A 144,179-nucleotide genomic window follows, 5' to 3' on the forward strand; every position below is an offset into this window, starting at 1 on the left:
TTGAAACCTGTAGATTTCTTCTATTGGAAAAGGCACCTCTGTAAGGATTCTCTTCAATCTCATTGGAAAGGTCCTTCTCAGATACTGCTGACCTATCCTTGTGCTGCCATTCTTCAGGGAATAGACTCTTGGATTCACATGACAGACCTAAAGAAAGCACCAAACCCTGCCTGAAACTGCACATCATTTGGTGACATGATTGATAGTAAGGATTTCCTGGAATTGAAGCAGACAACATCTGATGAGACAGCTTTCTCAAGATATCCACACCAGTTCTGCTGAGTTTTCTTTTTTTTATTTAACCAAAACTTTAACGATGATATAACACTTTGATTATCTCCAATGTCTATGATATTGATAACAAATAGACTTTTTAGATAAAGAGAGCCTGAGATTTTTTTCCTTCTACCCCTCCTCATTACTCAAGTGTGACCTTAATCAATAAGTGCACTCTCTTTTTGACATGGGACACTACACCCAGGATAGGTCTTTCTTGCCATCAAGGGGCAAAAAGCCACCGAAACCAGAAAACCTGACTCTTAATCAACAATACTTTCAGAGGAATATATTGATCAAAAGGGGAAAATGTGAAAATTAATAAATAAAAACCTAAATTAAAATAGGTCCAGGAGACCAGAAGGGGGAGCTCTCATACACTATGACAATAGCAGAGCCCAACAGAAAGTAGGAAGACTCCCTCTTTTTGACCCCAAAACTAACAGAATGGCTCTTCTATAACCAAGACTGTAAAGACAGAATGACACAGAGTTTGTTAAGGGAGAAGAGATCCAGTCAGGACCTGCAGCCATAGCGAGTGACCCAAAGCAGGAGGGGGATATAACAGGCTCATGGATCCTGCTTGGGGAGCAAGGGTTTCAAGCCACATATTAGGCACCCCAAACCCGGTATCCAACACTGGAAAGAGGAGCTAGCTTAGCTGGTTTGAAAACCAGTGGAGCTTATTGGAGGGCTGTAAAAAACTGGGATGCAGCTCTTGAAAAATTCACAGAGACTTGCCTATTCCTTGTGTCACTGAGTAGGCAGCACACTGAAAACTGCTGGGTGTTCCAGCAGGCAAGCTAGGACTGCCCCAGTGTGACCCCCCCGCCTGCACTAGTCCTCTCCTCCAGCAACTCCTGCTCCAGTGCTGCTCACCACTAAGGCAGAAACAGCCATTGCCAATGGGCTTGCACGTACTTTGAATTAAGAGAGCCAACTTGGGCCTCAGCCCTCCCTCTGGTCAAGGCAGAGACCAACATTGCCATCATGTACATGAGTATACACTTGGGTAGGAGTGGAATGGGCTCAGTAGTGCAGCTCCAACCCCTCTGGCCCTGACCCAGCCTCTAGCCAAGGCACACACATAAGAGAAAAAGCAGAAATCAGCTCAGAATTGTAGACCCAAGCTATAAGGCTATGACCACACCCACAACTAAGACAGAGACTGTCATCACAATAAGGAGAAGCCCAACTCCCTCAGGGCTACTGCTACAACCCCTTGGCCCAGCTCTCCCACCAAAGCTGCTGGGCACATGCAGACCACATAGGAATGCTCCCATAAAAAGACACCCCTTCAAAACAAGAATAGGTAACTGTTTCACCCAGTTTCATATGGACTGAGAAAGTTCAACAAATGAGAAGACTGAGGAATTTGTTTCAAACAAAAGAACAAGGGAAAAAACCCTGAAAAACCCCTAAAGAAACAAAGATAAATTATTTAACTGATAAAGAGTTCAAAGTGATAGTAATAAGAATGCTAACTGGACTTGGGCAAAGAATAGATGAACACAGTGAGAACATTGGCAAAGAACAAGAAAATATAAAAATGAACCAGTTAGAGCTGAAGAATACAGTAGCTAAAATGAAAAATACACTAGAAGGAATTGAGAGCAGAATTGGTGACACAGAAGAACTCATAAGTGATCCAGAAGACAGAATAGTGGAAGCTGCTGAATAAAAACAGCAAAAATGTTTACAAATAGCTTAGTTTAAGGGACCTGGGGACAACATCAAAGACACTAATAAATATATTATAGGGGTCCCAGAAACAGAAGACAGAGAGAAGGGGGATTGAAAATATATTTGAGGAAATTATGGCTTAAAACTTCCCAAACCTGAAGAAGGAAACAGATATCCAGGTACAGAAAATACAGAGGGTTCCAAACAAGACAGCACAAACAGACTCACACCAAGACGTATCATAGCTAAAATGGCAAAAATTAGAGAATTTTAAAGGCAGCATAAGAAAAATGAAGTGTCACATACAAGGGAAGCCTGAGAAGGCTATCAGTTGCTTTGTTGGCAGAAACTTTGTAGGCCAGAAGGAAGTAGTGCCATAATATATTTAAAGTACTGAAAAAAAAAAAACAAACTACAACCTAGGATAAGGGCAAGGTTATTATTCAAAATTGAAGAAGAGATAAATGGTTTTTCAGACAAACAAAAACTAAAAGAGTTCATCACCACTAAACCAACCTTACAAGAAATGTTAAAGGGTATTCTTTAAGTGAAAAACAAAAGGCTACATCAATAAATAAATATATATATATATATATATATATATATATATATATATATATATCTCAAGGGAAAAATCCCATTGATAAAGGCAAATATATAGTGAAAACAGTTGATCAACCATGTAAATAAGCTAGTATAAATGTTAAAAGACAAAATTGTAAAATAAACTATAATTGCAATAAGCAATTAAGGGATTGGCATGAAGATATAAAATAACACATCAAAACCACAAAACACGGGACATCAAAACCACAAAACATGGGGGGAGGGAGTAAAAATGGCAATCTTTTAGAATGTGTTTGAACTCAAACAACTATCTATTTAAAAGAAGTAGATATATTTAAGGTAAATATATGTGAACTCCATGATAATCATCACAAAAAAACCTATAATATATATGCAAAAACTAGAAAGGAAAGCAAACATAATGTTAAAGAAAGTCATCAAACCATAAGGGAAGAGGCTATAAGAAGAGAAAAGAAGAGCCAAGAACTACAAATACAACCCCAAAACACATGAAAAAATGGCAATAAGTACATATCTATCAATAATCACTTTAAATGATGATGGACTAAATGCTCCAATCAAAAGGCATAGTGTGGCTGATTGGATAAACAATGCTCATTTATATGCTACCTATAAGAGACTCACTTTTAGAGCTAAAGACACATGCAGACTGAAAGTGAGGGGATGAAAAAAGATATTCTATGCAAATGGAAATTTTAAAAAAGCTGACATAGCAGTACTCATAGCAGACAAGTAGCATCTAAAACAGTCTATAATAAAAGACAAAAAGGCATTAAATAATGATAAATAGGTCAATAGAAGAAGAGGATATAACATTTGTAACATATATGCAGATAATATAGCAGCACATAAATATATAACAGCACATTAACAGACAGAAAGAGAAATTGACAGTAATATAATAATTATACGGGACTTTTTTATAAATTTACTTATCTTATTTATTTTATTTTTGGTGTTGTGTCTTTGTTGCTGTGTGTGGGCTTTCTCTAGTTGCAGCAAGTGGGGGCTACTCTTCATTGCAGTGCTCAGTCTTCTCATTTCAGTGGCTTCTCTTGTTGCAGAGCACGGGCTCTAGACACATGGATTTCAGTAGTTGTGGTGCATGGGCCTAGCTGCTCCATGGAATGTGGGATCTTCCCAGACCAGGGCTCAAACCCATGTCTCCTGCATTGGCAGGCAGATTCTTAACCACTCTGCCAGCAGGGAAGCCCCTATAGGGGACTTTGACACCCCACTTACATCAAAGTATAGATCATCCAGACAGAAAATCAGTAAGAGCAGACTTAAATGACACATTAGACCAGTTAGACTTAATAGATATCTACAGAACATCTCATTCAGAAACAGTAGAATACACATTCTTTTCAAGTGTGAACATAGAAGGTTCTCCAGGATAGATCACATGCTAGGCCACAAAACATGTCTCTACAAATTTAAGAAGATAGATAGAATTTGTATCAAGACTTTTTCTGACTACAACACTAAAGAGCGAGATATCAACTACAGGAAGAAAACTAGAAAAAACACAAATACATAGATACTAAGAAATATGCTAATAAAATGGGAATGGGTCAAAGATGAAATCAGAAATTGCTTTGAGACAAACAAACAAAAATATTTCAAAGTCTACAGCATACAGAAAAAGCAGTTCCAAGAGGGGAGTTTATACCAATACAAGCCTAACTCAGGAGATCAGAAAAATTTCAAACTAACTAACCTCCCAGCTAAAGAAACTATAAAAAGAAGAACGAAATGTCCAAAGTCAGCAGAAGGAAGGAAATAATAAAGATCATAGAGGAAATAAATAAAATAGAGATAAAAAGCAATAGAAACTATCAAGGAAACCAAGAGCTAGTTTTTTTTTTTTTTTTAAAGATGAACACAATTAATAAAACTTTGGACAGGCTCATCAAGAAGAAAAGAGAGAGAACCCAAAAAACAAAATAAAAAATGAAAGAAGAGAAGGTATAACCATTTTCACAAAAATACAAACAATCATAAAGAATATTATGAATAGTCATATACCAAAATATTGGACAACCTAAAATAAATGGAAAAATTTCTAGAAACATACAGTCTTCCAAGACTGAATCAGAAAGAAATAGATAACCTAAACAGATCAATTACTAGAATTGGAATTGAGTCAGTAGTCAGAAAAGTCTCAACACACAAATGTTCAGAACCAGACAGATTCACAGGGGAAATATAACAAACACATAGAGAATAGTTAATATCTATCTTTCTCAAACTATTTCAAAAATTGAAGAATAAAGAATACTCCCAAACTCAATCTATGAGGCCATCCCCACCTTGATAGCACAAAAGAAATTGCAGGTTAATATATGTGAAGAATGCAAAAATCCTCAACCAAATATTAACAAACTGAATTGAACAATTCATAAAAAGGATCATACAACATGATCAAGTGGTATTTATTCCAGGAATGAAAAGATGGTTCAATATCTGCAAATCATTCAACGTGATATACCATATTAACAACACATGGATAAATATCACATGATCTTCTCAATAGATGCAGAAAAAGCACTTGACACAATTCAACATCTATTTATGCTAAAAACTCTCAGCAAAGTGGGTACAAAGGGAATGTATCTCAACATAATAAAGGTCATTTATGAAAAAACCATCATACTCAATGGTGAAACATTGAAATGTTTTCCTCTAAGATAAGGAACATGACAAGGATGCTCACTCATGTCATTTCTGTTTAGCATAGTATTGGATTTCCTAGCCATGGTAATGAGACAAGAAAAAGAAATAAAAGGTATCCAAATTGGAAGGGAAGAAGTAAAACTCTCAGTATTTGCAGATGGCATGATACTATATATAGAAACCCTAAAGTCTCCACCAAAAAACTTAGAACTAATCAATGAATTCAGTAAAGTGGCAGGATACAAGATTAATATATACATCTGTTGCTATTGTATACATTAATAATGAACCTTTAGAAAGAGAATCAAGAAAACAATCTCATTTACAAGCATATCAAAAAGAATAAAATATCTAGGATGAAATTTAACTGAGGAGGTTAAAGACCTATATTCTGAAAACTATAAGACACAGATGAAGCAAATTGAAGACAATACAAGTAAATGGAAAGATATCTTGTGTTCATGGAATCAAAGAATTAATATCATTAAAATGTCCATACTATCCAAAGCAATCTACGGATTTAATGCAATCCCTATCCAAATATCAATGTTATTTTTCACAGAACTGCAACAAATACTCTTAAAATTTGTATGGAACCACATAAGACCTTAATTATTCAAAGCAGTCTCAAGATAGAAGAACAAAGCTGGAGTTATTATGCTCCCTAACTTCATACTATACTACAAAGCTACAGTAATCAAAGCAGTATTAGACTGTAACAAAAACAGACACATGGATATATGGAAGACAATAGAAAGCCCAGAAATAAACACATATGATCAATTAATATATGATAAGAGGCAAGAATATACAATGGGGAAAGATAGTTTCTTCAATAAGTGGCATTGGGAAAACTGGACAGCTACATGTAAAAGAAAAGAAATTAGACCATTCTCCACACCATACACAAAGATAAACTCAAAGTGGACTAAAGATCTAAATGTAAGATGAGAAATCATAAAATTCTTAGAAGACAGTATAAGCTGTACACTCTTTGACATAGATATTAGGAAAAATTTCTTTTGGATCTGTCTTCCCAGGCAAGGGAAACAAAGCAAAAATAAACAAATGGAACCTTTTCAAACTTAAACTCTTTTGCACACTGAAAGTAACCAAGAGAAAAATGAAAAGGCACCTACTGAATGGGAGAAGATATTTGCAAACAATAAGTCTGATAAGAGGTTAATATTAAATAAATATAAATAACTCATACGACTCAATATATAAAAAAAAAAATAAACCCAAACAACCTGATTAAAAAAATGAGCAGAGGACCTGAGTAGGCATTTTTGCAAAGAAGATATAAGATGCCCAATAGGCACATGAAAAGATGCTCAACATCACTAATCATCAGGGAAATGCAAATCAAAACCACAATGAGGTATCACCTCATACCTGTCAGAATGGTTATTATGAAAAAGATCACAAATAACAAGTGAGGATGTAGAGAAAAGGGAACCATAGTACACTGTTGGTAGGAATGTAAATTTGTGAAGCCACTATGGAAAAAATTATGGGGTTCCTCAAAATATTAAAAATAGGACGACCATATAATACAGCAGTTCCACTCCTAGATATATATCCAAAGAAACAAAAACACAAATTTGAAAAGATAAATGCACAAAATGTTCATAGCATTATTTACCATAGCCAAGATATGAAAGCAACATAAGTGTACATCAACATATGAATGAATAAAGAAGTTTTGGTATATATATATATATATATATACACATACATATATATATATACACACATACATATATATATATATATACATATATATGTATATATACACACAAACACACACACACACACATAATGGAATATTATCCAAGCATAAAAACACGAAATTTTTCCATTTGCAACAACATGAATGGATCTGGAAGGTATTTTCTTTAATCAGACAGAGAAATATAAATGCTGTATGTTTTCACTTATATGTAGATTCTAAAATGTAAAACAGACAAATATAACAATGCATAAACAGACTCATAGATACAGAGAACAAACTAGTGGCTACCAGTGAGGAGAGGGGTGAGGAAAGGGGCAAGATAGTGGAAGGGGATTAAGAGGTACAATCTACAAGATATAAAATAAATAAGATACCAGGATGTAATATACAGCACAGGGAATTCAGCCAATATTTTATAATCAGTTTATATGGGTCATAATATACAAAAATATCAAATCACTATATTGTACTCTGAAAATAATATAACATTGTAATTCAACTATACTTCAGTAAAAGTATAAAAAAGAATAGAAAAATTCTGGGATAATATATGGGTAAAAAATCATGTCAAAGTAAGAAGAATTAATAGAACGTAGAACTTAGAGTAATGACATGTCCAAGTGCTTTAATTTCTGTCTTCAGATAGCTGAAGAACTGTTACATGTAATAGCAATAAAACCTGTATTACTACATAACATAAATTAAGAGAAAAATTTTTCCAACGTTTTTAGGGGAAATAAAGGTAGAATTGATTGTCTGGGAAATTCGTGAGTTATCTGTCAATGGAGTTCATCAAGCAAAGATACTTCATATCCATTTGTTTAAAATATTGTATAGGGGATTCAAGTTTTGGAGGATGGCAATGAAGGATCTTGTCTTAGTCCAATTGCAGCTGCTGTAAAAAAATTCCATAGACTAGGTGGCTTAAACAATTTGTTTCTCATCATTCTAGAGGCTATAAGTCCAAGATTAAGGCTCCAGAATATTCTGTGTCTACTGAAGAGACATTTTTTGTTCAGAGATCGTTCATCCTCACTATATCCACACGTGGTGAAAGGGACAAGGGAACTCTCTGGGTCTCTTTTATAAGGACACTAATCCCATTCATGAGGACTCTACCCTCATGACCTAAGGACCTTCCAAATGTTCCACCTCCAAATGCCATCATTTATTTTAACAAATGAGTTTTTGGAAGAAACAAACATCCAGTCTATAACAGGTCTCAAAGGTCCCCTTCTTACTCTGAGTCTATACACAAGTTCCCTCAGGCATTCAGAGACTAGAACCTTAGTGTGACCCTGGGCAAAATTATGAAGATAATCCATCATATTTTTCAATACTCCTTTCCTTTACTGGGATCTTTTACTGTTACTTGCAGCTGCCCAATAAACCCCACCATTTCTCATCCACCACCAGTAGATAAGGTCTTTCCTGGCAGACCACATGCTTTGTTCCTTTCCTAGACTCCTCCCTAGTCTTTTTTCCTTTTCCATTTTGTGCTTGCAATTCAGACAGTAATCCACGAAAAGTGCGTTGTAATAGGTTAATGGTTTTATCCAAACAGATAAAAATATTTGCATTCAGTCAGTGACTTACCCCAGGCAGTCAAACAAGCAAGGGATACAGGGCAGTTCAGAATGGAATCCAACACATCTGCTCATTTCATGTCCTGAAAAGAAGGGTAAGAAATGAAAGGAAGTAGGCCACACGACGAGGGTTGTGGAGATGGCTTTTTTCACATACTTCCTCAAACATATTCCCTTGCCCAGTGAATCATAACCCAAATAGAAGTCCAGAGGCAGCCTCAAAATATCTAGGGTCTGGCTGCAGAATCTTCTTCATCATCACAGATCTATAAAAAGAGCATAAATTAAACTTTCTGGGATGGGATTAATTCCTCTGTGTATTGTAGTACTCAAGGCTCTTACATACACATAATCTCATATCAGTCTTTCAAATTTCCATGAGGTATGTGAGATAGAAATAATTATTCTAATTTTACATATGAGAAACTTGAGAATCTTTAAATAAGTGGTTTGTATCACCTATGCCTAATTAGGGATAGAACCAAGAAAAAATAAATTCACATATTCTAATGTCATTGTTCAGCTGTATTTTCCACTACAATATTTTTTTAAAATTACAAATGAACATTTATTGAGTGCTTACTATACAACAAGCCTCCTATTAGGCAATTTACACATATTGTCTCATTGAATCCTTTGGAACACACTATGACATAGGCATTATCATGCCAGTGTTACAGATGTGGAAACTGAGGCTCATACAGTTTGGTGACTTGACTCAGACTACATAATTAGTAAATGGTAGAGCTAGGATTTTAGGCAAGATTTGTTTGATTATTAAGTCCATATTATTTTCTATTCAAAGCCACTATCTGCACGTCATACTAGTCCTAGACTAACAGTTGTTTACTTTTAAGCTCTGCATTTCCAATTTGACCTTCTCTTTTAAATCATTTGTTAAATTCACACACATGATCCATTTCTTAGTTTAGAAGCTCAGATATCTAGGAACCAAAAATAGACACTTTTAGTTTTTAAAATATTTAAAGTAGATAATACATATGTAAAATAAATAATTAAATATATCTTAATATATAATGCATATGATAAATTCAAAGAGTACAAAAGGGAATAGAGTGAAAAGGATGTTTCTCTTTCATCAATGAAGCCCGATCCCTGAGTTCCCCAGAAACCTCAACCCTCATGCTCACTGTACTCAAAAAGCAACTACCGTTACCAGTTTCTGGTGTATCTGTCCAAGGATATTCTATTACTTTACTCATATACTTGCAGGTATATGTGTGTATGTATATGTAGATATGTGTATGAATATAAATTTAAATATATATGCAACTGTACATATGTGTATGAACACATGAAAATATCTATGGCAAAAGGTAAAATTGCTAGAAGTGAAACTGCTGGGATTCATGGTATGTGCATTTTGTTACTTTGATAGGTATTACTAATTTGTCTTCTAAAGAAGTGGTACAAATTTAAGTCCCACCAACAGTTTGTCAGAGTGCCTCTTTCCCCACAGCATTTACAACGTAATATAAAATCAAACATTTTAAATAATGTCAAAATTATAGACAAAAAAATTGCATCTCATAGTTTCAATTTGTATAAATGTTCCTATTATTGATGTTATACTTTAATTCATATGTTTAAAAGTCATTTGCACTTTTCTGTGAATTGTCTATATATGTGCTCTGCTGCTTTTTCTGTAGTGCTGTTGGATTTTACTTACTGATTTTTAGGATTTTTGGTAAGTAAGGAAAGAGTGTCTTGTCAAAGGTATATTTTACCTTCCATTTTCACCTTGCCATTTACATTTTTGTCTTTATTTATGGTATAATTTTCAGTGCATATAATTTAAAGATTTTTTTGATGTGGACCATTTTTTTAAAGTCTTTATTGAATTTGTCACAATATTGCTTCTGTTTTATGTTTTGGTTTTTGGGCCATAAGGCATGTGGGATCTTAGCTCCCTGACCAGGGATCGAACCCACACTCCCTGCATTGGAAGGTGAAGTCTTAACCACTGGACCACCAAGGAAGTCCCTCAATGCATATAATTAAAATGTTATAAAGTCACATTTATCTAATTTTAATTTTTTATTTAATTGTATTGCTTTAAAAGGCCAGGATTATTTAAATACATCCCCTATGTTTTCTTCTAAATTTTTTATAATAACCACCCATCAAAGTGAGAAATGAACTATGACCAAACCACCTACTCCGATCTCAGTGATACATATTCTAATCCATTTCAGATTTCTAGCAAAGGATTAAAAAAAAAACAATTATAGAAATACATGCAAGATAGATCAAGCTTGATTCAGTCACTTATTAGGATAGACTGAGCCAAAATTTGTGAAACATGGAAACACAGGGTAGACAAAGTAAACTTTGGTCAGAGTCATGAATGTAGGAAAATGTGGAAAAAAAGGAAAGACTTCTTATACCAAATAGTTAAAGAAAAGTTGTGGGTACATATAATTATAAGCGGATGGTCAGAAATATTGCTGAAAGATGCTAAAGATTGCAATGATTCAGTATTTCTCTTTTGTGGTGTGGCATGTTACATCAGGATTGGGAGAGACAATAAGCATTGGATAGTGGGATTTCTGCCACACTCAAACTAATTTACTTCCTCACAGAGAAGCATCCTGCTGGCAGAACTCCTTTCCAGAGATAAAAAAATGGAGGATCTCACACTAAACTAAGGATACATGAAGCATGCATGTGTTTTCCCTGCTAAACTCTGAAGGGCTTGCCTCTTGGCAGAAATGACCCATTATAACTTAAACAGATATCCATCTGTAATATATTAAATAAATGAGAGGCTGAAATTACTTAACTGGTGCTCAATATATTTGCTGAAACATTAGGCTTTGAGAAAAGTGGGAGTTTTATTTCCCTAGGAAATTTCAATAATTCATTCATTAGATGAATACAAACCAATTTTAATGCAATGTAACTGGTAGACAAGAGACTCAATTTCAGGAACGTGAAGAATGTTGCTTTATTTTGGTATGCTTGGTGGTCTCTAAAAGCCTTTTTTCTAAAGATTTTTAAATTATACATTTTTCTTTCTTAACTCTTCACATCCATTTCAGGATTAAGATAAAAAGCTGAGACATCCATATAATTTTGTCTTATCATTCACAATAAAGATGAAGACCAGCTACTGGGAAGAACGTACACAGTAGCTCCATGAATGGCTAAAGTATGTTAAAACTGAAAGAAGAGACATTTATGAATTTGCAAACCCTTTCTCCTAATCTTTAGTAGCCTGTCTGATTCTAAACAAGATGTAAGAAAATGACCAGAACACTACTGAACAACAATGGATGGAAACTTCAGTGGAGAATGTATATCACATGGAGACTTATTTCATTAGGGACTGATCTAGGCAAAGTTAAGTAGGTAGGGGATATTTTCTGCCTGCTCCAGACTCCTTCATGCTGTCACTTGGCCCTTCCTGTGGCACCATGCTCTGTTACTGTTGCTTTAATATGTTAGTAGCAGTGAAACTAATTTCTGCTGTGATGAAAGCTGCTGAATTAACACTACCTTAAATAACGGCACTGCACAACATTATAGAAATTCAGTCAGAGCAAAAACAGCATTGCTGATCTATAGCCCTAGTTTAGGGAATAAGGCCATGGGCTTTAGAATAAAATGCAATTCCCACAACATCTTACCTCTGTGATATCAGAAAACTATTTATATCTTTCTGATTCTCAATTCTTATTTGTTGGTTAGGAGTACTTATTCAAGGGGATGTTCAAATAATTAAGTCAAAAATATATAAAAATTGCCAAATTTGCTTAGCATATAATGTACACTCAATAAATGCTACTTTTATTTAATTATGTTTCCCTTAATCCTGTGAGGTGTAGCTTTCCTTCACCTATCAGGTTCAAATAGTAGCTTACGATCAGGAAGTAGAATCATTGTGGTTAGGAACATGGGCTTTGGTTTCAAAATGATTTGGGCTGAAGTCCTGGCTTGATGTCCTTCTATCTATGGGACCTTGGATAAGTCACTTAATATTTCTGAGCCTCAGGTCAGGACTCAATACATGTTTTTTTATTGTTGTTAGTTAAGACACAATATTGTCTTTAACATCGCCTTTAAATACAGGGTAGAGAAATTCTGTAGTGTAAGAAACCCCCCTACTCCAAAGTGTATCCAAATGGAAGAAATTACTATCTAAAATCTCAATAAGCAAAATAGAGTACATTTCAATTAAAGCACAGATATTAGGAGTTATATGTCTGTATCACTGTGTGCATGCAGACATATTTCCTGAAGCCCTTCATAAGGAGCTTTGTAATATTGCACTTTTGAATCATGGTAAATGCATTTTCTGATGATCATCATAAAGCAAGATTTGATCTGTGAAGGTAAGGACATTCTTAACAGCAATAATATTTCTTTCAGACATACCTAGTAACCTGAGATTCTTGTACAAATGTGGCAGGGCATAATATCCAACAAAAGCATGTACCAAAAGGACCCCATCATTCTGGTCTTTCTGCCTTGGCACAGGTTCAGAAGCTAATTGTATTTTATTTTATTTATTTTTTACAAATTTATTTGTATTTATTTATTTATTTATTATTTTTGGCTGCATTGGGTCTTCGTTGCTGCAAGCGGGCTTTCTCTAGTTGCGGCGAGGCGGGGCTACTCTTCGTTGCGGTGCGCAGGTTTCTCATTGCGGTGGCTTCTCTTGTTGTGGAGCAAGGGCTCTAGGTGCGCGGGCTTCAATAGTTGTGGCACGGCTAATCGTATTTTAAAACACATGCATTTCTAAGTAAGTGGTCTGAAAGCCAAGGCCTTTCAGAAAGGCCTTAATTCAGTAACACTATATAGAAAACTCAATGCTCTAGAATCTAGTATCTATATGTGCTTTACAAAAAACACTTATTGGATTTCCTTCTTACAAACCTCTGCATTCTGGGTACTTTTGTGTGAATGTTTTGCTTCTCAAAGATATAAAATTTGAAGTGTTTTTCATAACTAGATCCATAATGTTAATAGTGACAAGTTTCGTCAAAACTATCCTCTGTCTCCTTAGCAAATAAAGTGTGATTAAATAGTGAGATACAGTCTAAAATGATAAATGGCTGCTCTCAGATATTGTTACCCTGTCAGTTTAACCAAAAGACATAGCATTAGCCATCATATTTTTCTCCATTGGCCCAATAAAAATACGTTGGGTCATATTCCTCATTTTGCCTGCAAATGTCACTGAAAGAAGCTTCATCGATATTTGTTGATGAGCACAGCACAGTGATTAAGTACACAGCTTCTTCATGATATGTTGGTACCATCACTGAAGCAATTCTGCAACTTAATCAGTTCTTTAATTTCTGCAAGTTAAGTGGGAAGTATAAGTTATTTTCATTTCACACTGGAGAAACTAAGCCACATAAAGGTTGTTATCTACCTTTCAGAGCACCTCTTCTGTAGTAGATCTTGAGGCTAAAGACACAGAGATGAATAAGATATGATCCCTGCCCTAAACATTTCCAGAGACTGGTGAAGGAGACAGATTTGTAAACAAATGTAAACACGTAGTAGTAATGTGGAAAGTATTATAACGGGGTTATGCCTCAAGTATTATGGAACTCTAGAGGAGGAAACGTTTTTTAACTTGGTTGAAAATTCTTAAAAGAAATGGGGAAAGATGCATTATAGCAAAAATCACAGGATATGCAAAGGTACATAAGTGAGAAATGAGTGGGGATGTTCAAATCATTTGGGGTGGCTGAAGTCAGGGCTGGTTTCATGTGTAGCTGCACATCGCCCCCCACTCAGAAGGACCCCATGCTTTATTTAATAATCTGACATCACCATTTTGAAATTGTTAATAACATTTGAGAAAAAGTTTTGCACTGGTTCCACAAATTAGACCTGGCTACGGTGAAGGGTGACTATGGGGAGAATGTTGAAAAAAGAGGCTGAAAATATAGTAAGCAAGGGCCCATTCATGAAGGTAACTAGATGTCTGCCAAAGAGTTTGGATTTTATTTTACAGATGATAAAGAATCACTAAAGAATTTTAAACAGAATAGTGGTATAAGATTTTAATATTTTCCAAGTAATTTTCTGAGGATTGTATGAAGAGAGAATCTGAGGATGTGGTGAAGGTAGGAGCTGTTAGAAGAATATTAAAATATTGAGGCTGAGAGATAATCGAAGGTTTAAAATAAGACAATGGCAGTGGAAATGGGCAAAAAACTATTCACTAAAACTCACAGAGTTTGGGACAAAACACCAGAAATGATTGTATTTAATTTTTTTTAACATCTTTATTGGAGTATAATTGCTTTACAATGGTGTGTTAGTTTCTGCTTTATAACAAAGTGAATCAGTTATACATATACATATGTTCCCATATCTCTTCCCTCTTGCATCTCCCTCCCTCCCACCCTCCCTATCCCACTCCTCTAGGTGGTCACAAACCACCTAGCTGGTCTCCCTGTGCTATGCAGCTACTTCCCACTAGCTATCTATTTTACGTTTGGTAGTGTATATATGTCCATGCCACTCTCTCACTTTGTCACAGCTTACCCTTCCCCCTCCCCATATCCTCAAGTCCATGCTCTAGTAGGTCTGTGTCTTTATTCCCATCTTACCCCTAGTGTATTTAATTGTTATTGTGCAGGTCTAACATTTCAATTGTTAAAAGAAAATGTCATTACTATCAGCACATTTGAGGCCATGCCTACCAGTATCAAATTCAGTATGTTCAATATGTGCTCTGTACATGGCACACAAAAAAAATGCTTCTATATTTTCAGCCAAAACTTTGTCTTGTACACTTTTAAAAAAAAAAACAAACTTGTTCATATCATTAACAGGCTCACCCTCAAAAATCCTTTAAATCAATGCTTAACATTGAAAATGATTTATTTTTCAGTCCCTTACAAAATCAAAACCTGTACTTTTTACATTAAATGTTATTTATTCAACATGAATTTTCCCTGCTATAATCAAGTTGTACTAAATAAAATTTACTTTTTAAATTGTATATATGCTTTATTTTCTTACTTTTTAATCTATTAAATTAAAATTTTTATTTTTGGTTTTCCATCCTAAATAGTGATAATTTATTTTATTCATTTTACAAGTTTAGCCAAAAGAATTCAAAATGATATCTAATAAATCTAAAATTTTTGTTTTCCTATAAATAGTGTGCACTATTATGCTTGCTAAATATTGGGCACATATTATTATAAGAACATCATGAAAGTGTTCTATATTTTTCTTTGTTTTTGTTGAATGCTAATTGTTGTTGTTTATTTAACTTTTTTCATTAGTTCCAGTAGTTGCATATATGCAAGTGACATTTTGTGTTCTTTTAATTATGAATCTAACAGCTTCAGTGTCATAAATACCTTCATTGACCCAAGCTGATCTTGAGGACTGGATATAAAATGTACAGTGAAGGTGATGATACATTGTTTCTGAATGTAGAATACAAAATCCATTTTCCATAGTTTATTTCTTCATTTGAAAGAATTTTGGTACAAAATTAAATACTAAATGTTGTGTTACACTCATCTAATTGGGGAAAATATTGCATTAATTAAAATTTTATTATTCTATGCTAGAAACATTGTCATGCTGTCATAAGGAAATGACAGCCGTTTTCCGTGATCATAATCCAATAAACATAGTAAAGATTCAGAGTTTCATGTTTTATTTTTCTGGATTTCATGAACGTAATTCCCTTCATAACCTAATGGGCTAGCCAGAGTTGCTGCATTTGTTGCTTCTGAATTGTGAATTTGATATGAATAAAATTTTTTTTCTGTTTCATTGTTTTGATCAGTAATTAAATTTCTTATAGCAAAACAAAAAAGATTCAAGGATTTCATCTGATCTCTTCAAATTGTGGACTTGATGAGAATAATTTCCTTGCTTAAATGCCTTGTTGTAATCCAGAATTAACTTTACATTAAATAAAGAGTGTATAATGTCTTGCCCTGTTAATGACTTCTGTGGGGGTCATGCTCAAAAGAAATCTGCTCACTTTCATTGATCCTATTTTTAAAAATTTAGAAGCACAATATTTTTCTATTTCTTTTTATCTTTACTTCTTTTCTATGTTCTACTTTAACATTATCTATTTTTATTATCTGAATGTTTCCTCATCTTAATAAATCTAAAGAATTAAAAAATTAGTTGTATTCAAAGGGTACAGAGTTTGGATATTTTTTCAAGAAAAATGTAAATTTGGGTAAATATAAAATAAAATTTAAAATATTTTATATTTTCATTTTCTTCTAAAATATTCAGAGATAATTTATTGACCTTAAAAGACAAAATACAAATTATAACTAATGAAATCAAAGTTATGTTTTCAAAGTTATGTAAATAAGCCTGAAAGACTTTTAATTTAATTAAACCCTAATTAAATCTTATTAAATTATTTTATAAAGTAGAGCTTTTTGTATTTCTAACATTCTAATATTAATCTAGTTGCCAAAATAAAGAATCAGTATTGTGCTTGATTCATATAACATCTGGAAATACATACATAGGTATGTAAGAGTACTATGAATTGTTCAACAATGCAAAACGTTCCTCAGCTAATATATGTCATGATGTGGAAATTCATCTAGAACCGTGGATTGGAACATGAAGAGAAATAAGAAAAATGCATGTTCTGTACCACGCAGAAATGATATTTTGTTATGTAAGAATCTATGACATTTATAACATCTGAGAAAAGAGGTTGTGACAAGTTTATTTATCTTTCACTTAGATATGTACCTCTGCTGCCTAAATCTTCCTCATACTCCAAAGTAGTGCCCAACTCCAACATTGGTACAATCCACAAACCTTCATGACATTTAAATGCAATCATCATTTGGTTCAAGGACATAAGGTAAGGGATATGGAAGAAAGTGTCCCTGGGACCCGAGTAGTACTACCTGTAAGAGTAGATGTTTGGAGTTGTTGGTCATACTATGCCAGGGCTGAGCACTGAATCTTGAGTTATAGAAAGATCCATGTAGCCTTTAACAATTTTTTTGTGTGTTTTGAATATGCAAGATGCTCCAAGGCATAGATCCCAATTTCTAAGTAGAGTATACATTAGCAAGGTGGAAAAAAGATATTTACAGGATAAAAATGACAAAATACCATTATGACTCAGCCATGAAGAGTGATAGACATGTTGGAATGATTTCCAGATATTTGCTTTAGGTTCCTGGATAAATTTCCGTACCATAAATGAAGATATGGAATGCAGAAGGTGGAATGGGTTTTGAGTAAAGTTGGTGATTTCAATAATGGACATGCTGAAGAAGAGATGACTGTGATATCAAGGTGGAAATAGCCAATATACTGTTGGAAATACAGTATGATGTTCAAAAAATCCAGACTTTGGTAAAACAATATATATATATTGTAGCTACTCAGGGTCAGAAACTATAATAGATACCAAGTTAGCCAACAAATTTGGGTAGCATTTTCCCAGACTTTGCTACTTTGCTTTCTAATATTAAATTAGATGAATAACAGAAACATTTTAACAATATATGAATGTGGCAGTATATCACAGGAATCTCTGTGTTGCAGTGAAAATAGTAGAAAACTTATAACCATCTAACTCTAGATATGAATCTATGCCCTCCCAATTTTTATCTCTAAGACATTGGGCAATTCAATTAGCATCTCTGAACATCAGATTCTTCATCTGATAAATGAAGGTAATATGTATTTATATCAATTTAGATTCCTTTTACTTGAAAGTAACATAAAACCCTGACTCAAACAGCTTAAACAATATGATATGTATTATTTAACATAAAAATAAATCCAAGGATAAGGTGATTCTAGGATTAGTTTATTCAATGTCTTGGTGACACCATGAAAGACCAAGGTTCTTTGTGAAGTTTTAGCCTGCCATTCCAAGCATTTAAGTTTAGATCTCCTCATGGGAACAAGATAGCTGCAGCACTTTCAGGAATCAGGTAAAGGCATGAAAATATCCAGAAGAACAAGAACAAAAGGACCTATTCTTGTAAATATCTTTTTTTATAATTTAATCATCAAGGAATGTTTGTCCTACGTGCTCCCAAACAGACTTCCTCTCAATTCTCATTGGTCAGAAGTCTGTCCTATGCGTATAACGAAACCAATTACTGGTCAGGAAACTGACGTCACTAATTTTGCCTATGCATTGCCATTCATCCCCTGGAATACTAAAGGCATTGACTTCAATTAAATGTAAAACCTCAAGGAGAAAAGTGATACCTATAGAAAAATTAGGGTTCTATTAGAGAGGAGGAATGGGAAGGCTGGATTACTATTGGATAGGCAATCATCAATATCTACTATAGTGCCTCAGAAATTGTTTGAAGTATTAAATAAGGAAATATATTGTTAAAGTATTTAGAATATAATAACAACAAACTTACTTTAAGACTCATAATACCAGAATTAAAGTTCATGAGACAAGTAGCTAAAGATTCTTTAGCATCATCATCCAAAATTGTTATGGGAATAGCCACACCAGGTACAAAGAGGGTAAATATAATATGGAGAGTACAAAACAATTGATCTCATTAAGCTTCACTTTTGTTCTTTAGTTATTTCCAGTCTCTGTGTGTCATGATGGAAAACAACATCCAACATGCCAAAGTCAAAATCAGCAAAGCCTGAGGCTAATCTGTTGCATCTGATTGTGTGTCTTAAGCAAACCAGTGTTCATGGGTCACTAAAATGAATATTTGTGCACTAAGACCAAATATCACTGATGTATCCACATTTTTCCCCTCATTTACTTCTTATTTAAAGAATCCATGCACAAAATCAATGTATGCAATTGATCAGAAAAAAAGCATTTACTTGTTTTGTGCAATGGAACAAGAAAGACACTGAGCTAAGATTTAATGATGTTCAGGTCTTATGAGTGTGCTGTGACAGCCCATTCAGGTCATAATGAGTAAAGCTGTCCTCTCATAGCTGAAGCTGGGAGAAAAAATCTTCCCAGAGGGTCTCTCCTGGATATACTTTACATTATAGTTTTCTCTGGCTCCTTGAATTACATAAGCACCAGAGAAGTAAGGGAAAAGGCAGATAATGCACAGATTTTTCCAAATTTTCTTTCTTGACTGATTTAAATAAGTTAAAAAGGCAAGAATCTTGCAACTTCAACCTAAAATTCATCCCATCCAGTTTTTGCATTAACAAAATTGAATGCCCACAGAGGACTGCTTACATGACACTTGCGGAAGTTTAGGGGTTTGGATTAGAAGGTGAGTTCTATTACAATATTTTTTTTACACCATGGCTAACTTCTACACTCAGTGGATACAGTCTCTCATGTGGTAGCCAAAAAGTTCCAATCTGACTCCAGAAACAAAAAACGTCAAAACATCTGCTCAGTAGGAAGTTGCAAATACTAGAACTCAATGTTCTTTATACTTGAGTGAGGTTTATAACAACAAACAGCTTTAACATCACTGTTAGTAAATAAAACAAAACAACGAAACTTCTAAAAACACTATCCATATACCTGCACTGAAACAACAGTTATCTCTAAATCAAATAGACTGAGTGGGATGATTTCTCTAACGTATCCTGGGAAAATCCCAATAAATTTAATTTTCTGAAATGCAGCTCACTTTCATGTTGTCCAACATTCTGGAAAAGTGAAAAGTGTATAGTGCTTCTGGGTGAGTCTACCTTGGTAAAATGGTCATTATTGTCCATAACCTCATCACACTGGAATTAATTTTTAAGTGTGGTACTGTAAAAAGTTAATAGGTAACAGGTACAAGTCCCATGGATGTCTTAAGCATTCAGTGAGATAACATAAGTTAGAATATCTAGAATAAGCATACTATATAGTAAATATTCAGTACATTTTTTTCCTTTCTAAAGTCATTTAAATTGGGAAGGGTTTATTTTACTCTATTATTAATAGTTATTGTAACTACTGTGAGTGAACAAAAATTTAGAGGCTTATAATCTAGTATGCAAAGAGGGAGTTACAAGATGAAAGCCAAGGCAATGCTTTGAAGATATACATATATATCTTTATATATATATAAAGTGATCAGGAAACACTTTCCTGCAACAGCAAAGGCATCTTTAGAGTAAATGACCCTTTTGCAGACCTGATCCAGACTTAGTCTTCCTCAGGAGGCAAAGTTCTTCTTTCTTGTTAGCCTGGAATATGCCAGGGACCTTCTAAACCAGCCAGTATCAAAATTGATTCCACCTAGAAAAATTCAGAAACTGTAGGTTCCTGTGCTAGAATACAAGCTAGATAGTGGGCACAGAGGAAGAAAACCTAATGAATCTGATTTTTCCATCTGGGGAAACAAAGATTTAATACATTTTTTTTCTTTCCTCCATTTTATGCTTATTATAAACTCCAGGAGATAAGAAGCTACTCTTAAATTAATAATTTGAACTTGGAGGACTTTTGGGGATATGTGACTCTTCTATTCAACTAAAAAAAGAAGAGAAAGTCCACCATTGACCTTGAAGGCAGTACAAGATTGACCTCAGTAACAACCCATAACCCAGGCAGGCACACCTTGAAACCACTAAGGTGACAAATAACTTCCAATATATCTGTTTAACTCGCTGGTCTGCCTTTACTTTTCTTCTTATAGACATGCACAGAACATGCCACATTTTAAATTAATATTTTTGCACAGCTTGCATGATTCACGCAGATGCCCTAGTAAGAATAACTATATATAGTCTCAGTCGGAGGATTTCTTTCTCTCTCTTTGCTTTCTCTTTCTGTGAAACATCTGTGGGTGATCCTTCTACAAAATAGGGCTAGCTAGCTAGTCCACAATCATAAGATGAAAGTCCTCTGTGCTATATTATATATGCTCAGCTGTAATGCTTTTATTTATTAGTAAAACATGGCACATGGTAATTTATTGACGTATGATGATTTGGGAGTAGGAAATAATAAAATTGTCCCAGCAAAGTATTTGGGAACACAGGAATTATGACAATAGGAACAAGTCAGGGTAGCACTGAACTTGACCTAGGGGTCCACGGTTACTAGTCTATCATTGCTCTTCACTAATAATCTTTCCAAAAAGCAATCCTGCAATCATTAATTACAGTTCTTTTTTTAAGAATTTACGATTCATTTTTCTACAGACACAGAATAATTCCCATTCCTTATTGCTATCTACACAATTCCTTACCATCTTGAACCACTTCATGGCCCAGCTCAAGTCCCACTTCTTCAAGAAAGCGTCCCCTGATTATTTCAAACCACATTGCTCTCTCTTCATTAAACACACATAACACTGATCATCTAATCCTCACATTTGATTTTTCATATAATATCATGCCTTGTGATGTTGGCTTATGCTAGCTCATGAATTGTTCAGTAGCTATTAATGCATAATTATCTGTCTCTTCACATATGGTGTAAGTATGTTAAGGACAAGGTTCATATTACATGCTTCTTTGTATCCCATAGCACCTAGCCCAGGACCATGCCTGCGGTGTTCACATAGTAAATCTCTGTTAAATGCATGTGGAATTAATGTCATGTTGTCAGATATAAAGTTTGTTTAATTTTTCTGCTTTTCACAATTTTAGCTGATAACAAGGGTCTTACTTTGTGATAATTTTCCAATTTCTTCTCAGGAATAATATGGGTGCAGAGTCCATTTTTTAAAATTGCCAGAGATTATTTACTATCTACTGATTCACAAGTTTTCTGAAATGTTACTAAGTAAGAAGTATTGACACAGGTTAACTTGGAATACATATTTCCGTATATAAACTCAAATTTAATCAAAGGGGGCTATGTGTGACAGTATACAATGTGGTGCTTATCAACCACACACACACAAAAAAACATCTGTTCACATATCCTTTGTCTTCTCTTTATTTTCTCCTGGAAATTTAGGAAAATATTATATTGGTTTATAGAAATTAAAGGCTTGCTAATCATTGGCACTTACTGTTTGTGCTCAATTTTAACTAACACAATTAATCTATTCTCCCCTACATATTACTCTAAGCTGTAGAATTTTCATGTTAGAATGGAGACAATCTATCCAAATTTTCCTAAGAGTGCATAATACAAGATAGCAAGCCATCTTCTGTAGCTTTCTTCAAAAGTGATCCACAGGTTCTGTGTTGCATCCCTGTAAACTAAACTATTATATGACGAGGCATTTTAGATATTTTAATAAGTATGCTCTTTTGGAGAAGCTTTAATGTGGATATAACTTAGTGAATTCAGTTCTACAGCCAATAGTGCTGGAATGAATTTCCACAATATAAGGATTGGAAATCCACCAGGAAGGTAAAATGCAAATTTTTGTGACACATTTCCTTAACTGTGTTTGGAGGTAGTTAATGTAGAGAAAATTGCCAGGACATGGTGGAAAGGAATGTGGGTAATACGTGTAAAATACTTGATAGAGTTGTTTTCCCCATATTATTTTTTTATCCCACAAAGGGGAATACGTTACTGGTTTTTATATTCTCATCTCTGTTTTAAGATCCCAGGGTGGGGGTGAAGGAGAACCTTGTATGTCAAGACTTTTTATACTCCCAACTGTACACAAACTATTAAAGTATTCTATACTTTCACTTTTATTTCCCAAGCCTATAGCTTCTTGTTCAAACATAGATCAGGCTATTATCTAACTGAAAACATACATGGAGAAAAAAGATAATCAACCATTTTGCCCACTTTAATTTTGTTTATTAATTATAAAAAAGTCCTAATTTAAACTAAGAAATATGTGTCATGAAGATATTAATCAGGGTAGTGTTTTGGGACTAAAGAAAAGGCTACTTCACACAAATAAATAATTATATTCAATATGTGAGACAATTTCAGAAAATAATTAATTTAATGTAAATTAATACATAGATTTGAAAGTATGTATCACTTCATTCTCACCCTGTATATAGTAAGGTCATCATCTTGCTATCAGGCTGGGTCAATGAAGAATATGGCTACAATTCCCTGAGATTCTAAAATTCTAATATCTAGTAGTGAAATACAGAAGAAAAGAGAAATACATAGTAAAACTATCTAAGATATTGCTTAAAATCTCTAGATCTTTGGCCCTAGTTAACGTTATGTAATTTTTAGGTGAATGTAAAAATTTTAGGTGAATGTAAAAATTATAATGAAGAAGGAAATGATAATTTCATCACTATTAAAGATATTACAAATTATTTACTATTTTAAAAGATAAATAAATCAACTAAAATGTCTTAGAGTCTAGATGCCAGGAGACTGAAAACAAGCTACTTGTTAATAATGCAGAAATAAATATTTCAGTATAAAAATCAATGGAAGTATAAAAAACTACTAAAAATGAATAATGTACAAAGACATGCTTACCTCTTAGTAAATTTCATAGAAAAGTGTCCAGAAAACAAATGCTTGTTGGAAAATGGCGTTCAAAACAAGAAAAAAATGGAAAAAAAAATTATTGGTGCCACAACCATATTGAAAACTCAAGAAATGTCAATGACATAAAGTTTATTGAATGCATGTGTTGGTGACATGAAATGAAGCTTACGTTAGTTAAATTCAGCTTTGAAAACAGTGTAATATAGAGCTACACATGCAGATGCAGGCACATATGCATCTACAAAATTGTACAAGAGTGGAAAATGAAAGTAACTAATGGTAGCCAGTTTACAAATGATTAAATAGACATTATCCATAGATGAGCAAGTAATTATTGCCAAATCATATTACTAACTATAAATCAATTAAATATAATTGCAAAGAAACAGAACATGGAAACTTACACACATGCAAAAATGAAATCAACAGACACAAGGAAATCATACTTAGAGTGAAATCAAAACTTAAATTAACTAAAACGAAGCAAACTTTTAGAGCTGAAAATACCTAGAATAAATAATAACTTGTAATTTTTCAATTTTTCATATTTTTATAGGCCTTTGTAAACCTCTCATATAATTTGATCATCACAAGAACCCTGTAAGATAGGCACAGTTGTAATCATTATGTTTGTTGAACTTAATTTCTATAAACAAAAAGAAAAAAGCTGATCTTTAATTAACAACCTTAAAAAGCACAATATAAATACAAGAAATATTTGTGAAACAGATGATCACAGTTTTAAAATAACATTTCATGAGACCAAATTAGAGGGAGCACTATAAAATGATGGGAAACTATGGTGTCACCATGTAGATGGAGTAAGGAAACTGGGTTTGGATTCTTCCTCTGCTACTTACCAGCTATGAGACCTTAGAGAAGCTACTTAACCTCCTCAACCTCAGCTACCTTATCTGTAAAATGGAGTTATACCTGGCCTTCTACCTGAGATATAGTAGAGGCTTAATGAAAGATAATAATATTATTATTATTACTATTATCCATCTGAAAAAGGCCTTCATCTTTAAAACCCATCTCCTTTGTGAACATTTTTCTTACTCATCCTCCACACAAAATTGTGTGCTTCTTATTTTTCCCATAACATCCTGCTATTCCTTTATTATAAGACTTATCATTGCTTTATATTCATTGTTTTCTTTTCTTTTTTTTTGGTCTCTTTTTCTCACTAAGACTCATGTCTTGAGATCAGTGATTTTTCTGTACTTCATTTATATCTCCAGCATACAACACAGTGATTGGCACATGGCAGATGCTCAATATACATTCATTAAAAGAAAATGCAATAACTGTTTTCAGTAACTTCAAGGATATGCTTAAGTGCCTTTGGGATCTTGTAATTGTACTCAGGACAATATAGGAGTATATCAACAACACCAAAAAACATTGATACTGATTGTATTATTCATATAGCTAAAGTTGCAAGGACTTTTAAATACCTAACACTCGACACTACACATAATTTATGCTCAAGAAATATTTATAGTAATAATGAAAGAGACAAATAAGAAACTCTGAACAAAGACCACAAAGAGGGCCCATACTTACATTCTTGACACTCTGCTTCATTACTGAGGTGCAGGTTGTGAGGATTTAGGAAGATAATGTATGGAGAACAGTTTACCACAATGTCTGAAGCATACAAAGAACTCAATAAATCATTATGGGCAGAAAGAATGAAGATTGAGAGAGAGAATAAAAAGAGATATGGAGAGAAGAAGATGGAGGAAGAGGCGGAGGAGAAAAAGAAGAAGAGGAAGAAGAAGAAGAAGAGGAAGAAGAAGAAGAAGAAGAAGAAGAAGAAGAAGAAGAAGAAGAAGAAGAAGAAGAAGAAGAAGAAGAAGAAGAAGAAGAAGAAGAAGAAGAAGAAGAAGAAGAAGAAGAAGAAGAAGAAGAAGAAGAGGAAGAAGAAGAAGAAGGGGAAGAAGAAGAAGAGAAGGAGGAAGAAGGCGGCAAGAATAAGAAGGAGGAGGAAGGAGGGAGGAGTGGGAAGGGGAGAGGGACAGGAGGTAACAAAGAAAAATGTGTTTGATGGAAGGGAAAACAAGAGTTCAATGTCAGTCTGGTCTGGAGTGTCTGCTGTTAGTCCTTTCTCTGCCTTCCTCAAAGGAATTTTATAAGAAAGTAAAAGCACTTCATAAATATGAGGAATTATCATGGTTAGTATTATGAATGTCATTTCATTGAAGAGGGGGAGTTTGAAGTGAAGATGACATTAAAAAAAAAGAACCTTATTTTCTGTTAATTAAATACAGTGGAGGAAAAAATGCAGTTTTAGAAAGGTTAAAAGTTGACAGAGGACACAATTTGATTGTGAAAATAAATATTTGTACACTTGTGAAAATCTTTGTAAAAATATCTGAAAAAATACATTAACCTCTAATGAGTGCTTTATGTACTGTTTGTTGAGAACTATGATTATTTAATTTATATTTTTAGCCTTCTTTATTTTTCATATCTTCATAGGAAGCATTTATTGCTGTATGAGCAAGAAAGCCTTGCTGAAGACATCTAGGGTAGGCTGGCTTCTGAAACACACCCTAACTCAGCATTTGTTTCTGCATACTGCACTGTAAACTACAGGCTGTGCAAAGAGCAGAAAGCTACAAAATGGAAACTGCATTCTACTAAATATGTAAAAATTGAGATGGTTATTACAAATATTCATCAATAGTCAGTAAAAAACAAATTAAGCACCTTTTGGTTTATGGGGCATTCATCCTTTTTCATGAAGTGCAGAACTGCAATTAGCCACTTCTCTGTGTAACTCTGTAGATGTCCAAAACAGTAAAACCATTAGAATGGGCCCAGATCCTTGGACTTACATCTCCTTTCCCTATATCTTTACTCAAAACATTCATTTAAACTAATTCAATAACCATTTGCATAGTATCATTAACTCTTTCTTAGGCTTATCTTGGTTGCCTCTATGCAAGAAATACTACAGTATACTAAGCATTGTGTGACAAAGAAGGAAGTAGTTTGATTTTGGGGAAGAAAACTGTTGAGACTTCTAATTCACAGAGTCCTTTCACATCTCCTTAGAGGTCTAATAAGGTTTGATCCTTATTTTGCTTTGATATGTAAATAGAGATATTGCTTTCTCCTTGGGGACCTTGGAGCTCTGCCAAAACACATAAGGGTAAGATATCCTTCAGGATAGAAGCTGAGTTGCCTAGAGCAGTGGAAAAATCCAAGTTTGTGTTTGGGCTTCACAATAAAATACCTTTGCTAGTAGTTTTTACTTCCAATATAAATGTTTATATATTTACTCAGCTTAGTCATCTTAGTTAGCCAATAGTTAGAAAACAACAGTTTTGCTGTTCTTTTTTTCTGGCGATATGTTACTAAACTTATAGTCTGTCTTTTAAGATGCTATTTATGCTTCTTTTGACATATTCCATAAAATTCCTGTTCTTTAAATAACATTTATCTTAGCTGGAAGTTGGGATTTATTTTCAGCTACTCATTTCAATGAAAATAAACAACTATTAAAATGGTAAAATTGCTAGTATATAGGGAGAAAGGATAATTTCCACTTAATTGTCATGCACATCACATTTAGAAGGAAATGGGAGGATAAAAACATAAGTTAAATTGTGGTCCTTTAATTATATTTGTCTTTTATCTAGTGACTTCCTCTGTGGTTCTTCCTGCCCATATATTATAAAGCCCATAAATTAAGAGAAAATTACTCTAGAGATTTATATTAATGTCATATTTTTGCTATCCCCTCTGAATTGATAGCTTTTAGTCCATTCTTAATTCTGGTATTTAAGTATTTATTTATTTATCTATTTGTTTCCTTGCATTTTATTTTTTTATATTCATTTATTTTTATTGAGGTATAGTTGCTTTACAATGTTGTGTTAGCTTCTGCTGCACAGTGAAGTGAACCAGCCATATGTATACATATGCCCCCTCCCTTTTGGATTTCCCTTCCATCCAGGTCATCATAGGACACCAAGTAGAGTTCCCCATGTTATACAGCAGGTCCTCACTTGTTATGTACTTCATACCCAGCAGCGTATATATGTCAATCCCAATTCTGGTGTGTTTAATTAGTTATTCCTATCATATGTTGTAAACACTAGTATTAGTGCTAACCTTTCATATGAAAGTTGACATTGTATTTAAACCCCTTGCCAATTATATAGTTAAGACATAGTTATCCACTTTAACAGTCTGAAACTAGATAATTATAGAGTAATTTATAAAGAAGTTTTTGTAAATAACACTAGATATCACACAATCTTAAGATCATGATTCTCAAAATATTAATTTGGGATGGAAATAAATTCACTAGCTTTCCTTTAAGGAAGAATAATAATGGTTTTATTTGGCAATATGATAGTAGAACTAGACATATAGCTTGATGAGATTAAAAAAAAAAGCTATCTATTAATTTCTTCTTCCACCCCACCAGCTAGCTTCCTTCCTTCATTCCTTCCTCCCTTCCTTCCTTCTTTCCTTCCTTCCTTCCTTCCTCCCCTCTTCAGCTTCCTTTTCTCACTACCATTATTCTTTACTCTGTATTTCCATTAATTCTGTATATCTATATTATTCCTTCCTTTTATAGTCACCCTTTTTCTCTCAATCTTGCAAATTTTAATCATTCTACCAGTTATTTGATTAAAAAAAAAACCCTTTGATTTACAAAATTTCTTTTTTCAAATTATAACATTCTTATAGACTTTGCCAACTCTAAAATGTATAAACTCATGAAGCAATAAAAATAAAACTAGCAATAGCATTTGCCTTCCCAATTCTAAAATGATTCACTCTGACATATAGGGAATCCTCCTGTAGTAGGAAAAACACTGAATTTTATAATGGAAGCGCTCCAGCTTTTTGACTGTAATTTGATGATTCCTGGACAAAGTAACTTTTGTTTATAACGCCTTGAAGAAATAAAAAAGTCCTTCTGGTCAAGCACAGACATATTATTAAATTTAGAAAGACACGATGCAAAGATTTTGTTGCCCTTTTTTTCGCAAAAGAAACCTGAATTTAAAAAAAGAAAATGAAATCAAGAAAAAAAAATCTCAAATCCTCTAAAATTCCCTCCAAAATAATGTGTATATAAATGCACTGGCTAATTCATAATTACAGTGTATTTTCTTTTTTAAAAAATATTTATTTATTTATTTATTTATTTTGGCTACGTTGGGTCTTTGTTGCTGCACGTGGGCTTTCTCTAGTTGTGGCGAGCGGGGGCTACTCTTTGTTGCGCTGCACTGGCTTCTCATTGTGGTGGCTTCTCTTGTTGTGGAGCATGGGCTCTAGGCGTGCGGGTTTCAGTAGTTGCAGCACGCAGGCTCAGTAGTTGTGGCACATGGGATTAGTTGCTCCACAGCATGTGGGATCTTCCCAGACCAGGGATCAAACCTGTGTACCCTGCATTCACAGACGGATTCTTAACCACTGTGCCACCAGGGAAGTCCCTACAGTGTATTTTTATTTTTAAAATATATTTTAATATTTTATGGGAAACTAATAATGTGATCTCTAGTCTTTGAAATATGCAGGGAGATGGGTCTAGCTCTAGACATTTGTAAGCAAAGAAAAACCTGTAGAAAAATGCGGAAGCCTGAAGAATCACAGAAAGAAATTCATTTGGTTATGATATTTTGATTACTTTCATTATTTTGATTTTCTTTCCCAACCTTCATTCACAGAGGTCCAGCTTCAGTTTCACTAAAAAATTAATTGGAAAAAGAGGTGCTAGTTTATTTTCTGGGAAGAAAAGACGTAGAGTGTATAAAAGTAGAAATTACTGAATATAACATATTATAAGTAGCAAACTGTGAACGTACAGGCATTAGGAGATTAAAGCAGTTTTCCTGGGTGCAGTTCACACTAGAAACATTGGGAAATTGGGGTTTAGTGGCCATTTTTACAGACATAACATTCTGAGTAGATTAATTTCATTTATTGTTTTTTTAAACAAATTCATCTTTTGGGAATTTGTTGAATGCCACAATGCTTTTAAAAATCAATATTTTAATAATGTTAATTATTTCATCTCTATCAATCTATGTTAGAGACACCCACATGTTGATTTCCAAAATAAAACATTACAACAAAAACTCTATCATGTTTTGCAAACAACTATTTACTTTAACCAACTTAATTGTCCACTAAAAATGTCATAGATATTTTCAACATCAACAAAATAAACTAGTAAAACACATGACACAGAATTAAAAAAAAAAATAACTGGGCCAAAACAAGACCCTAACTGTCAGGCACTACTATTGTTATATTTTAAGTATCAAAAAATTTGCAATCTGGCCCCAGTCACTGGACCCTGGGATAACTCATTGCCTTAAAAATGTCACAAAAACATGGAAAGCTCTTTTATGACAGAAGTAGTTGATGCAGCACTGAAAATGAATAGTCAAGGAAACCTCAAAACTGAAAGCCTATCACATTTGTGATGCTTCCACAAAGAGTGAAGGTGCCTTTTAGGCAGTACTCCAGGGACACTCTAAATTGCTCCAAAAATATGTAATGTTTAAATATCCCATTAATACTCTACATTTCTGTTTCCCACCTCTCAGGATTTAATAAAGCTCTTCTTGATGACTTCCATATTTTTCACACTGGATTTATCTTGTATTGAATTTGGGTTTTACTACACTGATTTCCAATCATAGTTTTAATAATTGCTCCTTCCAGTAATTTTCCAGAGACTCCTTTTCCAAGTCTTCTCAGTATACTTTACTCTGTTTGTTAGTACTGCTAATAAGTGACTACCTACATAGTAGTCATGGATTCAGCAAAGTAATTCAACAAACACTTTTTGAGTGGAAACTGTGTTAAGCATTGAAACATCGCTTAAGTACTTATTCAAAGTATTATAGAAGAGTTTCCAGATATCAGGAAAGTTATCAGAATTTACTGTCCCAGTATTTTAACATGATTCCAATATGAGTTGTGCAACAATAAGCACAGCTCCTTGGACTCAGTTTTATTATCTGTGTAATAGAGATTGAAGTGGTTTAATATGAACAGTGTTTTTGAAAAGTGAACCGCTATACAATATTGGGTAATAAAATCAATTTAAGAAGACAAGACCTGCATTTTTAAATAAAATAAAATAGAGGTTTTGATGATGGCCATTCTGACCACTGTGAGGTGATACCTCATGGTAGTTTTGCTTTGCATTTCTCTAATAAATAGTGATGTTAAGAATCTTTTCATGTGTCTTCTGGCCATCGATATGTCTTCTGTGGAGAAATGTCTATTTAGGTCTTCTGCCTATTTTTTGATTGCGTTGTTTTTTTTTTTGATATTGAGCTGTATGAACTGTTTGTATGTTTTGGAAATTAATGCCTTTTCAGTCACATTGTTTGCAAATATTTTCTCCCGTTACTAGGTTGTCTTTTCATTCCATTTATCATTTCCTTTAATGTGCAAAAGCTTTTAAGTTTAATTAGGTCACTTTTGCTTATTTTTGTTTTTACTTCCCTTACTATAGGAGAGATATTGAAAAAGATATGGCTGTGATTTATGTCAAAGAGTGTCTTGCCTATGTTTTTCTCTAGGAGTTTTGTAGTATCCAGCCTTACATTTAAGTCTTTAATCCATTTTGAGTTTATTTTTATGTATGGTGTTAGAGAATGTTCTAATTTCATTCTTTTACATGTAGTTGTCCAGTTTTCCCAGCACCATTTATTGAACAGACCCTCCTTTCTCCATTGTATATTCTTGCCTCTTTTGTTGTAGATTAATTGACCATAGGTTGGTGGGTTTATTTCAGGGCTTTCTATACTGTTCCATTGATCTATATTTCTGTTTTTGAGCCAGTACCATACTCTTCTGATTAGTGTAGCTTTGTAGTATAGTCTAAAGTCAGGGTGCCTGATTCTTCCAGCTCAGTTTTTCTTTCTCAAGATTGCTGTGGCTATTCAGGGTCTTTTGTGTTTTCATACAAATTTTATTTTTTTTTGTTCTAGTTCTGTGAAAAATGTCCTTATTAATTTGACAGGAATTGCATTGAATCTGTAGATTGCCTTATGTAGTATGGTCATTTTGACAATATTGATTTATCCAATCCAAGAACATGGTATACCTTTCCATCAGTTTGCCTCTGCTTTGATTTCTTTCATCAGTATATTATAATTTTCAGAGTACAAGTCTTTTGCTTCCTTAGGTAGGTTTATTCCTAGGTATTTTATTCTTTTTGATGTGATGTTAATGAGATTGTTCCCTTAATTTCTCTTTCTGATCTTTTGTTGTTAGTGTATAGAAATACAACAGATTTCTATGTATTAATTTTGTATCTGGCAACTTTACCAAATTCATTGATGAGCTCTACTAGTTTTCTGGTAGTATCTTTAGGATGTTCTAGGTATAGTTCCATGTCATCTGGAAGCAGTGACAGTTTTACTTCTTCTTTTCATCAAAAAGTCTACAATTAATAAATGCTGGAGAGGATGGGGAGAAAAAGGAACTCTCCTACAATGCTGGGGGGAATATAAATTGGTACAGCCACTATGGAGAACAGTATGGAGGTTCCTTAAACAAGTAAAAATAGAGTTACCATATGATCCTACAATCCCATTCCTGTGCATATATCTGGAGAAGAACATAATTTGAAAAGATACATGCACCCCAATGTTCACTGCAGGAGTATTTACAATAGCCAATACATGGAAGCAACTTAAATGTCTATCGACAGATGAATGGACAAAGAAGATGTGATATACAGTAAGTTCCCTATATATGAATGAGTTCCATTCCAAGAGTGCATTCATAAGTACAATTTGTTCGTAAGTCCAACAAAGTTAGCCTAGGTACCCAAATAACACAATCGGCTACATAGTACTGCACTGTAATAGGTTTATAATACTTTTCACACAAATAATACATACAAAACAAACAAACACAAAAATTAAAAGGGACATTTTTAATCTTACAGTACAGTACCTTGAAAAGTACAGTAGTATAGTACAGCAGCAGGCATACAGGGGCTGGCATCCAGTTAACAGGCAAGAAGAGTTACTGACTGGAGGAGGGAAAGGAGGTGGGAGATGGTAGACCTGAAAGATCATCAGCAATAGTTGATGGAGGGTAAGCTGAAATTTCACTCACACCTAATGTTGATGGCACAGGTTCTGGGCTTGAAATAAAGGTATTGTACTGCTGTACTCTATACAGTGCTGTACAGTAAAGTACACAAAAGCACAAACACTTGTAGAGGATGCACGCACATGACAATGTACACCAGATTGGACATGCAAGTGCACGTTAGCATCATTGAAAGTTCACAACTTGAAGGTTCGTATGTAGGGGACTTATTGTATATATACATATAAATATATATATGTACAAAAGAATATTACTCAGCCATAAAATAGAATGAAATAATGCCATTTGCACCAACATGGATGGACCTAGAGATTATCATACTAAGTGAAGTAAGCCAGACAAAGACAAATATCAGATGATATTTCTTTTATGTGGAATCTAAGAAAAAAAAAAAAAGGACACAAAAAAACCTTAATTCCAAAACAGAAAGAGACTTACAAACACAGAAAACAAGTTTATGGTTACCAAAGGGGAATGGGGTGGGGGAGGGATAAGTTAGGAGGCTGGGATTAACCTATACACACTACTATGTATACAATAGATAACCAGCAAGGACTCACTGTATATCACAAGGAACTATTCTCAATATTTTGTAGTAATCTGTAAGGGAAAAGAATCTGAAAAAGTATATATATATACACACAAACATATATATATATGAATCACTGTGCTATACACCTGAAACTTACACAGTGCTGTAAATCAATTATATTTCAATAATTTTTTTATAAAAAATAGGATAGAGTAGAAATTAGCACAGCATGTTTTAAGATTATTCAGGTTTGTGAAACTTTTATATTTTTATCTACACATACAAGTGTATATTGTATAGTGTGTATTTACATGTACATTTTATAACAAGTAATGGTGTAAAATATATTTTCTTAATGTTAGTTATATTAAAAAACTGTCAAAGCCCCTGAGCTAGAAGACTGGGAAAATCTAGTTTGTTAAATATTTTGTGAATTTTTAATTTCATATTTCATCCAAAAGGGCTTTCTGGGAACAGGTTTTTTATTCAAGTCAATGTATCGTGCCATTTTATATATTGCAGATGATCAAAACACATAATGACTAGTGAAGAATTCATGTTTAGCTGATTAAAACTTATTGATACTTTTTTTCTTAATATAAGTTAAAACTCAGGAAGTGGGACTTATCCTGGCTGGATTAATGGAGAAAAAGATTTAAGAAAGATCCTGAACACAATGCATTGCCTGAAGAGACTGGACTCATCTGAGGCTCTATAAGGGACTATAGATGGGAAAGACTTAGCAGCCATGCTCAGGAAGAGATAGCTGAGTGGTCTGGAGTAGTAGAAGTCACACCAGACTTTGAGAACTGTATTCTAGTCTTTACTTTTCCAATATAGTTTAACATAAATTTAATAATCATATTTGTGATAATAATAAAAATAATTAACATTTATGGGTCACTAATTATACTCTAGGCACTATTCTAAGCACTTTACATAGACTTCATTTTATTTATTCCTCACTATAGCCATAAGAGGTACATATCACTTTTAACCCCATTTTACAGATGAGGAAACTGAGGGACATAAATCATTTATCCATCATAAGTTATGTACAAGACACCATAACAGGCACTGAAGATGCAAAATGAGTAAGACCTGGTCCCTACTCTCAAAGAATTTACTGTGTAGTAGAAGGACACACATGTGAACAAAAGAAAAACACAATAAAATATGATATATTCTAAACAAGAATTGCATAAAAATCACAGTGGAAAGTGCAGAGAAGAGAACAACCTGCATAAGATCAGAGGAAGGCTTCATAAAGTGGGTGATATGAGACCTGGATCTTGAAAAATGGGTAGGGGTTTTCTAGGTAAATAAATCAGGTAAGATAATACTATAAACCTATGGATTTATAGGCCTAGAAGAGGTCTGGAATAATACAGTGAATCTAAGGTTGTCCAACAATATCTGATAAGCCTGAGACTTCTCCCATTCAAGATTTAAGCAAGCAGAACAGAGAAACAGTAAACTTCAAGGTAGAACAATTGAAATCATTGAACCTGAGGTACAAAAGGAAAAAAAATAATAAAGGAAGGTGAACAGAGCCTAAAGAACTTGTGGTACATTCTCAAATGTACCAATATTCACATTGTGAAAATACCAGAAGGAGAAGAGAGAGAGAAAATGGCAGAAAGAGGAAGAGGATCAAGATGGCAGGGTAGAAGGATGTGGAACACACCTCTTCCAACAAACACATCAAAAATATATCTGAATGTGGAACAATTCTCACAGAAAACCAACTGGAAACTGGCAGAAGGTCTCTTATACAACCAAAGCTGCAAAAAAATATCTCCATGTGCCTGGGTAGGACAGAAAAAAAAGGCATCAGGATGGGACTGGTGCCCTGGGGAGGGAGCTGTGAAGGAGAGAAGGTCCACATAGGCCCTAGCCTTGGAGAACCCCCTTTATTCTGGGAGGTAGGCTGGGACAGATAGAGGGGTTGGAGAACCTGTAATCTGCTTGCAAGGAGTAGGCATGTGGTGGCTTGTTAACAATCAGGGTGGAGAGAGGCCTGCACTGACGGCTTCTACCTCTCCACACTTCCCAGCCCAAAATGCACATAAGGAAGGGCTGCTAGTACATGCAGCAGATAGGTGCTGAACCTCAGGGGGTCAGGCACTGGGAGAAGACACAGTCTAGCTGCTCTGAGACAGCCAAGAGAGCCTGGGGTGTGGTCCAGGCTGAACATTAGAGCCCACTGTCAGTGCAAGTATGGTGGGGGTTGGTCAAGCTGTTGTGGACTTTGTGGGCAGGCACACTGTGGCGGTTGATCTGGCCTCTGAGCCCATCATCAATGCATACAAAGCTGGGAGCAGGTCAAAAAGCAGAGCATTTTCCCAGCACACAAACCAGGTTGCATCACAGAAACGCATATCTCTTGCTGATAACCCCTGGGGAGGAGTTTTGTTTCTCAGCAGGAGCGCTCTAATTCCTCCCACCCCACAGTGCAGCTTGGAACCAGATCATGGGCAAATAGTTTTTCAAAGAGGCCTGCCACAGAGTCTGTTCAGGTCCCAGACAGCAGCACAACCACCTCAATTCCTGTAGTCACAGCACCCAGGCCCCCAGCACCAGCTTATTTCACACCACGGCCTAGCACTAAGTCTGGGATGAACACAACAGAGAAAGGGACACAAACTTGGACTGCCTTTGGGTGGGACTGTGAATGCCTGCATGGGAAGTGCACAGGTATGCTGTGACCATGGGGGCCTCAACTCTGTTGGGACAAAGTATGCACTCAAGGGCAAGAGAGACATATTGAATCAGACCTTCAAGGATTGTACTCCAAAAACAGAGGAGCCGGCCCTAACACCAACAGGGTTGTGCAGCCACAGGAGCAAAGAGAAGTCCCCACCCAAGTTCCAGTGCAGGCTCTGGACATGACAACACAAATCACATTCCCTATCAAGATAATAATGACCAGCATACTCTGAGGAAAGATGTGGTTGGCATCCATACCAAAAACAGCCCTCACACCAAAAATACTGGACTTATATACTCTAAACAGGTATGCTTCCACATAAAAACAGCCCTTCAAGACCATGGTAGATAACTGTTTCTCCTCAATTCTAGAAAAGATAAGGTTAAGTAAAATGAAAAAGCAGAAGAACTACTCTCAATTAAAAGAACAAGAGAAATCTCCTGAAAGAACTAATATTGAAATTGACTTCACCAGTCTACTAGACCTGGAGTTCAAAAAGGAGGTAATAAGAATGCTATGAGAATTAAGAAAGATTATTGATAGAAATGTAGACCACTGTAACAAAAAAAACTAGAGGAATCACTCAATATTAGACAATTCAATTGCCAAAATAAAAACCAATCTAGAAACAATGAATAACAGACTAAATAATGCAGAAGAACAAATAAGTAATCTGAAAGACAGACTAAAGGAAATCAATCAATCATAACAGCAGATAGAAAGATAAAATAAAGAAAAAAAAAAGAGAGAGAGATCTATGGTATAATACAAAACTTGCCAACCTACGCATAATAGGGTTCCAGAAAGAGAAGAGAAAGAGAAGGGGATCAAAAATGTATTTTAAAAATTTTGTCTGAAAACTTTCCAAACCTAAAGAAGGAAAGAGGTATCCAGGGACAGGAAGCACAGGGGGTCACAAACGAGTTAAACCCAAAAAGATCTACAAAATAATATATCATAATTCAAATGTCAAAAGTAAAAGACAAAGACAGGATTCTAAAGAAAGCAAGAGAAAAACAAAGGGTCATTTAAAACAGAACCCTCATAAGGTTATCAGTTGATTTTGCTGCAGAAACCTTACAGGTCAGAAGGGGTAGCATGATATATTCAAAGTCCTGAAAGGGAAAATAACCTGAAACCTAGAATACTCTACACAACAAGATTATCATTTAGAATAGAAGGACAGATAAAAAATTATCAAACAAGAAAAAACTAAAATAATACAACAATACTAAATTGACCCTAAAAGAAATATTGAAGGGTCTTCTCTAAATAGAAAAGAAGCACAAATCTATAGGAAAGAGAAAATCACAATAAGGAAGGTGAATATATAAAAGAATAGAAGATCAGTTAAATAAGCCAGTATATAATTTAAAAACAATAAAAAACTTTGTAGAAGTGATTATAACTACAATTAACAGCAAAAAGATAAGCATGAAGATGTAATATAAGTTATAAAATTCACAAAATGTGGGGTAAGGGAGTAAAAAATGTAGCTTTTTTAGAATGTGTTTGAACTTATATGACTATCAGTCTAAAGCAAGTAGATATAGTTATAGATCAACATACTTGAAAACCAGGATAACAACAAATCAAAAACAAACAATAGATTCACAAAAATCAGAAGGAAAGGAAGAGAAGCATATTACAAAAGGAAACAATCAAAGCACAAAAGGAATAACAAAAAGAAAAAGAAATGAACAAAGAAGAACTACAAAATCAACTGGAAAACAAGCATTAAAATGTCAATAAATACATCCATATAACTAATTATTTTAAATATCAATGGATTAAATGCTTCAATCAAAAGACATAGACTGGCAGCTTGGATAAAAAACAAGAACCAACAATATGCTGCCTACAAGAGACTCACATCAGGGCCAAAAACACAAAATAGAAAGTCAGAAGATGAAAAAAGATATTTCATGAAAATGGAAATGACAAGAAAACAGGGCCAACAACACTCATATTAGACAAAAAGACTTTAAAACAAAGTCCTTAAAGAAAGACAAAGTAAGATATTATTTAATGATAAAGTGATCAATACAAGAAAAGGATATTACTCTGGTTAACATATACACATCCAATATAGGAGAACCTAAATATATAAAACAAATACTAACAGACATAAAAGGAGAAATTGACAAGAAGGCAATAATAGTAGAAATATTTAACACCTCACTTTCATTAATGGACAGATCTTCCAGACAGAAAAACAGGCATCAGAGGTCCTAAATAAAACAATAGACCAAATGGACTTAATCGACATCTACAGGACATTACATCCCCAAAATCCAGAAAAAAAAATTATTTTCAAGCTCATGGAACATTCTCTAGGATAGGCCACACACTAGGTCACAAACAAGCCTCAACAAATTTAAGAGGATAGAAATTATTTCAAGCATCTTTTCTGACCACAATGATATAAAACTAGAAATTAACAACAGAAATAAAAATAAAACAAAAAATAATGAACATATGGAGGCTAAAAAAATCCCAGAATACTAAAAAACTAACAGATCAATAATGAAATCAAAGAGGAAATCAGAAAATACCTCTAGAAATACAATAAAAAATACAACCTCATAAAATCTATGTAAGAGGGAAGTTCATACCATACAGGTCTTCTTCAAGAAACAAGAAAAACCTCAAATAAACAACCTAACATAGCACCTAAATGAATTAGAAAAATAAGAACAAACAAAATGGAAAGTCAGCAGAGGAAGGAAAAAATAAAGATCAACAAGGAAATAAATGAAATAGAGACTAAAATTTAAAAAGATCAAAAATCATGAGCTGTTTTGTTTTGAAAATATAAATAAAATCAACAAGACTCTAGCCAGGCTCATCAACAAGAAAATAGACAAGACACAAATAAACAAAATAAGAAATGAAAGAGGATAAATAACAACTGATATCACAGAAATATAAAAAATCACAATAGTATACTAAGAACTCGTATATGCCTACAAATTCGACAACCTAGTAGATATGGACACGTTTTTAGAAACATACAGTCTGCTAAGACTGAGTCAAGAAGAAACAAATAATTTGAACAGACCTATTGCTAGAAGTGAAATAGAATCTGTAAAAAAACAAAAACAAACAAATGAAAACTTCCTGCAAACACAAGTTCAGGACTGCATGGCCTTACTGGGGAATTCTACCAAACGTACGCAGAAGAACTTTTACTTATCCTTCTAAAAATATTCCAAAAGATTGAAGAAGATGGAACACTTCCATATTCATTCTATGAAGCCACAATCACACTGATAGAAAAACCAAAGACACTAAAAAAAAAAAAAATTATACAGGCCAATATCTTTAATGAATAGAGATGCAAAACATTAGCAAACAAAATCCAACAATACCTAAAAAGGATCATACACCATGGTCAAGTTGGATTCATTCCAGGTTCATGAGGATGATTGAGCATATACAAATCAATCAGTATGATACACCACATTAACAATAACAACAACAAAAGACCACATGACAATATGATCATCTCAATAGAGGTAGAAAATTCATTTGACAATATTCAATATGCATTCATGAAAAAATTCTCACCAAAGTGGGTATAGAGGGAACATATCTCAACATTATAAAACCCATTTACTACAAACCCACTGCCAACATAATACTCAGTGGTGAAAACCTGAAACATTCCCAATAATTTCAAGAACAAGACAAGGATGACAACTCTTACCACTTCTATTCAACATGGTATTTGAAGGTCTAGTCACAGCAATAAGACAAGAAAAAGAAATAAATGTTATCCAAATTGGAAGGGAAAGGTAAAACTGTTCTTATTTGCAGATGACATAATACTCCTTATAGAGAACTCTAAAGACTTCACATAAAAACACTTAGAACTAATAAATGAATTTGTCAAGGTAGCAGGATACAATTAATATATAGAAATCTATTGAATGTTTTTACAGTAAAATGAACTATCAGAAAGAGAAAGTTTAAAAAGTCCTATTTAAAATGGAGTAGGTAAAAATAGAATACCTAGGATGAACTTAACAAGAAGGTGAAAGACTTATATGCTGAAATCTATAAAATATTGGAAAAGGCAATGAGGATTATTGAAAGAAATGGAGAGATACCCCATGCTCTTAGATTGGAAGAATTAATATTGTTGAAATGGTCATAGTACCCAAAGAAATCTACATATTTAATGTATCCCTATCTAAATACTCATGACATTTTCCACATAACTGGAACAAATAATCCTAAAATTTATATGGAAACACAAGAGACAATGCAATCCTGGGGAAAAAGAACAAAGCTGGAGGCATAACCCTCCCAGACTTCAGAAAATACTACTAAGTTACAGTAATCAAAACAGCATTATATTGGCACAAAACAGATACATAGACCAATGGAACATAATAGAGAACACAGAAATAAACCCACACACCTACAGTCAATTAATCTTTAACAAAGGAGTCAAGAATATACAATGGAGAAAAGACAGTCTCTTCAACAAGTGATGTTGGGAAAGCTGGGCAGCCACATGTAAATTAATTAAATTAGAAAAATCCCTCATACCACATACAAAAATTAACTCAAAGTAGTTTAAAGATATAAATAAAGACATGACACCATAAGATTCCTAGAAGAGAACTTAGGCAAAACATTCTTAGACATATATAGCTGCAATATTTTCCCAGATCTGTCTCCCAAGGCAAAAAATAAATAAATAAATAAAAAATAAATAAATGGAATGTAATCAAACTTAAAAGCTTTTTCACAACAAAGGAAATCATCAATAAAACAAAAAGACAACTTATGGAATGGGAGAAAATATTTGCAAATGATGCTACAGACAACAGGCTAATATCCAAAATATACAAAGAGCTCATACAACTCAATATCAAAAAAACAAACCACCTAATCAAAAAATGAGCAGAAGAGCTAAATATACATTTCTCCAAAGAAGATATACAGATGTCCAACAGGCACGTGAAAAGCTGCTCAACATTGGTCCTCCAGCATCTTAACTCACGGGTCTACTGTGTGAGGCTTCAGTAGATCATTGAAAATAAAGTTCTTGGCCTTCAGTCTCCTCTAAGTTACCCCCAAGGGGTGGCTGTGGGGTTGGTGGGCTGTTAGAGGGTGACTATGGGGTTTATTGGTATGTTCTGTGAAAACAAATAAACTTGACTTACTGTCAAAAATAAAAAAGATGATCAACATTTTTAAAGATTAGAGAAATGCAAATCAAAACCCCAATGAGGTATCACCTCAAACTAGTCAGTATAGTGATTATCAAAAAGTCTACAAATAATAAATTCTGGGGAGGGTGTAGGGAAAAGCTTGGTGGTGATATTAAACTCGTGCAACTAAAATGGAAAACAATAGAGAGGTTCCTCAAAAAGCTAAAAATAGAGCTACCATATGATCCAGCATTCCAACTCCTGAGCATTTATCTGGGAAAGATGAAAAATCTAATTTGAAAACATACATGCACCCCAAAGTTTATAGCAGCACTATTTACAATAGCCAAGACATGGAAACAACACAAGTGCCCATCAACAAATGACTGGTTTAGGAAGATGTGATACACACACACACACAAACACACGCACACAATGGAATATAGCTCAGGCATAACAAAAATGACATATTGCCATTTGCAGCAAAATGGATGGACTTAGATAATATTATACTAAGTGAAGTCAGATAAAGACAAATATTATATGATATCACTTATATGTAGAATCTAAAAAATAATACCAATGTATCTATAATCAAAACAGAAACAGACTTGCAAACATAGAAATAAATTTATGGTTACCACAGGGGAATCAGAGAGGGACGAGAAATAAATTAGGAGCATGAAATTAACAGATACAAACTACTATACATAAAATAGATAAAAAGCAAGGATTTATCATACAGCACAGGAAATATATATTCAATATATTTTAATAACCTATAATGGAAAACAATCCAAAATCTATATCTAAATTACATTGCTGTACACCTGAACACAATATTGTAAATCAACTATGTTTCAATAATTAAAAAAAACAGAAAAAATACTTGAAAAATTATGGTTGACAACTTCCTAAATGTGTTAATATACATGTATCCACAGATCAAAGAAACTGAGTAAACTTCATATAGGATAAACTCAAACCCACAGAAAGAAATATAATCAAACTGTCAAACAATAAAGACAAGGAAAGACTCTTGAAATCAGCAAAAGAGAAGTAATTCATTACATAGAAAGGATGCTAAAGATTATGACCTGATTTCTCATCAGAAACCTTGGCGGCAAGAAACAAGTGGGTTGATACATTCAAAGTGTTGAAAGAAAAAAAAATACTGTCACTTGAGAATTCTGTATCTGGCAAAACTACCTTTCAAAAATAAGGGACAGATAAAGATATTCTCAGATTTTAAAAAATGCTGAGGGAGTTTTTTTAACACTAGACCTGTCCTGCAAGAAATGTTAAAAGGAGTCCTTTAGGTTAAAACGGAAGGACACTAGACAGTAACTTGAAGGTACATGAAGAAAGAAATACCTCTAGTAAAGGTTTTACATGGGGAATTGTTAGCTAGTGTTACTGTGATGTTAGTTTGCAAGGCTTATTTTCATTTTCAACAATATTTTTAAAAAATTATAATAAAGATTTATACACAACATATAAAGATATAATCTGTGACAACTACAAAAGAAAAGGGGGAAATGAAGCTGTATAGAGACATCATTTTATATGCTTTTCAAGTTAAGTTGGTATTAATTCAAATTACATGGTTCTAACATTAGGATGTTAAATGTAATCTCCTTGGTAACCACAAATAAAATGCCTGCAAAAATGAAATGAGAAGAAAATCAATATGTTTCACTACTAAAAAAAGGCAACTACACAGAAAAGAAGACAGTAATGGAGGAAATGAGAGACAAAATAATCTATAAACATATAGAGAACAAACAGTAATGTGGCAACCACCTTACCATTAATTTCTTCAAATATAAATGGATTAAAAAACGATTGACAGAATACATTTAAAAATACTTTATTCAACAATATGGTGCTACAAGAGAGTCACTTTAGATCCAAAGGCACACATAGATTGAAAATAAAAGGATGTGAAAAGATATTCCATGCAAATAGTAAAGAAAACAGACATTGGGTGGCTAGGTAATATCAGATAAAATATAATGTGAGTCAAAAATTGTTACAAGAGAAAAATATGGAAATTATATTTTGATAAATGTCTCAATACAAGAAAAACATATAAAAATTATCAATATTTACATGTGTAATGAAAGACCATCAAAATATATAAAGAAGAGTTGACAGAATTAAAGAAGAAATATACTATAATACAATAATAGTTGGAAACTTCAATATCTCACTTTCCATAGCATTAATGAGACATAAAATGAGTAAGGAAATAAAGAACTTAATCAATAAACTAGACCAATTAGAACTAACACATATGTAAAGAACACTTCAACAACAGCACAACATACATTCTTTAGAAAGACATATAGAGCATTCTCCAGGATAGATCATTATTTGACCATAAAACAACCCACAATGTATTTGAAAAAATAAGTATCATACAAATCATCATCTTTTACCACAATGGGGTAAAGTTAGCAAAGAATGACAGGTGGAAAACTGGACAATTTACAAATATATGAAAACGAACAAACAAACAATAAAACACATACTCTTCAAGAGCAAATAGGTCAAATAATAAGTCACTAGGTAAATTAGAAAATTCCCAGAAATGAAAAATATGAAAACAAGACACACAACCTAACCTTACATCTAGAGCAACCAGAGAAAGAAAAGCAAAGCACAAAGTTAGTAGAAGAAAAGAAATGATAAAGATTAGAGCAGAAATAAATGAAATAGAGACTAAGAAAATAATTAAAATAGATCAATGAAGCTAAAAGCTGGTTATTTGAAAGATAAACAAAATTGATAAACCTTTAGACAGACTCATCAAGAAAAAAAGAGAGAGAGCTAAAATCAGTAAAATTAGGAAAGATAAAGGAGAAGTTACAGCCAACCCCACAGAAATACAAAGGGCCATAAGAGAATACTACAAGTGACTATATGCGAATAAAATGGACAACATAGAAGAAATGGACAAATTCTTAGAAAGGTACAATCTCCCAAGACTGAACCAGGAAGAAATAGAAACTATGAGCAGACAAATCACAAATACTGAAATTAAAACTGTAAATAAATGCTCCCAACAAACAAAAATCCAGGACAAGATGGCTTCACAGGCAAATTCTACCAAATATTTAGACAAGAGTTAACACCTAATCTTCTGAAACTACTCCAAAAATTGCCAGAGGAAGAACACTTACAAACTCATTCTATGATGTCACAATCATCTTTATAACAAAACCAGACAAAGAAACCAAAAAAAAAAAAAAAGAAAAAAAAAAAAAAAGAAATTGCAGGCCCATATCTCTGATGAATATAGACCCAAAAACCCTCAACAAAATATCAGCAATCTGAACCCATCAATACATTAAAAGGATCATACACCATGATAAAAGTGAGATTTATCCCAGGGATGCAAGGATTTTTCAATATCAATAAATCAGAGTAATACACCACATTAACAAATTGAAGAATAAAAAACCCATGATCATCTCAATAGATGCAGAAAAAGCTTTTGATAAAATCCAACATAAATTTATGATAAAAACTTTCCAGAAAGTTGGCATAGAGGGAACATATCTCAACATAATAAATGTCACATATGACAAACCCACAGCTAACATCATTCTTAATGGCGAAAAGCTGTAAGCATTTCCTCTAAGATCAAGAACAAGACAAGGATGTCCACTCTTGCCACTTTTATTCAACATAGTTTTGGAAGTCCTAGCCAAAGTAATCACAGAAGAAAAAGATATAAAAGGAATCCACGTTAGAAAAGAAGAAGTAAAACTGTCACTGTGTGCAGATGACATAATACTATACATAGAAAATCCAAAAGATGCTACCAGAAAAACACTAGAGCTAATCAATGAATTTGGTAAATTTGCAGGGTGCAAAATTAATACACAGAAATTTCTCACATTCCAATACACTAACAATGAAAAATAAGAAAAAGAAATTAAGGAAGCAATCCCATTTAGCATTGCATCAAAGAGAATAAAATACCTAGGATGTCAATGAATAAACCTACCTAAGGAAGCAAAAGACCTGTACTCAGAAAACTATATGTTGAAAGAACTCAAAGATGATGCAAATAGATGGAGAGATATACCATGTTCTTGGACTGGAAGAATCAATATTATCAAAATCACTATACTACCCAAAGCAATCTAGAGATTCAATCCAATCCCTATCAAATTACCAATGGCATTTTCCACAGACTTAGAAAAAAATCTTACAATTTCTATGGAAACAGAAAAGATCCTGAATAACAGAAGCAATCTTGAGAAAGAAGAACGGACCTGGAGGAATCAGTCTCCATGTCTTCACCCTATACTACAAAGCTACAGTAATCAAAACAGTATGATACTGGCACAAAAACAGAAATATTGATCAACGGAACAGGATAGAAAGCCCAGAGTTAAACCCACGCACCTATGGTCCACTAATCAATGACAAAGGAGGCAAGAATATACAATGGAGGAAAGACAGTCTCTACAATAAATGGTACTGGGAAAACTGGACAGCTTCATGTAGAAGAAAGATATTAGGACACTCCCTAACACCATACACAAAAATAAATTCAAAATTGATTAAAGACCTAACTGTAAGGCCGGATCCTATAAAACTCTTAGAGGAAAATATAGGCAGGACACTTTCTGACATAAATAGCAACAAGATCTTTTTTCACCCAGTTCCTAGAGTAATAAAAATAAAAACACAAATAAACAAATGGTACCTAATTAAACTAAAACACTTTTGCACAACAAAGGAAACCATAAACAAAATGAAAAGACAACCCACAGAATGGGAGAAAATATTTGCAAACAAAGTGAACAACAAGGGATTAATCTCCAAAATATGCAAGCAGCTCATGCAGCTCAATAACAACAAGAAAAGCCAATCAAAAATGTGTGGAAAATAGACATTGAGACATTTCTCTGAAGAAGACATTCAAATAGCCAAAAGGCACATGAAAAGGTTCTCAACATCACTAACTATCAGAGAAATGCAAGTCAAAACTTCAATGAGGTATCACTTCACACCAGTCAGAATGGCCATTATCAAAAACTCTACAAAAATAAATGCTCGAGAGCATGTGAAGTAAAGGGAACACTCTTGCACTGTTGGTTGGCATGTAAATTGGTACAGCCACTATGGAGAACAGTATGGAGGTTCCTTAAAAAACTAAAAATAGAGCAACATATGATACAGCAATACCATTCCTGGGCATACACCTGGAGAAAACCATAATTCGAAAAAATACATGCACTCGAATGTTAATTGCAGCACTATTTACAATAACCAGGACATGGAAGCAACCTAAATGTCCATCGACAGAGGAGTAGATAAATAAAATATGGTACATACATACAGTAGAATATTACTTGGCCATTAAAATGAATGGAATAATGTCATTTACAGCAACATGAATGAACCTCGAGATTGTCATACTGAGTGAAGCAAGTCAGACAGAGAGGAACAAATATCACATGATATCATTTTTATGTGGAATCTAAAAAAAGAAATAGTACAAATGAACTTATTTACAAAACAGAAATAGCATTACAGATGCAGGAATCAATCTTATGGTTACCAGGGGGAAAGGAGGGGGATAAATTGGGAGATTGGGATTGAAATATACACACTACCCTATATAAAATAGATAACTAATAAGGACTTACTGTATAGTACAGGACACTGTACTCAATAGTCTGCAGTGAGCTATATGGCAAAAGAATCTAAAAAAAGACTGGATATATGTATATGTAAAACTGATTCACTTTGCTATATAGAAGACACTAACACAACATTGTAAATAAACTATACTGCAAAATTTTTTTTTAAAAAAGAAAATCCTAAAGACTCTACCAGAAAACTACCAGAGGCCATCAATGAATTCAGTAAAGTCTCATGATACAAAATTAATACACAGAAATCCATTGTGTTTCTATACACTAACAATGAAAGATCAGAAAGATAAATTAAGGAAACAATCCCATTTACCATCGCATCAAAACTATTGAAATACCTAGGAATAAACTGACTTAAGGAGGCAACAGACCTATACTCTGAAAACTATAATACACTGATGAAACTAAACAAAGATAACACAAACAGATGGAAAGATATACTGTGTTCTTGGATTGGGAGAATCAATATTGTCAAAGCAAATATACTACCCAAGGCAATCTACAGATTCAATGTAATCCCTATCAAATTAACAATAACATTTTTTTAAAGAACAAGAACAAAATTTTTACAATTTGTATGGAAACACAAAAAACCCTGAATAGCCAAAGCAATCTTGAGAAAGAGAAACAGAATGGGAGGAAAAGGGCACCCTGACTTCAGAATATAATACAAGGCTACAGTAATCAAAAGAGTGTGATATTGGCACAAAAACAAAAATATAGATCAATGAAACAGGAGAGAAATAAGCCCACCAACCTATGGTTAATTAATCAGTGACAAAAGAGGCAGGAATACACAATAGAGAAAAGACATTCTCTTCAATAAGTGGTGCTGGGAAAACCTGACAACTACATGTAAAAGAATGAAATTAGAACATTCTCTAACACCATATACAAAAATAAACTCAAAATAGATTAAAGACCTAAATGTAAGACTGGAGAATATAAAACACCTAGAGGAAAACGTAGGCAAAACACTCTTTAACATAAATAGCAGCAATATCTTTTTGGATCCATCTTCTAGAGTAATGGAAATAAAAAACAAAATAAACAATTGGGACCTAGTTAAAGTTAAAAGCTTTTGCACAGAAAAGGAAACCATAAAAAAAGGAAAAGGAAACCTACACAATGGGAGAAAATATTTGCAAATGTTCTGACTGACAAGGGATTAATCTACAAAATATACAAACAGCTCATATGCCTCAATACCATAAACAAACAAACAAACAAACAAAAAATGGGCAGAAGATCTAAATAGACATTTCTCGAAAGAAGGCATACAGATGCCAAAAAGACACATGAAAAATGCTTAACATCACTAATTATTAGAGGATTGCAAATCAAAACTAGAATGAGGTATCACCTCACACCAGTCAGAATGGCCATCATCAAAAAATCTACAAATAATTAATGCTGGTGAGCTTGTGGAGAAAAGAGAACCCTCCTACAATGTTGGTGAGAATGTAAATTGTTGCAGTCACTATGGAGAACAGTATGGAAGTTCCTTAAAAAAAAGTAAAAATAGATTTACCATATGATCCTGCAATCCCACTCCTGGGCATATATGTGGATAAAACCATAATTTGAAAATATATACACACCCCAATATTCATTGCAGCACTATTTACAATAGCGCAGACAGGGAAGCAATCTAAATGTCCACCAACAGATTAATGGGTAAAGAAGATGTGGTATATATAGACTATAGGATATTACTCAGCCATAAAAAAATAGAATGAAATAATGCCATTTGCAGCAACATGTTTGGACCGAGAGTTTGTCATGCTAAGTGAAGTGAGCGAGACAGAGAAAAACAAATATATGATTTCACTTATGTATGGAATCTAAAAAAAATTATACAAATGAATTTATATACAAACAGAAATAGACCTACAGACATAGAAACCAACTTATTGTTACCAAAGTGGAAAGTGGGAGGGAGGATAAATTAGAAGTTTGGGATTAATATATACACACTACTATATTTAAAATAGATTAAAAAAAAACAAGGACCTATTGTATAGCACCAGGAACTATACTCCATATTATATAATAATATATAAGATTAAAGAAACTGAAAAAAAAGATATATATGTATGTATAACTGAATCACATTGCTGTACACTTGAAACTAACACTATTGTAAATCAGCTCTACTTCAATAAAAAATAAATTAATTAAAAATTATAAAAACAAAACCTACCAAAACATATGCAGTGCATAAAAAGCAGTGCTCAGAAGGAAACAGTTGGCTGAAATGCCTATTAAAGAAAGAAAGATCTGAAATCAATAGATAAACTTTACACGTTAAGAAACTTGGAATAGAAGAGTAAGCTATATCCAAAGCTTGCTGAAAGGGAAAATAATAAATATTATATAAGATATAAAGAAATAAGGAATAGAAACACAATAGATAAGTAAACTCAAAAGTAGGTTCTTTAAAACAATCAAGAAAATTAACAAAACTTTAGATTAACACAGAAAAATGAGAGAAGAAGGAAATAACTAAAATCAGAAATAAAACTGGGGATATTACCATTATCAATCTTACAAAGATAAGAGGGATAAAAGAGAATAGTATGGACAGTTGTACAATAACTTATTATATAATCTAGAAGTGAACAAATTCCTTGAAACACACAAACTGCCTGAACTGACTCAAGAAGAAATAGAAAATCTCAACAAAACAATAGCAAGTTAAAAAAAAATAAATTAGTAAACAAAAACATGCCAACCATGTAAAGTCTTGGATAATATGGCCTCTCCAGTGAATTCTAATAAACACAAATAATCAGTAGTAATCCTTTTCAACTTTTGCTAAATATTGAATACAATGGAATGCTTCCTAACTCATTTCATGAGGCCAGCATTACACTGATAATAAAGTCACATAAAGAAACCTCAAGAAAAGAAAATTGCATGCCAATATCCTTTATGAATATAGGTTCAAAACTCTCAACAAAATATTAGCAAATAGAATCGACAGAGTATTACAAATCTTATTTACCATGACCAAATGGGATTTATCCCAAGAGTGCAAGGGTAGGTAAACATAAAAAAAAAATCAGTGTAATATGTCACATTAATAGAACAAAAAAAATGCACATGATTATCCCAGTTGATGGAAAATAATGTACTTGATAAAATCTAAATCTGTTTCATGATAAAAACTCTCAGAAAATTAACAACAGTGAGAAATCCCCTCAACATGAAAAAGTAGTATTAATAAGAAACCCACAGTTGACATTAAGATCAATTGTGAAGACTGAAAGTTTCCCCCCAACATCAGAAACAAGATAAGGGTGCTCACATTTCATACTGCTATTTGACATTGTCCTGGAATTCTAGCTAGAGCTTTGGGACAGGAAAAATAAATAAAAGGTATCCAAATTGAGAGGAAGAGTTAAAACTATCTCTCTCTGAATATGGCATTATCCTATATGTAGAAAATCCCAACAAATCCACACAAAATTACTAAAGCTAATGAATAAATTCAGCAGTTTCAGTATACAAGAACAACACAAAAAAACAGTTGTGTTTCTATACACCAGCAATGAACCATCCAAAAATGAAATTAAGAAAGCAATTCTATTTACAATAGCATCAAAAAGTATTATAAATAAATCTAACCAAGGAGGTGAATGTCTTGTATGCTGCAAAGTACAAAACATTGTTAAAACAAATTAAAGAAGACTGAAATAAATGGAAAGGCATCTCATGTACATGGTTTAGAAGACAACGTTATTATGATGACAATACTACTCAAAGTAAACTAGAGATTTAGTAAAATACCTATCAAAATTCCAACAGCGTTTTCCTCAGAAATTGAAAATCTACTCATCTAATTCTTATGGAATTACAAGGGGCTCTGAATATCAAAATAATCTTGAAAAAAAAGAAAGAAAAGCACACTTTCAAATTTTGAAGCTTATGGCAAGCCTACAGTAATTTAAACTTTATGGTACTTACATAAGGACAGACATAGATAAATAGATAAAATAGAAAGCCAAGAAACAAACCCTAACATATATAGTCAATTTATTTTCAAAATGGTGCCAAGACCAATAAATAGGGAAAGAACACCCTTTTAACCTAATGGTGCTGGGAGAGAAATGGATATAAACATGAAAAAGAATAAAGTTGAACTCTTACACCATATGTAAAAATTAACTCAAATTATGGTCAAAGACTTAAACTTAAGAGATAAAACTATATAACTCCTAGAAGAAAACATTGGGGAAAAATTTCATGTTATTGAATTTGGCAGTGATTTCATGGATATGCCAAATAAAGCACAGAAAAAATAGATACATTAGGCTTTATTAATTGCAAACTTTAGTGCATCAAAGAATACTATCAGGAAAGAGAAACTACAACTTACACAGTATGAGAAAATATTTGCAAATATATATTTGATGAAGGATTAATATTCCAAATATGTTTAAAACCCCTAAAATATCAACAACAACAAGGAAAGTTCAAAAATGGGCAAAGGATTTGAATAACTATTTCTACAAAGACAATATACAAATAGCTAACAAAGGTATGAAAAGATGTTCAACATCATTAGTCATTGGGGAATGTAAACAAAAACCACAATGCAGTACCACTTTACATCTACTAGGATGCCTATAATTTTAAAAAGAGAGAAAGAAAAAACAGAAAAGGAGTGTTGATGAGGATGTGGAGAATTTGGAAACTTTGTGTACTGCTGGAGAAAATGTAAAATGGTGCAGCCACTGTAGAAAACAGTTTGACAGTTTTAGCTTATGTTAAACATAAAACTACCATATGACCCAGCAATAGTCTACTCCTAGCTATACAAATTCAAAATAATTGAAAGCAGGTACTCAAACAGATATTTGTCCACCTTTGATCATGATAGAAGCATTCTTCACAATAACCAAAAGGTATAAACAACCCAAGTATTCATCAAAAGATAAGTGACTGAACAAAATGTGGTATATACATAAAATGGAATATTATTCAGCCTTAAAATGGACTGAAATTTTGATATGTGCTACAACATGAATAGACCTTGAAAATATACTCTGTTAAATAGGTTTTACCAGAAAGACACATATTGTGTTAACCCACTTATATAAAGTATCTAAAATGACAAATTCATAGAATCAGAAAGTAAAATAGAGTTTTCCAGGGCCTGGGAGAATGTGGGAAGGGAAAATTATTGTTTTATTGTTAAAGAGTTTTTATTGGCAGTGATAAAAAGATTCAGATATATAAGGCTGTGATGGTTACACAACACTGAGAAATGTATTTAATGCTACTGAATTATACACTTAAAAATGGTTATAATAAAAAAAATTTATGTTATATATATTTTAACACAATAAAAACAGTTAATTATAAAAAAGAAGAAAACAACAATGATACAAAAGAGGTGGAAGAAGCACAAGGAAAGAAGGAAACTGACATTTATTGAAAACCTATGACCTAGGCATAATGCTAAACATTGTCTTATAAATTATCTCATTGGTAATGACACTGAGAGGTAGTTATTATTCTTTTTAATGCACAGATTAGAAAGCCAAGCCTTCATGATATTAATAACCTAAGGTCATCTGAGATAACCCCAAATAGTCAATGTTATATGACTAGAATTAGAAGCCAAATTAATTCTCACAAAAGTTTATGATATCACATTCCTTTCCTACTGAGAGTGGAGTATTCTACTGTATTATGTGATCACAGTTTATATTCTGAGGAAAATAAAATCTTAAAGCTTCAAGATCCAAACACCCAACACTCAGGAAAACTTACATGCCACATTATAAGTGGAGGGAAAAAAATCACTCAGAGCATGCAAGAGATACAAGTTTCTATTACATTTGTACTGGCAATTTCTGCTGACATTCAACTATCATTGCCTTCATGTCATAATCATGCAAAATATCATTTTAGTATAAGTGAAGCAACATTTTACATACACACACACACACACATTTCTTGGAGGAAGGCATATGAAATTTACACATTTTATCCCATGATTCCCAGCCCCAACCAAAAAAACAAAAGAGCTATATTCTCCAAGTGGTTTCAAAGGACTTTAAGGTTACCAAGGGTATTGTGCATGACCCCAGTACTTGCTTTGCAAATAAGATTTAGTTTCAGCATCCTACCTCTTTATGAGGCCTTTCTTGACTAATTCAGTTGGAAGTGATTGTCCCCACTATGAAGAATTCACATAGTACTTATCTTTTCTTACGTAATTTGGCATCTACTGTTTTGTAGCTGAGTTTATTCTTGACATAGCTGTTGATCTCTTCAACCAGAATATAAGTTCCTAGAGCAAAAAATGAGTACAGTTCTCATATCTTTATTCTTCAGATCATCTTCCATGTAGTTGAATGAAAGAGGCAGCAAAGTTACTGCTTAGTTGACATAAATGTACAACTTAAAGGTAGGAAACAAGCCATTGTGGGTTTGAATTCTGGCTTCTGTCTACTAATACTGCAACATTTAGCAAGTTGCTTAGCCTACTTTAGTCTTAGTCTCCCCAGTAATAATATCAACCTGATAGAGTTGTTGTAAATACTAAAAGTGATAATTTATGTACAGTAGTACCTAAAGAATGATAACTTCTTGTCATTAAAAGATGGGTGAAACTTTTGGTTAAAGGTGGAGGAGTAAAGGCATTTTTACAACATTTTTATCTTTTGAAACTCAATTAATAATATGAAAAGAAAAACTACTCTTAGTGAAATAGGAAATTTGGTAAAAGCTCAAATCATAAATTACAAATTACCTAAAAAATGTTGAGATATCTAAAATAGCATGCTGAGCACTGACATTGTCACTTATTCATTTGAAAACATGTATTGAGTATCTATTTTACACTAGGCAGTATGATAGGGGCTAAGAATACAATGATGAGCAAAAAAATTGACCCAGTTGTTCTCATCAAGAAACATGCTTTCTTGGACTTCTAAGGAAAAACATAAAAGTTTCCCAACTTAGATGTCATCATCCTGAAAGTGATATATAAATTATTTTTTATTCTAGTAATTGAATTTAAAGGTATGGGTAGGAAAAATAAGTTAAAGAATATTTGCACACAATGAGCAAAAGTAAAGGAGGAAGAAAACATAAGACAATAAAAAGCATAAGAAGAACATGCACTGTAAGAGAACTTGCCCAAGAACATGCAAGAATATTAACAAAGAGTCCTTTACAGTCTCAAATATATGTTATCTATATTATCTATATCTATATCTATCTGCCTATCTATCTATCTATCTATCTATCTATCTATCTATCTATCTATCTGTAATATAGATATAGATAACATAGTATCCCTAAAGAGACTTAAAAAGAGTATCAGAAAATGAAAGTAAAATAAAAACAAACTGGCAGTGTTCAAGAATAAGAGAGAAAAGCAAGGAGATTAAAACCAGAAAAACTATGATTGCAAAAAAAAAAAAAGTATATGTTGGATTGGCTCAGGGAAATTTTAGAAACTGAAAATTAAGAAATGAATATATCCAAATTATTGTAGATGTGTGGCCAAGATGGCAGAGTAGGAAGATCCTGAGCTCAGCTCCTCCCATAGGCACCCCAAAATTACAACTATTTATGGAGCAACTATGTATTAGAACAACCTGAAGAAATGATTTTCCACAACTAAAAATATAAAGAAGGAACCACAACAAAACAGGTAGGAGGGGTGGAGATGTGGTATACTCAAGACCCAGACCCCTGGGTAGTTGACCCACAAAAGGGAACATAATCATGATCACAGAGATTCTCCCCAAAGAGTGAGGGATTGGAGCCCAACATCAGGCTCCTCAGCCCCAGGATACTGCATCATATATAAGAACCCCCAGGATGTCTGGCTTTGACACTAAGAGGGGCTGGTGTATGGGAGATCAAGAGGGCTGTAGAAAAAAGAGACTCTACATTTAAAGGCACATGCAAAATCCCATAAACTCTAAATCCCAGTGCAGAAGCATTAATTTGAAAGGAGCCTGGATCAGAACAACTAGCTGATCTTGGATATCCTCCCAGACATGCAGGAGGCAACTGGGACTCCCCTTGGAAACATAGACAGTGGTGGTGGCCATTTTTCGGAGTTTGTTCTATCCCAAAGACACTGGTGCTGGTAAGCACCATTTTGGTGTCCTCCTACAAACCTCTTTGTGTTCAGGGCTTACCTGCCCATCAGAGTGCTGGTACCAGCACCAGAATCCCCTGTGCCATGCAACCAGCTATGCTAGGACCCGATCCTGCCCACCAATGGGCTGGCAAACACCATAAAAGGCAGGTCCTGGCAGCAAAAGTACCAAGGGCCAACCTCCACCCCCCCCAGTGCACCCAGTGTAGTTGGTCCCACAGCAACAGAAGGGCCCACACAGTACACATAGGGAGCATCATCAGAGCATATAGCTCTAGTTATCAGATGGGAGTGTGATGCTGAATCTCTAAGATGTCTCCTACAGAAGGTCATTTCTCCAGATTGGGAAAGGTAACTGACCTACTCAATACATGGAAATACATGCAAAGAATCAGGCAAAATGAGGGAACAGAGGAACATATTCCAAAAAAAAAAAAAATAGACAAAATCTAGAGAAATAACTTAAAAAGTGGAGATAAGCAATCTACCCAATAGTGCTCAAGGTAATGACTTATGATGCTCAAAAAACTCAGGAGAAAAATGGATAAAAAATGACAAATTTGACAAAGTGTTATAAAATATTAAAGAAGAACTAAACAAAATTGAAGAATGCAGTAACAAATAAAAAATAAACTAGAAGTAATCAACTGTAAATTAGATAATACAGAGGAAAGGTCAGTGAACTGGAAGACAGAGTAGTGGAAATCACTCAAGTTGAAGAGAAAAAAAGAAAAATAATAATAATAATTAGGATAGTTTAAGAAACTTTTGAAACAACATCAAGTTTACTAACATTTTCATTATAGGGGTCCTCAAAGTAAAAGAGAGAGAGAGAGAGAGAAAAGGGCAGAAAACTTATGTGAAGAAATAATAGCTAAAAACTTCCAAAACCTGGGAAAGGAAACAGACATTCAAGTTCAGTAAGAAGATCCCCAAACAAAATAAACCCAAAGAAGTCCAAACCAAGACATAAGTAAAATGTCCAATTTGAAGATTAAAAATAGAATCTTAAAAGGAGGAAGAGAAAAGCAACTAGTTACAAACAAGGGAAGTCCCATAAAATTATCAGCTGACCTTTCACCAGAGCATTTCAGGCCAGAAGGTAGTGGCACAGTATATTCAATGTGATGAAAAGACAAAATCACAACCAAGAATACTGTACCCTGTAAGACTACCATTCAATTTTGAGGGAGAGATAAAGAGTTTTACAGATAAGCAAAAGGTAAAAGAGTTCAGCATCAATAAACAGGCTTAATATAAAGAAATGTTAACAGGATTTTTCTAAGCTGAAAAAAGACCAGAACTAGAAGTATGACAATTACAAATGAAAAAATCTCATTGGTAAAGGCAAATTTACAGTAAAGGTAGTAGGTCAACTACTTTTAAACCTAGTAAAATGATTAAAGGACAAGGGTAGTAAAATCATCTATGTCCACAATAAGTAGTTAATGGATATACAAAACAAAAGTATGTAAAATATGATATCAAAAACATTAAACGTCAGGGAGGGTGTAAAAATGCAGGGTTGTTAGAATGAGTTTTACCTTAAATGCTATCAACTTAATGATATATATATCATATATATATATGATATATATATATATCATATATATATATGATATATATATATATAGATATATATATATATGGAGACCAAAACCCAAAAACCTATAATAGTTATACACATTAAAAAAGAGAAATGAATCCAAACACAACACTAAAGATGATCCTCAAATCACAAGGGAAGAGAGAAAAAGATGAAGAAATGAACAGAAAAGAACTACAAAACTGCCTGAAAACAATGAACAAAATGGCAATAAGGACATACATAACAAGCATTACTTTAAATGTTAGTGGATTAAATGGTCTAATCAAAAGGTATAGGGTGGCTAAATGACTGAAACAAAAAACAATACCCATATATATGCTGCCTACAAGAGACTCACTACAGATCTAAAGAAACACACAGACTGAAAGTGAAAGGATGGAAAAAGGTATTCCTTGCAAATGAAGATGAAAAGAAAGTTATGGTGGAAATACTTGTATCTGCTTTAAAACAAAGACTGTAAGAAGAGACAAATAAGGACATTCTATAATGATAAAAGGATTAATCCATCAAGAAGATATAAAGGGGGCGGAGTCAAGATGGCAGAGTATGAGGACACAAAGTTAGCATCTCCTCACAGGTAGGGCATCTACCAGGCATTGGTGGGGGACCTCGGACACCAACGAGGATGGGAGGAACTGCTGAGTGACCAGGTAGGACGCTGGGGAGAATGAGGGGGGAAGATAAGTGGAGGTGGGACAGGATTGGCACCCCTGAGGGGTGGCCAGCAGAGGGGAGGGGTTCTCCCACCTGGAGGGGCCCACTCACCATGAAGGGATCAATGGGGAAGGGACAAGACTGAAAGGCGATAGGAGGATAGGCAGGGAACACGGCCAGCATTTCCCCCACCCACTTGGGCCCAGGAAGCATGCTGAGGTCCAAGGCCAGATCTTCCCCCCTCTGAGGCCCCCTGTAGCTATGTGGGGCCTGGGGGCATGGAAGGGAGGGAGGGGGGAGGAAAAGTAGAGGCAAGATGGGATTGGTACTCTGAGAGGCGGCTGGGAAAGGGTAGGGGTTCCCAAGCTCGGAAGGGACCCACTCATGGTGAAGAGATCAGCGGGGAAAAGAAGAGATCCTAGGGGGATTGGAGGATGAGAAGGGAAAGCAGCCAGCATTTCCCCTGCCCACTTGGGTCCCAGCAAGCATGCTGGGGTCCTGAGCCTAAACCTCTGCACTCCAAGGCCCCCTCCAGCTGCATGGGTCCTGAGCCTAGGATCCACCACTGCCTAAACCCCTCAATTGCCTAAGCCTCACTCCTGCCTAAGCCTCACTCCTGCCTAAGCTCTGCCCCCAACAGCCAAGGCCTTTTCTGCCTTTTTTTTTCCTATTGCAGTTCCATTTTACTTTGGTGTTGTTGTTTCATGTAGATTTTTATTTTTTTCTAAAATATTTTTTGTTTTTCTCATTTTATTTTATTTTGTATTCTTTGTTATTGTTCTGCTTCTTTTTTTCTCACACTACACGGCTTGTGGGATCTTGGTTCACAGGCCAGGGATCTGGACCAAGCTTCCATGGTGGGAGCATGGAATCCAAACTGCTGGACTAACAGAGAACTTCAGACCTTAGGGAATATTAATCAGAGTGAAGTCTCCCAGAGATCCTTATCTCAGCAACATGACCTGGCTCTACCCAACTGCCTGCAAACTCCAGTGCTGGAAGCCTCACGCCAAACAAACAGTAAGACAGTAACACAGCCCTATCCGTTAAAAAAAATGAGATGATAAAAAAAGCATTACAGATGAAGGAGTGAGGTAAAAACCTACAAGACCAAATAAATGAAGAGGAAATAGGCAACCTACCTGAAAAATTGTTCAGAGTAATGATAATAAAGATGATCCAAAATCTCGGAAATAGAATGGAGGCATAGATGGAGCACATACAAATGTTTAACAAAGACCTAGCAGAACTAAAGAACAAACAAGCAGGGATGAACAACAAAATAATACAAATGAAAAATAGACTAGAAGGAATCAATAGCAGAATAACTAAGGCAGAAAAACGAATAAGTGACCTGGATTATAGAATGGTGGAAATCACTGCCACAGAACAGAATAAAGAAAAAAGAATGAAAAGAATTGAGGAGAGTCTCAGAGACACCTGGGACAATATTAAACGGACCAAAATTGGAATTATAGGGGTCCCAAAAGAAGAAAAGAAAGGGTATGAGAAAATATTTGAAGAGATTATAGTCAAAAACTTCCCTAACATGGGAAAGGAAATAGCCAACCAAGTCCAGGAAGTGCAGAGAGACCCATACAGGATAAACCCTAGGAGAAACACACCAAGACACATATTAATCAAACTAACAAAAATTAAATTCAAAGAAAAAATATTGAAAGCACCAAAGGAAAAGCAACATATAACATACAAAGGAATCCCCATAAGGTTATCAGTTGATTTTTCAGCATAAATAAGCAGGTCAGAAGGGAGTGTCAGGATATATTTACAGTGATGAAAGGGAAAAACCTACAACCAAGATTACTCTACCCAGCAAGTATCTCATTCAGCTTCAATGGAGAAATCAAAAGCTTTAGAGACAAGCAAAAGCTAAGAGAATTCAGCACCACCAAATCAGCTTTACAACAAATGCTAAAGGAACTTCTCTAGGTGGGAAACACAAAATAAGAAACAGAACCACAAAAACAAACCCAAAACAATTAAGGAAATGCTAATAGGAACATACATATTGATAATTACCTTGAATGTAAATGGATTAAATGCTCCAAACAAAAGACATAGGCTGTCTGAATGGATGCAAAAACAAGACCCTTATGTTTGCCGTCGACAAGAGACCTGTGTCAGACCTAGGGGACAAGTACAGACTGAAAGTGAGGGGATGGAAAAAGATGTTCCATGCAAATGGAAATCAAAAGAAAGCTGGAGGGCTTCCCTGGTGGCACAGTGGTTGAGAATCTGCCTGCCAATGAAGGGGACACGGGTTCGAGCCGTGGTCTGGGAAGATCCCACATGCCGTGGAGCAATTGGGCCCGTGAGCCACAATTACGGAGCCTGCGCGTCTGGAGCCTGTGCTCCACAACAAGAGAGGCCGCGATAGTGAGAAGCCCGTGCATCACGATGAAGAGTGGCCCCCACTTGCCGCAACTAGAGAAAGCCCTCGCACAGAAACAAAGACCAAACACAGCCATAAATAAATAAATAAATAAATAAATAAATAAATAAATAAATAAAAATTAAAAAGAAGAAAAAAAAAAAGCTGGAGTAGCAATAATCATATCACATAAAATAGACTTTAAAATAAAGACTGTTAAAAGAGATAAGGAAGGACACTACATAACAATCAAGGGGTCAATCCAAGAAGAAGATATAACAATTGTAAATATATAGGAGCACTTTAATACATAAGGTGAATGCTAACAGCAATAAAAGGGGAAATTGACAGTAACACAATAATAGTGGGGGACTTTAACACCTCACTTACCAATGGATAGATCTTCCCAGCAGAATATAAATAAGGAAACACTATAATTAAATGAAACAATAGACCAGATAGATTTGACTGATATGTATGGGACAATGCACTCGAAAGCAGAGAATACACTTTCTTCTAAGTGCACATGGAACATTCACCAGGATAGATCACATCTTGGGTCACAAATCAAGCCTTGGAAAAGTTAAGAAAATTAAAATCACATCAAGCATCTTTTTGGACCACAATGCTATGAAATTAGAAATCAATCACAGGGGGAAGAAATGTAAATAAAAAACAAAAAAACAAAAAAAAGCACACACATGGAAGCTAGACAGTGTGCTGCTAAATAACCAAGAGATCAATGAAGAAATCAAAGAAGAAATAAAAAATACCTAGAAATAAATGACAACAAAAACATTACGACCCAAAACCTATGGGACACAGCAAAAGCAGTTCTAATAGGGAAGTTTATAGCAATTCAAGCTCACCTCAAGAAACAAAAAAAAATCTCAAATAAACAATCTAACCTTATACGTAACACAACTAGATAATGAGGAACAAAGATAACCCAAAGTTAGTCGAAGGAAGGAAATCATAAAGATCAGAACAGGAATACATGAAGTAGAAATGAAGAAAACAATAGCAAAAATCAATAAAAATAAAAGTTCATTCTTTGAGAAGATAAACAAAATTAATAACCATTTAGTCAGACTCATCAAGGAAAAAAAGGGAGAGGACTCAAATCAATAAAATGAGAAATGAAAAAGGAGAAATTAGAACTGATACTGCAGAAATACAAAGGATTATAAGAGACTACTATGAGGAACTATATGCCACTAAAATGGACACCCTGGAAGAAATGGACAAATTCTTGGAAAGGGACAACTTTCTAAAACTGAACCAGGAAGAATTAGGAAATACAAACAGACAAATCACAAGTAATGAAATTGAAACTGTAATTAAAAATCTTCCAACAAACAAAAGTCCACGACCAGATGGCTTTACAGGCAAAGTCTATCAAACATTTAGAGAAGAGCTAACAGCGATCCTTCTAAGATTCTCCCAAAAACTTGCAGAGGGAGGAACATTCCCAAACTCGTTCTACAATACCATCATCATTCTGATATGAAAACCAGACAAAGATATCAGAAAAAAGAAAATTACAGAACAATATCACTGATGAACATAAGCACAAAAATCCTCAACAAAATACTAGCAAACAAAATCCAAGGAGACATTAAAAGGATCATACAACATGATCAAGTGGGATTTATCCCAGGAATGCAAGGATTCTTCAATACATGCAAACCAAATAATGTGATACACTATATTAACAAATTAAAGAATAAAAACTTTATGACCATCTCAATAGATGCAGAAAAACTTTTGCAAAAACTCAACATGTTTATGATAAAAAAAACTCTCCAGAAAGTGGGCATAGAAGGAACCTACCTCAACATAATAAAGGGCATATACAACAAACACACAGCAAACATCATTCTCAATGTTGAAAAACTTAAAGCATTTCCTCTAAGATACGGAACAAGACAAGGATGTCCGCTTTTGCCACTCTTATTCAACACAGCTGTGGAAGTCCTAGCCATGACAATCAGAGAAGAAAAAGAAATAAAAAGAATACGAATTGGAAAAGAAGAAATAAAACTGTCACTGTTTTGATGACATGATACTATACATAGAAAATCCTAAACATACCACCAGAAAACTACTAGAGCTAATCAGTGAATTTGGTAAAGTTTCAGGATACAAAATTAATGCAAAGAAATCTCTTGCATTCTTATACACTAACAATGAAGGATCAGAAAGACAATTTAAGGAAACAATCCCATTGACCATCACAACAAAAAAAATAGAATATCTAGTAATGAACCTACCTAAGGAGGCAAAAGTCCTGTACTCAGAAAACTATAAAAAACTGATGAAAGAAATCAAAGATGACATAAACTTATGGGGAAATATACCATGCTCTTAGACTGTAAGAATCAATATTGCGAAAATGACTATACTACCCAGAACAATCTACAGATTCAATGCAATCCCTATCTAATTACCAATGGCATTCTTCACAGAATTAGAACAAAAAATTTTAGAATTTGCATGGAAACATGAAAGACCCTAAATAGCCAAAGCAATCTTGAGAAAGAAAAATTGATCTCCAGGAATTAAGCTCCCCAACTTCAGACTATATTACAAAGCTACAGTAATCAAGACAGTACGGTACTGGCACAAAGCAGAAATATACATCAATGCTACAGGATAGAAAGCCCAGAGATAAATCCACACACTTATTGTCCCCTAATCTATGACAAATGATGCAAGAATATACAATGGCGAAAAGACAGCCTCTTCAATAATTGGTGCTGGGAAAACTGGACAGCTACATGTAAATGAATGAAATTGGAGCACTACCTAACACCATATACAAAAATAAACTGGAAATGCATTAAAGACCTAAATGTAATACCGGACACTGCAAAACTCTTAAAGGAAAACAAAGGAAAAAACACTATTTGACATAAACCTGAGCGAGATCTTTTTTGACCCACTTCCTAGAGTAATGGAAATAAAAACAAAAATAAACAAATGAGACCTAATGAAACTTAAAAGCTTTTGCACAGCAAAGGAAACCATAAGCAAGACGAAAAGACAACCCTCAGAATGGGAGAAAGTATTTGCAAATGAAGCAATGGACAAAGAATTTATCTCTAAAATATACAAACAACTCACGGAGCTCAATCACAAAAAAACAAACAACCCAAGCAAAACATGGGCAGAAGACCTGAATAGACATTTCTCCAAGGAAGACATACAGATGGACAAGAGACACATGAAAACATGCTCAGCATCACTAAATATTAGAGAAATGCAAATGAAAACTGCAATGAGATATCACGTCACGCCAGTCAGAATGGCCATGATCAAAAAATCTACAAACAATAAATGCCAGAGATGGTGTGGAGAAAAGGGAACCTCATGCATTGTTGGTGGAAATATAATTTGATACAGCCACTGTGGAGAACAGTATGGAGGTTCCTTAGAAAACTAAAAATAGACCTACCATATGACCCAGGAATCTCACTTCTGGGCATATAACCTGAGAAACCCTTAATTCAAAACTACACATGTACCCCAGTATTCATTGCAACACTATTTACAATAGCCAGGACATGGAAATAACCTAAACGTCCATCAACAGATGAATGGATAAGAAGATGTTGTACATATATACAATGTGATATTACTCAGCCTTAAAATCAAATAAAATTGTGGCATTAATAGAGATGTGGATGGACCTAGAGACTGTCATACAGAGTGACGTATGTCGGAAAGAGAAAAGCAAATATCATATATTAATGCATATATGTGGAGTCTAGAAAAATGGTACAGATGAACCTATTTCCAGGGCAGGAATAGTGATGCAGGTGTAGAGAACAGACATGTGGACCCTGGGGGGGGAAGTGGAGGGTGGGATGATTTGGGAGATTAGGATTGACACATATACACTATTATGTGTAAAATAGATGGCTAGTGGGAATCTTCTGTATAGCACAAGGAGCTCAGCTCGGTGCTCTGTGATGACCTAGATGGGTGGGATGGGGTGTTGGGAGGGAGTTCCAAGAGGGAGGGAATATATATATACAAATAGCTGATTAACTTCACTGTACAGCAGAAACTAGCAAAACATTGTAAAGCAATTATACTCCAATTAAAAAAAGAAAAAAAAGAAGATATAACAATTGTAAAATTGTAAAAATATATACTCCCAACATAGGGGCAACTAAATACATAAAGCATATATGTATAAAGAAACATAAGGAAATAATTAACAGTAACACAATAAGAATAGGAGAGTTTCACACACCACTGACATCGACAGAAAGATCATTCACACAGAAAATCAATGACCTTACCTTAAATGATAGATTAGAACAGGATAGATATAGATATAGACATAGAGATATATATTTTTCACAGACCAAAAGTAGCAGAATGCACATTCTTTTCATGTGCACATGGAATATTCTCCAGGATAGATCACATGCTAAGCCATAAAACAATCTCAATGAATTTTAGAAGATTAAAATCATAGCAAGCACCCTTTCAGATCACAACAGTATGAAATTAGAAATAAACTACAAGAAAAACTACAAAAAACACAAACACGTAGACTAAATAATATGCTGCTAATGATCAATGACTAACTCATGAACACATAAAGACTAAATAATAAGCTACTAAACAATCAATAATTCACTGAAAAAATCAAAGAGTAAATTAAAAGAAAATACCTGACAGAAATAAACACAAGATCTTGAATCTTTGGGAATTATCAGAGGCAGTTCTAAGAGAGAAGTTTATAGTGATAAGAGTTTACCTCAGGAAAGAAGAAGAATCTCAAATAAGCAATCTAGCCTCAGGCCTAAAGGAACTAGAAGAAGCTTGCAAGCAATGTATCTGATAAGGAATTAATATACAACATATTCAAAAAACTCATATAACTCAGCATCAAAAAATCAAACAACCATTTACAAAATGGCAGAGGACCTAAATAGACATTTTTTTTCAAAGAAGACATACAGATGGCCAACAGGCACATGAAAAGGTGTGCAACATCACTAATCATCAGGGAAATGCAAACAAAACCAAAATGAGCAACCACCTCACATCTCTCAGAATGCTTGTCATCAAAAAAAGAACAAATAAGTGTTGGCAAGGATGTGGGGAAAAGGGAAACCTTGTGTGTTGTTAGTTGAATTGGAAATTGGTGCAGCCAAAGTGAAAATCTTATGGAGGTTACTCAAAAACTTAAAAATAGATCTGCCGTATGATCCAGAAATTTCAATTCTGGGTATTTACCTGAATAAAACAAAATCACTCATTTGAAAATGCGTATGCCCCCCAATGTTCATTACAGCTTTATTTACAATAGCCAAGATATGGAAGAAAATTGTGTTCATCAATATATGAATGAATAAAAAGATGTGGAATCATATATACAAAGGGCTATTACTCATCCATAAAAAAGAAACATTGCCACTTGTGAAAACATGAATGGATCTAGAGTGTATTATGGTAAGTGAAATATATCAGACAAAGACATATACTGCATGATCTCACTTATATGTGGACTCTAAAAACAAACAAACAAAAATGAAAACGGACTTATAGATACAGAGAACAAATGGTTGTTTGTCATAAGGGAGGTGAGTTACGAGTGTCAGCCAAATAGGTAAAGGGGACTAAGATGTATATGTACACATATATAAATATATAAATGTAGATATTCTTTTTTTCACATTCTCTTTCATTATATGTTATTACAAGATATTGAGTATAGTACCCTGTGCTATACAGTGGGTCCTTGTTGGTTATCTATTTTGTATGTAGTAATTTGTATGTGTTAATCCCAAACTCCTAATTAATCCCTCCCTCTTCCCCCCTGGTAACCATAAGTTTGTTTTCTACGTGTGTGAGTCTATTTATGTTTTTTTTTTTAAGTTTTTTTTTCTTTTTTTTAAATTATTATTTATTTATTTATTTATTTTATTTTTGGCTGTGTTGGGTCCTCGCCTCTGTGCGAGGGCTTCCTCTAGCCGCGGCAAGTGGGGGCCACTCCTCATCGCGGTGCGCGGGCCTCACTATTGTGCCCTTTCGCTGCGGAGCACAGGCTCCAGACGCGCAGGCTCAGCAGTCGTGGCCCACGGGCCCAGCCGCTCCGCGGCATGTGGGATCCTCCCAGACCAGGGCTCGAACCCGTGTCCCCTGCACTAGCAGGCAGACCCCCAACCACTGCGCCACCAGGGAAGCCCTATGTTTTGTAAATAAGTTTATTTGTATCACTTTTTTTTTTTGGATTCCACATATAAACGATATCATATTATATTTATCTTTCACTGTCTGGCTTACTTCACTCAGTATGATAAACTCCAGGTCCATCCATGTTGCTGCATTATTTCATTCTTTTTTTTATGGCTGAGTAATATTCCATTGTCTATATATACCACATCTTTTTACCCATTAATCTGTTGGTGGACATTTAGGTTGCTTCCATGTCTGGGCTATTGTAAATAGTGATGCAATGAATATTGGGTTGCACGTAGCTTTTCTAATTATGGTTTTCTCCAAATATATGCCCAGGAGTGTGATTGCAGGATCATATTATAGCTCTATTTTTAGTTTTTAAAGGAATCTCCATGCTGTTCTCCATAGTGGCTGCATCAATTTACATTTCCACTAACAGTGTAAGAGTGTTCCTTTTTTTCCACACCCTCTCAAGTATTTATTATTTGTAGACATTTTTACCTTAAAATGCATAATATTTTAATAACAAAACTGAATGATTTAATTTACATTTAAACGTTACAAAGCACTAATTCCAAGGATTTAAACTTCTTTTTTATCTATTATTCTTGTCATTCTTTTAAAAAACATTATGAAAAATGAAGTTATACATAATTAGTCTAGTGTTAATAAAATAAATCCCCCTATCACCTAGTATTTTTTAATTGAAGTATAGTTGATTTACAATGTTGTGTTAATTTCTGCTGTACAGCAAAGTGACTCAGTTAAACACATATATACATTTTTTTAATGTTCTTTCTCATTATGGTTTATCCCAGGATATTGAATATAGTTCCCTCTGCTATAGAGTAGGAACTTGTTGTTTATCCAGTCTATATGTAATAGTTTGCGTCTCAACCACAAATCTGTTCTCTATGTCTGTGAATAAGTTTCTCTTTCATAGATGGGTTCATTTGTGCTATATTTTAGATTCCACATATAAGTAATATCATATGATATTTGTCTTTCTCTTTCTGATTTACTTCACTTAGCACGATAATCTCTAGTTGCATCTATGTTGCTGCACATGTCATTCTTTTGTTCTTTTTTATGCTGAGTAGTATTCTGTTTTATATATGTACCACATCTTTATCCATTAATCTGTCGAAGGACATTTAGGTTGTTTCCATGTCCTGGTTATTGTGAATAGTGCTGCTATGAACATAGGGGTGTATGTATCTCTTTGAATCATAGTTTTGTCCAGGTATATGCCCAAGAGTGATATTGCTGGTATATGTGGTAGTTCTATTTTTAGATTTCTGAGGAACCTCCATACTGTCCTCCATAGTGACTGCACCAACTTGCATACCCTTCTAAAGTGTAGGAGAGTTCCTTTTTCTCCACACCCTCTGCAGCATTTGTTATTTGTAGACATTTTGATGTTGGCCATTCTGACTGGAGTGAGGTGATACCTCATTGAAAGTTTGATTTGTATTTCTATAATAATTAGTGATATTGAGTATTTTTTCATAAGCCTTTTGTGTCTTCTTTGGTGAAATGTCTTTTTATATCTCCTGTCCATTTTTTTGATTGGGTGGTGTGTTTTTTTGATATTGAGCTGCATGAGCTCTTTGTATATTTTGGAGATTAATCAGTTTTCAGTGCATCATTTGCAAATATACTCTGCCATTCTGTAGGTTTTGTTTTTGTTTTTGTTTGTTTATGGTTTCCTTTTCTGTGGAAAAGCTTTTAAGTTTGATTAGGTCTCAATTGTTTATTTTGGAGATGGGTCGATAAAGATATTGCTGCAATTTATGTCAAAGAGTGTTCTGCCTCTGTTTTCCTCTAAGAGTTTTATATTCCCCAGCCTTACATTTAGGGCTTTAATCCATTTTGAGTTGATTTTTGTGTAGGGTATAAGAGAATGTTCTAATTTTATTCTTTTTTTTTTTGACCATGCTACACAGCTTGTGGGATATTAGTTCTCCTACCCAGGGATCAAATGCAGACCTTCAGCAATAAAAGTGTAGTGTCCTAACCACTGGACTGCCAGGGAATTCCCTCTAATGTCATTTTTTCACATATAGCTGTCCAGTTTTCTCAGCACCACTTATTGAAGAGCCTGTCTTCACTCCATTGTATATTCTTGCCTCCTCTGTGGTAGGTTAATTAACCATAGGTGCATGGGTTTATTTATGGGCTTTCTATCCTGTTCCATTGATCTATATATCTGTTTTGTGTGAGTACCATACTGTTTTGATGATTGTAGCTTTGTACTACAGTCTGAAGTCAGAGAGCCTGATTCCTCCAGCTCTGTTTTTCTTTCTCAAATGACTTTGGCTATTTGGGGCCTTTTGTGTTTCCATACACATTTCAGGGTTTTTTTTTCTTCTAATTTTGTGAAAAATGCCATTGGTAATTTGATAAGAATTGTACTGAATCTGTAGACTGCCTTGTGTAGTATAGTCATTTTGACAATATTGATTCTTCCAATCCAAGTACATGGTATATTTCCATCTCTTTGTGTCATCTTTCATTTCTTTAATCAGCATCTCATAGTTTTATGAATATAGGTCTTTTGTCTCTTTTAGGTAGGTTTATTCCTAGGTATTTTATTCTTTTTGATGCTATTGTAAGTGACATTGTTTCCTTAATTTATCTTTCTGACATTTCATTGTTAGTGTACAAAAATGCAAGAAACTTCTGTGTATTAATTTTGTACCTTACAAATTTACCAAAGTTATCAACTAGCTCTGGTAGTTTTCTGGTAACATTTTAGGATTCTTTATGTATAGTATCATGTCATCTGCAAAAGTGACAATATTAATTCTTCTTTTCCAACCTTGATTCCTTTTATTTATTTCTCTACTCTAATTGCTGTAGCTAAGACTTCCAAGACTATGTTGAATAAAAGTGGCAAGAGTGGGCATCCTTACCTTGGTCCTGATCTTAGAGGGAATGCTTTCATATTTTCATCTTTGAGTATGATGTTAGTTGGGGTTTATCATATATGGCCTTATTATGTTGAGGTAGGTTCCCTCTATGCCCACTTTCTGGAGAGATTTTTTATCATAAATGGATGTTGAATTTTATCAAAAGCTTTTCCTGCATTTATTGAGATATTATATTTTTTATTATTCAATTTGTTAAAGTGGTGTATCACACTGATTGATTTGTGGATATTGAAAAATCCTTGCTTCCCTGGGACAAATCTCACTTGATCATGATGTGTGATCCTTTTAATGTATTGTTGGATTCAGATTGCTAATATTTTGTTGAGGATTTTAGCATCTATGCTCATCAGTGATATTGGCCTGTAATTTTTTTTCCTTTAGTATCTTTGTTTGGTTTTGGTATCAGGGTGAAGGCCTCATAAAGTGAGTTTGGAAGTGTTCCTTCCTTGGTAAATTTTTGGAATCGTTTCAGAAGAATAGGTGTTAACTCTTCTCTAAATGTTTGGTAGAATGCCCCTCCAAAGCCATCTGGTTCTGAACTTTTGTTTGTTGGGAGTTGATTAATCACATATTCAATTTCAGTATTTGTAATTATCCTGTTCATTTTTTCTATTTCTTCCTGTTTCAGTTTTGGGAGATTGTACCTTTCTAAGATTTTGTCCATTTCTTCTAGGTTGTCCATTTTATTGCATATCATTGCTCACAGTAGTCTCTTATGTTCCTTGGTATTTCTGTGGTGTCAGTTGTAACTTCTTTTACATTTCTGATTTTACTTATTTGTGCCCTCTCTCTTTTTTTCTTGCTGAGTTTGTTTAAACATTTATCAATTTTGTTTATCTTTTCAAAGAATAATCTTTTGGTTTTGTTGATCTTTTCTATTTTTTTTTTTTTTTAGTCTCTATTTCATTTTTTTCTGATCTGATCTTTACAATTTCTTTCCTTCTACTAACTTTGGGTTTTGTTTGTTCTTTCTCTAACTTCTTTAGGTATAACATTAGGTTGTTTATCTGAGATTTTTCTTGTTTCCTGAGGTAAGATTGTATTGCTATAAACTTCTCGCTAAGAACTGATTTGCTGTATCTTATAGGTTTTGGATCATCATATTTTTATTTTCATTTGTATCTAGGCATTTTTTGAATTCCTCTTCGACTTCTTCAGTGATCCATTGATTGTTTAGTAGCATGTATTTTAGCCTCCACGTGTCTGTGAATTTTGATATATATATATTTTTTTCTTGTAGTAGATTTCTAACCTCATAGTGTTATGGTAAAAAAAAATGCTTGATATGATTTCAATTTTCTTACATTTACCAAGGCTTGCTGTGTGGCCCAGCATATGATCTATCCTGGAGAATGTTCCAAGTACACTTGAAAAGAATGTGGGGTTTTTTCGCTGCTTTTGGATGGAAGGCTCAATAAATATCAATTACGTCCATCTGGTCTACTGTGTCATTTAAGGCCTGTGTTTCCTTATTGATATTCTGTCTGGATGATCTGTCCATTGATTTAAGTCAGGTGTCCAAGTCCCCCACTATTATTGCATTATGGTCTATTTCTCTTTTTATGTCTGCTAACCTTTGCCTTATATATTGAGGTTCTCCTATGTTGAGTGCATACATATATACATATATATATTTGTTATATCTTATTTTATTGATCCCTTGATTATTATGTAGTGTCCTTTTTTGTGTGTTGTATCAGTCTTTATTTTAATGTCTATTTTTTCTGAGTATTGCTACTGCAGCTTTCTTTTGATTTCCATTTGCATGGAATACATTTTTCCATCCCCTCACTTTTAGTCCGTATGTGCCTCTAGATTGGAAGTGGGTCTCTTGTAGACAGCATATATATGGGTCTTGTTTTTGTATCCATTCAGCCAGTCTATGTCTTTTGGTTGGAGCATTTATTCCATTAATATTTACGTTAATCACCCATATGTATGTTCTCATTGTCATCTTGTTAGTTGTTTTGAATTTTCTTTTGTAGGTCTTTTTACTTCCCTTACTCTTTTGTTTGCTTCTTTTGTGATTTGATGACTATCTTTAGTGTTGTGTTTGGATTCCTTTTGCTTATTTGTGTGTATATCTATTATAGATTTTTGGTATGTGGTTACCATGAGGTTTTGATATAGCAACACATATATATATATATATATATATATATATATATATATACACACACACACATATATATATTTACACATGATTGTTTAAGTTGCTGGTCTCTTAATTTCAAATACATTTCTAATATCTTGCATATTACTCTCCTCCTCTCACAATTATTTGTTTAGTTATCATATTTGCTTGTGGGTGATTTTCTACCTTTACTGTATGTTTGCCTTTACTGGTGAGATTTCTCATTTTGTAATTTTCTTGTTTCTATATGTGGCCTTTTCTTTTCCTCCTAGAGAAGTTCCTTTAGCATTTGTTGTAAAGCTGGTCTGATGGTGCTGAATTCTCTTAAGTTTTGCTTGTCTGTCAAGATTTTATTTCTCAGTCAAATCTGAATGAGAGCCTTGCTGTGTAGTATATTCTCGTTTGTAGGTTTTTCCCTTTTATCACTTTAAATATGTCATGCCACTCCCTTCTTGCCTGGAGTATTTTTGCTGAAAAATCAGCTGATAACCTTATGGGGGTTCCCTTGTGTGTTATTTGTTGTTTTTCTCTCATTGCTTTTAATATTTTCTCTTTTTAAATTTTTGTCAATTTGATTGTGTCAAATTGTGTTCCTCCTTGGGTTTATCCTGTATGGTACACTCTGTGCTTCCTGTACTTGGGTGATTGCTTCCTTTGCTTGTTAGGGTTTGTTTTCAGCTATTATCTCTTGAAATATCTTCTCAGGCCCATTCTGTCTCTCTTTTCCTTCTTGGACCCCTATAATGCAAATATTGTTGCATTTTATATTGTCCCAGAGATCTCAAATTATCCTCTTTTCTTTTCATTCTTTTTTCTTTACTCTGTTCTGCAGCAGTGATTTCCACCACTCTGTCTTCCAGCTCACTTTTCTTTTCTTCTGTCTCATGTATCCCACTATTGATTCCTTTAGTGTATTTTCTGTTTCAGCAATTTTTCATTTCAGTTCAAACTTTATTTTTTTCTAATTCTTTGTCAAAAACTACTTGTTATTTCTTGCTCTGTGCATCCATTATTTTCCCAAGTTCTTGGATCATCTTTATGATCATTACTCTTAACTCTTTCTCAGGTAGATTCCCTATTTCCATGTTACTTAGTTGTTCTCTGGGGTTTTATCTTGTTCCTTCATGTTGAACATATTCCTCTGCCATCTCATTTTGTCTAAACTTCTATCTGTATTTTTATGTGTGTGTAAGGTTAGTTATATTTCTCTACCTTGGAGATGTGGCCTGCTGTAAGTGATGTCTTATGTGTCCAGTACACTCTCCTCTCCTCACCCAAAGGCCAGGGACCTGCTGGTCCTAGGATAGGTTCTGACCTGTGTTTGAGGACTCAGATCCACAGGCCATGGGACTGTATATTTCTTGCTTCTGTGTCTGCCCCCTGGTGAATGAAACTGGTCTAGAGGCTCGTGAAAACTTCCTGGTTGCAAGGGCTGGTGTCTGCCCACTGGTTGGTGGAGTTGGGTCTTGGCCTTCTGGTAAGCAAGGCTGTCTCAAGGGTTCTGTCTACTAGTTGTTGTGGTCACAGGAAGTCTTTAGGCAGCCTGTATGTTGATGGGTGAGGTTGTGTCCCTGACCTGTTGGTTGTTTGGCCTGAGGCAATCCAGCACTGGAGTCTACAGGCTGTTGGGTTGAGTCAGGTCTTGGTGCTAATGACCCAAGCAAGATGTCAGTCTTCAAATGAGTACTTCTGGATACTTCTGCCACCAGCTTTATGTCCAAGAGATAGACACAGCTGCCCCTTGTCTCCTCAGGAAGCCCTCTAAGACCAGAAGATGGTTCTGGCCAGGCTCCTATGAAGTTGTTGCTTTTGTCAAGGGTCCTAGTACACCTGAGACCTTGTGTGCATTCTCCAAGAGTGGAGTCTCTTTTTCCCCCAGTCCTGTGGAGCTTCCATGATCAAGACCCACTGGTCTTCAAAGCCAAATGCTCAGGGGGCTCATCTTCCCAATGTCAGACCCCCAGGCTGGGGAGTCTGAGGTGGTGCTCAGAACTCTCACTTCTGTGGGAAAACTTCTGTGATATAATAATTCTAGAGTTTGTGGGTTGCCCACCCAGGTGGTATGGGTTTTGAGTATATTGCAAGTTCACCCATTCTATTGTCTCTTTGTGATTTCTTCTTTGTCTTTGGATGTAGAATATCTATTTTAGTAGGCACCAGGCTTTTTAAATGATGGTCCTTCAGCAGTTAGTTTTGATTTTGGTGTTCTTGTGGGATGAAATGAGATCAAGTTCTTCTACTCCACCATCTTGTCGTCTTTCTTGGCCCAGAATCTGCATTTTAACAAGATTTCCAGGAGGGTCTGGAAACTCTGATTACGTAAGTGTGTATTTTTATATCTCATGAACTATGCTTTCAGAGGAGATGAGAGAATACCCCAGAACACAAGAATCCATTTTCTCAGACATGACCACAGGTAAAAACAACTCCTTCCTGTCTGAGAATGAAGCTGGTCAAATTAATGCTGCCATCACATCTTTTCAACCTGTTCCTCTGGATTGTGGTGGCTTGGGCCACCATGTCCATTAACAAAGACTCTCAGGGTGTGTGGTCTGAGTCCCCAGCATGGTCTGGGGAAGGCTGCAAGTGCCAGAGCAGGAGTGAAGAGACCAAACGAGGTGAGAAGGAGGAGGAAGTGGAGGTGGTCAAAAATATTTCAGTAACTTTGTATGGAGACAGATAATAACTAGATGTATCATGGTGATCATTTCCTAATGTATGAAAATGCCGTATCATTATGTTGTAGACCTGAAACTAACATAATATTGTACATCAACTATATTTCAATAAACATTTTCATAGTTAATAAATAAAGAACACGTACAAAAGAGATCCAATACATGCATAACTGAGTGACGACATGGTTTACTGGTACGTACTATGAGCCTAACACTGAAGTATTATTATTCAAATGATGAAATCAAAGCTCCGTTAAACCACTTGTCTAAGGTTGTACCACCAATTCTTGTCAGAGACAAGGGTAAAACTCATGGCTATCTAGTTTCAAACTTCATGATCTTTTATCTGTTCCACACTGCCTTCCATATTTAGAAGGGGCACCCAAGCCTTAATGGCTCACCTGGCCAGAAGATAATTGGCTCAGGTTGTTTTGATCTGCCTGAAGAAAGAATAAAGGTAATGACAGAAAAGTGAGAATAATCAAAGAAGGCCAGGTTTTGCAACCAGTCTCATTTTAGCTTTTCTCCTGAGTGCAAATGTAACTGATACGAATAGTCCTCTCTCTCCTAAATGTCAAACTAGTCTCTTGACACAACCCACAATGTTGTGTTTAGCATTGAGATTCCCATAACTGCTCCCAAAGAACATTTGAAATGGATGGATTTTGTAAATAGAGAAGTTTGTTAATTTTTTTGTCTTTGCAACTTCTTAAAGTATAAATTTCTTAAGACTATTCAAAACTGTCTGCATGTATTTAGACATAGTTTATCAATTCATGCTAATATAATACAAATTGGGTATTTGTGGCATTTAACTGAAACTTACTTACTGACCCTTTCTACCCAAAATAAATAGTGAGCATTCCAGGTAATGTTACTGTTTGAAAATTCAAATTCTTCATTTCCAATAACCATAGCATTCCCCTTTTGTGACCCCATTCCCTGCTGCCGCTGCTGATGCTTCCATTTAACTTCCCAGTCACAAAGGAAATTAGCAATAGATAAAGAGATGTGCATTAGATCATTTGCACTTAAATGCCTCTTTCTTCTATTTGTAATCAGAACTGAAAAGAACCAAAAGGGAAAGAACAAGTGGGCAGCTATGAGAGCCTTTCTTTTTGAAATAAATATGCTGATATATGTCTATTAATGTTGCTTTACAATACCTATTCTTTCCAAATGAGTGAATTCTTCTTTTCTCCAAAAGGAAAAAACATCCCTTTATTGCTATTCTTAGACTCTTGGAAACTCCGAGATAACCTAAGTTATCTGACAAGATAACCTAAGTTCTGGAGAAATATCTGAGGTTAGATAAGAGGTTAGAAATACAGACAAACCACCATGGGCATCCTGTGTACAAGTTTTGTTTTGTTTTGTTTTGTTTTTTCTCCACACAACCACCCATTCCCTTTAACATCACACAGTGTTTTACAGTTATTAACTGCTTTACAAAGCATTATTATATGTATTAATTTATTTAATCCTAAAATACTCTTTAGTAAATAAGGATTTATATTATTACCTTGATACAACCAAAAAAATATGTTATTTTAACATTCTCTGAGGGAGAATGTTCCTCCCTCATGTAGAATTGTGTTTACTTAGTAAAATACCATGACACCAGGTTTAGTGGTAGAGAGTGAAACCTTAAAGGGAAATATGGAAAAATAATGAATTTGTTTTCTTGAAATATTAACCATATTTTGGGGGCAGGGCAAAAGAGATGGAAGGATTCAGTGAAGACAGAGTTGAAAATGGGTAATAAAGTTAAAGGTTGAGCCTGAAAGAAAAACAAAATGTCTCGTGAGAGAAATTGCTATGACTGTAATGAACAAAGATTTGGTAAAAATGTGAATATCTTTAATTCAAATTTAAGTTGCTTGTTAAACTTCAACAAATATGCTTCATGCTCAAACAGCTTGTGTAAGCTCATTTTCAGGAGCAAAGGAATTAAGGTAAAGTCTAACATGAGACCACATTGCACAGAAAAGGGACAACACACTTAGAAAACTGAGATGCTCTGTAAATTGAACATATTCAGCAGAATCAAGAATTCAGAGGCAGGGATGAGTAAGAGAAACATAAGAATGATGAGAGTACCTGGAACTATGGAAAAAATGATGGAACCCCTGTATGAAATGTGAGTCAATGTGATCTAAACTCAAAGGAATCATTGACTACAGCTGTTATATATGAGAAAATTTAGGCAATGAGTTTAATCAATATGTCTAAAATTACACAAGGAGTAAGAGTTGGTATTCTTACTTGAAACCAGGTCTTTCTGGTTTGATATTTCTTATTGCATCATACAGGAGTCTTCCACATAACAGAGTGATTAAGTACACCATCTTAAAAAGCTTGTGACTTCTTATTCATTTGCTAGTTTCTTGTTTGAATATTTGATCAGAAAATACCAAACATGATGAAAAAACTGAAAAATTGAGACAATAATTCTAATGGAAGATTAAATTAAAACAACTTGAAAACAAAAAAGGTTTAACACATGCTGTGGTGGCTAAAATTATATCAGACTTTGATACAAATACTATAATAAAAGACAAAGAAGGTCAGTACATAATGATAAAGAGGTCAATCCAACAAAAGGATGTAACATTTATAACCATGTGTTCACCCAACACTGGAGAACCAAAATGTACAAAACATATATTAACAGACCTATAAGGGAGAAATAGACAGCAATACAATAATAATAAGGGATGTTAATACCTCACTTTTATTAATGGATAGACCATCCATACAGAACATTAAAAAAAGTTGGGCTTAAATGATATATTAGACCAGATGGACTTGAAAGACATATGTAAAACATTACATTTCAAAGCAACAAAATACATATTTGTCTCAAGTGAACACATAACATTCTCCAGGAGAGATGTAGGACACAAAACAAGTTTTAATAAATTTAAGAAAATTGAAATCATATCAAGAATTTTTTCTAACCACACTTAAACAAAGATAGAGAATAAATTACAAGAAGAAAACTGGAAAATTCACAAATATGTGATATAAAGGAACATGCTAATAAACAACCAATGGGTCAAATAATAAATGAAAAGAAAAAATTTAAATAACTTGAGACAAATCAAAATGGAAATGCAAAATACCAAAACTTATGGGACACAGCATAAATAATTCTAAGAGGGAAATTCATAGTAATAAGTGCCTCTATTAAGAATCAACACAAATCTTAAAAAATCGACCTAAATTTACACCTCAAGAAACTAGAAAAATAGCAAATGAAGCCTAAAATTAGTGGATGGAAAGAAATAACAGAGATCAGAAGAGAAATAAATGAAATAAAGATTAAAAAGACCACAGAAATGATAAATGAAAAAGAAGCTCCTTTTTTCTTTGAAAAGATAAACAAAATAGATTAATTTTTAGCTATACTCACTAAGACAAAAAGAGAGAGGGCTCAAATAAATAAAATCAGAAGTAAAAGAAATAAATTAGAGTTGATACCACAGAAATACAAATAATCATGAGAATACTATGAACAATGAATTGGAAAATCCAGAAGAAATGGATAAATTCCTAGATACTCACAATCCATCAAGACAGACTCATGGGGGGTCGGGGCAAGATGGCGGAAGAGTAAGATGCGGAGATCACCTTCCTTCCCACAGATACATCAGAAATACATCTACACGTGGAACTGCTCCTACAGAACACCCACTGAACACTGGCAGAAGACGTCAGACCTCCCAAAAGGCAAGAAACTCCCCAAGTACTTCGGTAGGACAAAAGAAAAAAGAAATAACAGAGACAAAAGAATAGGGACGGGACCTGCACCAGTGGGAGGGAGCCGTGAAGGAGGAAAGGTTTCCACACACTAGGAAGGCCCTTCACGGGCGGAGACTGTGGGTGGCAGAGGGGGGAAGCTTCGGAGTCACGGAGGAGAGTGCAGCAACAGGGGTGCGGAAGGCAAAGCGGAGAGACTCCCGCACAGAGGATCGGTGCCAAGCAGCACTCGTCATCCCGAGAGGCTTGTCTTCTCACCCCCCGGGGTGGGTGGGGGCTGGGAGCTGAGGCTCAGGCTTCGGTCAGATCTCAGGGAGAGGACTGGGGTTGGCTGCGTGAACACAGCCTGAAGGGGTTAGCGCACCACAGCTAGCTGGGAGGGAGTCTGGGGGAAAAAGTCTGCAGCTGCCGAAGAGGCAAGAGACTTTTTCTTGCCTCTTTGTTTTGCGGTGCGCAAGGAGAGGGGATTCAGAGCACCGCCTAAACGAGCTCCAGAGATGGGCGCGAGCCGCGGCTATCAGCGCGGACCCCACAGCAACAGGGGTGCAGAGGGAAAAGCGGAGAGATTCCTGCAGAGAGGATCGGTGCCGACCAGCACTCACCAGCCCGAGAGGCTTGTCTGCTCACCCGCCGGGGCGGGCGGGGGCTGGGAGCTGAGGCTCCGGCTTTGGTCGGATCGCAGGGAGAGGACTGGGGTTGGTGGCATGAACACAGCCTGAAGCGGTTAGCGCACCATAGCTAGCCAGGACGGGGTCCGGGAAAAAGTCTGCAGCTGCCAAAGAGGCAAGAGACTTTATCTTGCCTCTTTGTTTCACAGCACGCAAGGAGAGGGGATTCAGAGCGCCGCCTAAACGAACTCCAGAGACGGGCGCAAGCCACGGTTATCAGCGTGGACCCCAGAGACGGGCATGAGATGCTAAAGCTGCTGCTGCCACCACCAAAAAGCCTGTGTGTGAGCACAGGTCACTCTCCACACCGCCCCTTCCGGGAGCCGGTGCAGCCCACCATGGCAAGGCTCCCATGATCCGGGGACAACTTCCCCGGGAGAATGCACGGCGTGGCTCGGGCTGGTGCAACGTCACGCTGGCCTCTGCTGCCGCAGGCTCGCCCTGCATCCGTACCCTTCCCTCCCACCGGCCCGAGTGAGCCAGAGCCCCCAAAGCAGCTGCTCCTTTAACCCCATTCTGTCTGGGCGGGGAACAGATGCCCTCAGGCGACCTACACGCAGAGGCGGGTTCAAATCCAAAGCTGAAACCCGGGAGCTGTGCGAACAAAGAAGAGAAAGGGAAAGAGAAGGATACATTAATTTTTCCCCTTTTCCTTTTTCTGTGAGTGTATATGTGTATGCTTCTGGGTGAGATTTTGTCTGTATAGCTTTGCTTTAAAATAGCTTTATTTTATTTTATTTTATTTTATTTTATTTTATTTTATCCTCTTTCTTTCATTCTTTCTATTTTTTCTCCCTTTTACTCTGAGCCGTGTGGATGAAAGGCTATTGGTGCTCCAGCCAGGCATCAGAGCCGTGCCTCTGAGGTGGGAGAGCCAACTTCAGGACAGTGGTCCACAAGAGACCTCCCAGCTCCATGTAATAACAAATGGTGAAAATCTCTCAGAGATCTCCATCTCAACATCAAGACCCAGCTTCACTCAACGACCAGGAAGCTACAGTACTGGACACCATATGCCAAATAACTAGCAAGACAGGAACACAACCCCATCCATTAGCAGAGAGGCTGCCTAAAATCATAATAAGGCCACAGACACCCCAAAACACACCACCAGACGTGGACGTGCCCACGAGAAAGACAAGATCCAGCCTCATCCACCAGAACACAGGCACTAGTCCCCTCCACCAGGAAGCCTACACAACCCACTGAACCAACCTTAGCCACTGGGGACAGATACCAAAAACAAAGGGAATTACGAACCTGCAGCCTGTGAAAAGGAGACCCCAAACACAGTAAGATAAGCAAAATGAGAAGACAAAAAAACACACAGCAGGTGAAGGAGGAGGGTCAAAACACACCAGACCTAACAAATGAAGAAAAAATAGGCAGTCTACCTGAAAAAGAATTCAGAATAATGATAGTAAAGATGATCCAAAATCTTGGAAATAGAATAGACAAAATGCAAGAAACATTTAACAGAGACGTAGAAGAACTAAAGAGGAACCAAGCAACAATGAAAAACACAATAAATGAAATTAAAAATACTCTAGACGGGATCACTAGCAGAATAACTGAGGCAGAAGAACGGATAAGTGACCTGGAAGATAAAATGGTGGAAATAAATACTGCAGAGCAGAATAAAGAAAAAAGAATGAAAAGAACTGAGGACAGTCTCAGAGACCTCTGGGACAACATTAAACGCACCAACATTCAAATTATAGGGGTCCCAGAAGAAGAAGAGAAAAAGAAAGGGACTGAGAAAATATTTGAAGAGATTATTGTGGACAACTTCCCTAATATGGGAAAGGAAATAGTTAATCAAGTCCTGCAAACACAGAGAGTCCCATACAGGATGAATCCAAGGAGAAACACGCCAAGATGCATATTAATCAAACTATCAAAAATTAAATATAAAGAAAACATATTAAAAGCTGCAAGGGAAAAACAACAAATGACACACAAGGGAATTCCCATAAGGTTAACAGCTGATCTTTCAGCAGAATCTCTGCAAGCCAGAAGGGAGTGGCAGGATATACTTAAAGTGATGAAGGAGAAAAACCTACAACCAAGATTACTCTACCCAGCAAGGATCTCATTCAGACTGGATGGAGAAATTAAAAGCTTTACAGACAAGCAAAAGCTGAGAGAGTTTAACACCACCAAACCAGCTTTACAACAAATGCTAAAAGAACTTCTCTAGGCAAGAAACACAAGAGAAGGAAAACACCTACAATTACAAACCCAAAACATTTAAGAAAATGGGAATAGGAACATACATATCTATAATTAGCTTAAATGTTAATGGATTAAATGCTCCCACTAAAAGACACAGACTGGCTGAATGGATACAAAAACAAGACCCATATATATGCTGTCTACAAGAGACCCACTTCAGACCTAGGGACACATACAGACTGAAAGTGAGGGGATGGAAAAAGATATTCCATGCAAATGGAAATCAAAAGAAAGCTGGAGTAGCAATTCTCATATCAGACAAAATAGACTTTAAAATAAAGACTATTACAAGAGACAAAGAAGGACACTATATAATGATCAAGGGATCGATCCAAGAGGAAGGTATAACAATTGTAAATATTTATGCACCCAACATAGGAGCACCTCAATACATAAGGCAAATACTAACAGCCATAAAAGGGGAAATCGACAGCAACACAATCATAGTAGGGGACTTTAACACCCCACTTTCACCAATGGACAGATCATCCAAAATGAAAATAAATAAGGAAACACAAGCTTTAAATGATACATTAAACAATATGGACTTAATGGATATTTATAGAACATTCCACCCAAAAACAACAGAATACACATTTTTCTCAAGTGCCCATGGAGCATTCTCCAGGATAGATCATATCTTGGGTCACAAATCAAGCCTTGGTAAATTTAAGGAAATTGAAATCGTATCAAGTATCTTTTCCGACCACAACGCTCTGAGACTAGATATCAATTACAGGAAAAGATCTCTAAAAAATACAAACACATGGAGGCTACACAATACACTATTTATAAAGAAGTGATCACTGAAGAAATCAAAGGGGAAATCAAAATATACCTAGAAACAAATGACAATGAAGAGACGACGACCCAAAATCTATGGGATGCAGCAAAAGCAGTGCTAAGATGGAATTTTATAGCAATACAAGCCTACCTCAAGAAACAGGAAACATCTCGAATAAACAACCTAACCTTGCACCTAAAGAAATTAAAGAAAGAAGAACAAAAAAAACCCAAAGCTAGCAGAAGGATAGAAATCATAAAGATCAGATCAGAAATAAATGAAAAAGAAATAAAGGAGACAATAGTGAAGATCAATAAAACTAAAAGCTGGTTCTTTGAGAAGATAAACAAAATTGATAAACCATTAGCCAGATTCATCAAGAGAAAAAGGGAGAAGACTCAAATCAATAGAATTAGAAGTGAAAAAGGAGAAGTAACGACTGACACTGCAGAAATACAAACAATCACGAGAGATTACTACAAGCAACGCTATGCCAATAAAATGGACAACCTGGAAGAAATGGACAGATTCTTAGAAATGTACAAACTGCCGAGACTGAACCAGGAAGAAACAGAAAATATGAACAGACTAATCACAAGCACTGAAATTGAAACTCTGATTAAAAATCTTCCAACAAACAAAACACCAGGACCAGATGGCTTCACAGGCGAATCCTATCAAACATTTAGAGAAGAGCTAACACCTATCCTTCTCAAACTCTTCCAAAATATTGCAGAGGGAGGAACACTCCCCAACTCATTCTACGAGGCCACCATCACCCTGATACCAAAACCAAAGATGTCACAAAGAAAGAAACTACAGGCCAATATCACTGACGAACATAGATGCAAAAATCCTCAACAAAATACTAGCAAACAGAACCCAACAGCACATTAAAAGGATCATACACCATGATCAAGTGGGGTTTATTCCAGGAATGCAAGGATTCTTCAATATACGCATATTAATCAACGTGATACATCATATTAACAAATTGAAGGAGAAAAAGCATATGATCATCTCAATAGATGCAGAGAAAGCTTTCGACAAAATTCAACACCCATTTATGATAAAAGACCTGCAGAAAGTAGGCATAGAGGGAACTTTCCTCAACACAATAAAGGCCATATATGACAAACCCACAGCCAACATTGTCCTCAATGGTGAAAAACTGAAACCATTTCCACTAAGATCAGGAACAAGACAAGGTTGCCCACTCTCACCACTATTATTCAACATAGTTTTGGAAGTTTTAGCCACAGCATTCAGAGAAGAAAAAGAAATAAAAGTAATCCAATTCGGAAAAGAAGAAGTAAAGCTGTCACTGTTTGCAGATGACATGATACTATACATAGAGAATCCTAAAGATGTTACCAGAAAAGTACTAGAGTTAATCAATGAATTTGGTAAAGTAGCAGGATACAAAATTAATGCACAGAAATCTCTTGCATACCTACACACCAATGATGAAAAATCTGAAAGTGAAATTAAGAAAACACTCCCGTTTACCATTGCAACAAGTAGAATAAAATATCTAGGAATAAACCTACCTAAGGAGACAAAAGACCTGTATGCAGAAAATTATAAGACACTGATGAAAGAAATTAAAGGTGATACAAATAGATGGAGAGATATACCATGTTCTTGGATTGGAAGAATCAACATTGTGAAAATGACTATATTACCCAAAGCAATCTACAGATTCAATGCAATCCCTATCAAACTACCACTGGCATTTTTCACAGAACTAGAACAAAAATTTTCACAATTTGTATGGAAACACAAAAGACCCCAAATAGCCAAAGCAATCTTGAGAACGAATAATGGAGCTGGGGGAATCAGGCTTCCTGACTTCAGACTATATTACAAAGCTATAGTAATCAAGACAGTTTGGTACTGGCACAAAAACAGAAACATAGATCAATGGAACAGGATAGAAAGCCCAGAGATAAACCCATACACATATGGTCATCTTATCTTTGATAAAGGAGGCAAGCACATACAGTGGAAAAAAGACCGCCTCTTCAATTAGTGGTGCTGGGAAAACTGGACAGGTACATGTAAAAGTATGAAATTAGAACACTCCCTGACACCATACACAAAAATAAACTCAAAATGGATTAAAGACCTAAGTGTAAAGCCAGACACTATCAAACTCTTAGAGGAAAAGATAGGCAGAACACTCTATGATATAAATCACAGCAAGATCCTTTTTGACCCAGCTCCCAGAGAAATGGAAATAAAAACACAAATAAACAAATGGGGCCTAATGAGACTTAAAAGCTTTTGCACAACAAAGGAAACCATAAACAAGACTAGAAGACAACCCTCAGAATGGGAGAAAATATTTGCAAATGAAGCAACTGACAAAGGATTAATCTCCAAGATTTATAAGCAGCTCATGCAGCTCAATAACAAAAAAACAGACAACCCAATCCAAAAATGGGCAGAAGACCTAAATAGACATTTCTCCAAAGAAGATATACAGATGGCCAACAGACACATGAAAGAATGCTCAACATCATTAATCATTAGAGAAATGCAAATCAAAACTACAATGAGATATCATCTCACACCGGTCAGAATGGCCATCATCAAAAAATCTAGAAACAATAAATGCTGGAGAGAGTGTGGAGAAAAGGGAACACTCTTGCACTGCTGGTGGGAATGTAAATTTATACAGCTACTATGGAGAACAGTATGGAGGTTCCTTAAAAAACTAAAAATAGAACTACCATACGACCCAGCAATCCCACTACTGGGCATATACCCTGAGAAAACCTTAATTCAAAAAGACTCATGTACCAAAATGTTCATTGCAGCTCTATTTACAATAGCCAGGACATGGAAGCAACCTAAGTGTCCATCAACAGATGAATGGATAAAGAAGATGTGGCACATATATACAATGGAATATTACTCAGCCATAAAAAGAAATGAAATGGAGGTATTTGTAGTGAGGTGGATGGAGTTAGAGTCTGTCATATGGAGTGAAGTAAGTCAGAAATAGAAAAAGAAATACAGTATGCTAACACATATATATTTAATCTAAGGAAAAACAAAAAAAAAGTCATGAAGAACCTAGTGGCACGATGGGAATAAAGACACAGACCTACTAGAGAATGGACTTGAGGATATGGGGAGGAGGAGGGGCAAGATGTGACAGGGTGAGAGAGTGGCATGGACATATATACACTACCAAATGTAAAATAGATAGCTAGGGGGAAGCAGCCGCATAGCACAGGGAGATCAGCTTGGTGCTTTGTGACCACCTAGAGGGGTGGGATAGGGAGGGTGGGAGGGAGGGAGATGCAAGAGGGAAGAGTTATGGGAACATATGTATATGTATAACTGATTCACTTTGTTATAAAGCAGAAACTAACACACCATTGTAAAGCAATTATACTCCAATAAAGATGTTTAAAAAAAAAAAAAAGAAATGACGTCAATAAAAAAAGAAGATAGAGTCATGAAAATAGAAAATGAAAACACACTGAATACTTTTAAGGAGACTAAATCAGTAACCAAAAAACTCTAAACAAACAGAAGTCAAGGACCAGATAGTTTCACTGGTGAACTGTACCAAATATTTAAAGAATAATTAATACTAATCCTTCTCAAAGCCTTCCAAAGAATCAAGGAGGAGAAAACACCTCCAAATTCATTTTACATGGTCAGCATTATGCTGAAGCCATAACCAGTCAAGGACACCACAAGAAAACTAGAAACCAATATCCCTAATGAAAATAGAGGAAAACATCATCAAGAAAATATTAGCAAACTGATCCCAACAATGCATTTAAAGGATCATACACTGTGGTGAAGGGGGATTTATGCCAGGGTTTCAAGGATGGCTCAAAATGCACAAATCTATTAACATAATACAGTACATTAACAAAATGAAGGATAAAATTCATGTAATCATATCAGCACATGCAGGTAAAGCACTTGAAAAAATTCAATGTCCACTTATGATAAAAAGTCTTAAAAATTGAGTATAGAAGTAACATATGTCAACATAATAAAGGTCATATATGACAAGACCACAGCTACCATCAGACTCAACAGTGAAAAGCTGAATGTTTTTCTTCTAAGATCAGGAACAAGACAAGGATGCTCACTCTTGGCACTTTTATTCAAAATAGTTTTGGAAGTCCTAGCCAGAGTAATAAGGCAAAAAAATAAATAAGTAAATAAAAAAGAAAGAAGGAAAATGTGTACAAATTGGAAAAGAAATAAAAGTGTCACCATTTGCAAATGACATGATATTATATAAAGAGAACCTAAAGTTTCCATCAAAAACCGTCAGGCTATTAAACACATTCAGAAAATTGCAGGATACCAAATTAATATTTAAAAAAAAATCATTTGTGTTTCTATACACTAATAACAAACCATCTGATAGAGGAACTAAGAAAACAATTCCAACTGCATCAAAAAGATTAAGAAACTAAGGAATAAATCAAAACAAGGAGTGAAAACTGCACACAGAAAAGTATAAAATATTGATGAAAGAAATCGAAGAAGACATCAAAAAATAGAAAAATATTCTGTGCTCATGGATTGGATAAATTAATATTGTTAAAGTGTTTGTATTATCCAAAGCCATCTACAGATTCAATGCAATCCCTACCTAAATTCCAATGGCATTTTTTGCAGAGATAGAATAAACAATTTAAAATTTTTATGGAACTGCCAAGACCCCAAATAACCAAAGCAATCTTAAAAAAGAATAACAGAGCTGAAGGCATCATACTCCTTGATTTCAAGCTATTACAAAGCTATATTAATCAAACAGTATGGTACTGACATAAAAATATATGCATAGATCAATGGAAAAGAATAGAAATCTCAGAAACCCACATATATGGTGAATTAATATACAACAAAGGAACAAAGAACATACGGTAAGGAAAGGACAGTCCCTCCAATAAATGGTGTGAAAACTGGGCGTCCACATGACAAAGAATAAAACTGGACCAATATCTTATACCATATACAAAAAATAACTCAAAAGGGATGAAAAGCTTGAAGGTAAGGCCTGAGATCACAAATCTTCAAAAAGAAAAGATAGCTGGTAAGCTTCTTGATGTCAATCTTGGGCATGATATTTTGAACTTGACACCAAAAGCAAAGGCAACAAAAACAGAAATAAACAAATTGGACTATATCAAACTAAAAAGCTTTTGCACAGCAAAGGAAACCATCAACAAAATGAAAAGAGATCCTATCAAATGTGAGAAAATATTTGCAAATCATATATACCCAAAATATACGAAGAACCCATACAACTCAATAAGAAAAAAAAACAAGCAAACAAATAATTTGATTAAAAATTGGCAGAGGACCTGAATAGACATTTATCCACAGAAGACATACAGTTGGTCAGTAGGTATATGAAATGTTGCTCAACATAAATAATCATCTGGGAAATGAAAATCAAAACCATAATATGACATCATCTCATATCTGTTAAAATATCTATTAAAAAATATCAAGTGTTGGAGAGAATGTGGAGAAAAGGTAACGACCCTTGTGCACTGTTGGTAGGAACTTAAACTGGTACAGCACCTATGGAAAACAGTATGGAGCTTTCTCAAAAATTGAAAATATATTCAATAAATACCATATGATTCAGTAATTCCACTCCTGGGTTTATCCAAAGGAAAGAAAACACTGACTCAAAAACATATCTGCAAAGCCATGTTTATTGCAACATTTTTACAATAGGCAAAACATAGAAGCAACCCAAGTGTCTATCAAAGAATGAATGGATATATATATATATATATATATATATATATATGTATATATATATATATATATATATAATTCTACCATAATAAAGTAAGAAATCTTTCTATTAGTGAGAACAATATGGATGATCCTTGAGTGCATTATACTAAATGAAATAAGTCAGACAGAGAAAGATAAATATCATATGATCTCAGTTATATATGGAATATAAAAGTAAATGAAATAAGAGCAAAAATAGACAAATGGGACCTAATTAAACTTAAAACTTTTGCATAGCAAGGGAAACCATCAACAAAATGAAAAGACAACCTATTGAATGGGAGAAAATATTTGCAATAAGGGATTAATATCCAACATATATAAACAGCTCATGCAACTCAACATCAAAAAGAACCAAACAACTTCATTAAAAAATGGGCAGAAGAACTGAAGAGGAATTTTTCCAAAGAGGAAATGCAGATGGCCGACAGGCATGTGAAAAGATGCTCAACATTACTAATCATTGGGGAAATGCAAATCAAAACCACAATTAGACATCACCTCACACCTGTCAGAAATGCTATCATCAAAAAGAACACAAAAAACAAATGTTGGTGAAGATGTGGAGAAAAGGGAAGACTGTTGGTGCGAATGTAAATTGGTGTAGCCACTGTGGAAAACAGTATGGAGGTTTCTCAAAAAACTAAAAATAGAACTAACATATGACCCAGCAACTTCACTCCTGAATATATATCAGAAAAAAACACTAATTAAAAATGATACATGCACCCCAATGTTCATGACAGCATTATTTACAATTGCCAAGATATAGAAGCAACCTAAGTGTCCATCAACTGCTGAATGGATAAAGAAGATGTGAGAAATATATATCTATATCACATCCACACACACTGGAATACTACTCTGCCATAAAAAAAGAATGAAATGTTGCCATTTGCAGCAACATGGATGGACTTTGAAGGCATTATGCAAAGTGAAATAAGTCAGACAGAGGAAGACAAATACTATATGATATCACTTATATGTGGGAATCTAGAAAATACAACAAAGTAGTGAATATTATGAAAAAGAAGCAGATTCACAGATATAAAGAAGAAACTAGTGGTTACCAGTGGAGAGAGGGGAGAGAGGCAATATAGGGGTAGGGAAGTGGGAGGTACACAATATTAGTTGTATGATAGGGTAAAATGATTGTACAACACTGGGAATATAGCCAATGTTTTCTAACTGTAAATGTAGTTTAACCTTTAATAATTGTACTAGAAAATCTGAATACAGATATAGAAAACAGATTGGTGGCTGCCAGAGGCAAGGGTGGTGGGTGGGAGAAATAGTTGAAGGTGGCCAAAAGGTACACATTTCTAGCTACAAAATAAATAAGCCATGGTTATGTAATGTGCAGCATGGTGAATGTAGTTAATAATATTTAATTGTATATTTGAAAGTTGCTAAGAGTGAGAAATTTAAACATTCTCATCACATAGGATAAAAAGAATTGCAAGTGGGCATGGTGATGGCTGTTAACTAGACTTATTACAGTGGTCATTTTGCAATGGATAGCAATATCAAACCATTTCACTGTATACCTAAAACTAACATAATTTTATATGTGGATTATATCTAATTTGAAATATTCTAAAATATATTATTTACTATTCTCTTAAAAATCAAATATTTAAATGGTAAAAATATGCCTAGATTTTACTCTATTATTATTTGCATGACCAAATAATGTAGAAGGTGCCTTTCTTACAGATTTTGCAATGGTACAAACACACTTCAAAAAGAAAAAATAGCAGGAAATTAACAAACCAAAAATCCTCTAAAGATTTACTGTGGCACTTCTTCATGTGATTGAAGCATATGGAGTAGTATATGAAGATGTGAAAGAAATGATATAAAAATTTTGCTCTTCAAAATAAGTATCACATTAGTAGTTGATCTTCAATCAAGTACTTCATTTGTTTGTTCTCTCTGGACAAATTCTGTCTTCCTCTATTTCTTCAGCCTCTTATTTGTAAAGAATATTTTTTGGTTGACTTTGGAACAACATATTAATTAGCTACACTCAGTTCTTACCAGAGTTTTTCAGTGATTTGTTTTGGTTTATATTTTCTTATAAATGAGGATTAAACAAGCTTTAGAAAACTTTAATTGTGAAATATATTGAGAGTTAGCATTCCTATTTTATAAACAAAATAGAAAGATGGAGAAGACATTTGTTTGCGATCACTCAGAAAATTTGTGATTGATGGAAGAGAGAATCAACTTGTTTCAGTTCTACATTTATTTTTACAGAATTTATTTTCCAAAGCCCACTGGCAATAATGAAAAACTAAATAATTATCTAACAAATAAAATTACTTTGGAAATCTACAGCTATAAAATAAATTACTTATAAATTAATCAAATAAACTAGTCCTTATGATCCAATGATTGTTGGAATAATCACAATTTGTTTGCTGTTAGAACAAACCCAAGAATCCTTAATAACATTCAAGATTTTCTCATCTTAATACCAAGCATGGAAAAGATAATTGAAATGAACAAGGGAGAGAAAGGAAAGAAGAAGAAGATAATAATAAAGAAGAGGGATTTCCTTGGTGGCCCAGTGGTTAAGACTTCACCTTCCAATGCAGAGGATGTGGGTTTGATCCTGGTCGGGGAGCTAAAATTCCCATATGCCTCACAGCCAAAAAACGAAAACATACAACGGAAGCAATGTTGTAACAAATTCAATGAAGACTTTAAAAATGGTCAACCTCAAAAATATTCTTTAAAAAAAACCCGAAAAACATTATAATAAAGAAGAAATATTTTCCTGTGTCCAAAATGGAGTAATAATGGTATTTTTTTTTAAAAGACTGTCCAAGTGAAATACTTTTGATGAATTAAGGTTAGTGATACAAAAAAGACAAATGCTTAGAAATTCCGATTTGTTCTGGAATTTTATAGCCTGTCTACACAGAAAACTTAGTCTTTTAGCCTATAAAGAACTTGTCATATACCTGTGGGGTAAGCATGACTTGTTATTATAAAACTCAGGATGGGGAGGACCTCCAAGATGAAGGAGGAGTAAGACGTGGACATCATCTTCCTCCCCACAAATACATCAAAAATACTTCTACATGTGGAACAGCTCCTACAGAACACCTACTGAAAGCTGGCAGAAGACCTCAGACTTCCCAAAAGACAAGAAACTCCCAATATACCTGGGTAGGGCAAAAGGAAAAAGAAAAAAAAGAGACAAAAGAATATGGACAGGACCTGCACCACTGGGAGGGAGCTGTCATGGAGGAAAAGTTTCCACACACTAGGAAGACACTTCACTGGTGTAGACAGGGGGTGGGTGCAGGGGAAGCTTCAGAGCCACAGAGGAGAGTGCAGCAAGAGGGGTGCTGAGGGCAAAGCAGAGAGATTCCTGTACAGAGGATCAGTGCCAACCAGCACGCACCAGCCTAAAGGATTGGTTTCTCACCCGCCGGGGCGGGTGGAGGCTGGGAGCTGAGGCTCAGGCTTTGGAGGTCAGATCCCAGGGAGAGGACTGGGGTTGGCCACGTGAACACAGCCTGAAGAGGGCTACTGCACCACAGCTAGCTAGGAAGGAGTCCGGGAAAAAGTCTGAAACTGCTTAAGAGGCAAAAGACCATTGTTTTGGGGTGTGCGAGGAGAGGGGATTCAGAGCACCGCCTAAATGAGCTCAGAGATGGGAGCGAGCCCTGGCTATCAACACAGACACCAGAGATGGGCATGAGACACTAAGGGTGCTGCTGCAGCCACCAAGAAGCCTGTGTGCAAGGTCACTATCCACACCTCCCCTCCCGGGAGCCTGTGCAGCCCACCACTGCCAGCATCCATTGATCCAGGGACAATTTCCCTGGGAGAACACACAGCATGCCTCGGGCTGTTGCAACGTCATGCCAGCCTCTGCCACTGCAGGCTTGCCCCACATTCTGTACCCCTCCATCTCCCTGACCTGAGTGAGCCAGAGCTGCCAAATCAGCTGCTACTTTAACCCCATCCTGTCTGGGCAGGGAAAAGCGCCCTCAGGTGGCCTACACACAGAGGCAGGTCCAAATCCAAAGTTGCACACCAGGAGCTGTGTAAACAAAGAAGAGAAAGGGAAATTTCTCACAGCAGCCTCAGAAGCAGTGGATTAAATATCCACAACAACTTGATCTACCCTGAATCTGTGGAATACCTGTAAACAATGAATCATCCCAAAATTGAGGCAGTGGACTTTGGGAGCAACTGTAGACTTGGGATTTGCTTTCTGTATCTAATTTGTTTCTGGTTTAAGTTTACCTTAGTTTAGTATTGAGAGCTTACTATCATTGGTAGATTTGTTTATTGATTTGGTTGCTCTTTTCCTTTTTTTTTATACATATATATATATATATTTTTTTTTTTTCGTTTTTCTCTTTTCCTGAGTGTGAATGTATATGCTTCTTTGTGTGATTTTGCCTGTATAGCTTTGCTTTTACCATTTGTCCTAGGGTTCTGTCTGCTATTTATTTATTTATTTTTGTATAGTTTCTGGAATTGTTATCATTGGTGGAATTGTTTTTTTGGTTTGGTTGTTCTCTTCTTTCTTACTATTTGTAATTACATTTTTATTTTTAATAATATTGTTTTTTTATTTTAATACCTTTATTTTATTTTGTTTATTATTTTTATTTCTTTCTTTTATTTCTCCCTTTTCTTCTAAGCCGTGTGGCTGACAGGGTCTTGCTGCTCCGGCTGAGTGTCAGGCCTGAGCCTCTTAGGTGGGAGAGCCGAGTTAAGGACATTGGTGAACCACAGACCTTCCAGCCTCATGCAATATCAAACGGGGGAAGCTCTTCCAGAGATCTCCATCTCAAAGCTAAGACCCAGCTCCACTCAATGACCAGCTAGTGACAGTGCTGGACACCCTGTGCCAAACAACTAGCAAGACAGGAAAACAACACCACCCATTAACAGAGAGGTTGCCTAAAATCATAATAAGGTAACAAAAACCCCAAAACATACCATCAGATGTGGTCCTGCCCACCAGAAAGACAAGATCTAGCCTCATCCACCAGAGAACAGGAACCAGTTTCCTCAAAGAGAAAGCCTACACAACCCACTGAACCAACCTTACGCACTGGGGGCAGACACCAAAAACAATGAGAACTACGAACCAGCAGCCTGTGGAATGGAGACCCCAAACACAGTAAGTTAAGTAAAATAGGAAGACAGAGAAACACACAGCAGATGAAGGAGCAAGGTAAAAATCCAGCAGACCAAACAAATGAAGAGGAAAAAGGCAGTCTACCTGAAAAAGAATTCAGAGTAATGATAGTAAAGATGATCCAAAATCTTGGAAATAGAATGGAGAAAATACAAGAAATGTTTAACAAAAACCAAGAAGAATGAAAGAGCAAACAAACAATGATGAAAAACACAATAAATGAAATTAAAAATTCTCTAGAAGGAATCAGTAGCAGAATAACTGAGGCAGAAGAATGGATAAGTGACCTGGAAGGTAAAAGAGTGGAAATAACTACCACAGAGCACAATAAAGAAAAAAGAATGAAAAGAATTGAGGACAGTCTCAGAGACCTCAGGGACAACATTAAATGCACAGACATTCGAATTATAGGGGTCCCAGAAGAACAGAAAAAGAAAGGGACTGAAAAAATATTTGAAGAGATTATAGTTGAAAACTTCCCTAATATGGGAAAGGAAATAGTCAAATAAGTATAGGAAGCTCAGAGAGTCCCATACAGGATAAATCCAAGGAGAAGCATGACAGGACACATATTAATCAAACTGTCAAAAATTAAATACAAAGAAAAAATATTAAAAGCAGCAAAGGAAAAGCAACAAATTACCTACAAGGGAATCCCCATAAGGAAAAGAGCTGATTTCTTAGCAGAAACTCTGCAAGCCAGAAGGAAGTGGCAGGACATATTTAAAGTGATGAATGGGGAAACCTACAACCAAGATTACTCTACCTAGCAAGGATCTCATTCAGATTCGACAGAGAAATTAAAACATTTACAGTAAAGCAAAAGCTAAGATAATTCAGCACCACCAAACCAGCTTTACAACAAATGCTAAAGGAACTTCTCTAGGCAAGAAACACAAGAGAATGCAAAGGTGTACAATCAAAACAATTAAGAAAATGGTAATAGGAACATACACATTGATAATTACCTTAAATGTAAATGGATTAAATGTTCCAACCAAAAGGTACAGACTGGCTGAATGGATACAAAAAAAAAAAGACCAGTATATATGCTGTCTACAAGAGACCCACTTCAGACCTAGGGACACATAGAGACTGAAAGTGAGGGGATGGAAAAAGTTATTCCATGCAAAATGAAATCAAAAGAAAGCTGGAGTAGCAATTCTCTTATAAGATAAAATAGACTTTAAAATAAAGCCTATTACAAGAGAAAAGGAAGGGCACTACATAATTATCAGGGCATCAATCCAAGAAGAAGATATAACAATTGTAAATATTTATGCAGTCAACATAGGTGCACCTCAATACATAAGGCAAATGCTAAAAACACAAAAGGGGAAATCGACAGTAACACAATCATAGTAGGGGACTTTAGCAACCCACTTTCACCAATGGACAGATCATCCAAAATGAAAATAAATAAGGAAACACAAGCTTTAAATGAAACATTAAACAAGATGGACTGAATTGATATTTAAAGGGCATTACATCCAAAACTACAGAATACATTCTCTTCTCAAGGGCTCATGGCACAGTCTCCAGGATAGATCATATCTTGGGTCAAAAACCAAGCCCTGGTAAATTTAAGAAAATTGAAATTGTATCAAGTATCTTTACCGACCACAATGCTATGAGACTAGATATCAATTACAGGAAAAAAAAAGCGTAAAAATTACAAACACATAGAGGTTAAACAATACACTACTAAATAACCAAGAGATCACTAAAGAAATCAAAGAAGAAATCAAAATATACCTAGAAACAAATGACAATGAAATCACGATGACACAAAAGCTATGGGATGCAGCAAAAGCAGCTCTAAAAGGGAAGTTTATAGCAATACAATCCTACCTCAAAAAAAAGGAAAAGTCTCAAATAAACAACCTAACCTTAAACGTAAAGCAATTAGAGAAAAAAGAACAACAACAACAACAAAAAAAACCCAAAGTTAGTATAAAGAAAGAAATCATAAAGATCAGATCAGAAATAAATGAAAAAAAAAGATGAAGGAAACAATAGCAAAGATCAATAAAACTAAAAGGTAGTCCTTTGAGAAGATAAACAAAATTGATAAACCATTAGCCAGACTCATCAAGAAAAAAAGGAAGAAGGCCCAAATCAACAGAATTAGAAATGGAAAAGGAGAAGTAACAACTGACACTGCAGAACTACAAAGGATCATGAGAGATTACTACAAGCAACTATAGACCAATAAAATGGACATGGAAAAAATGGAAAAGTTCTTAGAAAAGCACAACCTTCTGAGACTGAACCAGGAAGAAATAGAAAATATAAACAGACCAATCACAAACACTTTAATTGAAACTGTGATTAAAATTCTTTCAGCAAACAAAAGCCCAGGGCCAGATTGGGTCACAGGCAAATTCTTTCAAACATTTAGGGAAGAACTAACGCGTATCCTTCTGAAACTCTTCCAAAATATACCAGAGAGAGAAACACTCCCAATCTCATTCTACGAGGCCATCATTACCCTGTTACCAAAACCAAAGATGTCACAAAGAAGGGAAACTACAGGGCAATATCACATATGAACATAGATGCAAAAATCCTCAGCAATATACTAGCAAACAGAATCAAACAACACATTAAAAGGGTCATACACCATGATCAAGTGAGGTCTATCCCAGTAATGCAAGGATACTTCAATATATGCAAATAAATCAATGTAATAAACCATATTAACAAATTGAAGGATGAAAACAATATGATCATCTCAATAGATGCAGGAAAAGCTTTTGACAAAATTCAACACCCATTTATGAAAAAACCCTCCAGAAAGTGTGCATAGAGGGAACTTACCTCAACATAATAAAGGTAATATATGACAAACCCACAGCCAACATCGTACTCAGTGGTGAAAAACTGAAACCTTTTCCATTAAGATCAGGAACAAGACAAGGATGCCTACTCTCACTACTATTATTCAACATAGTTTTGGAAGTTTCAGCTACAGCAATCAGAGAAGAAAAAGAAATAAAAGGAATCCAAATTGGAAAAGAAGAAGTAAAACTGTCACTGTTTGCAGATGACATGATAATATACATAGAGAATCCTGAAGATGCTACCAAAAAACTAAGAGAACTAATCAATGAATTTGGTAAAGTAGCAGGATTCAAAATTAATGCCCAGAAATCTCTTGCATTCCTTTAGACCAGTGATGAAAAATCTGAAAGGGAAATTAAGGAAATACTCCCATTTACCATTTCAACACAAAGAATAATATACGTAGGAAGAAACATACCTAAGGAGACCAAAAACCTATATGCAGAAAACTGTAAGACACTGATGAAAGTAATTAAAGATGATACAAACAGATTGAGAGATATACCATGTTCTTGGATTGGCAGAATCAGTACTGTGAAAATGACTCAACTACTCAAGCATTCTACACATTCAATGCAATCCCTATCAAACTACCAATGGCATTTTTCACAAAACTAGAACAAAGAATTTCAAAATATGTATGGAAACACAAAAAACCCTGAATAGCCAAGCAATCTTGAGAAAGAAAAATGGAGCTGGAAGAATCAGGCTCCCTGACTTCAAACTATACCACAAAGCTACATAAATCAAGACAGTATGGTACTGGCAAAGAAAACAGACATATACATCAATGTAACAGGATAGAAAGCCCAGAGATAAACCCACACACATATGGTCAAGTTATCCTTGATAAAGGAGGCAAGAATACACATGGAGAAATGACTCCCTCTTCAGTAAGTGGTGCTGGGGATAATGGACAGCTACATGTAAAAGAATGAAATTAGAACACTCCTTAACACCATACACAAAAATAAACTTAAAAAAGATTACAGACTTAAATGTAAGGCCAGACACTTTAAAACCCTTAGAGGAAAACATAGGCAGAACGCTCTGTGACACAAATCACAGCAAGATCCTTTTTGACCCAGCTCCTAGAGAAATGGAAATAAAAACAAAAATAAACAAATGGGACATAATGAAACTCAGATGCTTTTGCACAGCAAAAGAAACCATAAACAAGATGAAAAGACAACCCTCAGAATGGGAGAAAATATTAACAAATGGAGCAACTGACAAAGGATGAATCTCCAAAATATACAAGCAGCTGATGCAGCTCAATATAAAAAAAAAAAACGAACAACCCAATACACAAGTGGGTAGAAGACCTAAATAGACATTTCTCCAAAGAAGATATACAGATTGCTAACAAAGACATGAAAGGATGCTCAACATCAATAATCATTAGAGAAATACAAATCAAAACTACAATGAGGTATCATCTCACATATGTCAGAATGGCCATCATCAAAATATCTACAAACAATAAATGCTGGAGAGCGTGTGTAGAAAAGGGAACACTCTTGCACTGTTGGTGGGAATTTAAATAGATACAGCCACTATGGAGAACAGTATGGAGGTTCCTTAAAAAACTAAAAATAGAACTACCATATGACCCACCAATCCCAGTACTGGGCATATACCTTGAGAAAGCCATAATTCAAAAGGAGACATGTACCACAACGTTCACTGCAGTTCTATTTACAATAGTCAGGACATGGAAGCTACCTAAGTGTCCATCAACAGATGAATGGATAAAGAAGCTGTGGCACATATATACAATGGAATATTACTCAGCCATAAAAAGAAACAAAATTGTGTTATTTGTAGTGAGGTGGATGGGCCTAGAGTCTGTCATACAGAGTGAAGTAAGTCAGAAAGAGAAAAACAAATATGCATGCTAACACATATATATGGAATCTAAAAAAAAAATGGTTCTGAAGAACCTAGTGTCAGGACAGGAATAAAGACGCAGACATAGGGAATGGACTTGAGGATACGTGGCAGGGGAAGGGTAAGCTGGGATGAAGTGAAAGTGTGGCATGGACTTATATATACTACCATATGTAAAACAGATAGCTAGTGGGAAGCAGCCGCATAACACAGGGAGATCAGCTCGGTGCTTTGTGGCCACCTACAGGTGCAGGATAGGGAGTGTGTGAGCAAGATGCAAGCGGGAGGAGATATGGGGATATATGTATATGTATAGCTGATTCGCTTTGTTATAAAGCAGAAAGTAACACACCATTGTAAAGCAATTATACTGCAATAATGAAGTGAAAAAAAAAAAAAAACTCAGGATGACAGAATCCTGTATTTTATGGGGTCAGTAATATATGAGTGTAGTTTAAAAGGAGCACAAAGGAACAATATTTATGGTATATATGTCTTGGTCATTGTCCTATGGCTATTCTTGTAGATTGACCACCTGTAATAAAAATATAACGTGCTGATAAAAAAGAAAAGAAGTTTAAAGAAAGCTATAAACTCATACCTTGAAGAAAACTCAAGTTCTTGGGGATTGTGATATTTAGTTTTATATGTCAACATGGTTAGGCTATAGTACTCAGTTATTTAATCAAAAACTCATCTATGTTTTGCTATGAAGATATTTTGTAGTAAACTATCAGTTTAAGTAAAGGAGATTACCTTGGATAATGCAGACAGGCCACATCCACTCGGTTGAAAGGCCTTAAGAATGAAAACAGAGGTTTCCCAAGGAAGAAATTCTGCCTCAAGTCTGCAGCATCAACTCCTGCCTGAGTTTTCATGTAACCATCCAGGCACACAAATTACAGGCTTGCCAGTCTCTTCAATTACATGAACCAATTCCATGAAATTATTCTCTCTCTGTCTCTCTGTCTCTTTCTCTCTCTATATATGTATGCCCAGTAAATATCCTACATATATCCAATATATATTATAATTATTATATATTGTATATATATATACCTTATTATTTTTGTTACTCTAGAGAACTCTGGGTGATTGTTATAGTGTGTTATAAACAAAATTTGAAAGTTCTGAGTTGGTCTACACACCAATACTTAAGGTAGTAACTATGCTATTGTTTAGATCAAATGGATCAATTGGGTGTGTAAAGAGTTGCTAAAGTGCAAGGAATTGCAGTCACACAAATAGGTCTCAGACTTGAGAAGTCATCTTAGCTTGAAACTTTGGTTGGATCTTACCTAACTTGTTGTCCTTGTGAAGCACTGGCTACAGAAATAAACCAACCCCCAAATCTCAGTGTCTTAATAAAACAATTTATTTTTTTCTCACATTAGATGAGGAGGCTCTATAGTTCCACTCCTCTTCAAGCTTTTCTTCTGAGATTTTCTTTTCATCTCATGGCTTCATCCATTTTGAATGCAATAGTCCCCCTTTATCTGTGAAGGATACATTCCAAGATCCTCAGTGATTGCCTGAAACTGGCGCATATGTGTGTATATATATATATATATATATATATATATATATATATATATATACACATACACACACATATGTATGTGACATATATATATATATTTTTTTTTTCCTAGATGGTGCTAACAGACACTTAGCTTACACAGCATAGATACACTGGACAAAAGGATGATTCATGTCCCTGGAGGAACAGGATGGGACAGCAGCGTGGGATTTATTTATGCTACTCAGAACAGTATGCAATTTAAAACCAATGAAGTGTTTACTTATGGAATTTTCCACTTAATATTTTTGAACTGCAGTTGACTACATGTAACTGAAACCACAGAAAGTAAAATTTCTAATAAGGGGAGACAAGTGTATGGCCTGGAACATTTTGATGGAAGGAATTTTCACATCTTGAGGCATGAGGAAATCATTCAGGCTCATACTTGATTTGGCTTGAATGTTATGCTAAGTAAAACTGTCTTATAGTCTGTCAAACATGCATTGTACATCTGCTTTAACTCTTAAAGAGAAGAATACATTTAAAAATCAAAATGGAGTAACTATCAATTTACATATGGAGAACAGTATGGAGGTTCCTTAAAAAACTAAAATTAGAACTACCATACGACCCAGCAATCCCACTACTGGGCATATACCCTGAGAAAACCATAGTTCAAAAAGAGTCATGTACCACAATGTTCATTACAGCTCTATTTACAATAGCCAGGAAATGGAAACAACCTAAGTGTCCATCGACAGATGAATGGATAAAGAAGGTGTGCCACATATATACAATGGAATATTACTCAGCCATAGAAAGAAACAAAATTGAGTTATTTGTAGTGAGGTGGATGGACCTAGAGTCTGTCATACAGAGTGAAATAAGTCAGAAAGAGAAAAACAAATACCATATGCTAACACATATATATGGAATCTAAAAAAATAAAAAGTTTCTGAAGAACCTAGGTCAGGGCAGGAATAAAGACTCAGACATAGAGAATAGACTTGAGGACACAGGGAGGGGTAAGGGTAAGCTGTTACGAAGTGAAAGAGTGGCATGGACATATATACACTACCAAATGTAAAATAGATAGGTAGTGAGAAGCCGCCACATAGCACAGGGAGGTCAGCTCGGGGCTTTGTGACCACCTAGAGGGGTCGATAGGGAGGGTGGGAGGGAGATGCAAGAGGGAGGAGATATGGGGATATATGTATATGTATAGCTGATTCACTTTGTTATACAGCAGAAATCAACACACCATTGTAAAACAATTATACTCCAATAAAGATATATTTTTTTAAATGGAGTAACTGTGATTCAGGTATCCAAAATAGAGCTGGGAGGCCACCGTGGATGTGGTTTCAGATACTTCCCTGAATTACTGAGAACTTGAATTTTCTGATCTGTATCAGACTCTAGGACACCATCATCCATTCTCAAGATAATATCTGCTAGAAGCTGCCAGCTGCAACCTTATGGTCTCAAGGTCTCCTCTTGTAACTATGCCACCATTTTGGACCCCAACCAATCCTTGCTTAACAAGCACCCTTACTTCTTTCCAGCTCCATTTATTCTTGATAAACAACTTATGTAATTTTGTGGTCTTGCCTATATAAGCCTCATCAATTTTGTATCCCAGCAGAATGCAATTCAAGTGCTTCTTGAATCTATGTCTCCTAGGCTATAGTTCTGTTTGGCTCAAATAAGACTCCTTTCTATTCCTATTATAGATTGTTTACTGATCATTTACCTTGTCAATTTCATAGGCCAGATGTTTGTCACACTGCTTCAGCCTAACTGTAAGGGAGACTGGGGGATGTAGTCTTCCTGTGCCAAGGAAGAGGACACAAGATTTTTGAGAATTTAGCCAGTTTCTTTAGGACATTTGATCAGTTTTGGGAGGAGCATAGTTATAGGTGACATAAACACATTATGGCTCTCTGCAAAACAGAATCCTTTAATGCCCAAATTTCCTGAAAGCCTTTGAAGTCAGAAAGCACACCAAGGAGTATTGTGTCTGTTCTTGTGTCCATCAGATTCTGGATAGGCTGCCACAGCTTCCCTCACAAAGGCTGGTCTTACTTCTCTAAGGTATTTAATTGAGTTTTTCTATGCATGTTTCTCAGAGAGACAAAGATAATTTAATCAAAGCAATTAATTGTGTCTATCCAGAAATCAATCAGACCACATACATATACTACAGATACTGCATAGATTTTCTAGGCTGTATATAAAATATCTGCATCAGACTAAGTCAAAGGAAGTATCTTAATTTTAAAGATTTAAATGTTTTTGAAATTAATTTATTTGCTTTAGGAAAAAGAAAAAGTTATAGACTTAAGAGCTTTTTAATATTTTTCCAACAAAAAAAGATAAATCATTTGATTGCTAAATGGAATATATTGCTTAAAACAATATATTAATGAACAAACTCTTCACTGCCTAAAGCTGTCACCCAGGATTTCAGTGCTATGATGAAGAATAATATTAGGAATGCCATTCTTCCTGCGCCAGGCCACAAATATAAATATCTACATATTTCATGTGTCAGAATACCTGCGTTCAAGGAAATATTAATTCCATATTCCATTTCTTAAATGCCAGCCTAGACTTCACTGACTTGGCATGTAAGATGAGAAAATGCTTAGAGAATATGTCAAAAAGCCTTGGTAAGTGCACGTATTAGGACAGTCTCAGGGTCGTTAGATTATAACATCTCTCTTCTTTCTATGGACATTTTTCCCTAGGAAACACTTAGGTGGTGTTTGCATTTGTTTCTTGTGATCTATCTGGCAGAGCACTGCAGTATTTTAGGTTGCAGGTTAAGGCTAAACACCAGAGCTAACCTTGTAAGTGATCAGAAAAGGCTCCAGGTGTGATTCTAACAGTACTTGGAAAGTCTTCTGCTCCATATCTCTCATTAGTCTCTCACAGAGATCAAAGTCCCACCATGACATATTTATTCCTTTAAGATATGAAGGATTAGCCTTTCAGAGTCCTCAATGAAATTACAGTCTCCAGGAAGAGGGACCAGCTTTCCTAATTGCCTTCTTTGGAACCCTAGTGCCTCAGTATATCCCCTGTCAAAAAGGCATTCCATGACCAAATAGGTTTGGAGACATTGCCATTTCCCACTCTCTATCCCCTCCACCAAGATTCACAAAGTATCTTAGCATATTAAATCCTTGGAAACGTCTTTCCATAAAAAAAATAAGTTTACCATTTTTAAAAATTCAGCATTTGCCAAACATATTTGATCTTGAAATCTTTTTTACATGAAATGTCCACTAAAAACAACCTGATGAACTAATGTTTTCAGGAACACACTTGAAAAACTCTAACATAAAGCATTCTTTGCTGAGTCCTCACATGGTTTTGTTAGCAGTTCATTCAGCATGAAGTCCTGGTAAAATGAGTTCCACGAAAGTTATCTGGGTGGGGATGGCAAAGATTGTCAGGATCTGGATAAGAATTCAAAAGGGGATGGTGAGAACAATGCTGAAAACATATCCGTACTCTCTCTCTCTCTCTCTCTCTCTCTCTCTCTCTCTCTCTCTATATATATATATATATATGTACAAATATACATACACATATATGTGTATACATGTATATATATACACACACATGTGTGTGTCCATACAAATGTTATTTAATTCAATGTTACTCAAATATACAACATAGTACATAAAAATACATAGAAATAAAATGAAAAGAAGTAAAAAAAAGACTTCTAATCCTATTGTCCATAATCCTATCATCCAGAGATGACCACTTTTAATATTTGGTGTATTTACTTTCAATATTGTATAGACTTATTTAAACTTGAATGCACACACAAAGTAGTATATATAAAACTTAGTGGATATTATAATGTATTTATAGTTTTACATCTCACTTTAATCACTTAACATTATTTTGTGAAAATTTTCCGCATACTGTTTAAAATACATCATAAATATTATTTCAATTTTTTAATTGCTGCATGCATAATAAATGGTATAAATGTTCTATAATTCATTGAACCAGTTGTATTTTCTTTTTCTTTTTTTCTCTGTCTCATGTTTTTGTTTCAGCTTTACTGAAGTATAATTGACAAATAAATATTGTATATGTTTAAGGAGCACAGCATGATGGTTTGATGCACATATACATTGTGAAATGATTGCCACAATCAAGATAATTAACATATCCTTCACCTCACATAGTTACCACTTCCTTCTTTTATTGAATTTTCTTGAATAATTATTATATTTTCAACTACTTTTGTCCTTTGATGAATGTTGTTTACATAAATTTTAATCAAATTACTGATTGCATATGTAGCATTGACTTTTAGAAGTGTATTTATTTTTGGGAAATTATAAAGTCTTTTTTGTGTTTTGCTAAATTCTCTCACATTATGTGGGTGTGGAGAGTTGGAAGCAGAATTGAGGAAGGAAAGGAAGAGTTAATTTATCCTCAGCTATGGACGCTGAAAGATATAGTTAAAGGAAGGGAATTCTGCAGGGTATTATAAGATTCTGCCTGCCAGAAACTCAGTTTTCCCCAACATGTAGCCTCTTCGTATATACTAATAATATTGTTAGTTGAACACATTATCACTCAGCTGAAAACTATATTTCTAAGCTTCGCTTGCAGCAAGGCGTGGCCACATGGCTAAGTACTGGTTAGTGGAGTGTAAGAAAAGTGATGGGTGCTATAGCTGGGTTTTTTTCCCGAAATAGAAAAGCATTTTCCCTCTTTCATCTTTTCTCTTTCCTGCTGGATTGGATGTAAACACGATAGTGGGAGATGAAGCAGCCATTTTAAATCAAAATATCTAAGCTGCATTTTGAGGATGGTGATGCAACAATGAAGAAGGGAAGGATCCTGGTTCCCTAATAGTTGTAGACTGGTTATGCCAGCCCTGAATTACCAACCCAAATTTTGCATGAGATAAGCACAAATTTATATCTTACTTAAACAACTACTGTTTTGTTTTTGAATCTCTGTTACAGCAGGTGAGCCAGCTGTAATACACTTCCCATGGCTAGCTATGGGCTTTATTCCACAGTTCTCTCTTTCGAGGCTCACAAGTTAAATTGCCCTAGCTGCAGAGCTACGCTCAGGACGCAGGCTCCTTGGAAAATTCTCTGTTGATACAGCAAAAATAAATGACAAAAAGAAATCATCAAGAGTGAAATGTTGTAAAAGTCTCGTGTTCCAGAAACGGGGTTTGTGCTTATTCATGAATCCTATTTCTTTTTGCCTTCATAAGTCATAACTAAATGTTCAATCTCTATTTAATCCCCTAACTGAAGCAGATTATTTATTAACATAGAAAGCAGCTATTTTGATTCAATCTGATGATACATAGAGTTAATGTTGAATTTCCTTCTTTCAAAATTATCATAGATTAGATTTTCACCGTATCCTAAAATAGATTCTTAAAAGCATCTTGCTGTTCATGTAAATGTTGACTTCCTAAAACTCACTGTTATGGACTTGCTAAAGTCTTTCTCAATGACTTTTATGCTTCTTAAACTACAAAGCCACAGAGATTCAGAGTGGAAAATCCAGCTGTTCTCAACTCAGGCTGTACATTAAATTCATCTGGGCTAGCCTTTCAGATGATAGTGACATCTAATCTACATTCTCAGAAACTGAGTAAATTGGTTTGAAGGAGGGGGTTGAGTCAACAGCAATTTCAAAAAGCTTCCCATAAAACTTTTTAAAAATTAAAGTATAGTTGATGTACAATATTATGTAAGTTACAGGTATACAACATAGGGATTCACAATTTTTTAAGGTTATACTCCATTTATATTTATTATAGAATATTGGCTATATTCCCTGTGTTGTAAAATATAGCCTTGCAGCTTACTTCATATATAATCGTTTGTACCTCTTAATCCCCTATCCCTATATTGCCCCTCCCCATTCTGTTTCCCAACCGGTAACCACTAATTTGTTCTCTATATCTGTGAGTTTTTTCTTTTTTAGTTATATTCACTAGTTTGTTGAATTTTTTAGATTCTACATATAAGTGATATCATATTTGTCTTTCTCTGTCTGACTTATTTCACTTTGCATAAAAACCTCCAAGTCCACCCATGTTTTTGCAAATGGCAAAAAATTCTTTTTCATGGCTGAGTAGTATTTCATTGTATATATATACCATATCTTCTTTATTCATTCATCTGTTGATGGACACTTAGGTTGCTTCCATATCTTGGCAATTGTAAATAATGCAGCTATGAATGTTGGGGTGCATGTATCTTTTTGAATTAGTATTTTTGTTTCTTTTGGATATATACCCAGGAGTGGAATTGCTGGGTCATATGGTAGTTCTATGTGCAACCTCAATTGGGGACCATGGATCTAATCCTACCCTTAGCTGTATATTAAAAATGCTACTCACATAATTCTGAAGTCCAGCTAGTTACATGGACTATTAATGTAGTTCATACCCTTTATTTTATAGGTAGGCAAACTAAGATACAGAAAAATGAAGGGACAAAATCAAGTTTGGTGCAGGCCCAGGTTTAGAAGACAATATAGGAACAGATTTTCCAGCTTATTACTCACCTGATCCTAACATGCAATAGAAGAATCAGTGAAAGTGTTACCAGAAAAAGGAATGATAGGGGATAAAAGAAAGTTAGTAAAGTTGAAGTAATTATAAAGAGGCTCTAAGTTAAAATTACATGTAACTTCAGTAAGACTGATAGGAAAGAAAAGGTAATAGAGAATTTTATTCCATTAACTTTTTTTTTCTAGATTACCTACTATCCCCTCACTGGTGAGGGGTACAAAAGGAACATAACACAGGATTTCTACTCTCAAAAACTTATAATATAGATATTTGTTAGGACCACAGCTGTGAAACTTCAAGGGGAAACTGTGTCAGAGACATCTTAGTCTTTTTTGTTGCCAAATGATAGGGCTGGCATTTAATAGGTACTCAGTGTTTACTGAGGAAGTGAATATATGCTAAATAAATATAAACAAAATAGAAGTTTAGCAAGAAGAAAACTCACTTCAGGTTGCAGTAGTTAGGAAAAACTTCATGGAGCAGGGATGTGAGTCAACATTTGAGGGTAAGGGGATTTTGTATAAGTATAAAAGAAGGGGGTAGGTAATTCAGGAGGAGAAAGCATGCAAAAATATGCATAAGAGAAATATGGCATGGATGACTGCAAGAGAGGAGATTGACTGGCTGGAACAGAGTTTATTTTGGGGATCAGCAAAAAATATCTGCTGAGGTCAGATTATAGAAAACTTTAAATGGTGCTCAATTGAGGGTTGGATCCTGAGGGCAACTGGTGCCCATTAGTAATTTCTGAATAGACAGATGATCTAATGAAAGCAGTATCACAAGACATCAGAAGGACACCTCCTATACATTGGGGCTTCATAATGGTTCTCTTCTATGAGAAAGGATTTTAATCTAGACCAGCTCTACTTACCTGCAGAAAAGGAAAAATACTGCTGGCATGGAGAAGTTAGAGTTCATAACTGCCAATACATAAAAAAAGTTACATTGTTAAGTAGGGGATTACTGCTAGGTATCATACTTGTACTTTTATAAAGTAGCATCCTCAAGAGACTGTTAATGTGGTCAATTATCTTTTAGGTTTAGTGGAATACATTTTTAGAACTAAAACACAATATAGAGCAACAAGTGACTAAATTGGTAGCTTATTTGTTTAATTATCATTCACATCTCTTGCTGAAGCCCGTAAGTTCTCTTTAAACAATTAGGTCATTTCTTAAATAGACTAGTATTCTTATCATGAGGTTTTCTTGAGCTTGAGCTATTTGCACACATTTTACGATGGGACCATGAGAAATTGCTAAATTATCTGACACTAGAGAGATATTACAAGAAAATTCTGATATTTTGCTGCAAAATATTGTCAGTTATGGAGGCTGTCAATTTAACAATAGGCTTATTCACTATGGTGTTTGATTAATGTGAAATTATTCAGTTGGCTACCTTGTAGTTGGCCAATTTTTGTGTCCAATTAGTATGCTAATAATGGTAATTATGTTCTATACTGCATGTCTCATCACCTAGAGGGTTTTTAAAATGATAAAATAATGAGAATAAACAAGCTGATGCTAACATTCAGTGGGCCATTCTAATTACTTACTGAGAGCACGCTGGGGAATCAACACTCAACCAGGGAAAATGATTCTTGCTTACTTTGTTAAAACTACTCTTTCCAAAGAGTGGTAAGAGTTTGCTGCTGTTCTCTTTATTATGGAGATATTTTATATTACAGCCATCTTTTAAATTATTTTTTATTTTTCTGTATTTATTAAAATAAAGATAATTAAATTATATTAATCTTTTTACTAGAATTTGTAGTAAGAGGTCAGAAAAACAAAGAACGGACAATGCTCACTTGTGCACCTTTGTATCAAATAACTATTATTTCTTTTTTTTCCCTCCACTGTCTATAAAAGAACAAACTAAAAACAAAACAAAACAAAATCCCTCTACTGACAAAACTTCTTGTATTTGGAGGAGTACTGTGAGAGGTGATGACTTTTGCTAAGTCCTCAACAAGATAACCAAACACAGTAGTAAACAGAAGTTATTTCTTCTCAAAAACATAAAACAAAAGCTCTCTTTTGTTTGGTTAATAAGCCCTTATTTTAAGATAGCTATACAATCCATTTGGACAATCAGAATGGAGTTATAGATCAAGCTATTATGACTATTTATCATTATATTATTATAAAATATATTCTATAATTCAAATTATAATACATAACATTTAAATTTATAATTGATAATTGATATTTTTGGCTTTTAAGAAAGATCTGCAGTGGATCATGGAGGTTTTTCTCTGAATCATTTAAACTTGTGGTTTGAACTTTCACAAAATAATTTAAAACATTGCACAATCTCTTTCCAACTGTCCTTAAGATAATATAACAAAGAGAATTCCATTCCTTGGAAGCATCATGGTGGGTAGAAAAAGCACTGAACTGAGCTTCTGATCCCCTACTCATCTGATGAGAAACGATAACATTAAACAAGTTTGTTGTGTTGTCTAATGTTTAGTTATTTCAACTGCAAAATAAGAAGGTTGAATTAGAACAGATTTTCTGAAATTGTGTTCCATGAGTCTATTATATTCTAAGTGATATTAAAAAATTTTGCATTAAAAGGGTTTCTGTAGTCAAATACAGTTTGGAAATGCTGGATCAAACCAAGGTAAACACCTTTGTTTACTGTAGGATTTCTCAGAATATTTAGTGTACTAATATACTTTATGGATAGCCAATTAGGGTGATATGCAGCATTTATTAATTTGATCATTAAAACACATTTATTTATCAAACAACTTTTATTATCTCATGGGGCACTAGCATTTTGCAAATTATAGTTTGGAAAATATTGGACTAGAGAAATCTAATATTTTCCCTCACTAGACTGTAAGCTCTATGACAGTAAGAATGATATATGTCTTGTGTCTGCCACAGGCTAGGTGTTTGCATCAAGCATAGTACTTGAACATAATATATGCTTAATAAATATTTGCTGAATGAATTAATGAACAAACATACATACATACATACATTGTTTCTATAAGTTCAGCACATAAGGGGTAGGAATGATTTTGGGGTCCTGCTACCCTCTCTTGTTGTAAGTTTCCATTTTCCATTGCACGTGTCCTAATGCCTATGCCTCTCAACTCTAGTGAAATCAAAGTAACAAGCTCTTCGTATTGTCATTTTACATTCCATTCCTTATTAACTTGATAGGAATAATATAGCTAATACTTACTGAGCAGTGACTAAATGTTTGGCACTGTGCAAAATATTTTGCTTATATCAACAATCTGAATCCTTTCAACAATTCTACGTGAAATGTATCATTTTATCTCCTTTACAGTGTTAAGTAAAGGTTCCACAGCAAATGGCAGTTCTAGAATTTAAATATTGACTTCAGAATGTGAACTCTTAACTGTTATAATATACCTCTCACTCTGATGTCATTTGACTTGTGCAATGTCCCAGCAATTGTTGAACAAATTGTTTTATAATATTTTGGATCTAACTTTATTCTGGTAGATTTATCTCTATCAGATTGATTCCCATCTTTTTGACCTCCCATGATCCTCAGTGCTGATCAGTGTTAAATCACCTAGCACATCACAACTTATAAGTCAACCCCCAAATACTCTCATTCCATACTTTTCTACCTTGATTGTGTCCAAGCACTACATACTACCCTATGTAGTGATGTCAGTATTATGCATATTTTAACTAATGAGAAAACTAAAAAAAACTTTCTATTACCATCCTGCTTAATAAGGTGAAGATATATATTTTTTTAGATCTACATTTGTTTGTATGTATCCAAAGCAGATATCTACAACTAATATTTGATATGAATCTTATTCCTTCTTGGGAGCAGAGACCACTGTTATAAATCATATGTAGTATTCAGTGTGACCTGGTTACATAAGAATGTCCTGAGCTACAAATTAATATTTAATTGTGTGATACAGAAGATAAATGTTATGACTTTATTAAATTAACATTTGCTAAGTGGAGCACAGCGTGCCAGATGGTGAGATGCGGTTAAGCAAAAGACCACAGTAGAAATTGAAATACAGAAATTTATTACTCACAAGACCTGGAGGAAGTACATAACTTGCCTCAAGGGGCAATAAGGGGAAGTCAAGTCAGGTTGCAGGCAGAGAGAGAGGCAGGGCCTGGGGCACATGCCTTTATTAGGGTCCACGGATAGAATGCTTTGCGGTTCCTGGGATAAGACCAGATTGGTCAATTCGAACCAAAAAAAAACAGGTTTTTAATAGCTCCATGGGTCTTATCGAAGGAGCACATAGAGAAAGGCCCTGGGAGGCTGGGGAAACTGTTGATCACAAGGGTTGTTGGGGAATTCGTATCAAGAAGCATGCACTTGAATAAGGGGGCTAGTGTCATTTTAAGGCCCCTGCAGGCTGCTTGGCTTAACAAAATGTATACTGAAGCAGCAATACCATGGAGTAGCTTAGCTAAACTCTTGGTAGTAAGTCTTGCCACTAATCAATGGAGGGATTTTTTATTTTATTTTTTTTAGTTTAGCACTCATTTTCAGTTTGCTCCCTACCATAAAAAGGAGCAGAGCATACATAAAAATCCCCAGAACCTATATTGTGAAAGTATGAGAAAGAAAAAATTTGGTAGAAAACTCAGGAAGGAAGAAGTGATTGGATTAGGCAAAGAGCTCTAGAACCCTGAAAGCTAACAATAAAATTACACCCATAGCTACAAAGGAAAAGAAGAAACAAATTTTGCAGGGGCTATTGAAGTTAAACAAAGTACCCAGGAATTTAATGATAAAAATATCTATACTTGAGATGAACTTGAAACAATCACATAAGTAAAAATTGGAAATCTACAAATTTATATAAGATTCCTAAATAGGAAAGGGATCAGTTATAAGACAAAAGGTGTAAGACAAAAACGTTGGGGGAAACAGAGATCAGAAGAACATGGTAGAATTTGACTCAGGAGGTACCAGAATAGATACTATCCTCATATTCATACAGGTAAAAATTCTTCTTGACCTTACTGGCAAAGAACTAACTGGAAGTTTATCTCTAAAACTCACGGTGTGGATTTCATATTCATATTGTTGTTAATCATATCATACACAGAATATATTTGATACTATAATAGTGTAAATTTTTATCAACTTTAAGGAAATTTTTGCTGTTTCCATAAAGTCCCAATGTTATTTAGTTACCTATACCAGGCAGACCTTTCCCAAGTAAATTGAAGTCAATATTCCTGTGCCCAAAATAGATTAAACGAAGGAGCAGTCACTCTTACAGCATACTGTTTTACTTATTTCTAACTGTGAGTGCACATGTTACAAAGATTTATATTGATTATCCCCTTCCTGCCACAGAAACTGATACATATTTAGTTCTCAGTAAATCTATTTGAATGAATGAATGAGTTATTGCATTAGCTTACCCAACAAAACCAAGTCCTTCACAAAATGTTCTCCCATTAGATCCAGCACTGGATGAACTACAGAAAAAAATCTGTCTGCTGTTAGACACCTATGTATAGTCAGCTCTGTGTTGTCTGTCCAGCCTTTTATTAACTGGAAACATTCATTAGCTGGCGCTTCAACATTTCAGTAAGAATTGATGTTCATAATGATGACCCTGGAGCACTTAAAGTCCTGAAGTGTCTTCTGATGCATCAAAGCAAGATTCAATTATGTTCAGTATAGGTTTTGTGTTCATTGTATTTCATTGTATTCCAAGGCTTTGAAAACTGACAAGTTGGCTGTGGTAAATATGTTCACTTTCTATCAGCCAAGATGTTTGATTAACTAACCTGCTCTATAGTACCCCTACCCCAAGTAATGACTGGAAATAGAACGCTGATTTTTGTGTGTGTTGAGAAAAACTATGATACTAAGATACACTAGATTTCTTCCTGTAACATAAATATTACACTATTTTTGGAGCAATTAAATATTTTCTATTTGTTGTTTGTAAGGGAACAGAACTCAAATGACAATTTGCTGTTCTTGAGACTAAGGAAAATGTAAATGAGGTTCAGACTAAATTGAAAAAGTTTTATCTAAGTGTTCTGTTTTGTAGAGTGTCTGTAGCTATGGTGCACATTGTAAATACTGGTAAAAGTATGCTTAAAATTATAATGGAAGTGGAGCGTTTTCAATAACCTCCTCCCGCTAAGGAGAGAGAAAGCCGAAAGCTTAACATATATTTTGGGCTTTTTAACTACTCATTTGGTTGCTTTTACTTTTAAGACTTTCCACACTCATCTTCCACTAGCCAGGTGAAAGAACATCCCTTTCCCTTCACAGGAGTGATACAGGAGAATACTGTCTCTACACAAAGATTGCAAACAAAACAAACAAACACAAAATCTTTCTTTGGATCTCAGGTGGATAAAAGTACTGCATTCAGGGGCAAAATGAAATATCACCAAATCTATTTCAAATGCTTCAAAAGAGTAATGAGAAATAGGTTTTCACAAAAAAAGATGCATTCATTTATTTATTGATAACAAGAAGATACCTTTTCTGCAAATAGCATTTCATCCTGAAACTCCATGACTATTGGAGGGGCAATATGTATACTAAGATCCACTGAGAGGTGTCATGCTGTGTGCTTTGTCCCATTGTGATCTAGTTCAATAATCACACCTTTTCCATAGTACTATACCTGGCAATTCTTTATGCTTGGGCTTGAGGATGGTTTGCTGTTATGCTTACCAGACAGGTGAGTGCTGAGAGGCTCCAGCCATTTCCAAGAAAGAATCATTCATTTTACAAATTATCATAAGCGTGAAATTATAGACAATAGGGTGAACTATTAGAGAAATGAAAATATAAATCTTTCTCTCCTTTTTGTGAACTTGCTACCTTCTTTCACTCCCCATCCTCCATCCCAGGATGTAGGGGCCAAACTTTGTTCCTAAAGGCTATACTCCATCTCTTCCCCACTCAGTCTCTTGCCCCCTGCTCCCTTGCTCACCCTCTGCCTTTTGGGTAACATAAACAGTTTATGATTTCTCTATAATTAAGATGGAACTGCCCAGATATTCTCTGAGATAGATGAACTTGTAGGTTAGATAAGACAGAACTGGACCAAATCAAGGGATAGAAAATCACCTTACCAAAAGAGGGGGATGATGGGAACTGTAGTTTCCTTGGGTAGCAGCACTATGCCCAGTTTATATGCAGCAGCCTCATAAAGGGTGGCTGGGCAATGGTTGTGGCATTGGACAGTAAGTGCTAGAAAAAAAAAAATAAGACAATCAAATGTCACAGCCCAGTCACAACATAGATCCTAAGTAAAATAGGAAGTGAGTTTGTTTCAGTGCCTTCCTCCCAAATTATTTCCCTCAGCTTTATTATCTTCTGTCTAGATGAATTGTATCCTTTCACAATTTACCTTTTCAAAAGCTAATATGTACAAGAATTGATTAAAACAATCCATATTAAGATGTATTTTATGGACAGTATCATAATATGTTACTTTTTTTAGTTGCACCTATATCTTGAGAGAAAATTAATGAACACATTTCTAAGTCTGATATTTCAAAAAGAGCAAGAATATGTTTTCTGTAAAAACCTCCCCAGTGTTTATCAAACATCCTACACATCCTAAGGCCAGCTTTATCTTTCCATAAATTAATATGTTCTTTTTTTACTATACTACCTTCCTCTCTAAAATAGTACATATATCATTTTCTAAATCGCTTTCAATGAATGATGTCCCCGTTAGTAAATATGGTCATAATTGGGATTATCCTGATTAAAATTATGTTGCCTTTCTAAACTCCCCACTTTTTTCCTAGTAATCATTCACTGATTTTCTTAATAATATTTGAGAATCTCATCTTTACAACAGCTCTCAGCTCCTTGAGTACCTGTGTGTTGATATCTTTTATTTGGCTCAGGACGCAGCTATTCATACAGTAGGTAATTAATAAATGCTTACTCTATGAGAAAGAAACAAAAATATTAAAAGGAAATTTCAGCCACTTGAAAAATAAAAATTGTTTTAGACTAAGCAAAGTTTCTAAATATTTTATAATTAGCATGTTCTATTTTTCTCCTTAATTTACTGGGTAAGTTTCTAAACTGATTGCTACTTTTCTACTCAGCAATCTCTGTTACCAAATGTTATTGTCAGGATGCTAAAAATACAATTGTTTCTTATGGTTGGTTGGGAATTCCATTGCTGAGAGAAAAGGGACTCTACAAGACGTTAATTCTTAGCAAAGCAACAAAGCATACATTTCTCTGCTCATGTTTTCCCTCCAACCAAAATTTTCACTGACAGCCCTGGAACCCATTAACAGACTTCTACCCTTTCGGTAAATTTTTAAATCGTTCTCTTAGTAAAAGAAAGTAGTTGAAGTGATAGTCTTTTGTTTCCATCTATAAGGAATTATTTGTTTTTTGAAGGATGTCATCTCAAGTCTATGAAATTCATAATAAAAATTTACAGCAGTATTGTTTCTATTTTTATTTTATCGCCTTGGTAATAAACTTTTGGTGCCATTATTTACAATAAGTTATTCAAATAGTAATATAATTTTACCCAGATATAAAACTCAATCCTGTCCTTTGCTCAGTGTAAAATTATTTCTGACACAAAATATGTTAATACAATTTCCATACAGGCCAGTACATCTAGAGGCACTCAAGTAATATTTAGTTACATGAAATATAATATTTAGACACATGACACCCTCTGTAATCTGACATGCTTGGGAATGAGAAGTTCTGTTTAACCAAATATTCCTGCTAATATAGAGTTAGCATATATAACAATGATTCAGTATTTCAGAAAGCTCTTGAAATGTCATCATTATGATTATCAATTTCAATTGTACTGTGGATATGCAGAAGTGATGGTTAATAGAGAGTCTTATGCCTGCTAAGAGATAATTTACTATATTTTGGAAAATATGAGTTACTAATACTTATTTATCTTTTTTATTCCTGATGTAGAGAGGGTCTGGGTCCTCACAAAGCATAAAATTCAATCATATTATATAATTCTGAACATGTATTTCTTTTTCATATTTCTCCTCTGTGATTTAAATAAGAAAAGTTGTCAAAGAAGATGCTAAAGATAAGGCTAGGGTTTTATCTTAAAAAGAAAAGGAAGGGGCTTCCCTGTGGCACAGTGGTTAAGAACCTGCCTGCCAACGCCAGGGACATGGGTTCGAGCCCTGATCCGGGAAGATCCCACATGCTGCGGAGCAACTAAGCCCGTGCGCCACAACTACTGAGCTTGCGCTCTAGAGCCTGCAAGCCACAACTACTGAAGCCTGCGTGCCTGGAGTCCGTGCTCCGTAACAAGAGAAGCCACCGCAAGAGAAGCCCACGTACTGCAATGAAGAGTAGCCCCCACTCGCCGCAACTAGAGAAAGCCCGCACACAGCAATGAAGACCCAATGCAGCCAAAAATAAATAAATAAAATAAATAAATTTATAAAAAATAAAAAATAAAAGGAAGGAAATAAGATTTTTCACATTCCTCCTTCTGGGTTCAGACATTTTATTTGTAAATATTTAAATTCAGTCAACATTTATTGATTTCCTATTGAATTACATTATTGATAATTAACTAGGCCACTACATATGGAACTGGATAGACCTATTTAATTCAGCAAATACTTATTTTGTGATAGAATCTTTTTAGGTTAAAATATAGAAATAAATGAGGTAACATCCCTTTGTCACCTAGTAGCTTCCATTTTGATTTGTAGAGATAAAATTTCATCATGGTATTACCAACTTCACTCTAAAGCTTTAATACTTGATATGGAACAATTGGGCCACTCTGCTTCCTGGGAGAATAAATATTCTAGATCATTCTTTTGCAGGCATACATGTATTGATCCTTCTTAAGGTATGTAGTGGAGGAAAGTAGAACAGGCATTATCCACTTACATGGAGTTCTGATGCTTCTTGTCTTAATTAAACTTAAATGTTCAAATGTATTACTACCTCATTCTAAAAAAAGAACATTGTTCTAGAATTCAATAATTAATATTCTATTAGAAGAACGATATAACATCTGAAAAGAAAGTGTGAAGAAGTCCACAGAGTGGAGAAAATATTTGCAAATCATATGCCCAAAAAAGGTCTAGTATTCAGAATACATAATAAACTCTTACAAGCCCAAAAATAAACCCATACACCTAAGGGCAATTAACCTTCAACAAGGGAGGCAAGAATATGCAATGGAGAAAAGACAGTATCTTGAGCAAGTTGTGTTGGGGAAGCTGGACAGACAGCCACATGTAAATCAGTGTAGTTAGAGCACTCCCTCACACCATACACAAAAATAAACTAAAAACGGCTTAAAGGCTTAAATATGAGACATTACACCATAAAAGTCCTAGAAGAGAACATAGACAAAACATTCTCTGACATAAATTGTAGAAATATTTTCTTAGGTGAGTCTTCCAAGGCAAAAGGAATAAAAGCAAAAATAAACAAATGAGGCTTAATCAAACTTATAAGTTTTTGCACAGCAAAGGAAACCATAAACAAAACGAAAGACACCCTATGGACCAGGAAAAAATATTTGCAAAGAATGTGACTAACAAGGGCTTATTTTCCAAAATATACAAACAGTTCATACAACTCAATGTCAAAAAACAAGCAACCCAATCAAAAAATGTTAAGGAGACCTAAATAGACATTTCTCCAAAGACATACAGATGGCCAACAGACACATGAAAAGATGCTCAACATCACTAAATATTAGAGAAATGCAAATCAAAACTACAATGTGGTAACACCTCACACTGGTCTGAATGGCCATTATTAAAATGTCTACAAATAATAAACGCTGGAGAGAGTATGAAGAAACAAGAACCCTTCTACATTGGTGGGAATATAAATTGGTGTAGCCACTATGAAAAACAGTATGAAGTTTCCTTAAAAAACTGGAAAAAAGAGTTACCATATGATCCAGAAATCCCACTCCTGGGCATATATCTGCAAAAGACAAAACTCTAATTTAAAAAGATACATGCACCCCAATGTTTATAGAAGAATTATTTACAATAGCCAGGACATGGAAGCAACTTAAGTGTCCATCAACAGATGAATGGATAAAGATAGGGTATATATATATATATGATTGAATATTATTCAGTCATAAAAAAAGAATGAAGTAATGCCATTTGCAGCAACAGGGATTGACCTAGAGATTATCACACTAAATAAAGTAAAACAAAGAAAGGCAAATATCATACTATATTGCTATATATGGAATCTAAAAAATAGTACAAATGAACTTATTTACAAAACAGAAACAGACTCTCACAGACATGGAAAACAAACTTATGGTTAACAAAGGGCAAGCGGGGGTGAGGGGTGGGGGAGGTATAAATTAGGAGTACAGGATTAACAGATACACACTACCATATATAAAATAGATAAACAACAAGGATTTATTGTTTAGCACAGGGAACCATATTCAATATCTTGTAATAACCTATAATGGAAAAGAATTAAATACAAAGAATATATGTTATATATACAACATTATTCTTTGTAATTATAAATATTATATATATAATATAATTATATATTCTTTGTAATTATATAAATATATATTATAGAACTGGCCCTAACTCAGGCCTTTAATTAAAATGAGTGGCTTTGTGCTGGTACATATCATCTCAAAATTCATTTTCAGACATATAAAAACACTTAAAAATAACCACTTGACACGTGAAGTTTTCAGTACCTTCGTTTGGGAATTATTAAAGGTTCCTCTCTCAATGACATAGTTTGAAAATATGTTATGAAATAAAAGATACTAATCAATTTAAGACGCAATAGCTAAAAATATATCAATATGCTTAAACTCCCCTAAACTTGCAAATAACCATTAAAATCATTATTGTTGTGAAAAAGGCATATGTACATTTCAACATACATTTCTAAAACAAAACAGCAAGAGTAGACAAGGAGTATACTCAGTACAAGAAATGTTCTAACCATGATAAAGGCTATCTGTTTGAAAAGCAAAGCACATATAACTTGCAATAAAGAAAATATTATGACCAGTAAGAAGAGAAATATACCCACTTACACAACTATTAGTTAAAAATCTTTTCATTTTAGAACAGTTTTAGGTTTATAGAAAAGTTGTGACGGGAATAGAGTTCCCGTATAATCCACACCCAGCTACCTAACTAACATGATATATTGTTAATATCTCGGTTTGGTATGTTTGTCACAAATAGTGATCCAATACTGATACATTATTAACTAAAGTACAAACTTTATTTAGATTATCTTAGTTTTTACCTAATATCCTTTTTCTCTTCCAGGGTTATATACAGGGTACCACATTACATTTAGTAGTCATGTAGTCTTTGGCTCCTCTTGGCTGTTACAGTTTCTTAGACTTTCCTTGTTTTATATGACCTTGACAGTTTTGAAACGAACTGGTCAGGCATTTCATAGTTATGTCCTTCAATGAGTTTCTTAGGTGTTTTTGTCATGATTAAATTGGGTTGTATTTTTTTGGGAGTGAGACACAGAGATAAAGTGCTGTTCTCATCACATCATATCAAAGGTATATACTATCAACGTGACATTACTGTTAATGTTAATCTTAACACCTAATTTTTTCATGTTTCTTCATTACTTGAGAAGTTACTGTTTATTTGCCATTTCTATGGTGTACTATGTGGAAGGAAGTCATTATATGAAATTTACACTTAAGGAGTGTGGAGTTATGCTCTACCTCCTTAAGTGTGGAATATGTATATAGTTTATTTAAAATTTTCTACATGGGAGCTGTGTCTATTATACTCCATTTATTTATACCTATATGGACTCGTCAGTATTTATAATTGGGGTTATAATACAACACTATTTAAATAATTTTTTTGCCTAAACTGTTCCAGCTTTAGTCATTGGGAGCTCTTTCAGTTTCATCATTGGGAGCTCTTTCAGTTAGCTCCTTGCCCATTTGATATAGTTTCATTTTTGTTGTTGTTTTGCTTCTTTTCTGGCCTTATAAGATGCTCTACCCTCGCCCTAAACTCAGCTATTTCTCCAGGTAACCCTGGTTCCTTTCATTGGAAAATAGTATTAGAAAATAAAAACTAGGGTTTGTATTGTGCTCACTGCCACTGAGCTCAGTGCTCACTGCCGCTGGTTTTAGTCCCTCTCAGTTGACAAAGTAAAGAAATGTTAATATGTACACTAAGCCAACTATAAATATATATCTACAAATATTTTATATGTATCCATCTGTATCTATATTAAGGTAAACATGAGTTCATACTGATGCCCCCGATTCTAAACCCAGCATCAAAACAATTATCTTGGTTTTCCCCTTGTTTATCTGTAGCTACTCACTCTGACACTAACAAACTAAGTTTCCACAATTGCTATCCATTTACTTAACTAGTTATAAACTGTGATGGGAAAAATATCCTAATTACAGTAACATTTATAGAACATGAAATGTTTAGGAACAAATCAACAAAAATCACAGAAAGCATATGAAAGAAACTACCAAATGTTGAATAAAGACATACAGGAACCATAGCTAAATGCAGACATGTAAATATTACCCCCAGATTTTCTATAAATTAAATTAAATTACAATAAAATTTCAAATGAGTTTTTTTTTGTGTGTAGAGACTTAAATGAGTCTAATGCTCATATGAAAGAGTGAATAAGCAAAGAATATTTTGGAATATAATTGGAGAAGTATTGTTCAACAGATAATTAAGGGTACTACAAAACTACAATATTTAAATTGTGAGTAGAAAGCTCAGAAATACATTTAAGTGCATATAAAATTTTAGTATATGATATAGTTGTATATCAAATCAGTGGATGAGGGTAGATTGTTCAATAGATGTAGGTATAACAAGTAAACAATCATTTTGACCACTACAATTTTATACTCCAATTACATACCCTAAGTCAACATTTCGTATGAGTTAACTAAAGAGAATGAAGGAAAAAAATCATATGATCATTGCAACTGATACAGAAAAAGTGTTTGATAAACTTCAAAATTCTTTCTTGATAAAAAGCACTCCATTCTAGGAATAGAAGGACATTTCTTCAACATGATGAAGGCCATATATGAAAAACCAATAGCTAACATCATAGTATTCAACGGTGAAAGACAGAAAGATTTCCTTTTAATGTCAGGAACAAGACAAAGCTTCCTGCTTCCACAATTTCTACTTAAAATACTGTTAGAAGTTCTAAGTGAAGCACCAGGTAGGAAAAAGTTATGAGAAATAAAGCACATCCAAATTAGAAAGGAGGAAAAAATTATCTTTGCTTGTAAATGATGTAATTATATTTTTAGAAAACAAAGATCACACACAAGCACACGAATATTAGACAAACACATTCACACAAAAAGTAAGTTGCATTTCTATACACCAGAAATGAATAATACAAAATGTAAATTAAGAAAACTATTTTATTTACAATAGCATCAAATAGAATAAAATATTTAGCAATAAATTTAACCAAGGAGATGAAAGACTAATACAAATTACAAAACATTACTGAAATAAATTAAAGAATACACTAATAAGTGAAAAAATATCCTGTATTCATGAATTAAAAAACTTAATAATGTTAAAATATTACCAAAAGCATCTATAGAAACAGAAAACAAAACCTACAAATCCATATGGAAATTCCAGTGATCCCAACTAGCCAAAAACATCTTGAAAAGGAGCAAAGTTTTGAGGACTCACATTTGCTGATTTCAAAACTTGCTGTAAAGCTGCAGAAATCAGAACAATGTGATACTGTCATAAAGATAGATATATAGACAAATGAACTAGAATAGAGAGCCAAGAAATAAACTGTTACCTCTATGACTTATTTATTTTTGACAAGGGTGCCAAGATCATTCAATGGGGGAAATAACAGATTATTCAACAAATGATACTGAACAACTGGATAGCCTCATGCAAAAGAATGAACTTAGACACTTAGCTTACACAATATACAAAAGTTAACCAAAACTGACCAAGACCTATATTTGTCACAGTAGGAAAGGAAGGGGGACCATCCCCTGGGGCCTATATTATTTAATGATACAGAACTTTCTCGTCCCCGAAATTAAGCTCAAGAGGGGTAATTTCCGATTCCCACAGGTGTGTGCAGATTTGAGCCACTCTGGCTGCTGCGAAGGATTCAGGTGGGAATCAGAACGAGAGCAGGGCAGGTACCTCTCTGGGTTAGGAGTCTGGGCGGGCAGTAGAGGCTGAGGGGTACTCCAGGGGCTAAAACCTTGGAGACAGCCCCCTCTTAAGCTCGCCCAAAGGAAAGATGAGTCTGGTTTTAGCTGAGCAGTTAACAGTTTTTCTCTTATCAGCTTGTTTCGTGATAATTTTTTTAAGTTTAGCTTTATTGAGGTATAATTGACAAATAAAATTGGAAGATATTTAATGTGTTAAAAAAAAAAAGACCTAAATGTGAAAGCAAATATGTAAAACTCAGGAGAAAATATAGAAGGAAAGTTTTCATGAAATTGAATTTGGAAATGATTTCATAGATATGACATAGATATGACACGAAAAGCACAAGCAATAAAAGAAAAAATAATAACTTGCATTTCATCTAAATTAAAAACTTTTTGTGCATTAAAGGACACAATCAAGAGAGTGAAAAGAGGACACAGCGTGGGAGAATATAGAGAATTCCTACAACTGTAAACAAAAACAAAAACCCAATTTTAAAATAAACAAAGGACTTGAATAGACATTTCTCCAAAGAAGATACACAAATGGCCAATAAGCATATAAAAAGATGGTCAATAACTCTAGTCATTAAAGAAATGAAAATGAAAACCAGAATGAGAGGCCATTTTGTGCCCATTTGGATAGCTATGATCAAAAAATAGATAACAACAAGTGTTGTCAAGAATTTGGAGAAATTGGAACCATTGCACATTGTTAGTGGAAATTCAAATGGTACAATCACTGTATAAAAAAGTTTGGCATTTCCTACAAAAGTTAAACATAGAATTACCATATGATCCAGGAATTTCACTTCTAGGTATATGTCCAGAAGAATTGCATGCAAGGACTCAGATATTTGTATACAAATGTTCATAACAGCATTATTTACAATAGCCCAAAGGTGAAATAATCTAAGTGCTCACCAACAGATGAATGAATAAACAAAATGTGATATATACATATAAGGGAATGTAATTCACCTTAAAAAGGAATGAAATTCTGATACAACTACCACATATATAAACCTTTAAAACATTATGCTAAGTGAAATCAGGTAGATAATTTTTAAAAATATTACATGATTTTAAATATGAGGTATTTAAAATAAACAAATTTATACAGACAGAATATAGAATAGAGTTTACCAGGTCCAGGAGAGGGAAAAATGGGGAGCTATTTTTTTAATAGCTCCAGAGTTTCTGTTTAAGATAATGATAAATTTCTCAAGATTGATATTGATGATATTTGAACGACCTTGTGAATGGACCTAATGTCACAGTTGTACAGTTTAGAATGATTACGATGGTAAACGTTATGTTATGTATATTCTACCACAATAAAAACAGACTTTTAAACCAAATAAACTAACAACAAACTCTAAAAGGCAATATAAGAATTTTAAAAATTTGATATGAGTAAATAATATAATATCAGAAATTAGGCTAAAATACTTTTTATGAAAGTGACAAAGAATGACATAAAATTCTGGGTTACAATGACGTTTATTGTTATTATTATAAAATTTTGCAAACAAAAATTAAATACAAGTTAAATTATGTATACATTCAGACAATGGAATACCAGGTTTAAAAATCAGTGTTATATTTATTGACATGTAAGGATGTTTAAAATATAATTTAGATGTTTAAAATATAATTTTACTAAGCAGTGTGTGCACTATGTTCTCATTCTTATAATTATATATATATATATATATATATATGTATATAAAGGACTATGTGAAAGGAATATATATGAAAATAAAGGAATATATGAAAATATTGACAATTTTTCTCTGGTGATGGAATTAAAAATAATAATTATAAATGTAACCATCCAATAAGTATGTATCATTTACTTAATATCCAGACATTTTGCTAACTTTACTGAATTTTCATATAATATTTACAATACCCCTGTGACAGGAGACATTATTATTATTGTTTATTTAATACAGATAAGGAAAATGAATAATAGAGATATTTATAAATGTACACAAGGTCATAAAGCTGATAAATGGAAATATAAACTTTGGACAGAATGCAGGGAGTAGGTATAAACGGACCCAGAAAAGGATACAGTAACAGACAGACCAGGGAAGGAGAGCTGAATTGAGGGGACATCAAAATGGTGGTGAATTTACCATTTTCCCTTTTGGTATCATTCATACTTGACTCAAAACCAGCATGAAATTCAGATGTGGACAAGTGGTGTGGATAGAAAACTTTAAGAGAAGCTCTTATTATCTGGCCTTGGAAGTGTTAAAGACAATATCTGAAGTTCAGAAAGAGTGGAAGGCATCCCCCATCATTCTCTCCTTCACCAGCTACCAAGAAATCCCACAGTGCTGCAGGAGCAGTAATGTCTGAGTAGATGTGTGAAATTCTGAGAGAGGTAAATCTTACTTGTGAATCAGAGAAGGTGCGATTCCAAGAATATGTGGGGGAACCCCAGTTGCTGTATTTTCCCTTTCTGTTTGCCCAAGATTTTGCCCAGAATGCAGATGCAGTCATAGAAATTACATGCTAAAGTTGCATTAAACAAACAAACAAAACAAATACCTTGTTTTCTGTTGGAGAACTGTGAAATGTGGTTTCAGGAAATCTGAAAGTATCCAAGGAAAAATGTAAATAGGAGAGACTTCAAGACAGCTATCTCATAAAGTGATGTTTAAACTCCTGGGATCACTCCCAAGCAGCTCACATGGGGTTGTGACCCAAAACAGTATACTAAAGGCTTTGAGAACTGAACTACTAAGTAGACCATTGCCCAGGTCCCAGAGTAGGCACTAGGTAATGTTCATGCAAGACATAACTGTAGCACTGCAAAGGCTTTAAAAACCAAACTGACATTAAAACTACAGTCCACATAATGTAAGTCAGACTTTGTAGCCTGAACCCAACCAGTTTGGCTGCCTCCTGAAATAATTTTAAAACTCAACATTTTCATTAGGATTTAAACAAGACCTAGAGTGCCAGAAAAACATATTTAAAATGTCAAGGATACAATCCAAAATTACTCAGGATGAGAAAACCAGGAAAATCACTATTTGACAAGGAAAAAATCAACATATGCCATTCCCAAGATGATACAGATGTTAGAATTATCAAGACATTAATGCAGCTACTAGATCTGTATTCCAAAAAGTGAGAGTGAACACTCTTGAAACCAACAAAATGATAAGAAGTCTCAGCAAAGATATAAAGAGTATTCAAATAGAAATTTTAGAACTGAAAAATATAATAGCTGAAATTAAAATAAAAACTCATTGGCTATGCTCACTAGCAGATTTAAAATTACCAAGGGGAGAGCCAATGATCTTAAATATAGATTTTGAAATATCCAATCTGAAAAAAGAGGGAAAGAGATTCAAATAAATCAACAGAGGCTTGATAAACTACATAATGATAATAAAATGACTGACATTCATACTGTCACAATCACAGAAGAGGAGAAAAAATAATGTGGTGCAGAAAATACATTTGAAGAAATACAGCTGAATATTTTCTAATTTTGGCCACAAATATAAACATAGATACACGAAGTTCAGAAAACTTCAAATAGGGTAAATTCAAATAAATATGCCCATCATCATCAAACTGGAGAAAGCTAAAGACCAATTTTTAAAATCTGTAAAATATCCAGAGAAAAGCTATGCTAAATATATGGGGGAAGCAATTTCAATGACTGCACATTTCTCATCAGAAACAATGGAGACCAGAATGAAATGGAATAACATTTGTAAATTACCTGACTGTAAATACAGAATTCTACATCTGGTTAAAATAACCTTAGGAATAAAGGTGAAATAAAGACACTTTCAGATGAAGAAGATCTATGAAAATTCATTGTCAGCAGTCCTGCTCCAAAACAGATGCTAAGGAAAGTTCTTCAGATGAGAGGGCATTGCTATGAGAGAGATACTTGATGCACAAAAATAAATGAATACCAGGAACATTAAATATATAGGTAAATATATTGGGTATTCTCTGAAATTCTATCAAATATAGAAAACAAAGGGTATAACATTGTCAGATGGGATTTTAAATATAAGTAAAGACAATACATATGACAAATACAATAAAAAGGAGGAATGGTAAAGGAACTTATTTTATGATAAGCTTATTGCATTTCACTTGAAGTGGTGAAATATTAATTCTAACTCAACTGTGAAAGTTAAGCATGTAAATCTTAATCCTTAGAACAACTATTAATAAAACCATGCAAATAGATATAGTAAAAATTCAATGAGCAAATTGAAATAAAATACTAAATATATCCATAATCCCATCCCCCCCCAAAAAAAAAAACAGCAGAGGAAAAACTGAGGAATGAAAATTAGAGGGGAAAAATTAGCACCAGCAGTGCGAATAAATAACCTTCAGTGCTTTTCTAAAGATTCTGAGGTCTGATGGGCCTGAGTATCATGGAAATGTAAAGAATAAGAATAAGCAAATTAGGACCACTGTGTTTCAGCTTCCTTTTAGTCACTGTGACATATTTCACAGCTTCTTAAACAACTAATATGAAAATCAAAAATTGGGCTCAAATTTCTTATTGCATTAATTTTATCATGAGATTTAAATTGGTCCCATCTAATTATTCTACCATTACATCGCAACAGAAACAGGAACTTGTCCGTTATCCACTTTCACTGTTTAATATTCCTTTATAGGACTGGGCTTGTGTGGATTTATTAGAGGGTTACTGATAAATAAATGTCATTATTTATAACGGAAAAGTGTTGCTATGCAGATACACCTAGAATGGAATACCTGAGAGAAGAAATTTAAATTTATCTGATTCTTCAAAGTCCCTCTCCAAGCTCCACTGTGTCACTCCTCATGCTCACAATGCATTTTATAGTGAGAAGAAAGCTGAAGCCTAGAAAAGGGAAATAATGACCAAACATTCAGAGCTATCAAGAGACAGAGTCCTGACAACAGAGATCCTGACTTCTGGTGTTGACTTTTATAACAAAACAAGAAGAAATTAAAAATATGCCTTCTTTTTATCTGAACAAAAATTATTGAAGTTAGGAAAAAAAGAAACAAAAAATATTACTATCATTTTGCATTGATTACTTTAAATTTGGAAACTGTTGGCAATTATCTTAACTATTCACCTGCCACAACAGGACTGGGACTCAGGGTCATCATTTTTACCTCTATTTTGAAAAGTATATATATATATATATATATATATATATATACACACTTTCCAAAAGTATATATATATACACATATATATATAATGAAGCAATTATATATATTATATATATATATATATATATATATATAATGAAGCAATACTACTTTCCATCAAATTATTGATATTAGTCATCTCCATTTCTTGAAGGACACATTCATGATAAAGATATATATTTTCAAGGAGAAAATGTTTTACATTTCTCTATTTTCTGGTAAAATCAAATAATTTAAATATGTTTTTGGTAACATATTGCATAGAAAAAGTAAGTAACCTACATATTATATCTCTAGTTAGCATTTTGTGAGTAGATTGTGCTTATCCATATTCTTTCCTGTAATTAAAGAAAAATTATCTGCTACTATTGTATTAATTTATTTCCTGCAATACTATTTGCCATATTTATTGATATAACTGACAAATAAATAGTTATTAAATTATTACAATGTAATAATCAAATATATGCATATATTGTGAAATGATTATAAAATAAAATTATTTAACACACCCATCACATCACATAGATACAATTATTATTATTATTTTGTATGTGGTAAGAACGTCTAAGGTTTATTCTCTAGCAACTTTGAAATATACAATACAGTAGTGTTACCCATAGTCACCATGCTGTACATTACATTCCCAGAACTTATTCAACTTATAACCAGAGGTTTGTACACTTTGGTCAGCTTCACCCATTTAACCCACTCCTACACCTGCCCTGGCAACTAACAATCTGTTCTTTGTTTCTCTGATTTTTTTTATAAGATTCCACATATAAATGAGATCATACAGCCTTTGTCTTTCACTGTCTGACTTATTTCACTTAGCACAATGTCCTTAAGTTTTATCCATATCATTGCAAGTGGCAGGATTTCCTTTTATATGGCAGAATAATACTCAATTGTATATAAATACAGCACCTTATCTTTACCATTTAATCCACTGATGGACACTTAAGTAGTTTCCATATCTTGACTATTGTAAATAATGCTGTCTTGAATGTAAGAGTGTAGATATTAGTTCAAGAAAATGATTTCATTTTCTTTAGATATATTCTCAGATGTGGAATTTCTGGATCATATGGTAGTTCTATTTTTAATTTCTTGAGGAACCCCCATACTGTTTTCCATAGTGGCTCTACCAACTTACATTCCTACCAGCAGTGTACAAAGGTTCACTTTTCTTCACATCCTCACCAGAACTTACCTCTGGTCTTTTTGATAGTGGCCATTCTAACAGGTGTGAGGTGATATCTCATGCTACTTTTCATTTGCATTTCCGTAATGATTAGTGATGTTGAGAATCTTTCCTTTTTCCAGTTGGCTATTTGAATATATCCTTTGGAAAAATGTTTAATGATGTCTTCTTCCCATTTTTAAATTGGATTTTTAAAAAAAAATTAACTATTGAGTTTTATAAGTTGCTTATATATTTTGGATATTAACTTCATCAGACACGTGGCTTACAAATATTTTCTCCCATTCTAAAGGTTGCCTTTTTATTTTGTTGATGGTTTCTTTTGCTATGCATTTTTAGGTTTATGTATTCCCATCTGTTGATTTATTTATTTATTTATTTTGATTGTCCATTGGTGTCATATCCATTAAATCATATCTAAGACCAATGTCAAGGAGCATTTCCCTACATTTACTTCTAGGAATTTTATGGTATCAGGTCTTACATTTAAATCTTGATTTCACTATGAGTTAATTCTGTGAGTGGTTTAAGATAACGGTCCAGTTTCATTCATTTTCATGTGCCTATCCAGCTTTTCCATCACTACTTATTGCAGAGGCAACCCTTTTCCCATTGAATATTCTTGGATCCAATGTCAAATATTAACTGAATGTATATGCATGGGTTTATTTCTGGGCTCTTGATTCTGTTCCATTGGTCTGTGTGTCTGTTTTTATGCCAAAACCAAGATGTTTTGATTACTATATTATTCTAATATATCTTGAAATCAGAAAGTGTGATGCCTCCAGTTTTATTATTCTTTCTCAGGATTGTTTTCACTCTTCTGGGTCTTCTGTGGCACCATACACATTTTAGAAATGTTTTTCTTATATCTGTAAAAAAATAATGCCATTAGAATCCTGATAGGGATTGCATTGAATCTGTAGATGTCTCCAGTTAGTAAGTACATTTTAACAGTATTAAGTCTTCTAATTCATGAACATAGGATATATTTTTATTTATTTGTGCTTTCAATTCTTCTCATCAATGTCTTACAGTTTTCAGTGTACAGATCTTTCATCTTTTTGATTAAAATAATTCCTAAGTGTATTCTGATGTTATTGTAAATGGGATATATTTTTAATGTCTTTTCAAATAAATTGTTACTACTATAGAGAAGAACACTGCAATTTTATATGTTGCTTTTGTATCTTGAATTTGTGTATTAGTTCTAAAAGCCTGTTGGTGGAGTCCTTAGGATCTTCTAGATATAAGATCACATCATCTGGGCACAAGTGCGTCTATGAGTGCGGACATCAGAGACTGTCATGAAATGCTAAGGCTGCTGCTGCAGCCACCAAGAATCCTGTATGCAAGCAAAGGTCACTATCCACACCTCCCCTCCCAGGAGACTGTGCAGCCTGCCACTGCCAGGGTCCCGTGATCCAGGGACAACACACAGCATACTTCAGGCTGTTGCAAAGTCATGCCAGCCTCTGCAACTGCAGGCTCACCCTGCATTATGTACCCCTCCCTCCACCCGGCCTGAGACAGCCAGAGCCCCCTAATCAGCTGCTCCTTTAACCCCCTCCTGTGTGGGTGAAGAACAGATGCCAGAGGGAAACCTACATGCAGAAGCAGGGCCAAATCCAAAGCTGAAGCCCAGGAGCCATGCGAACAAAGAAGAGAAAGGGAAATTTCTCTGTGTAGCCTCAAGAGCAGCAGACTAAAAATCCACAATCAACTTCATCTACCCTGCACCTGTGGAATACCTGAATAGACAATGAATCATCCCAAAATTGAGGTGGTGGACTTTGGCAGCAACTGTAGACTTGGGGTTTGTTGTATGTGACTGACTAGTTTCTGATTCTTATGTTTATTTAGTATAGTTTTTAGCACTTGTTATCATTGGCAGACTTGTTTATTGGTTTGGTTACTCTCTTCCCTTTTTTAGAACTTTTAAAATTTTTAAATAATTTTTAATAGTAATTTTTATTTTAATAACTTTATTTTATTTTATTGTTTTCTTTCTCTTTTCCTCCTCACTTTTCTTCTGAGCCGTGTGTCTGACAGGATGTTGGGGCCCCATCAGGGAGTCAGGCCAGAGCCTCTGAGTTGGAACACATGAGATCAGGACATTAGACCACCAGAGACCTCCAGACCCCATGTAATATCAATCAGTGAGAGTTATCCCAGAGATTGCCATCTCAATGCTAAGATCCAGCTCCACTCAAAAACCAGCAAGCTCCAGTGCTGGACACTGCATGCCAAACAACAAGCAAGAGAGGAATACAACCACACCCATTAGCAGAGAGGCTGCTTAAAATCATAATAAGTTCACAGACACTGTAAAACAAACCACTGGACATGGACCAGCCCACCAGAAAGACAAGATCCAGTCTCATCCACCAGACACAGGCATCAGTCTCCTCCATCAGGAAGCATACACAACCCACTGAAACAATTTTACCCACTGGGGGAAGAAACCAAAAATAATGGGAATCTGCAGCCTGCGAAAAGGAGACCCCAAACACAGTAAGTTTAGAAAAATGAGAAGACAGAAAAATATGCAGCAGATGAAGGAGCAAAGTAAAAACCCACTAGACCAAACAAATGAAGAGGAAATAGGCAGTCTACCTAAAAAAGAATTCAGAGTAATGATAAAAAAGATGATCCAAAATCTTGGAAAGAGAAGGGAGAAAAAAAAGGAAACACTTAAAAAGAACATAGAAGAACTAAAGAGCAAGCAAACAATGATGAACAACACAATAAATGAAATTAAAAATTCTCTAGAAGGAATCAATAGCAGAATAAATGAGGCAGAAGAACAGACAAGTGACCTGGAAAATAAAACATTGGAAATAACCACGGCAGAGCAGAATAAAGAAAAAAGAATGAAGAGAATTTAAGACAGTCTCAGAACCTCTGGGAAAAAATTAAATGCACCAACATTCGAATTATAGAGGTCCCAGAAGAAGAAGAGAAGAAGAAAGGAACTGAGAAAATATTTGAAGACATTATAGTTGAAAATTTCCCTAAAATGGGAAAGGAAATAGTCATTCAAGTCCAGGAAGTGCAGAGAGTCCCCTACAGAATAAAACAGAAGAGAAATATGCAAAACACATGTTAAGCAAACATTCAAATATTAAATATGAAGAAAAAATATTAAAAGCCCCAAGGGAAAAGCAACAAATAACATACAAGGGAATCCCCAAAAGGTTAAAAGCTGATCTTTGACCAGAAATTCTGCAAGCCAGAAGGGAGTGGCAGGACATATTGAAAGTGAAGAAAGGGAAAAACCTACAAGCAAGACTACCCAGCAAGAATCTAATGCACATTCGATGGAGAAATTAAAACCTTTACAGACAAGCAAAAGCTAAGAGAATTCAGCCCCACCAAACCAGCTTTTAAAACAAATTCTAAAGGAACTTCTCTGGCAGGACAAACAAGAGAAGGAAAAGACCTACAATAACAAACCCAAAACAATTCAGAAAATGGTAATAGGAGGATACATATTGATAATTACCTTAAATATAAATGGATTAAATGCTCCAAACAAAAGACATAGACTGGCTGAATGGATACAAAAAATAAGACCCTTATATATGCTGTCTACAAGACACCCACTTAACCTAGGAACACATACAGACTGAAAAAGATATTCCATGCAAATGGAAATCAAAGAAAGCTGGAGTAGCAAATCTCATATCACACAAAATATACATTACAATAAAACCATTACAAGAGACAAAGAAGGACACTACATATTGATCAAGGGAGCAATCCAAGAAGAAGATATAACAAATGTAAATATTGATTCACCTAACATAGTAGCACCTCAATACATAAGGCATATGCTAATAGACATAAAAGGGGAAATTGACAGTAACACAATAATAGTAGGGAACTTTAACACCACTTTCAACAATGGACAGATCATCCAAAATGAAAAAAAAAATAAGAAAACAAAGCTTTAAATAACACATTAACAAGATGGACTTAATTGATATTTATAAGGCATTCCATCCAAAACCAACAGAATTTACTTTCTTCTCAAGTGCTCATGGAACATTCTCCAGGATAGATTATATCTTGGGTCACAAATCAAGCCCTGGTAAATTTAAGAAAATAGAAATCATATCAAATATCTTTTCCAACCACAATGCTATGAGACTAGATATCAATTACAGGAAAAAATCTGTAAAAAAATAAAAACACAAGGACGCTACACAATACACTACTTAATAATGAAGAGATCACTGAAGAAATCAAAGAGGAAATCAAAAAATACCTAGAAACAAATCACAATGAAAACATGACAATGCAAAACCTATGGGATGCAGCAAAAGCAGTTCTAAGATGGAAGTTTATAGCAATACAATCCTACCTGAATAAACAAGAAACATCTCAAATAAAAATCCTAATCTTACACCTAAAGCAATTAGAAAAAGAACCACAACAAAAGAAACCCCAAAGTTAGCCAAAAGAAAGAAATCATGAAGATCAGATCAGAAATAAATGAAAAAGAAATGAAGGAAACAGTAGCAAAGATCAATAAAACTAAAAGTTGATTCTTTGAGAAGATAAAGAAAATTGATAAACCATTAGCCACACTCATCAAGAAAAAAAGGGAAAAGACTCAAATCAACAAAATTAGAAATGAAAAAGGAGAAGTAACAACTGACACTGCAGAAACACAAAGGATCCTGAGAGATTACTACAAGCAACTATATGCCAATAAAATGGACAACCTGGAAGAAAAGGACAAATTCTTAGAAATGCACAATTTTCCGAGACTGAACCAGGAAGACATAGAAAATATGAACAGACCAATCACAGGCAGTGAAATTGAAACTGTGATTAAAAATCTTCCAAGAAACAAAAGCCCAGGACCAGATGGCTTCACAGCGGAAGTCTATCAAACATTTAGAGAAGAGCTAACATCTATCCTTCTCAAACTCTTCCAAAATATAGCAGAGGGAGGGACACTCCCAAACGCATTTGACGAGACCACCATCACCCTGATACCAACACCAGAAAAAGAAAACTACAGGGCAATATCATTGATGAACATAGATGAAAAAATCCTCAACAAAATACTAGCAAACAGAATACAGCAGCACATTAAAAGGATACAACATGGTCAAGTGGGGTTTATCCCAGGAATGCAAAGATTCTTCAGTATATCCAAATCAATCAATGTGATACACCATATTAACAAATTGAAGGGTAAAAACCATATAATATCTAAATAGATGCAGGAAAAGCTTTTGACAAATTCAACACAAATTTATTACAAGAACCCTCCAGAAAGTAAGCACAGAGGGAACTTACCTCAACATAATAAAGGCCATATATGGCAAACCCACAGCTAATATCGTTCTTAATGGTTAAAAACTGAAACCATTTCCACTAAGAACAGGAAAAAGACAAGGTTGCACACTCTCACCACTATTACTTAACATCGTGTTGGAAGTTTTTTCCACAGCAATCGGAGGAGAAAAGGAAATAAAAGGAATCCAAATCAGATAAGAAGAAGTAAAGCTGTCACTGTTTGCAGATGATATGTTACTCTACATAGAGTCCTAAAGATGCTACAAGAAAACTACTAGAGAAATCAATGAATTTGGTAAAGTAGCAGGATACAAAATTACTGCGCAGAAATCTCTTGCATTCCAATACACTAATGATGAAAAATCTGAAAGAGAAATTAAAGAAACACTCCCATTTACCACTGCAACAAAAAGAGTAAAATACCTAGGAATAGACGTACCTAAGGAGACAAAAGACCTGTATGCAGGAAACTATAAGACACTGATGAAAGAAATTGAAGACAATACAAATAGATGGAGCGATATACCATGTTCTTGGATTGGAAGAATCAACATTGTGAAAATGAATCTACAACCCAAAGCAATCTACAGATTGAATGCAATCACTATCAAACTACAAATGGCATTTTTCACAGCACTAGAACAAAGATTTTACAATCTGTATGGAAACACAAAAGTCCCCGAATAGCCAAAGCAATCTTGAGAAAGAAAACGGAGCTGGAGGAATTAGGCTGCTGAACTTCAGACTATAATACAAAGCTACAGTAATCAAGACAGTATGGTTGTCACAAAAACAGAAATGTACATCAATGGAACAGGATAGAAAGCCCAGAGATAAACCCACGCTCATATGGTCACCTTATTTTTGGTAAAGGAGGCAAGAATATACAATGGTGAAAAGACAGCCCCTTCAATAGGTGGTGCTGGGATAACTGGACAGCTACATGTAAAAGAATGGTTTTAGAACACTCCCTAACACCATACACAAAAATAAACTCAAAATGGATTAAAGGCCTAAATGTAAAACCAGACACTATAAAATTTTTAGAGGAAAACTTAAGCAGAACACTCTAGGACATAAATCACAGTAAGATATTTTTTGACCCTCCTCCTAGAGAAACGGAAATAAAAACAAAAATAAACAAATGGGACCTAATTAAACTTAAAAGTTTTTTCACAGCGAAAGAAACCATAAACAAGATGAGAAGACAACCCTCAGAATGGGAGAAAATATTTGCAAACGAAGCGCCTGAAAAAGGATTAATCTCCAAAATACACAAGCAGCTTATGCGGCTCAATATCAAAAAACCAAACAACCCAATCCCAAAATGGGCAGAAGACCTAAACAGACATTTCCCCAGAGATGATATGCATATTGCCATCTAACACATGAAAGGATGCTCAACATCACTAATCATTAGAGAAATGCAAATCAAAACTACAATGAGGTATCAATTCCCACTGGTCAGAATGGCCATCATCAAAAAATCTGCAAACAATAAATGCTGGAGAGGGTGCGGGGAAAAGAGGACCCTCTTGCACTGTTGGTGGGAATGTAAATTGATACAGCCACTATTGAGAACAGTATGGAGGTTCCTTATAAAACTAAAAATAGAACTACCATACGACCCAGCAATCCTACCACTAGGCATATACCCTGAGAAAACCATAATTCAAAAAGACTCATGTACCACAATGTTCATTGCAGCACTATTTACAATAGCCAGGACATGGAAGCAACCAAGGTGTCCACTGACACATGAATGGATAAAGAAGATGTGGCACACATATACAATGGAATATTACTCAGCCATAAAGAGAAACGAAATTGAGTTATTTGTAGTGAATTGGATGGACCTAGAGTGTGTCATACAGAGTGAAGTAAGTCAGAAAGAGAAAAGCAAATACCCTATGCTAACACATATATATGATATCTAAAAAAAAATAAAAATGGTCCTGACGAACCTAGGGGCAGGACAGTAATAAAGACGCAGTTGTTCAAAATGGACTTGAGGATATGGGGAGGGGGAAGTGTAAGCTGTGATGAAGTGAGAGAGTGGCATGGACATATATACACTACCTAAATGTAAAATAGATAGGTAGTGGGAAGCAGCTGTATAGCACAGGGGGATCAGCTCCATTCTTTGTGACCACATAGTGGGGTGGGAGCGAGACGTAAGAGGGAGGGTATATGGGGATACATATACGTATAGCTGATTCATTTTGTTATACAGCAGAAACTAAGACAATATTGTAAAGCAAATATACTTCAATAAATATGTTAAAAAAATAAAAGATCACATCATCTACAATTAGAGATAGTTTTATTTCTTCCTTTTCTTTTTGGATGCTATTAATTTTTTACCTAATTGCTCCACCTAGAACTTCCAGTACTATATTGAATAGGTTTGCTTAAAGTGGGCACTGTTGTCTTTTTCCTCATCTTAGAGGACAAATTTAAACCTTTCACTATTGAGTATGATGTTAGCTGTGGGCCTTTATTATTTTTGAGGTATGTTTCTTTTACAGCCAGTTTGCTGAGAGTTTTTATCATGAAATTGTGTTAATTTTGTCAAATGCTCTTTATGTATCTTTTAAGATGATAGGATTTTTTTATCTTTCATTTTATTAATATGATATTTCACATTTATTAATTTGCACATTTTGAGCCATTCTTGCATCCCTGGAATAAATCCCACTTGATCATGGTGTATGATCCTTTCATTGTGCTGTTGAATTTAGTTTGCTAGTATTTTGTTGAGAATTTTTGCATTTATATTTATCAGAGATATTGGCCTGTAGTGTTCCTTTCATTATTTATCATTCCTAGTTTCATTATTTGGCTTTATCAGAGTAATGTTGGCCTCATAAAATGAGTTTTGGAACGTTCATGTATCTTCTTACATGTTTAATAGAATTCACCTGTGAAATAATCTTGCCCTGGGAGGTTTTGCTGAGTTAATCTCCTTACTCATTATTGTTCTGTTCAGATTTTCTATTTCTTCACGTTTCATTATTGATAGGTTGTGTGTTTCTAAGAATGTATCCATTTCTTCTATGTTGACCAATTTGTTGCACATAGTTTATAGTAGTCTTTTATTATCCTTTTTGCATTTCTGTGGTATTAGTTGTAATGTCTACTCTTTAATTTTTAATTTTAGCTATTTGGGTCCTCTCTCTTTCTTCTTGGATTGTCTAACTATAAGTTTGTCAATTTAATTTTTGGGAGGACCCAACTCTATATTGTTAACAATTTTGTTTTCTATTCCTTATTTTATTTATTTCTGCTTTAATTTTTATTATTTCCTTCTTTTTGCTAACTTTCTGCTTAGTTTGTTCTTTTTCTAGTTCCTTGAGGTGTAAATTTATGTTGTTTATTTGAGATTTTTTTCTTGATATATGCATTTATCACTATTTTGTCTTAGAACTGCTTTTACAATATCCCATAAATTTTGCTATGCTGTATTTCCATTTTTTTGTCTCAAGATTTTTTTATTTCAATTTTTATGTCTTCTTTGTTCAGCAGTGTATTGTTTAATTTCCATGCATTTGTGAATTTTCCAGGTTTCCTCCTTTTGTTGATTTTTAATCTTATACAATTGTGTTCAGAAATGATATTTGATATAATATCTATCTGCTTGATTTGTTGAGTCTTGTTTTGTGGCCTAACATATAATCTATTCTAGAAAATGTTTCATGTTCACTTGAAAATAATGTGTATTCTTCTGCTGTGGGATACAATGTTTAGTATATGTCTGTTAGGTGCCTTTAGTCTGTAGTGTTATTCAAATCCACTGTTTCCTTATTGACTTTGTCTGGATGACCTATCGATTGTTGAGAGTGGGGAACTAATGATTCCCCAAATTATTTTATTACTATTTATTTCTCCTTATATTTCTGTTAGTAGTTGCTTTATTTAGGCCCTTCGATGTTGGGTGTATACACATTTACATTTGTCACATCTTCTTGATAGACTGACCTCTTTATAACTATATAATGACCTCCCTTGTGTCTCTTGCCCATTTTTAGCTTCAATTCTGTCTTGTCTGATACAAGTATAATTACTCTGAATAGCTACTTTTGAATATATCATCCCATTATTTACTGGCCTGAAAAGTTACTGTTGAAAAATCTGCTAATAATCTTCTGGGGGCTCTCTTGTATTTGATGAGTCATTTTTTCTTGCTGCTCTCAAAATTTTCTCCTTTTTTTTAAACTTTTAAACTAGAATTATAACTAAATTATGCATCACCTTTATTATGTTAGAAAATCTGACCTTGACTATAGTTTACTGCTACCAGTGAGTTTTACACATTTATATGTTTTTACAGTTTTTTTAAACATCTTTATTGGAGGATGATTTTTACAATGTTATGTTAGTTTCTGCTGTATAGCAAAGTGAATCAGCTTTACATATACAAATATCCCCAAATCTCTTCCTTCTTGCATCTCCCTCCCACCCTCCCTATCCCACCCCTCTAGGTGGTCACAAAGCACTGAGATGGTCTCCCTGTGTTATGCAGCTGCTTCCCACTAGCTATCTATTTTACATTTGGTAGTGTGTATTTGTCAATTCTACTCTCTCACTTCATCCCAGCTTACCCTTCTCCCTCCCCATGTCCTCAAGTCCATTCTCTATGTCTGTGTCTTTATTCCTGTCCTGCCCCTAGGTTCATCAGAACATTTTTTTTTTAGATTCCATACATATGTGTTAGCATAAGGTATTTGCTTTTCTCTTTCTGACTTACTTCACTCTGTATGACAGACTCCAGGTCCATCCACCTCACTACAGATAACTCAATTTTGTTTCCTTTTATGGCTGAGTAATATTCCATTGTATATATGTGCCACATCTTCTTTATCCATTCATCTGTCGATGGACACCTTGGTTGCTTCCATGTCCTGGCTATCGTAAATAGTGCTGCAATGAACATTGTGGTACATGACTCTTTTTGAATTATGGTTTACTAGGGTGTATGCCCAGTAGTGGGATTGCTGGGTCATATGGTAGTTCTACTTTTACTTTTTTAAGGAACCTCCATACTGTTCTTCATAGTGGCTGTAACAATTTACATTCCCACCAACAGAGCAAGAGGGTTCCCTTTTATCCACACCCTCACCAGCCTTTATATTTTTTAGATTTTTTGATGATGGCCATTCTGACCGGTGTGAAGTGATACCTCATTTTAGTTTTGATCTGCATTTACTATTTTAATTATCATTCTTTCTGCTTGAACACTCTTTAGCATTTCTTTAAACCAAGTCTGAGTGATGTCCTCATTCAGGTTTTGTTTGTTCAGGAAAGTCTTTATCACTTCTTTGTTTCTGAAGGACTGCTTTGCCATGTATAGTATACAGGGTTGACAGGGTTTTGTTTTAGTTTTTTTTTCAATATTTTGAATATATCATCTCATTATCTCCTGGCCTGAAAAGTTACTGTTGAAAAATCTCCTAATAGTCTTCTGGGGGCTCCCTTGTATTTGATGAGTCTCTTTTTCTTGCTGCTCTCGAAATTTTCTCCTTGTCTTTGATTTTGATATTTTAATTATAATATGTCTATATGTAGCCCTTTTTAGGTTTAACCCACTTGAGTCCTTTGGGCCTCATGAATCTAAATGTCCAATTCTCTCTCAATGTTTGGGAAGTTTTCATCCATTATTACTTTAAATATACATTTTTCTCAAGTTTGTTAATTTTTTAAAAAATTTACTGGAACAGACTCAGATCTCAAAATCAAATTTATGGTTAGCAGAGGGGAAATGTGTGGGGAAGTGGTAAATTGGGAGATTGGGATTAACATATACACACTACTATATATAAAATAGATAACTAATAAGGACCTACTGTATAGCACAGGGAACTTTACTCAGTTTTCTGTAATAACCTGTATGGGAAATGAATTTTAAATATACTTTTTGTTTCTTCCTCTTTTTCCTCTTCTTCTGGGATTCCAATAATGCATATATGTTTCCTTTGATGTTGTCTCATAAATACCATAGGCTTTCTTTATTCTTATTCATTCTTTTTCCTATTTTTCTCTGACTGGATAATTTCAAATGACCTAACTTTTAGTTCAGCGATTCTTTCTTCTGCTTGGATGAGTCTGTTGTTCAAGCTCTCTATTGAATTCTTTAGTTTTGTTTCTTTTTTTTTTTTTTGGCAGATTTCTATTTCTTTGTTGAACTTCTCATTTATTCAGGCATTGCTTTTCTAATTTCTTATAGAAGTCTCTGTGTTCTTGTAGTTCACTGAATTTCTTTAAGATGATTATTCTGAATTCCTTGTCAGACAGTATATAAGTCTCCAGTTATTGTAACTCTACTAGTTACATTTGGTGTTGTCATGTTTATTCTTTGTGATCCTTGATTACTCGTAATGGTGTCTACACATTTCATCAAGTGGTCTCTTCTAACAGACTTTACAGTTTCACTTTGGCAGAAAAAGTTCTTCACCAATCAGCTCAGCTTGATGTACTGAGCAATTCAGTTGGTAGTGTCCAGGGTCAAAAAAATTTCATCTGTGTTTTAAAGCTGGGTGAGACCACTACCCATACTCTAAGATCAGGGGTGTGTGCTGTCTGGACCTCACACTTGGGTGGACCTGCAGTCTGGACTCTATATTCATGTGGGGCTTCTAGGTGAGGTCCCTGGTCAGACAGTGCTGCTGGCTATGGATTGTGGTCCAGCGGGGTCACTAGCTGAGCTCTGCATTACCTCGTCAGGTAAGGTCCCAGCCTGTGTTCCCTGGAAGTATGTTGCCATTGATTGGACTCTGCAAGTGGGCCCCAGGTTGGGAATCATAATTGCTCCCAGGTGGGTGGGGTTCTAGGTTGTGCTCTTAGACTGGATGATGTTGCTGTTTGAACTTCATATTCAGGCAGGGATTCAGACTGGACTTTGTAGTCATATAGGGCCTCAGGCTGTACTCGGTGATTAGGTGGGGCTTCAGGCTATGATTCAAATTTTGGTGGGGTTGCAGATTGAGATTTATGATCAGGTAGGCAACCGTCTATGCTCTACTGTTGGGCAAGTTTGCTGGCCAGACTCTCTGGTTTAGAGGGGCTTCCAGCTGTATCCTGCAGTGGTGTGGGACTAGACACTGTGCCCCATGATTGAGCATGGTCACTGGCTTTGGTCTTTGCCTGTGTGAAGCTTCAATCTGTGTTTGGCAATTGAGAAGGACCATAGTCTGGGCTCTGCTTTGTGGCAGGACTATAGACTAGGCTTCACAGCTGTTCAGTACTATAGGCTGGGTTCCAAGACTTTCTAGTGTCCTGTTCAGGTCCCCTAGTTATGTGGGGCCAGAGGCTATACTTAACAGTTTCACAGGACTGCTCAAGTTGGGCTGTAGGATGGGCTCCACAGCTCCCTAGGTTCTCTGGCTATACATTCTGCTTGTGCAGGGCTGAGAGCTATATTGCAGCAGTAGGGCTGCAAATTTTCTTCCCTGCCCTTATAACTAGGAGCTGTAGAAAGGGCTCCACAGCTGGTCTGGGACATTGGCTGGGAACTCACATTTTGCATAATTGCTACCAGAGCTCCCTGGCCAAACAGGATAACCAACTTTTCTCTATAGGTGGCAGAGCTACTGGTTGGTATCTCTACTTGATTGCTACTACAAACAGGAATGTGGTCTGCCAAAATCTGTGTCCTGTTGGCTGCTAGCCCCACATTCCTCCATCTCTATGATCTCCAGTTGTCAAGCCACACAGATTCTCACAGTGATCCCCATAAGGTGAGACCTGAATGGACTTCCCAGGAAGCATTCTGCAATGCTGTAAGACTTTGATGACCACCTTGGGCTCTCTTTTTCCCACTAGAGGAACCATAGGCCCAGAGGGTTACTCTTGGTGTAGCACTGTGACAGCTTGGGGGAAGATAGAGTGGTCAGAGTGTAGCCATTCCTCTTATGCTTCTAATGCAGCCCTTTATGATCTCTGTGGCCCAGGGATGTGCTTTAGCCTTACTCCCAGGTTCTGGGATTATCGCAGTGGTGTCTTGTCTATGGATAGTTTCCAGATGGTCTTCTTGTGAGAAAGACTGAAATAGGGAATGACTTATGTCACCATCTTGATGATGTCACTACTCTCACAATCTTTTAAAGCTAATCTTACAATAAATCAACTCCATTTGAGAGAGTACATATTATAGCCTTTGGAATATTATTTTAAAATAATATTCTTAATTCAAACCATGATAGAGGGGAATATAAAAATTGCTAGAGCTTATTAAATGATAGTTATGGTGGAGGAGATATATTTATGTATACAGTGCATCTGAGATTATCCTCTGCTCTTGTGTTGGAATTGTTTGGCTATTCATATTAAAATTCAATAAAATCCATATTTGAAAATGAGCTCTATGAATGATCCCTTCATCCAATTGTATTCTTAATTAATTCATCAACTTTTCTTTCCATAATATCTTTTTTTTTAAACATCTTTATTGGAGTATAATTGCTTTACAATGGTGTGTTAGTTTCTGCTTTATAACAAAGTGAATCAGTTATACATATACATATGTTCCCATATCTCTTCCCTCTTGCATCTCTCTCCCGCCCACCCTCCCTATCCCACCCCTCTAGGTGGTCACAAAGCACCGAGCTGATCTCCCTGTGCTATGCGGTTGCTTTCCACTAGCTATCTATTTTACATTTGGTAGTGTATATATGTCTATGCCACTCTCTCACCCTGTCACATCTTACCCCTCCCCCTCCCCATATCCTCAAGTCCATTCTCTAGTAGGTCTGTGTCTTTATTCCCGTCTTGCCACTAGGTTCTTCATGACCTTTATTTTCCCTTAGATTCCATATATATGTGTTAGCATACTGTATTTGTTTTTCTCTTTCTGACTTACTTCACTCTGAATGACAGAGTCTAACTCCATCCACCTCACTACAAATACCTCCATTTTATTTCTTTTTATGGCTGAGTAATATTCCATTGTATATATGTGCCACATCATCTTTATCCATTCATCCAATGATGGACACTTAGGTTGCTTCCATGTCCTGGCTATTGTAAATAGAGCTGCAATGAACATTTTGGTACATGACTCTTTTTGAATTATGGTTTTCTCAGGGTATATGCACAGTAGTGGGATTGCTGGGTCATATGGTAGTTCTATTTTTAGTTTTTTAAGGAACCTCCATACTGTTCTCCATAGTGACTGTACCAATTTACATTCCCACCAACAGTGCAAGAGGGTTCCCTTTTCTCCACACCCTCTCCAGCATTTATTGTTTCTAGATTTTTTGATGATGGCCATTCTGACCGGTGTGAGATGATATCTCATTGTAGTTTTGATTTGCATTTCTCTAATGATTAATGATGTTGAGCATTATTTCATGTGTCTGTTGGCCATCTGTATATCTTCTTTGGAGAAATGTCTATTTAGGTCTTCTGCCCATTTTTGGATTGGGTTGTTTGTTTTTTTGTTATTGAGCTGCATGAGCTGCTTGTAAATTTTGGAGATTAATCCTTTGTCAGTTGCTTCATTTGCAAATATTTTCTCCCATTCTGAAGGTTGTCTTTTCATCTTGTTTATGGTTTCCTTTACTGTGCAAAAACTCTTAAGTTTCATTAGGTCCCATTTGTTTATTTGTGTTTTTATTTCCATTTCTCTAGGAGCTGGGTCAAAAAGGATCTTGCTGTGATTTATGTCATAGAGTGTTCTGCCTGTTTTCCTCTAAGAGTTTGATAGTGTCTGACTTTACACTTAGGTCTTTAATCCATTTTGAGTTTATTTTTGTGTATGGTGTTAGGGAGTGTTCTAATTTCATACTTTTACATGTATCTGTCCAATCTTTCCATAATATCTTATTAAGATTCTCAAAGTAAGAAAATACTCATTTTCCCCTTTCAAACATTATTTATTTCACCCATATTTCAATAGTAATGGGTGGCAATGGCTGAGTTTTGATTACAGGTAACATTAAATGGAGGGAAGCATTTATGAGCATACTATTTTAAATCTGCTTATTATGGTGGTTTGCATTATATTTGACCAGTACATATGCCTTTTCAAAGAAAGCAAAACAGATGTTTATGAGGAAACTGAGACTCAGTGTGGTGAGATAAGTAGAGTGTTTGACAATGGGGCCCAAATGCAGCAGAAAGTGCAAGTTGAATAGTCAGTAAGATAAAAATGATTTAATTTGGGCTTGAAAAATGTGTTTTCAGAAAAATAAAGGATTCTAAAAAAAATAAAATCATGGGGCAGAAAGGGTTCCAATCATTCCCTTAAAAAAGACAGAAAATAAATGCACTCAATTGTTGACATATCATGACATGGACAATTGTTTGTCTAACTAGCTATCTGTCCATCTATAATATATCATCTAATTCATCTATTAGCTTTACTCACTATATGTGAACTCTTTGAGGACAGGGGTAATCACTTTGTCCCTAGGCCCAAACTAGGAAGAGTAGATTCTCAATAAGTGATGACTGCCTGAATCAACTAGAATCAATTATAATTTAAATAAAAATTTAGGTCTTATATTTTAGCACTGCCAACAAGTCTGACTCAATGTGTTTCCACCTCTAAGTTTTCTACCTGTATATAGCCTAGTTCAGTACACACAATATAATACTTCACTGAAGTTGAGTGTTGTCTGCAGATTTATTTGATTATTCTTACATCTAAACCCACTCTTTAAATTCCAAGCATTTACCTCCTAAATACTTAGCTGAACTGCTTATCCTGACTTATCAAATGGAAGAAAATACATATCAACCAAACTTTGGTTTATATTCCCTCTTTTTCCCATGCCCTAAAACTTTGACTCATCCTCAGCCTAAGCCCACATTCAACCCCACCTAAATGGCCCTTGCTGGGAACAGGCTAATATCAGAATAAAACTTTCTCTGATCTGTTTTATAATATTTCTCCACCTATTAATTCCTTCATGCCACTTACTCACACTCAGTTTTTTTCCTATCCTTTCTTATTCCTCCTTATAAAATAAAGTCCTTTTCCACCTCATTCCGAGATGCTTTCAGATCTCATAGAGAATTTTTTTTCTTGCAATATTTCTCCATCTGTCTATTGCAATAGCCATTCCCCAATTGCAATAATCCTTTTGAATAATGTCTCTCCTTATCTAAGACTGAATTTTGGTTTTATTTGACAATACCATACACAGCAGTGTCCAGTAGATGATATATCAACACATACATACAGAATGAAATTACAACAGAAGACCCACATTTTTTGCTGCACTTGTCTGTTCCAAGACATCCTTATTGCATCCAAAAAAACAAAGCAAAACAAAAATTAGAAAAAAAAAAAGTGATTGCATCTATTTCTTTGCAATCAATTTGACAAATGTTTTTCATCTTCTCACTTAAAGGATCTTTAAAATACTCCAGAATATTTAGGCAATTTTTCGAACCTTCCTACCATTGTCTCTTAAAATTCATCACACTTTGACATATATGACAGTTACATATGAAAATATTTTCTCTTTCTGACTATACCAGAAGGTTTTTGATAGTACTATTAGTGCCTCTGTTATTTTTGGGTCATAAGCCCTATTGCATACTCTGTAAGGGAGAAGACTCTGCAGTCACAATAACTGGGTTCAAATCCTGGCTCCCACATTTGATAGCTGTATGATCTTGGACAAGTTTTAAATTTCCCAAAGCATCAGTTTCCTCATAAGGGAATAATAACTGTATTTCCCCAATATATTTGTATGAAGTAAAGAATAATAAAATGCAATAATATGCATAATATGTTTAACATAGCATCAAGCAAATAGTAAATAGTTGATAAATATTAGACATTATTTTTATTATGGTAAGTAAGTGGACAGATTCTTCGAAAATACACACTAAGTAAATAGTTTTGCTATCACCGTTAGTCTGGCTTTTCATAGTGCAAGACCATACACTATGAAAAGATTATGGGTCTCAAAAAAAGTAAAGCTTTTATAATGTTCTATTTAAACTGCTGTTCTTCATGTGACTATATCACACCTGTCCCTATATGAGGAAGTATCTGACAACAATAGTCATGGAAGTCTTTTATAAATGCATGAATTACTGAAGAAGAAACAAAATTAATTTTATAGAAGAGTGTTTTTGGCTTGTTTTGATGTTTAATAACATTAGAATATCAGAAAAATCTGTATGAAATTAACCTCAATCAAATTTTAAATTTTCTTCATTATTAAATTGTCACCTCCTATAAGGAAG

Source organism: Balaenoptera physalus (assembly GCF_965194825.1).
Source record: "Balaenoptera physalus genome assembly, chromosome: X".
Taxonomy (NCBI): Eukaryota; Metazoa; Chordata; class Mammalia; order Artiodactyla; family Balaenopteridae; genus Balaenoptera; species Balaenoptera physalus.